Source organism: Sorex araneus, chromosome 1 (genome assembly GCF_027595985.1).
Source record: "Sorex araneus isolate mSorAra2 chromosome 1, mSorAra2.pri, whole genome shotgun sequence".
Lineage (NCBI taxonomy): Eukaryota > Metazoa > Chordata > Mammalia > Eulipotyphla > Soricidae > Sorex > Sorex araneus.
The window spans coordinates 39,805,236-39,942,344 of record NC_073302.1 but is presented as its reverse complement, the minus strand read 5'-3'; the positions used below and the strand labels follow the sequence as shown (position 1 = coordinate 39,942,344).

At 50.8% G+C, this 137,109-nt stretch overlaps 9 protein-coding genes across 16 annotated transcripts in view; 2 read left to right on the top strand and 7 right to left on the bottom strand.

Moving 5' to 3' along the window:
* DCTN3 (dynactin subunit 3) overlaps positions 1 to 7,225 on the bottom strand; it is a 7,711-nt gene extending 486 nt beyond the window's left edge. The window contains exons 1-6 of one of the 2 annotated variants that reach the window (XM_004600205.3): positions 7,090 to 7,225; positions 5,227 to 5,311; positions 4,268 to 4,354; positions 2,571 to 2,654; positions 1,612 to 1,670; positions 1 to 31 (exon numbers count right to left, since the gene is read on the bottom strand). The exon at positions 1 to 31 is cut by the window's left edge and continues 29 nt beyond it. In XM_004600205.3, the coding sequence (XP_004600262.1) occupies positions 1 to 31; positions 1,612 to 1,670; positions 2,571 to 2,654; positions 4,268 to 4,354; positions 5,227 to 5,311; positions 7,090 to 7,185 (442 nt within the window). In that variant the 5' untranslated portion in view covers positions 7,186 to 7,225. The remainder of the gene's footprint in view (positions 32 to 1,611; positions 1,671 to 2,570; positions 2,655 to 4,267; positions 4,355 to 5,226; positions 5,312 to 7,089) is intronic. The other variant, XM_012931572.2, reaches the window with a different exon arrangement.
* Positions 7,226 to 8,497: 1,272 nt separating this feature from the next.
* On the bottom strand, positions 8,498 to 16,275 carry ARID3C (AT-rich interaction domain 3C). Of its 2 annotated transcripts, XM_004600387.2 has the most exons (7): positions 15,896 to 16,275; positions 14,017 to 14,089; positions 11,131 to 11,314; positions 10,529 to 10,824; positions 9,823 to 9,993; positions 9,511 to 9,600; positions 8,498 to 8,865 (listed from the first exon to the last, which is right to left on the bottom strand). In XM_004600387.2, the coding sequence occupies exons 1-7, from the start codon at positions 16,211 to 16,213 to the stop codon at positions 8,762 to 8,764; spliced, it is 1,236 nt and encodes a 411-aa protein (XP_004600444.2). In that variant the 5' UTR covers positions 16,214 to 16,275; the 3' UTR covers positions 8,498 to 8,761. The 2 variants fall into 2 exon arrangements, with proteins under 2 accessions (XP_004600444.2, XP_054977216.1); XM_055121241.1 differs by lacking the exon at positions 9,823 to 9,993.
* A 9,788-nt stretch (positions 16,276 to 26,063) lies between these two features.
* On the bottom strand, positions 26,064 to 29,056 carry SIGMAR1 (sigma non-opioid intracellular receptor 1). The gene is made up of 4 exons (XM_004600206.3): positions 28,798 to 29,056; positions 28,449 to 28,649; positions 28,218 to 28,310; positions 26,064 to 27,142 (listed from the first exon to the last, which is right to left on the bottom strand). Exons 1-4 carry the CDS (start codon positions 28,934 to 28,936, stop codon positions 26,916 to 26,918), a joined length of 660 nt encoding a protein of 219 aa, XP_004600263.1. The 5' UTR covers positions 28,937 to 29,056; the 3' UTR covers positions 26,064 to 26,915.
* A 140-nt stretch (positions 29,057 to 29,196) lies between these two features.
* Positions 29,197 to 41,699, top strand: GALT (galactose-1-phosphate uridylyltransferase). Of its 5 annotated transcripts, none has more exons than XM_055139801.1 (11): positions 29,197 to 29,358; positions 37,907 to 38,076; positions 38,847 to 38,922; positions 39,013 to 39,061; positions 39,179 to 39,308; positions 39,458 to 39,514; positions 39,672 to 39,794; positions 40,409 to 40,541; positions 40,641 to 40,724; positions 41,002 to 41,156; positions 41,419 to 41,699. In XM_055139801.1, the coding sequence occupies exons 2-11, from the start codon at positions 37,969 to 37,971 to the stop codon at positions 41,497 to 41,499; spliced, it is 996 nt and encodes a 331-aa protein (XP_054995776.1). In that variant the 5' UTR covers positions 29,197 to 29,358; positions 37,907 to 37,968; the 3' UTR covers positions 41,500 to 41,699. The 5 variants fall into 5 exon arrangements, 4 of the variants coding, with proteins under 4 accessions (XP_054995776.1, XP_054995771.1, XP_054995789.1 ...); XM_055139796.1 differs by lacking the exon at positions 29,197 to 29,358 and adding an exon at positions 37,423 to 37,468; XM_055139814.1 differs by lacking the exon at positions 29,197 to 29,358 and adding an exon at positions 37,448 to 37,633 and having other exon boundaries at positions 41,419 to 41,698.
* Positions 41,700 to 43,242: 1,543 nt separating this feature from the next.
* On the top strand, positions 43,243 to 53,457 carry IL11RA (interleukin 11 receptor subunit alpha). 2 transcript variants are annotated; one of them, XM_055140078.1, is made up of 13 exons: positions 43,243 to 43,358; positions 46,611 to 46,710; positions 46,968 to 47,028; positions 48,422 to 48,591; positions 48,714 to 48,828; positions 48,968 to 49,000; positions 49,095 to 49,261; positions 49,900 to 50,063; positions 51,259 to 51,400; positions 51,661 to 51,780; positions 51,865 to 51,961; positions 52,162 to 52,244; positions 53,070 to 53,457. In XM_055140078.1, the coding sequence occupies exons 2-13, from the start codon at positions 46,611 to 46,613 to the stop codon at positions 53,108 to 53,110; spliced, it is 1,293 nt and encodes a 430-aa protein (XP_054996053.1). In that variant the 5' UTR covers positions 43,243 to 43,358; the 3' UTR covers positions 53,111 to 53,457. The 2 variants fall into 2 exon arrangements, with proteins under 2 accessions (XP_054996053.1, XP_054996060.1); XM_055140085.1 differs by lacking the exon at positions 43,243 to 43,358 and adding an exon at positions 45,343 to 45,412.
* Positions 53,458 to 53,639: 182 nt separating this feature from the next.
* CCL27 (C-C motif chemokine ligand 27) lies at positions 53,640 to 54,497 on the bottom strand. The gene is made up of 4 exons (XM_055125356.1): positions 54,370 to 54,497; positions 54,104 to 54,236; positions 53,806 to 53,935; positions 53,640 to 53,711 (listed from the first exon to the last, which is right to left on the bottom strand). The coding sequence occupies exons 1-4, from the start codon at positions 54,437 to 54,439 to the stop codon at positions 53,640 to 53,642; spliced, it is 405 nt and encodes a 134-aa protein (XP_054981331.1). The 5' UTR covers positions 54,440 to 54,497.
* Positions 54,498 to 58,489: 3,992 nt separating this feature from the next.
* LOC129400878 (uncharacterized) lies at positions 58,490 to 59,567 on the bottom strand. The gene is made up of 4 exons (XM_055124149.1): positions 59,505 to 59,567; positions 59,132 to 59,199; positions 58,820 to 58,879; positions 58,490 to 58,652 (listed from the first exon to the last, which is right to left on the bottom strand). The coding sequence occupies exons 2-4, from the start codon at positions 59,176 to 59,178 to the stop codon at positions 58,496 to 58,498; spliced, it is 264 nt and encodes an 87-aa protein (XP_054980124.1). The 5' UTR covers positions 59,179 to 59,199; positions 59,505 to 59,567; the 3' UTR covers positions 58,490 to 58,495.
* Positions 59,568 to 75,543: 15,976 nt separating this feature from the next.
* On the bottom strand, positions 75,544 to 77,580 carry CCL19 (C-C motif chemokine ligand 19). Its single transcript, XM_004600390.2, has 3 exons — positions 77,424 to 77,580; positions 76,080 to 76,200; positions 75,544 to 75,915 (listed from the first exon to the last, which is right to left on the bottom strand). The coding sequence occupies exons 1-3, from the start codon at positions 77,482 to 77,484 to the stop codon at positions 75,813 to 75,815; spliced, it is 285 nt and encodes a 94-aa protein (XP_004600447.1). The 5' UTR covers positions 77,485 to 77,580; the 3' UTR covers positions 75,544 to 75,812.
* Positions 77,581 to 89,895: 12,315 nt separating this feature from the next.
* On the bottom strand, positions 89,896 to 91,004 carry CCL21 (C-C motif chemokine ligand 21). Its single transcript, XM_004600210.2, has 4 exons — positions 90,879 to 91,004; positions 90,672 to 90,792; positions 90,383 to 90,553; positions 89,896 to 90,300 (listed from the first exon to the last, which is right to left on the bottom strand). Exons 1-4 carry the CDS (start codon positions 90,943 to 90,945, stop codon positions 90,267 to 90,269), a joined length of 393 nt encoding a protein of 130 aa, XP_004600267.1. The 5' UTR covers positions 90,946 to 91,004; the 3' UTR covers positions 89,896 to 90,266.
* Positions 91,005 to 137,109: the final 46,105 nt, after the last annotated feature.

Genomic DNA, 137,109 nt, shown 5'->3' with positions numbered 1-137,109 from the left:
TCGCCTCCTCAGTGAGTTCCACACACTGGTCCTGCCGGGGAGACGGCTGTGACAGGAGCTGGGCAGTGACCCCAGGCCCCGCCCTCAGGGCCCCTCACTCCCCACAGGGGCTGGAAGCCCAAGCACATGGCTCAGGGGACCAAGGTGTGATCAAAGGATGAAAAAAGGGGAGACCCCTCCCACATACACACAGACACAGACACACACACAGAGGGGGGCATGTCCAGCGACCCTCAGGGTTTACTCCTGGCTCTGTGCTCAGGGATCACTCCTGGTCTTGCTTGGGGGATTATATGGGATGCTGGGGATTGAACCTGTACTGGCCATGCGCAAGGCAAGTGCTCTATCTGCTGTGCTAGGCTCTGGCCCTGAGGTGTCCACACATTTAAGGAAATATTCCTGCTTGTGTGTGTCTCCTCTCCCTCACTGCCCACCCCCACCTCCACTGTCCCCAATTCCTTCATTTTAAAAAACTGCTAGGGGGAGCAGAGAGATAATACAGCAGGTACGGTGCTTGCCTTGCACGTGACCAACCTGGGTTTGATCCCCAGCACTCCATACGGTTCCCCCAAAACTGATTGGCATGATTCCTGAGTGCCAAGCCAGGAGTAAACTCTGAGTACCCACAGTGTGATCCTTCCCCCCGCCCCTCAAAAAAACCCCAAAATATTCTTTTAATCTGGGGCGTTGGGCAGGCCATGCCCGCTGGTGGTCAGGGGACCATGCAGTGCTGGGCACCCAAGCCAGAGATCTCACATGAGGAGTGTAAAGCCTGGCCCTCCCTATTTCTATGTATATAAGGTTCTGATTTTATTTTTCTTCTAACAAGGCTGAATTTAGTATGGAAATGAAACGGAGACTCAGCAGTACACATATTGAGTCTATCAAAGAAGGAGTGGGCTGGAGAGAAAGCTCGACGGGCTGAGTGCTTTGCCTGTGGGCGGCCAGGGTTCGATCCCTGATCACCTCAGGACAGGGGCCCCTGAGCACAGCCGGGAGGAACCCCCAACTGGGCCAAACCTTTATCCCCAAGAGCAACAACAACAAAAACACGCCAGAGAGAAGATAAAAAAGCAAACAACAGAATTAACCTGGCTTACTCCAAGCCAATTTATGAACCCCTATTTCTACACCCTCGTGTGACAGCAGTGAAATAAAACACAAAAAACAATGTCTCCAGGGGCTGGAGTGATAGCACAGCGGGTAGGGCGTTTGCCTTACACGCGGCCGACCCGGGTTTGAATCCCAGCATCCCATATGGTCCCCTGAACACTGCCAGGGGTAATTCCTGAGTGCATGAGCCAGGAATGACCCCTGTGCATTGCCGGGTGTGACCCAAAAAGCAAAAAAAAAAAAAAAAAAAGAACCAATGTCTCCAGCCGTACTCAAGGACACACCATCCCCAGGAATTCTGGGGAACTGCCCAGCACTAGCCTGCAGACCACGCCAGCAGCCCCAGGCTAGGAGGCGGGAGGCCTCAGCAGGGCAGGTGGAAAGTAGAGGATGCGGATGAGCCCAGAGTGGACACCTGGGGTGCCCGAAGTACCTTCCCCAGGAGCCAGGCAGGGACTGACTCCTCACCCCAGCCCCCAGTCGTCTCCCCTCCCTCACCTGCTGCTGGATGTGGATCTGGGCCAGGCGCTGCAGGCGGGCGGCGTGCTCGGGAACGGCTGTAAAACAACACTTGCTGCCGAGGCGGCCGGGGCCTTCCCTCGGGACTGCTCGATAGTCTATTAGGTCTTCGGCAGGATTAGAGTATTGAGTGGAGAAGCTAAACAAACGGCAGGCTTCATCGACCGCCGCAGCCTGGAGCGGCAGTGGGGCTCCCTGTCCAGCCCGCCTCACTCGAGGGCCCACAGGGCTGGGGTGCAAATGGGCTCCGAGGAGAGGGCCCCACCTCGGGGTCCCCGGAGCTGCCCTGGGTCCCAGCACAGCGCCGTCAGCAGGGCTCTGCCAGGGCAGCTTTGTTAACCCAAGGTCTGTCCCTTCCCCTCTCAGCCCCCTGGGACCACGTGTGCCGGGAGCAGGGGGCCTGCAGGCAAGTGGGGGTGCAGCCCCCTCCTTAAGCTGACCCCCAGCAGCCCAACACCTCCCAGGGCCTGGGCCACTGTGCTGGGCTGCAGCTTCAGGCTATCGGATGCTCAGCAGGTAGTTGATCACGGGTGGGAAAAACACCTCCGGAGACGGACAAGATGGATATCCGGATTCAATGAAATCCACTGCCTGTTTGTCAAAACCCGGGACGAGAGACGGCTCTCGACAAAGCCGCAGGGGGAATGCGTACCAGTCGGGCACACACTCCCCGGCTGACCTCTAGCCTCTGTGGCAGCCCGAGGCACAGAGGTAGGAGGAGGTGGAGGCAGAAGAACCCGCAGAGGTGGGGGCTGCCGGGTCCTTGGCCCCCCTTCCTCCCCCGCCCCCGCCCCCTGTGATCTGCGGCTCTGAAACTGAGCTCTCGGGCCTTGCACTGGCATCCTGGCACAGAGGGCAGGGACCGCCCCACAGTGAGGAAGCCCTGCCCACCCCCCACCGCCAAGCAGACAGGGGGAGCTACAGCCCCAGAGAGGTACCTTTGAGGTGTGCACTGTCCAGCAAGGGCACCAACGCCTCCACCTGCTCCAGGAGTGCCACCTGGGCGAGGATGAACTGCTCCTCTGGGGCGCAAACAGACAAGGGCACGCGTGAGGCACCCGGCACTGCAGCCGGGGAGCCCAGGGCACGGCGGGCAAGGGGCTGGGGCTGGCGCGGTGGGGCAGCCCACTGCTCCCTTCTCTAGGGGCACATTCACACATTCAGCCCCTCCCAAGCCCCGCAAGAGGCCTCTGATCCGACACCTTGAGCTCGAGGAGCCTTAAATCTAAGTGTCTCCAAATCCCACCTTTCTCCAAACTCCTAACTCCAAGGCCTCCTCCTCTGGCAACAAAGCTCAGAGAGCCCCTGCATAGGCCTCAGGAGATGATCTGATGCAGATGAACTGGGTCCCCAAACCCCAGGAGGGCTCCAAGAAAAGAGGAGCCAAGTGGCGGCCTGCTGGCAGGCAAAGACAAGGACGTGGTCCCGGTCAGTGTGGGAGAGGACTGTCACGGGCAGTCTGAAGGCATGCGTGCATGGCACAGCGGAGGAAGGGAATCTGTGAATAGAGCTGCAGCAGCAAGAAGAGCCCAGGGAGTGGGTGGACAGGAGAAAGGTCTGTGCACTGGGAGAAGCGAGGGCTTCATCCCGGCATGCGGACACCCTGAGGTTCCAAAGCAGACATTGTGGAAATGTGTTCTGGGAAGAGGATATTGTATGCAAGAAGGGAAAGTCCGGAGTGATAAGAGACACTGGGAGACTGCAGATGTTCTGTGCAAGGGGCCAAAGGTGGGGGACACGGCCACAGCGGGGGTCAGAGAGGCAAGACGAGCCAGAACAGAAGGCCTGCTTAACGTGGTGCCTGAGCGACAGCAACTGGGTCCTCTGATGGCTCTCTAACGGGTGCTGCCCCAACCTATTTGGATCTCTGCCTCTGTCTCCTCCTGAGACTGGCTCTCACTGGGTGACAGGTTCAGCCTGCCCTGCTGGCTGAGCCCAGGAGGGCAGGAGCATCCTACATCTCCACTGTAAACCTCACACCTAGGATAGTCTGGCTTACAAACATCACTGAGGGCTGGAGCAATAGTACAGCAGATAGGGCGCTGGCTTTGTACGTGGCTGACTCAAGTTTGATCCCCGGCAGCCCATATTCCTGGAGGACAGAGCCAGCAGTAACTCCTGAGCATCTCTAGGTATGGCCAAACCGAAATCCAAAACAAAACAAAACAAAAATCACCCAGCATCTATGGACTCACTGAGCAGACGCAGGTGCCTGGCACACCTGATCTAGCAGGGCCAGACACTGCCAAGGCCATCATCAAGCCCAGAACTGTGAAATTCCAGCACCTCTCATGTTAGATGCTGAGACTCCTCGTGCCAGCACTCTGCTCAGGGTGAGCGCAATGTTCTCTGCCCCTGCCTTTCCCTACAAGCTCTTGTTGAGGGAGACTCGAGGGAGGTTCTGCAGGAACACCGGAGGGGGGGTCTCTCATGGCCACTGCAGCTGGCTCAGTGGTATACAAACACCCACTGCCTGCCGGAGGACCACCAGACCACCCAGAGCTCAACCATTCCAGAGGACAGCTTCCAGGGCTGTATCCTGGAGAAGAACTGGCAGAGATGCCAACTCCGCTCCCAGCGGCTCCCCTCCCCGAACCACGCCCCTCGATTCCCAGACCCCCGTTGTCCAGAATACCTGCTAAGATGAACTGCAGCTTGGAGGCGTCTGGGACAGCGATGCGGTCCATGTACTCGGGGTCCAGGTATTTGATCAGGTCTTCAACTAGAAAGTGGCCAGATGAGAACTACTATCGGGGAGGGGGCTCCATCTCACAACTGTACAAGGCGCAGGGTTGCCACTGGGGTGAGGCTGAGTGAGCAGCTGGCACCCTCAGTGCCCATCAGCAGACCTCTGCCAGGCCCCCTCCTGCCCTCCCCCCGCATCTCTCCACTCTGATTCCCGGCTGGCCAACCTCAAACTTCAGAGCAAGGAACACACATGCTGTGCCACCCTGCAGCCCTCAGCACAGTCACTGACCAACTTCACCAATGGGGAAGGACTCTTCCCCTCGGTGCCACCAGCACTATTGAGGCATTACCTGCTTTGGAGTTACAGAGCAGCTGCTGCCTTAACCAAAGTGGAAAAACTGAGCCAAGGCTGGGATTCTCAGCACCCAATTTCTTTCTGCCCCTGAACCTTGTCTTTGTGGTAGGCGGGGGTGGGGGTCGGGCCTAGAACTCTGAATGCCAGCCAGCGATGCTTGGGGGCTACTCCCAGTTCTGTTCTTGGGAGTGACTCCCAGCAGTATCTAAGGGGTCATGTAGTACGAAGGATGGAACTGGGATGGCCACATGCAAGGCAAGTGCCTTAACCCCTGTGCTCTCTCTCCAACCTCTGATCTTGTCTTTAGAAACTCCATAGCCCTCCCTCCTGTACCAAGGAGTCTTGCAGCCAGAGATCTGGTCCATAATTTAGACCATTTCCATGGGCTTGGAGTTGCACACCCCAATTCACCATTTCAGTAGGGCACCTTCACATTCTATCCCCATCAGGAGACTCCAGTGACTTGCTGGGCTAAAGGACTAGGATGAGATTCCAGGGAAGGAGGCTGGCACGAGAAGAAGGGCAGGCAGGCGCTAGTGGGAAGTACTTACTCTTTTTGTATAGAATCTTCACTCTCTCCCTCTTGCTGGCAATGTTTGCCAAAGCCACCTGCACCTTGACCAGGCCATCAGCAACCTAAATGTGGGGTGGAAGTTAATGCACGATTCACCACCTCGCCTAAGACCTAAAGAAATTAAAACAATCCTCAGAATCCCTAAACTCTAGGTCTCAGTGCATAGGCTCTCTCCGCCCCCCGCCCCAATTGAACATTGTACCGCACTAACTGCATACAAGACATGGGCCTAACCCACTGTACTATGTCCTGACCCCCCCCCCCATTTATTCATTTCTTGGGGGTTTTTTGTGGGTCACACCTGGCTGTGTTCAGGGCTTACTCCTGGCACATCAAGACTGATCTGGGGGGACCATATAGGGTGCCAGGGATCCAACCAAGTTCAACTGCATGCAAGGCATAGGATCCATCCTATTATACTACCTCTTCAGTTCCCCTTCTTTTCTATTAAAGGATAGGAGACATAGGTCTGGGGAGATAGCTCAAAGAACTAGTGCATGCGCTTTGGATGCAAGAGGCAAAGGTTTTATCCACTGCACCATATGGTCCCCTGAGCACCACCAGGAGTGACCCCTGAGACCAAACTAGAAACACAACCTCTGAGCAGTACTGGGTGTGGCTCAAAATAAAACAAAGGATAGAAGATGCAACCACACTTTCTGAGAACTGTCAATGTGAAGAATGAGATGACCTTCCATTTCTTGGGCAATTGCAAGTCGGACCAGGAAGTTAAGTAACTATTTTAGAGTTTACGCGACACTTGCATATACATTTCCTGATTCCTTTCTCTCTGGCTGAACCTACCAAAGCATTAAGGTAAAGAGTGAGCAATTCAAATATTATAGAGTCAAGAGGGACAGGCTATGGAAGTGCATGCATGATCTTGCCCAGAGTTTTAGGTTAGGGGAAGATTTAGACTTTAGGGGAGGAATGCCAATATTCAAAGGGAAGCACAATAAAAACAGCAGCAGGAGCAACTGCCAGAGAGGGTGGAGGAACATGGTGGAGGAACAGGAGGACTCCCATCATATACGTCCAGGGGAGAGAATGTTGCCAGAAATCATTTCTCAAAATGAGGCACATATTGGGGCCTGAGGGTAGTACAGCGGGTAAGATGATTGTCTTGCTGGCTGCTGGCCAGGTTCGATTCCTGCTATGGTCCCCGCGCCCACCCTCCCACCAGCCCCACCAGGAATTATCACTGAGCAGAGAACCAAGAGTAAGCCCTGAGCACCAACGGGTGTGTCCTCAAAGCAATACAAACAAAAACATACGGCACTCTGCAGAGATATGGTAATAGCGGGTAGGGCGGACCTGGGTTGCTCCCCCAGCACCCCAATGGGTCCCCTGATCCCGTCCAGGAGTGATCCCTGGGCACACAGCCAAGAGTAAGCCCTGAGCACCAGCAGGTGTGGCCCCAAATAAATTTAAAATCGAAAACTCTAGGGGCTGGAGCGATAGCACAGCGGGTAGGGCGTTTGCCTTGCACACGGCCGACCCGGGTTCAACTCCCAGCATCCCATACGGTCCCCTGAGCATGGCCAGGGGTAATTCCTGAGTGCAGAGCCAGGAGTAACCCCTGTGCATTGCCGGGTGTGACCCTAAAATAAAATAAAATAAAATAGAAAATTCTTGCAGTACAGTCCTCGGCGAGTCAGGTCTCCCTACCCGCCCCCGCGACGGCCAGGGCGGGTTCCAGCCTCCAGGCCACACCACCCTTCATAGCCATCTCGGCCCTTTGCTGTTTCAGAGGCAGGGCGGCGGGGGCTGGGATCTGAGCGGCTGTCGGCCAAGGCGGAGACACCCCCCCACTTGCTCTGCCGCAGAACACGTCGCTCACCTTCCGCGAGCCGCGCGAGTGGCCCGGCCCGTACACCCAGCGCTCCAGCTCCTCCACCCGGGCCTGCAGCCGCTGCACATCGGTCACGGCCGCCATCGCTACAGCCGCCCCGCCTCCACCCACAAGGGCGGTGCCATCGGGCGGGACTTCCGCCCGGGGAGGGATGGCTGACCAATCCGAGCGCACGGGTGGCCCTAGAGACGGAAGCGACGCCACGGTTTGGACCCTCCGTGCCGGAAGTTATCCTACTGGACCAGCGAAGGCTGTCAAAAGCTGTGCGGTTACCTAGGCAACGACTAACCTGTCAAGCCCTTCCAGAGATTCCAGCTGCAGTTTGTCACGATAGCTCTTGCGGGGGGACGGGGACGGAGAGATGGTACAGTGGCGCTGTTGACATGCACGCGACCGATTCCCCAGCCTCATATATGGGCCCCCGAAGTCCGCCAACAGTGATCCCAAAAAAACAGAAAATGGGGGGGAAAAAGGCGATCTTTGCAAGTAGGAGAGGTAGCACAGGGGTTAAAGCGATTGCCTTATATGCAGCTTGCCCCCGTCCGATCCCTGCACCGCCAAGAGCTATCCCTAAGCACCATCACGTATGGAAAAAAATTTTTTTGTCTCCCCCACTGCAAAAATCGACGATCTTTGTCTTCTTTCTTTGCCTTTTCCCTTCTAATTGCAGGATACCAAAGAGGTTTCCAAACCCCGTTTCTGAGATTGCACATATAAATAGGCCCATTACTCCAGGACTAGAGCTATATAGCACAGCGGATAGGGCATTTACCTTGCACGGGACTGACTCAGGTTCAATTCCTCCGTCCCTCTCAGAGAGCCCAGCAAGCTACTGAGAGTATCCCGCCATCACTGTAAAGCCTGGCAAGCTACCAGTGGTGTATTTGATATGCTAAAAACAGTAACAATAAGTCTCACAATGGAGACGTTACCGGTGCGCTGAGCAAATCGATGAACAACAGGACGACAGAACTACAGTGCTACTCCAGGATAGATCCAGAAATCCTCGATTAGTATGCAGACCTGTAAGATTCTAATCCTGTGGACCCATCTTTAGCTCAAGAGATTATCTCGCCAAAGCTAAAATAGCATAACTGGAATCTGAATTCATATGGTCCAATTCATGAGCTGGATCTCTTCTCTGGAACTTTTGCTGTTCTGTCTTCCCTGGCCCCATGTCATCTGTGTATACCACATAATTCCTCCCCACCCCCTAGATCCAAACAAGAAGATGAGGCACTAGAAAGGGAAGGATTGCAACTTTATTGTCCAGATGTGACTTGAGGGGTATCTCCTTCATAACACCCCAGCCCAAGCCTGGAGCTGGCTCCTGAAGAGAAGCAGTTCTGAATCAAAGAGGTAGGATCCGAGAGAGGACACTGCGTAGGGGAGCACATGAAATGATGGCAGCTACTGAGCGCAGAGCTCTTTGGCAGACCTACTGAAGTCAGCCAGGGAGGAGGGATCCTCCCTCTACAATGAGGTAGATGTGACATTAAAATTCTTTGGCTTCAAGTGCACAGGGCATGGGGGAGTTAGGGGGTAAGGAACCACCCAGGGCTGAGTTCTAGAGTGGGCACCATGGAAGAATCAATGTGTGGGAGCCACTACCTCCCCACTCAGGAAGGAGGCTGGTATTCTTGATTCCACGTGGGACCTCTCAGAGTGAGGTGCTAGAAGGAGGCCCGGTAGGGGGTGGTGGTGCAGGGTTGGTTGTGCCGGCTTGGGAAACTGGCACAGGTTGGCGGCGCGCAAAAAGAACACCTGACAAAAAGGTGAGACGATGGTAGAGGGCAAACATTAGCAAGAGAGGGTGGGCCATGGAAACAGAAGAAACAAAAGTCAGTCTCTGATGCTCAAGAACATATACTGTAACCCCACATGCATACAACACATACTGACAACACACCAGTAAGGGCAAGGCCCTGGGGCTAGTGAGATTCCTTGAACTGGTAAAAAGGAATTCTTTCTCTCTCTCTCTCTTTTTTTTTTTTTTGGTTTTCTGGGTCACACCCGGCAATGCTCAGGGGTTACTCCTGGCTTTGCACTCAGGAATTACTCCTGGCGGTGCTGGGGGACCATAAGGGATGCCGGGGATCAAACCCGGGTTGGGCATGTGCAAGGCAAATGCCCTCCCTACTATACTGTCTCTCTGGCCCCAATTATTTCTACTCATATGTAGGACCATGACAAGGCAGACATGCCATGGTGCGCATGCTAGAGAGGTCATGCTTTGGACTCCATGCCATGCAGACCCCCCTTTGGGCCCATGCCAGTGTAGCAGCCCAAGTTACCCATGCAGGATGGGATATCTCTGAACCTCATGCTAGTAGAGCAAATCTACAATCGCCATGCCAGTGTAAATACCCCTGACCTCATGCCACTGTAGACAGCCTGTAGTGCCCCTACCAGTGTAGACCACCCCGTTGATCTCTAGGGCCATGTTGATACTGCTGATACCACTGCCTGCCAGACTGAGAGGCCCATCCAGCCGCTCCTCTGTCAGGAGGGGACAGACAAGTCACATCTTAGGAAATCAGACTTCAGAATTTAAAGGAAGCACTCCCTTCCAACCTGGAGCTATCCCCACTTTTCACCTCAGCCCCACGCCTGCAGTCATAAGCTATCTCCCAGGACTCTGTCTGCCCCATCTTCATCAGGTAAGAGAGGCAAGCTCCCTCAGTGCGCAGGCCTGGAGCCCACTCAGCAATGAGCCCTCACCCCTCAGGGGAACCTTGCCACGAGGAAGGAAACCAGGACGAGGTGGGTCCATGGGCCCCATCAGCACAGCCCTCTTCTCTGGGGGTTCCTCGGCTGCCAACTTCTCTCGTGCAGGTCCTAAGGCCAGGCCCACGGGCAGTGCCAGTCGAGGGGTCGGAATTCCACTTTCCTCTGAAAGAACAGGTTATTCGGCTCTGCTGGTCCAACAGCCAGGCTTGGGACCAAGGGAGTTCCCAACCACCAAGTTCCATCTCCCCTGCTACCCAGATACTCAGCCGGGATATTCTGAGGCTGGAATGCCCATGGGGTCAATATGTAAGTCTAGGTAGGTCCAAGACAACTTAGGGGACTTCCCCATGGCAGTTAAATTCATTAGGTCTCAGGAAGCACAAACCACATGCACATAGAAGCCCTGGGTAGACAGGTGTAGAGCAGCGTCGCTCTGGATAAAGGATCTTGAGCTTTAGACACCCCCCCCTTCCGACAACCACCTAGAGCTCCAAGCCTTCCACCCCTGAATGAAATCGTAAGACACCCCCCCACACACACACTCCCACCCCCAAACTTGGAGCACGGCGAATTTCAGCGCCTTACACTCTGACGCAGAACATTCTCCGGTCCCCTTTCTCTCAGTGCCCGTCCCGCCAACCTCCCCACTCCCCAGGTCTCAGAGATCCCCAAACCTCAACCCCTTTCAGCCTCACACCTTTCTTAATGGGGCTCGGGCTCAGCTGCGCGCAGGCGTGCACCGGCAGGCCGGAGGCGGAGCAGTGGGCGAGGCGCGGGCCGGGCGCGGGGGCGGGCGGGGCGGAGCCGGGCCCGGGGCCCGGGGCGGGACCCGCAGCGCCCCGAGAGGGCGGCCCCGGCAGCCCGAAGAGGGGCGCGGCGGTGTAAGCCTGACGGCGGCCCTCGCGTCGGTTGCTGTCGATCGCGGCTTGGAGCTCCCCTGGGGAGCTGAGCGCGCGGGTCTCGCACTCGTACGGGTACAGGTACTTCATGTACCTAGAGGCAAACGCGGGGGTGGGACAGGAGGCTGGCCCACCAGTCTCATCATCTCATCAAACTTCCTACCTGGGTGTCTTTCCCGGGAATTCCTTCGCGCCCCGCGCTCTCGCACCCCGCGCTCCGCTCTGCTTCCCGCGCCCGCGTCCCCGCACCCCGCGCCTTGCTCTGCGACCTGCTCCCGGCGCCCCACTCTGCGCCCCGCGCCCCGCTCTGTGCCCCGCACCCCTGCGCCCGCACCCCTGCGCCCGCGCCCCTGCGCCCCGCTTCCCGCCTTCCCGCTCTGCGCCCCGCACGCGGTCTCACTGGGTGCGCAGAGTGAAGGCGGCCGACGTGATGGTGGTGGGCAGGCTGAGGCCTCGCGTGACCTCCCGCCACACCTTGCGGTTGATGACTTCCACTAAGCCGCCCTTGGCTGTCACCAGACGGAAGAGCGCGTACAGGTCCAGCACCTGCTTCGCCATGATGGGCACACGGTTCACTGGGGTGCCTGGTCCCGGGTGGGCAGAGAGTCAGAACTCTAAGGTCCGGTCCATAGGGATCGGGCATGTGGCCCGGTGGTGGGGCGCACGCTTTGTAAGTGGAGGGTCCACCCCTTAGCACTAGAAAAATAAAACTGACTCTGCGGGCATCTCAGGAGCTTGACCAGTCTGTTGCGGGGGATGGGGGGAGGTGGTGAGTGGACTGGTACTGGGCGGAACCTCCAGCAAGAAAAGCACTAGGGGATGGGATCACAGACAGCGCCCACAAGACCGGCAAGACCGGCAAGAAGGACTAGAGACTGCACTTGGGGTGAGCAGACTTAGTAGTAAAGGGCCAGATGGCAAATAGTTTAGGCTTTACAAGCAAAATGGTCTCTGTCGGTGCTAGTATACGTGGCCATTACAGTCTGAAAGCAGTAACAGCGGGTGTGGAGCCAGAGATGGAACCCAAATCCTTTATACAGGCAGGGCAAGTGGCTGTCACTCCCAGTCCTGCCTTTAGAGGATATTTATTTTAGTTTGGGGGGGGTTGTTTTTGCTTTTTGGGTCACACCCTGCGATGCACAGGGTTAATTCCTGGCTCTGCACTCAGGAATAACTCCTGGCGGTGCTCAGGGGACCATGTGGGATGCTGGGAATTGAACCCGGTCCGCCGCGTGCAAGGCAAATGCCCTATCCGCTGTGCTAGTGCTCCAGCCCCTTTAGAGGATATTTAAAGGAATGAGTTTGTTATGCTCCAATAAGACTTTACTTAGAGACTCTGAAATTAGAACATCACTTATCCAGAATGTCATTAGTCTTTTATGTTTTGTTTTGGCGGCATATCCAGTAGTGCTCAGGGCTTACTCTTGGCTCTGCACTCAGGGGTCACTCCTGGAAGGACTCAGAGGGCCATGTGAGATGCTGGGGATCAAACCGAGGTTGGCTGTGTGCAAGGCAAGTGCCCTACCCCCTCTCCTATGGCTCTGGCCCTGTCATTGATCTTTTCATTTAAATTTTTTTGTAGTTTCAGGGTCACACCAGCTTGTGCTCAGGGGATCATACTCCTGACTGTGCACTCAGGGGCCACTCCTGGTGGTGCTCAGGGGACCATATATGGTGCTGGGGATTGAACTTGGGTCAGCCACATGCAAGGGTACAAGGCAAACACCTGAACTTCTGTACTATCTCTCCAGTCCTTGGAACTTTTATTTATTTATTCAGTTTTAGGGCCCTACCTAGAGGTGCTCAAGGTCTGTTCCTGGCTCTGATCCCAGGAGTGTCCCCTGGCCATGCTCAGGGACCATATGTGGTGCCAGGGATTTGAACAGGGATCAATCACAGGCAAGGCAAGTGCTTTATCTCCTGTTCTCTTAGGGCCCTGATCTTTTCATTTTCAACACCACTTTAAAAATGTGAAAACCGTTCTTAGCTGGCAGGAGACTAGATTTGGCCTGCCAGCTTTGGTTTGCTAACTCCTGGGACAGAGGGTAGCAGACTTTCTGACATGCTGGAGCGGGGTTCCCCTGAACGGCTGCTCCCGTGTCGCTGCTGAAGCCGGAGACCCAAGAAGGGTGGATGGGAAAGGCAGCCCCTCCTCGGCTCACCGACTCCGTGGCTGGCGCCACCCCCGCGGCCAGGCCTGACAAAGGGGCCTGTCTGCGCTGAGCGATGGGCCCCAGTTAATTCCTTACCGATCCCGTCCCCTTCCGCAGCCGCCTTTGGACCCGAACAATTAGCTGCGGCCTGATTAATGGGGGGAAATTATCGGCCCCTCGGGACCCCTTCCCCCACAGAGGGAGAGGAGGGAGGCAGGGACCGGAGGGAGGCAAAGCTCCTGGTCTGAGGTGGGGGTGGAGGGAGCACTGGGAGCCCCTCAGCCACCCCACCTAATCCCCCTTGGAAGGGAGGCTGGAGGAAGGAGCCAGCAGGACACCGGAATGTCTCAGATTGAATGAGACACCCTAGGGAGCAGAGGGCCTGGGGGTCCACTGGTACCACTGGTCAGGAAAGGAGCTGAAAGGAGAGCCTGGCCTGGGGTGAGGGCCAGAAAGACTCTGGCCTGCAGCTGCACTAAGAAGGGAGGGGCCGCAGTGCAGCCAGTTAATTAGCAGCTTATCTGGCCGAGCTCGGAGTGAGTTAATTAGCTTTGTAGAGAGAGATAATGAGTCAGTCTTCGGACCCATGAATCTGGGGAGAAGCCGAAGTGATGGACTGCAGCCCACCCTGATTCCCTTCTGGACCCTGGCACTCTCTTCCAGCTGATTCCTGGGAAGGAATTCCTCCTCCATGGTCCTGACCATGTCCCCAGCCTACCTCCACCCCCACCCCTAGGAGTCCTTTCCTCGGTAAGATCCTTGCCTTTCCTGCTGGGATGCCCTTGCAGTAAGGGGAAACTGAGGATAAACAAGCCTGAAGGAAGGGCCAAAGAAAGAGGAGCAAGGCGTCCCCAGCCTTCCAGTCCTGGGAACTCCCCACCCCAGGCCACCCCCAAACACTGCCCCTCCCACTGTCCCATTGATCCTCTGCTCATTAACCTGCCAGTGGGCTGGCCACTAATTAATCCCCGGTGAAGGAGGGGGTCAGGGTCAGAGGTTAAAGACGCTATTGGGGGCCCAAAGGACAGGCACTGCAGAGATCACCCACCCTGGGGGAGCAAACCCTGGGAGTGTCCCTCAAATTGGAAGTGGGGCCCATTCCAGGGTCCTATCCCCGACATTACCTTACTTACCCCTCTTTTGCATGAAGCTAAACAGGTCATCCAGAAATTCCTTCCTCTTGGGATCTGCATCGAGCTCGTAGAGCTGGAGGAGGACGGCGGTCATTTTCCAGCTCTGCTGGCCCTGCCCTCCCCGGACCCTACTCGAGTGTCCTTAGCGAGGGTTCTCAGCTTGGAGAAGCGAGTGGACTCTAAAATGTGGACTGGCGTTGGGGTCTCTCCCTGCATGCAGGCAGGGGCATATTTTTCTAAGTTACATCAAGACCAACTATATCCAGTGATGCCCTGGGCACCTCAAACCACCCATCTTGGGAGTGGGAAGAAAGGGTGCTGGTGGGATGCTGCCTGCCTTCCAGCCAAGCACTGTGCCACAGGGCAGAAGTCAGGCCCAGCTGATTTCCACATTGAAGAATAGACAGATCGAAAGGCAACCAACCATTCATTCTCATTCATTCCTCCAAGGCTTTCTTGCTAGTCACATCCCTGTGTTCTAAGGCTGGGGGTGGGGGGCGGGGGGGAGGAGGAAGGGGTATATGAGGGGCCAGAGAGACTCTAACACATCCTGTTGCTAGATGCTCAAGAAACACCTGGAGCCCCTAGTCTCTCTTCTGATCTGATCTTCCAGGGACAGTGACCTGTCCATTACAGAAGCTGCCAGAGAGGCAGTGGCTTGGCCACCAGCCAGGCCAAGCCTCTCACCTGACTCGCAGCACCTCAACCCAGTATCAACTTCCAAACACCACCCAGGAAGAACAATCCCTAGACTAATAGTCGCTTACCCAAAGTAACAGTTCCTTAGCAACACCTATAGGCAACCCTCCACCCGCCAGTGCAGACCCTCAGAGTGGAAAAACATCTCGAGGAACACAGCCAGGAGATCTCCCTTTATAGCTGGACTAACACATCTAAGTCCTAAGACTTGAATGGAGATCCACAACATTCTCTGTCTGTCTGTCTCTCTTTCCAAGTACTAACTCCCAGGATATGCCCAGGAGAAAGAGTTGCTAGAGCCACACCTCCAGAGAGTTCCAGCCTGAGTAACACTCATCATTTGATACTAATGCCACAGAGTCTTGGTACCCAGATTGATATTCCTGCAAGGTCCCCCAGACCAACAGCCTTGGAGTTGAAGATCTGAGCATCAGCCCTGTAGAACCTTCCAAATGAGGCCCCCGGACAACCTCTAGGCAAACCTCCAAATGGGTTCTGCTGACTTTGAGAAGCTCTGATTAAGGCCCTGTGGATAACGACCCTTTAGTCGCTCTGCAGCTGGAGGGGCCCTCCCAGACTGGGAGTCAATCACAGTAGATCCCCAGCCAAGGAGAGGATTGTGGGGGGGGCGAGGGGAAGGACACGCAGGGGAGTGCGACATGGAGGGGAAGAAGGGCAGGGGCTGTGACCCTGCCACAGGATTGCCAAGCTCCATTCTGCTTTCCAAATTGGAAGTAAGCTGCCAGGACATCCCCCACCCCCACCGTGGCACCTACATCAGTCCCTGAAATCTGACCTTGTAACTTGAGGTGTCCATGGCAGATTAGGATGATTCTGCTGAGAGAATCTCCAACCTCCAGATCCCCCAGAATCCTCCAGATTCCTTCAGGGGAATCCTTATACCCTCCCGCTGGCCCTGACATCTTCTGGAGAGAGCCTCCCACCATCTCCTGCCCCTTCTGGATACATCATGTGTGCTCTCCACATCTCTGGGGGTCAGTCTCATCTTCCTCTCTGTCACTCTCACCCCTGCAGCCTCTCCTCTCTCCAAATCTCCCCCTACCTTTGCACCTTGCTGAGGGCAGGGGAGGGGGGGGGGGCTGCTGTGGATCACCCATCCCATGACTCCGCTCTTGCTTAGAGAGACAGATGGTGTAGGCCTGACTTTGACAGTCCCTACCTGCTTGAACTGCTCCTCGTAGGTCCATTCATGAGGCTGGGGTCCAGGGGGTTGGCTGCAAGGGGAGCTCGGGCCCTGGGCGCCTGGATGGCTCTCCTGGGCTTCCTCCTCCTCTGCCCCAGCTTCCTCTTCCTCTTCCTCCTCCTCTTGGCCATCCTCTTCTTCCTCAGTCCCCACCTCCCCCAAAGTCCCCTCTTGGACCGGCAGGCTCCGGGGACCGGGCATGGGAGGCTGAGGCGGCTGCAGTGGGTGCGGAGGGGCGAGGGGCGCCACCCCCTGGGCTAGACGGGCGGCCTGCTGCCTCTGCAGCGCCTCCATTACGGCTTCCAGACGCAGGCCCCCCACTGGGGGTGCGCCAGGCACCGGGCGGGGCCCCGAGGGAAGGGCTGCCTGCGAGGGAGGGAGATATGGGCGCACGGCCCTGCCGTCCCCGCAAGCCCCAATGGAAGGGTTGGTGGTCATGGATTCAGGGGCGTGCACAGGGAAAGGGACACAGGAAAAAGAAAGATGGGGTTCCCAGAGATTGACAGAGAGGTTAAAAGGGAGGGGGGCAGAAAAAAAAAAGGCAGAGAGACAGACACCCAACCCAAAGAGATAGGAAGGGCAGGAGAGACTGAGCGAATCGAAGCGTGCGGGGAAAGACGGAGACACGCAGCCCGAGAGACAGGACAGGGAGAGACACGGAACGACGGGGAGATGCGGGGAGACAGAGATGGAGTCAGAGAAGGGACCAGGAGGGACAGAGACCGAGAGGGACTGGAGCGACGCAGAAAGGGCGGAAGGTGGAGAGCCAGAGGTGGGAACGGAGACAGTGGGTGAGAGGGACAGGGAAGGCGAAAGAGAAATATGTCAGGGAGAACTGAGTGCCCGCAGGGACAGTGAGTGGCAGGGAGACTGACGCAGCCGGAGACGGAGAGGTCAGAAAGAGGCGGAACGAGACAGCGCGCAGAGGGCGACAGACCCGGAGTCCCCGCAAGGGGCTGAGGATCAGACCCGAGGAGGCGCGGCAAGAGCAGGCGGCGGGCGGCGGGGGCAGGCAGAGCCCGAGAGGGCAGGACCTGGCGGAGAGCTCGGGGCGCCCCGAGGTCGCACTCACCGGCAGCCTGGCGCGGCCCGCGGCCCCCGGCGTGTCCACGGCGGCGCTCCCCGGGCTGCACCCGCCTGCGGAGCGACCCCTGCTTCGGCTGCTTCCCGGCGCGCGGGGCCCCGCGATGCGCTCCCGCCGCCGTGCGCTCCCTCGCCGCTCTGCTGCCCGCGGCCGCGGGGGCGGGCCCCGAGCCGGGCCGGGGGCGGGGGCGCGGGGAGCGAGGCTCGGCCGCTCCCAGCCCCCCAACAGGTGTCTCCCGCCCTCCCGCCAGCGCCATCCCCGGGCGGGGACGTCGGTGAGCTGCGGAGAAGCGGGCGTCAGAGAGGAGTTGCACCGTCGCGGGACTTTGGAAGTCCTCGGTGGCCACCACTCCGGAGCTGGGCTCCGCCCAGCCTCACAGGTCGAGCCGCCAGCCCCGACACACGCCCTCGGTGGCCAGCATCCACCACCACACACACACGTGCACACACGCGCACACACACACAAGTTCGAGCGCACCGCGGCCCTGCGTCGGGTCCTCGTCCCTGCGTCACTCCAGCGCCCAGCGGCGAGCACCCGGGGCTCACTCTGCCGCCGAGGACCAGGGTGAATGCGGAGGGGCCAGACCAGAAGTGTCCATCCTTGTCCTGCTGCTGTCCCCAAGGGCCCCCACCGTTTGCACACCACGAAGACCCGGCAATAGGGGCGGAGCTCACCCTCGCTGGCCCTCGGGGTTGGGGTGCGCGTAGCCCGCTGCACCCCGGCGCAGGCTCCCGGACCCCACGGCGCAGGCTCCCGGACCCCACGGGCACGTTCTCCGTCGCGTCGCTCTTTGGGGGATCGCTCTTTGGGGATCTTTTCGAACACAGACACAACACAGGGAGTGAGCCACATCCTGACTCGCTGGCGGTCCTCATGCATTTCGTCCGTGGAGGGCACCGTGCCCTTCACCCACTGCTCTACTCGGAGTTGGGTCGGGACTCCCTACTCCCTCTCCTAATCGCTTCAGGCTCAGCCTCCCCCCAGTTGTCCTCCAGATGTTAAAGGAGGAGGGGAACACTCCTCTCAGGGACCCTCTGACATTCTGAAGGGCTCAACCTCCTTTGAAACTCACGTCAGGAGACCATGCCGAGTGCCTACACGCGCAACTTTAATCAGTAGGAACGAAGCACGGGTGGCGGGGTGGGTGGGTGGGGGAGCGGCATCCGGGACTTCAGACCCAGCCACATTCGCGCTTCTGGCTGAAGACTCCTCTGGAAGACATAGTCCAGCGCTGGCCCCACCTCCTCTGCACCCTCTCCCAGCCAGTCCCTCCTGCCAGGCTGCTTCCTCTGGCTGGGCAATTCTCCCTGGAACCCAACCCCACAGTGACCGACTCTCTCCAGCCCATTCCAAGGCTCCACCAAGTCCTTAATTGTTCTGGCTCAGCCAGTACACCCTGGGGTTGGATTCCTTTCTCTTGTTCCAACCCTCCCAGCCTTCTGCTGAAATTTCAGACCTGGTATGAGCAAGCACTCTCCCCTACTTGGCCTGGTCCTGGCTGGGTCCACTGAGGGAATGTGCTTCCCCCGGGACACCAGAGGGCAGTGGCGGGATGCCCTGAGAGCCCTGTGCTCCCCCACGCAGTTGGCTTCTCAGAGAGGATACCCACTTACCCGGGCAAGGTAAGTGCTAAGACTTCTCCTGGCAAGGCAGGGACGGAGGCAGTCCCTGAGCAAGGCAGATACCAGCTCAGAGAGTTTGGGAATGGAGTCATGGAGCACAGAGGAGAAGAGGGCAAGGGTCTGGGCAGTTATCACCCCCCTCGCCTCCCTGCCAGGAGGGAAGGGCTAAGGGAAGGAAGATGCCCTGTTGGGGACCGGGTTTAACTCCTCGTCCTTGAGGAGGAAAAGCTGTCTCACACAGCTCAGCCATCTGATCCTACTTCAAAGACAGACAGACCAACTGGTTTCCATTCATCCCATACATTTACTGAGCATCTAATTTATATCAGGTCCCCCTGGATACAAATGCAACAAAGATTCATATTATGCTAGTATAATTATTTTAGGGGAGGAGTGGGGATGTGAGATGAGGATTGAACTGGGGTTGGCCACATCAAGGCAAGCACCCCTATATTACCTCTCAGGCCCAACAATATTTTACTTTTGGGTCACACCCAGTGCAGGATAAGCACCCTGCCTGCTGTACTCTCTGTGCCACCCTAAGCAAATGTTATGTAAAGAAATTAATAAGTCGGCTGGAGAGATAGTACAATGGGTAAGGTGCTTGCCTGACCTGGGTTTGATCCTCATCATCCCATATAGTCCTCTGAGTCAAGAGTAACTCCTGAGTACAGAGCCAGGAGTAAGCCTTGAGCATCACCAGGCATGGCCCAAAAAGTAGAAAGAAAGAAAGAAAGAAAGAAAGAAAGAAAGAAAGAAAGAAAGAAAGAAAGAAAGAAAGAAAGAAAGAAAGAAAGAAGAGAGAGAGAAAGGAAGAAAGAAAGAGAAAGAAAGGAAGGAAGGAAGGAAGAAAGAAGGAAAGAAAGAAAGAAAGAGAAAGGAAGAAAGAAAGGAAGGAAGGAAGGAAGGAAGGAAGGAAGGAAGGAAGGATGATAGGAAGGAAGAAAGAAAGAAGGAAAAATAAATGGGGGATGGGATGGTGGACTACAAGATCCATCGATGTTGCAAACTACTGGATTTCCTCTTTTGGTTGGTTTGCTTTGGGGGCACGCCCAGCAGTGCTTTCTCCTGGCTCTATGCTCAGAGATACCTCCTGGTGGTGCTTGAGGACCATATTGGGTTCTGGGGACCAAATTCAGTTTAGGCACATGCAAGGCCCTACCTGCTGTACTATCTCTCTGGCCCCTAGATTTTATTTTTTAAAGGGTGAATATTTCACTATGTCACATTTTATTGGGGAACAGTTCTGATGATACTCAGGGGACCTTGTGTGCTGGGAACAAACTCTAGGCTTCCAATGTGCAAAGCATGTGCTCTCCCCATTGAGTATCACTCCAGCCCCTACACATTTTAATTTTCTGTTCGTCCTTGAGGGCATTGTGCTAAGTGAAGTAAGTCAGGCAAAGACAAATATTGTCTGATCTCACTTTCACGTGGAATCTTCAAAACACCCCAGCTGCCTAAAAAGAGGAGAGACAGGTGGCTGTCAGGGATTAGTGATGGGGAGAAAGGGTAAAATGGAGCCAAATGTATAGACTTCAAGTTAGAAGGCAAATAAGTTTTAGGATGTAATATATATACAGTGGGATTACAATTGCTAATACTGTATTATATATCTAAAAGTTCCAGAGAGTAGATCTTGAAAATTCTCATCACAGAAAAAGAATTTGTGTGTTTATGTGTGTAGGGTGTGCCTGAGAAAGTACAGCAGGTAGAGTATTTACCATTCACATGGATGACCTGGGTTGATCACCCATATGGTCTCCTGAGCACCACCAGGGGTGATCCCTGAGCACAGACAGGGGAGTAAGGCCTGACACCACTAGGTGTGGCCCCCAAACAAAACCCAAACCAAAAGAATTTGCAGTTATCCGGGATGATGGATGTTCACTGTACAGATCATAGTGATCATTTTGTGATATATGAATGTTGCAGAGGCCTGGGATGAAGTGGGGAGCGAGGGAGGGAGCCTCGAGGAAACAGTGTTTCTACCTCTCTGCTCCACCCACCTGCAAGGGGTCTGTACTGGTAAAGTGTGCTCCCAGGGATGCTCATGTCCCAGGAGGCAGCTGCTAAGCTGTGACCTGAAGTCCACCTGTTCTGCCCGGCACCATCCAAGCTCTTGGGGAGCTGTGGATTCAAGCCGGAGCAAAGAGTTGCTCTATACAGGAGAAAGGACAGTCAGTCCTCACCTTGGCACAGGCGTCTCAGGTCTGATAGGTTCTTTTTCCTCGCAGAAAAGAATTTCAGGAGGAGGTAAAATAGAGAAATCATTTTTTTTTTTTTTTTGGTTTTTGGGTCACACCCGGCGATGCGCCTGACTCTGCACTCAGGAATTACCCCTGGCGGTGCTCAGGGGACCATATGGGATGCTGGGAACTGAACTCGGGTTGGCGGCGTGCAAGGCAAATGCCCTACCCACTGTGCTATTGCTCCAGCCCCCGAGAAATCATTTTTATTTAAAGAAATTTACTTAGAGAAATACAAGGGGGAGGAAAAGAGAGGGGGTTCCCAAGAGAGAACTTGGGCTTCTCTAGAGGGGGAAAAAGCAGACAGTGGCTTTTAGGAGAAGGGTATATATCACTCTCTCACTCTCCCTCCTTCCCTTCCTCCTTCCCTTCTTCCCTCCTTCCCTCCCTCCCTCCATCTCTCTCTCTCTCTCTCTCTCTCTCTCTCTCTCTCTCTCTCTCTCTCTCCCCCTCCCTCCATCCCCACCCTCTCCCTCAGGGAATCACGTCTGGAAGTGCATATGGGACCTTGGGCATTGAACCCAGTACCTCCAGTGTGATCCCTGAGCACGGAGCCAGGAGTAAGTCCTGAGTATCATCGCTGTGGCCCCCAAAAACATGTTAAAAATCCAGGGAGGGGCTGGAGTGATAGTACAGTGTGCAGGGCTTTTGCCTTGCACAGGCTGACCCAGATTTGACCCCCAGAATCCCACACAGTTACACAAGCCCACCAGGAGTGGCCCCTGAGTGCAGGGCCAGGAGGAACCCCAGAGCAGCTCTGGGAGAGGTCGCAAAAGAAAGGAGGGAAGGGGCTGGAGCGATAGCACAGCGGGTAGGGCGTTTGCCTTGCAATGCGGCCGACCGGGTTCGATTCCCAGCATCCCATATGGTCCCCTGAGCACCGCCAGGAGTGATTCCTGAGTGCAGAGCCAGGAGTAACCCCTGTGCATCGCCTGGTGTGACCCCAAAAAAAAAAGAAAAGAAAGGAGGGAAAAGGTGTAGCTCAGTGGTGGAACAGGGTTCACATATTCTACAAAACCAAAGGACCTTTTGGGTTGGAGTGATAGGACAGTATGTAGGGCACTTGCTTTGCACTTTCATGACTTTGGTTCAATCTGGCACCAAATATGGCTTTCCAAACCCTTCCAGGAATGATCTCTGAGCACAGAGCCAGGAGTAATCCCTGGGCACCACTAGGTGTGGCCCCAAAACCACAAAACACAAAACAGTGGTTAACCTTTTTTTTTTTTATTATTTTTGGGTTACACCCAGTGATGCTCAGGGGTTACTCCTGGTTCTACACTCAGGAATCACTCCTGGCAGTGCTTGGGGGACCCTATGGGATGCCGGGGTTTGAACCCAAGCAAAGCAAGCACCCTACCTGCTGTACTATTGCTCCAGCCCAAGAGTGATTAACTTTTTCAATGAAAAAGTTGAGATAAGACCACCAGATTTAGCAACAGACGCTGGGAGAAGTCTGGAAGCCTGTGTGAAAGGGAGAGAAAAGGGAAAGCCAGGACAGCCCTGATAAATGTGCGCTCAGAGTCCGACCAGAGGGGGTGATGGAGCATGAGGGGGGACAGAAACCCTGGAGACTTCAGTTTGCAAACTAGGGTGGATGGGAAAGGCCCCTCCGGGCGCTGCTCATAGTGGAGGTGGGTGTCCTGATGGTCTTTCTCACTGGGCCTTACATTCATTCAGAGACACTGACTCAGACTTTTCACTGGAGGTGCGGGGGGGGGGGGGTGGGAGGGTGCGGGAGGGGGCCTCAGATAGTAGTTTGGACTGCACCCAGCAATGATCATGATCAGGGGCTTCTCCTGGCTCTGTGCTTAGGGGTCACTCCTAGCAATGCTGGGAGGATTCTGATGTCAGAGACTAACCAAACTCAGCCACATGCAAAGCAAGTGCCCCTAATCTTTTCTCCCGCCCCACAATTTAGACTTGATGTTGTTTCCAAGTGGTTATAAATGTAACTTTTTACCCCTTTTCTTTTTGGAACACACCCAGTGATGCTCAGAGGTTACTCCTGGCTCCATACTCAGGAATTACTCCTGGTTTGGAGGTCCATTTGGGGTGTCGGGGATTGAACCCAGGTAGGGCCGAATGCAAGACAAATACCCTACCTGCTGTCCTATTGCTCTTGTGCTGCTCTTCCCCCCCCCCCCATTAGAATGTTTAATGTTCAGGGCTGGAGCGATAGCATAGCACAGCAGGGAGGGCGTTTGCCTTGCATCCAGGTTCAATTCCCAGCATCCCATATCGGCTCCTGAGCACTGCCAGGGGTAATTCCTGAGTGCAGAGCCAGGAAGTAACCCCTGTGCATAGTCAGGTGTGACCCAAAAAAGAAAAAAAGAAAAGAAAAAAAAAGAACGTTAAATGTTGGGTCTGGATAATATTCAGGGGTTAAGGCTGCTTGTGTGCAGTGAACCCCACTGCTTGTGTGCAGTAATTCCTGACACTATACATATGATCCCCCAAGCAATGCCAGGGTTCACTCCAATAGGGGTCACTCCAGAGGCTGGAACAGGCCCTGAGCACCGAAGGGTGTGGTTCAAACCAAAACCAGCCCCCATGCCACTCCACCATGCCCCATTATCACACCTACACAAAAAGAATGTTAAATGTTTAGAGTACACCTTTCATGCAAGATGAGTGCTCTACCTGTGAGCTGCATCTTTGGCCCTCGAATATACATTTTTTTGGTTTTTTTTTTGGGGCCATATCAGGTGGTGCTCAGGGTTTACTCTTGGCTCTGCACTCAGGAATAACTCCTGGCAGGGCTTAGGGGACCATATGGGGTGCTGGAATCGAGCCCAGATTAGTTGCAAGCAAGAGGTCTACCCACTGTACTATAATTTTTGCACTATATATATATATTTTTTCTTTTTGGGTCACACCTGCATGCAAGGCAAACGCCCTACCCGCTGTGCTATTGTTCCAGCCCTGCACTATATTTTTTAATGAGATTTTGGGAGATGGGGGTAGGTGTCAATCCTGGGGATCAAAGCCAGGGTCTCATACATGCAAACATGCAAGTAAACAGCACTCTATCCCTAAATTCTCTCTCTCTTTCTCTCTCTCTCTCTCTCTCTTTGCTTTTTGGGTCACACCTGGTGACGCACAGGGGATACTCCTGGCTCTTCACTCAGGAATTACTCCTGGCGGTGCTCGGGAGACCATATGGGATGCTGGGAATTGAACCTGGGTCGGCCTCATGCAAGGCAAATGCTCTACCTGCTGTGCTATCGCTCCAGCCCCTGAATTCTCATTAAAAAAAAAAAAAAAAACCATGATCGGGCTGGAGTGATAGTACAGCGGGGGGGGGGGGGGGAGAGTTTGCCTTGCATGCGGCCGACTCAGGTTCGAACCCCAGAATCCCATATGGTCCCCATATGGTCCCCAAGCACTGCCAGGAGTAATTCCGGAGTGCAGAGCCAGGAGTAACTCCTGAGCATCGCTGGGTATGACCCCCCCCCTCAAAAAGAAATTGATAAATAAAAAAACCAACGATCTTTCTGCTCTTAGTATACCAGGAGTCAGTATAATGAGGAGTGGGCGGAACTTCACTGAACATCTCTGAAGGTCAGGAGGAAGGTGGAGCCAGTGAGGGATCTAGTGGGCGGAACATTATGGGCCCACCTCTAGCCTCACCATAGTCTGCCTGCTCCCCATTCCTGGGACCCTGGGAGAAGGCAGACAGTGGAGAGGAAGTCCTGCTCTGGGTACGGGTGCGTATACTAGGGAAACCGCAAAGGTGGGGAAAGAGTGCTTGCCTCTCAACTGTGGGTGCACACCGCCACCCTGTGGCTATTCAGGGTAGGACCCACAGGCAGGTTCTCAAGGTGGCAGCTGTAGAGATCAGTACAGGCCTCCGAAACAGGTCCTGACTTCCTCAAACACCCTTCACCAGTGTCCATTTTCCTTCACCCATGTCCCAGTTTCCCTCCCACCCCCTTCCTCCACTCCCCCCCCCCATTAGGCACTATGGTTTACAATAGTTATCATGCATGTCATTTTACCTTTTAGCACCCAGCCCTTGTCCAGTGACCACTTCCCTCTAGCATTGTGGCAGTGGTCCATTCCCTGATGTACCCCCACCCTAGCCCCCAGTGGTAAGCTTCCTTCTAACAACCAGTTTTCCTGCTCTTTCTGGGTCATACCAGTACTCACTCAGGTGTTACACTCGGTTCTGGAATCAGTCCTCACTCAGGAATCACTTCTGGCAAATTCAAGGGACCATATGGAATACCAGGATAGAACCCAGGTCAACCGGTGCAAAGCAAGTGCCTCACTTACTGTACTATTTCTTTGGCCCTTGCTCCTCTTTTCTATTGCCTTTGGACATTATTCTCCTGTTTCTTTATATTTTAGTGTCTGTCCCTGTCCTTCTGACTCATCTCACTCCTCAGCATGTTACTTTGGAGATTCACCCATGTGTCAGTATTTCATCTTTTCTAATGGCTGAATAGTATTCCACGGTGTAGATGTCTCACAACTTCCTTATTAAGTCATCTGTTCTTGGGCAGTTGTTTCCAGATTTTGGCTTTTGTGAATAATGCTACAGTGTCCTTGGTACCATATCTCCCCTAGCACTGACTTGTATGTCCCCAAAACAAAGATAAACCACTGGGAAAAAAATTAAAAAGAAAATAAACAAACCACTGGGAGTGCTATCACAAAAGCAAAACAAACACACACACACACAAAACCCCACCAAAATTAGAGGTCAAAGTGATAGAACAGTGGGCAGGGCACTTGTCTCCTCAAATCCATTGGAGTGATCCCGAGTCCACAGCAGGAGCAAGACCCGAGCACTGGGGCCGTGACGCCCAAACCTAACCAAACCTGAGATGATCTTACTAAGAAGCTGAGCATTTTGCTTTTTGGGTCACACCCAGCAATGCTCAGGGGTTACTCCTGGCTCTGCACTCAGGAATTACACCAGGCAGTACACAGGGGACTGTATGGGATGCCAGGGATCGAAGCCGGATCGACTGCATGCAAGGCAAATGCCTGACCCACTGTACAATTGCTCCAGCCCCAAACAAGTTGATTTCTAGGCTTGACTCTAGAACCCAATTCTGGGGACTCGATGAGGGCCCTACTGCAAGGCCAGGCAGGTCTTAAAGATTTGAACACGGTACGAGAGGGCTGCCTGAGGCCCTGCAGGAGGCAGCAAGTTCTTGTGCTGTTCAGACACAGAGAAATGGAATTGTTCAACAAGTCTTTATTAATAGAGACGGACAGGGGGAGACAGATGCAACAGGGGGTCACGGCAGGAAGCTGTGATGGAATGTGTGCACAGAAAGGGCTTGTCTCTAGGACTCGGCCCACCTCCCCAGGTTCTCTCCCTAGAAGTTGGGCCCTGGGCTGAGATCAGTGTCCCCCTCACACTGCCATCTCCCCCGGAGGGACAGGGTTCTTCCAGCTTTCAGGACATTCGGCCCCTGACCTCGGTACTCTCCAGACAACATGATTTGAGAGGATGGAGGCCGGGCTTCAAAGGGCGCTTGCATAGCAAGGGACCGGAAAGGGGATAAGGCATTTGGTGAGGACAGGGAGACGAGGGGGAAAGGCATCATAGCTGCAGGTGAAGGGGGCCTCCAAGGGCAGCTCCTCTTCCCCCTCACTCACCCTTTGAGGCCAGGTCGAGTGGTCAGACCGAGGCAGAGGGGAACACCAACCTCCATCCCTCCCTCCAGAGCCCTGCTGGGGACAGGGAAGCTCTAGGAAGGCCTGAGGTCATGAGTCGAGCTTGTGGCATGTGTGTCTGAACATGATTGGTCCCCCTGGATTATGTGGGGCTCCCTCTCTGGATGGATGTGAATGGATGAGGCCGGGGAACACACGGGTTTCGGTATGTAAGTGCACGCCCCGTGAGTCCCCACACATCTCTGGGTTTGGTTGTAGAAGCATGTAGAGGTCCCTGCTCGTACTGCAGGAACTCAGCAACCGTGTGTTGTGAAACGCCCTGTCTTTTCACAAGGGATCCAGCCGGTGGATGTGTGCGGGCCTGCCCGCTCCTGTCCATCCACAGGTCCTCCTTCAGGCCCGGCAGGTCAGGCGTCCTGGCCGAAGAGGTAGGTGGTGAGCTCAAGCCGGAGGCCCCGGGCATAGGCGCGGAGAGTGTAGAAGAAGGTGAGGAAGTCCTGGGTGCTGAAGATGGTGTCAGCCAGCGCAAAGGCCAGGGTGGACGGGATGATGCCCCGGCCGTACTCCACCATCCAGGTGTTTGGTCCCCACTCCACCGCAGTAGCTTCACCACGCTCGTGCACCACAGTCTCTCCTGGGGACACAGAGCACCCACATGAGATCCCTGGTCCTGCCCTTTCCCCCACTGCTGCTACCTTCCTGACCTGTGGTTTCTCGAGAGATAAGAGAGTGGAGTAGGTGCCAAAGGAGACAAAAACCCTTCCTCTCTGGCCTGGGCTCTCTCTCTGCAGGGTACGAGGCCAAAACGGCCACCCCTAAACTTTCCTTGGTGGCATTCACCTGGCTTGTGTCCTCTCTTGGGGGAAGCCAAGAAGGACCATCTCACCTGGCCATTGGATGGTGGTGTGGAAGTCTGCACTCCTGTTACGTCTTCCTCACTCACGTCAAGCAAAAATTATGGGGGCCAGAGCGATAGTGCAGTGGACAGGACATTTGCCTGGACACTGCCCAGGTTGATGTGGCCAACCTGGATTTGATCCTCAGCATTTCATACAGTCCCCAGAGCCTGCCAGGGATGATTCCTAAGTACAGAGTCAGGATTAAGCCCTGAGCACTGCTGGGTGTGCCTTCCCTACCCCTACCTCCCCAAAATTTACAGAGGTGCTCACTGTATTTTAGAGGCTTTTTGAGAAATGCAGCTATTTGATTACAATGCAGCTCAAGCTTGGGGCACTAACCTGAAGTTAAAGCTCTACTTTCTTTTTTTTTTTTGACCACACCTGGCAATGCTCAGGGGACTATAAAGGATGCTGGGGATTGAACCTTGCTGCATGCATGCAAGGCAAGCACCTTACCCACTGTACAATCTCTCTGGCCCTGAAGCTCTATTTTTCCATGCAAATTGCAGCTCTCTGCCCTGTGTTTGGGGACATGAGGTCACTTCTGATTACCCACCTGTCTTCCCCATCAATTGTTGGAATACCGTGAAGAAAGCAGTCTCCGTGGGGGGTAATGACAAACATAGCTAAGATGTGCCCTTTTGACAGATCAAAGCAACCAGGGTCCTCAGCCGGCCTCAACCAACCACCTGTGGCTTATCTGACACTAAAGGAACCAGGCATCACCCATCCCTTTTGCAGGCCATGCACTGCCCCTCCCCCAGGAGGAGGGAAACCCCCCTTTCTCCCAGACAGAGCACCCCTACGCACCTGGATAGAAGACTTCACTTTTGGTAGTGCCCTCTCTCCACTGGTGGAAGGTGCCAGAGATGATGGTGTCCGAGATCTCAGCCCAATAGCGGCCTGCGGGGCAATCAGAGAGACACCGAGTATCAGGACGTCCGCGCCATCAACACGGCCCAGCCCAATAGGAGGAACGGAGGGCCTCCGGAGCCCTGGTTCAGCCCTCGCCTCCCAGTCCGGCCCGCCGCCAGCACTGACCCGAGTGGCCGCCAGAGCCCAGGGCGGTGCCGAAGAGCAGCACGTACTCGGTCAGCGACGCGTGCAGAAGGCACATGGCACCCATCCAGCCACCCGCGTTCACGAACACCCACTGCAGCTCCTCGTCCGGCAGCACATGGCCTGGGTGCAGCCGCCGCAGCTCCACGATCAGGCGCGAGAAGGCCAGCTCGTGGTCCAGCCCTGGCGGGGGCAAAGCAACCCTAGAGTGGGGGGGGGGGTCTGCGGGGGTGCGGCGCCTGCACGGCCCGGAGCCCCGGCTGGGCCCCCAAGCCTCCCGGGCCGCCCAGGCCTTCCTGCTCCACCCGCCCACCCGGCAGCCCCGGCTCACCCGCGTACTGCCGCGCCAGCTGAGCGATCTCTTCGGGCTGGAAGACGAAGCTCGGCGGCCAGAGCATTTGCGCCAGCACAGCCGTGGCGGCCAGAAACAGCGCGGCCCACGCCCACCGCCGGCTCACGGCCCACTGCATCCCGGCGGACGGCCTGGGCGCCAGGAGCGCAGCGAGCCGGGGCCGCGGGGTCTGACGCCCGCCGCCTCCGACCTGCGGCGCGTCCACAGCCCGTTCCCCCGCCACCGCCGTGGTACGGCTCGCGCGGGCCAATCGGAACGGGCCCCGGCGCCAGGCCCCGCCTCCCGGGCAGAACCATTTTCTCGCGGGAAGTGGGACGGCGCGTGCGCAGGAGACGCGGGGGGGGGCGGGGCAAGTCCTCGGGCTGCCAGATTCTGGACCACCTTGGGGAAGAGGGATGGGTGGCGGTGAGGACGCCCCTCTCTCTCCCGCAGGATGCACTGGCTCGCTTGGGCTCTTGGACTGGTGTGCCGCCAGCAAGCCCGGAAACATAGCTTTACGGGACTCGTGATCGTTAAGGTCCGCTTTTGCTAGCACATCAGGTGGGAGGAAGCTCTTCATCCTAGGAGGGGGATGAGGGTGGGGGCTTAGGAAGGCTTTCGAGGCGGTGACACCTCAACTGACTCTTTAAAAGAAATGAAAAATAAGTTTTAAAAAATCGAGCCGGGCCGGAGTTCAGTGGTGGTGGGGTGTGCTTCCCATCTGTGAGGCCCTGGGTGGAATTCATCACCCACCCTCCTAAACCCTTTAAACTAAATGAAAAACGGGGAAAACTTTGCTACTAAAGAGACCAACTCCAAGGGCAAAATGGTGGGGACCTCAGAGGCCTACAGTCTATTCTTTGATCGCAAACTCAAAAATGTCAGAGAAAGCCTTGAAAATCAACTAGGGGCATTCTTTTTTTTTTTTTTTTTGAGGGGGTCACACCTGACAATGCTTAGGGGCTACTCCTGGCTCTGCACTCATGGGTAACCATATGGGGTACTGGGGATCGAACCCGGGTGGGCCACATGCAAGGCAAATGCCCTACCCGTTGTACTATCGCTCCAGCCCAATTAGAGTCATTCTTGGGGGGGGGGTGATAGGATTAGATTTGATCACAGAAAAAATGGGGGTGCTATAGAGTGGAGGAGATCAAGATGAGTTAAGATGAATTAGGTAGACTAAGATCCAGGAGAGGAGAGATTTATGTAAGTGAAGATGAAACAAATGATCTTGAGAAGTATTCTGTTTTTTGGGGGGGTTTTTTGGCTTTTTTTTAGGTCACACCCAGCGATGCTCAGGGGTTACTCCTGGCTTTGCACTCAGGAATTACTCCTGGCGGTGCTTGGGGGACCATATGGGATGCCGGGGATCGAACCTGGGTCGGCCGCATGCAAGGCAAACGCCCTACCCACTGTGCTATCGCTCCAGCCCCTTGAGAAGTATTCTGAAGATAAAGTTGGCAGACTTGATTTCTTCTTTTTGGAGTACTCATCCCCCTCTCCTTTCTGCCTTTCATGCGACTCTTCCCCCACACCCATTTCCTTGGTTAACACCATTTTTTATGTCTAATGGGCAATCAAGTGCTAGGTCTGGTGTTCAGATCTTGTGTAGAGTGCTGGGAGTTGTTAGTCAGACAATAGCTGTTTTGCTAGCACCTATATGTGTCAAATTATGAGACCACTAGGAATAATGCCATTAACACTGCATCATCCCATCTGTGCTTAGGCTTCTCACTGGAAACCTAAGGACAAAGTGGTAATTAAAACCCAAAGAGTGGATAAAGTGTCCATGCATAAGGGATAAATGAGTAAGATAAGGCTAAGAAAAGAGAACACCAACAGTTAAGGGGGAGGTAGGGGAATAAAAGACCAAAGAGGGAGATAAGTAAAAGAGAGAAAAGAGGCAGCATATAGCAGTGATTAAGAAGCCGGAACTTGATGCTGGAGGTACAGTGGGTAGGACTTTCACCTTGCATGCAGCTGACCCAATTTCCATCTCATATGGTCCCCCTGCGCCCCACCAGAAGTGAATCTGCAGTGCAGAGCCAGTAGTAAGTTCTGAGAATCACCAGGTCATCCTCAAAAAACTAAACAGAAAGAAGGACGACAAGGAGGAAGAGGAGGAAGGAAGGAAAGAAGGAAGGAAGGAAAGTAGGGAGGAATGAAGGAAGAAAGAAAGGAAGGACATAAAAGATACTGTAACTAGGGGCTGAAGAGACAATATAGCAGGTAAGGCACTTGCTTTACACACAACTGACCCAGATTTGCTTCCTAACACCCCATATGGTCTTCCAGGAGAGAGAGAGAGAGAGAGAGAGAGAGAGAGAGAGAGAGAGAGAGAGAGAGAGAGAGAGAGAGAGAGAGAGAGAGAGAGAGAGAGAGAGAGAGAGAGAGAGAGAGAGAGAGAGAGAGAGAGAGAGAGAGAGAGAGAGAGAGAGAGAGAGAGAGAGAGAGAGAGAGAAAGAAAGAAAGAAAAGAAACTGGTGTTTGATTAGTGGGTTAAATGCCTGCCTCTTGTCCACTATTAATTGTGTGATCCTGGGCATGTTACTGAAACTTCCTATGACTCAGTTTCTCACTCACAAAATGGGATAGCTAAAAGTAGCCATCTCATAGCACATACCTTCATTGTGAACATTAGATGAGTTAATATATTTGTAAAGCAATTAGTGACAGGCACATGGTGTTATATGTGTTCGCTGTATAAATACAACATAAAGGAGAAGGGTCTGAAAGAGGATAACCAACACATGAGATGATGGAATGAAGGGTCAGTGCAGTCAAATGTAATTGACAGGTCCGATAAAATGATGGGAATTTGTAATTAGGTTTCTCAGTAGGGTCAGAGAGCAGGAGATAATGGTAGACATTAACAAACCCATTTGTTTTTTGCTCTTGAGCAGCCAGATTACATTCCACGGTTACCTCTATATTTAGGGGAAGCCACATAATTGTGTTCTGGCCAATGAAGTACAGACTTAAATGATGTATGTCACCAAATAGCAGGGGGACTGGTCCCCAAGTCTGTCCTCTGGTCCCTTGGTCCAAGCAAAGCCCTCTGGTGCTGTGTAGATATGTAGCTCCTCATTCTGATCTCTCAGAAAATTTCCCCAGGACACACTGATTTGTTTTATTGTGTTGTTTTGAATAAGAACTCATTAAGAGTATCTTGAAAAAAGACTTATTAAAGGGATTGCAGGGGACTGGGGATCACAGCCATCTTCTCCAGATGTGGTAGCAGACATCATTCCCCTGGGATATTGGAGAAAAAGGGCTGGGTAAGCCCTATCTCAACCATTCTTCTCTTCCCCAGCACACCCCCTTCCTCCCCCCCAGACCTTGGGTAGATAGGGAGAGGGAAGGGTGATGTTCCTAAGATATGGTCCTGGGACTGGGAGATAGTGCAATTGGTCAGGCGCATGCCTAGCATACACAAAGTTCTAAGTCCAATCCCCAGCACTGTATGGCCCCCTAAGCGCTACTGGGAGTGGCCTCCATATGAACAAAATGAAACAAACTTCTATTTATTTAAAAAGAGCAATTCCTGAAAGAGTGAGGAAACTGTTGTTTTGTTCCAGAAAATGGTACTGAAACACGAATGTTATTGAGAAAATGGGACTGTCTGCACAATCCGTCACTCAAACATTAGAGAGGGTAAATGGAGGCAGGACTGATGTACATACTTCACATGTTAGAGGCTTAGATTTTGTTCCTGAACACTGCTGAGAGTAGCGCACCACAGGAAATGCTCGAGTAATAAAGGGGAAACAGTAAGTAGGGTACAAAAGCAGGTCTTCTGCCCTCCCCCAACTCCAGCAATAAGATAGGTGAAACTGAGTTTACTCTGCTCTCTGCTCCCTGTTCCCCCTTGTTAGAGGCCTCTTCTGATTCCAGTCTGAGGAACTTAGGGCAGAGATCAGGTAAATGACCAATGACCCAGTTTTTGTATCTGAGCTGTAAAACAGCATGGCCTCACCAGCTTGGGGGTTAGGGCCTCTCTGCTTCTGCCTGACTCTAGGTCTGCTCTCACACTCCTGTCCCCATCTCAGCCCCAATGAACCACATGCCCTGTCCCTAGGTTTCTGGATTGAGTCTCACTGAAGTCTCAGAGGCATTTCAGAGTAGTGGAAAGAGCCTGGGAAAGGAGAGCTCAGGTCTCAGCGTGGCCATTCATCCTTCGGGTGACCTTGTGATGCTTACATCCCACTGTGATGGGGTGAGGAACTTTAGATAATAGATGGCTCTTTAGATAATAGGTGGCTCAGCCGTGCCTGAGGCCCTGAGTTTGAGTCTTAGTACTACCCAAAAAAAGAAAAAAGGGGGGAGCTGGAGCAATAGCATAGCAGGTAGGGCATTTGCCTTGCCCGAGGCTGACCCGTGTTCGATTTCCAGCATCCCATATGGTCCCCTGAGCACTGCCAGGAGTAATTCCTGAGTGCAGAGCCAGGAGTGACCCCTGAGCATCGCTGGGTGCGACCCAAAAAGCAAAAAAAGAAAAAAGAGGAGGCATGGAGCTACAACTATGGAATGATCCCCTCAATATGTGTGCAAACAGTATAACTAAAGGAGAGTGATCCCAGAGGAGAACCCCACAAGCACCAGGGCTAAGTGAGCACTGCAACTGAGATTGTGTGCAATCCCCTGTCATTGGGGTAAGATCAACTAAGGGACAGCAAATGAGTTTTATTGTTTTTGGGTTTTTTTGTTTGTTTGTTTGTTTTGCTTTGTGGATCACACCTGATAATGCTCAAGGGTTACTCCTGGCTCTGCACTCAGGAATTACCCCTGGCCGTGCTCAGGGGACCATATGGGATGCTGGGATTTGAACCCGGGTCGGCCGCGTGCAAGGCAAACGCCCTACCCGCTGTGCTATCTCTCCAGCCCCACCAGTAAATAAGTTTTAAAGGCCGGGGCTGGTGGGGCTTGTGTGATAGCACAGCGGGTAGGGCATTTGCCTTGCACATGGCTGACCTGATTTGATTCCCAGCATCCTATATGGTCCCCTGAGCACTGCCAGGAGTGATTCCTGAATGCAAAACCAGGAGTAACCCCTGTGCGTCTCTGGGTGTGACCCAAAAAGCCAAAAAAAAAAAAAAAAAGGCCAGAGGCTGGTACACATGCACACATGATCTCTGGGACCCCTCGGATTACACCTGAATCACTCTCACATGTGGCCTGTCGCCCCTGTAGGATAACATTGGTTTGTCTTTTCTGTCTTGCTGCAGAGAGCTTTGGTTTATTAGGTTACTCCCATAACAGTGCTCCCATTCCTCTGTGTTTATTTGTAATTTTTTTTTTTTTTTTTTTGCTTTTTGGGTCACACCTGGTGATGCACAGGGGTCACTCCTGGCTCTGCGCTCAGGAATTACTCCTGGTGGTGCTCAGGGGACCATATGGGATGCTGGGAATTGAACCCAGGTCGGCCGTATGCAAAGCAAACGTCCTACCTGCTGTGCTATCGCTCCAGCCCCTATTTGTAACTTCTCTCTCTCTCTCTTTCTCTCTCTCTCTCTTGTTTTAAAAGAAGGGACATTTATTTTTATTTATTTTTATTTTTTTATTTTTTTTGCTTTTTGGGTCACACCCAGCGATGCTCAGGGGTTACTCCTGGCTTTGCACTCAGGAATTACTCCTGGCAGTGCTTGGGGGACCATATGGGATGCCGGGGATCGAACCCGGGTTGGCCGCGTGCAAGGCAAACGCCCTACCCGCTGTGCTATTGCTCCGGCCCCCATTTATTTTTATTTTATCTATTTATTTATTTTTTGCTTTTTGGGTCACACCTGGTGATGCACAGGGATTACTCCTGGCTCTGCACTCAGGAATTACCCTTGGCAGTGCTCAGGGGACCATATGGGATGCTGGGAATTGAACAACCTGGGTCGGCCTCATGCAAAGCTAATGCCCTACCTGCTGTGCTATTGCTCCAGCCCCTGTAACTTCTTCCTTTGTACTCTCTTAACTTGTAAATATTGTTTTCTCTTCTCCTTAAGTCCTTCGCATAGTTAATTCAGAGCAATGTCCTTTTTGTATGAACATAGGAAGACAATTAATGATATGCTTTTGTAACATGGGAGATTATTGGCTCTAGATAATATTACCTCTGTGACATCTGATCTCTCGACCTAAGCCTCAGTGCTTTTACTTCCTAGCACACCAAAAGCTTGGTCCCGACGAGGGACCGGATGGATCCAGAGCAAGCGGTGAGCTATGTGCTACCCTGGCATTGAAATGGGCCTGGCCTGCTGGAGCAATAGCACAGCAGGTAGGGCGTTTGCCTTGCACGCGGCCGACCCGGGTTCGATTCCCAGCATCCCATATGGTCCCCTGAGCACGGCCAGGAGTAATTCCTGAGTGCATGAGCCAGGAGTGACCCCTGTGCATTGCTGGGTGTGACCCAAAAAGAAAAGAAAAAAAAAAAAGAAATGGGCCTGGCCAAAGTGCCATAATGCTTAACTATAAGTCAAGAGCATGGTCATGGACAAATTCTGTCATGATCCAAAAAGTAATAACTAGATTCGGACCCTGTTAGGGTTGGGAAAGATTAATCTGGCCTGAGCACTCTAGTCTGAGTCTGTGGCAAGATGTTCCCAGGAGAGTTGCCCTACAAGCCTCCTGTATCTTACTGTGTCCATACAAAAATAACTAATATTGGGGCTGGAGAGATAGCACAGCGGGTGGGGCGTTTGCCTTGCACGCGGCCGACCCGGGTTCGATTCCCAGCATCCCATATGGTCCCCTGAGCACCGCCAGGAGTAATTCCTGAGTGCACAGCCAGGAGTAACCCCTGTGCATTGCCGGGTGTGACCCAAAAAGCAAAAAAAAATAACTAATATTAAGAAGTAGAATTAAGATGTTAATTAAGTTATTGGACTAAGGAGAAGAGGAACACCCCTAGGTGGTGTTTCCACCCTTGAGCCTGATGAGCAGTCAGGAAGGGCTTTCTTATGTTGATTTTGCTACTGGATTGGTGTATACCATCTGCCCAGAGTGCTGGGGGTGGAGAGGAGAGAGTTGGGGGAGATGAGAGAGAGAGAGCAGGGCAGCAAGATGGAGCGTGTAGAGATGATCGGGAGAGACAGGAGGAGACGGGAAGGAGGAGCAGTGTGAGACTAGAATGGGGAGCTTCGTGAGACTGGAACAGGTGTGTGGGGAGAATGGAATGTATGACAACTAATCAATCAACCGGCTTGGCCCTCCTTTCCTCCTCCATCTGCCCCATGGCCTGGGCTGCTCTGGGTGGGGGAGCGGCCCGAGACCACTACCAAATGCGGGTGGTGAGAGGGAGAGCAGCCAGGGGCTTCCCCTAGCCGCCTGGAGATTATACAGGCCCCCAGCACCACTGGGCCCATATTGCCGTGCCAAGCATGGAGCCATCATGTACAGCTGGGGTGGGCATCTTGTAGAGCAGAACCTGAGTCGGCTGAGCATTGCCTGGGTCGTCCCCATCTCCTGCCTTGAAAACAATGTATGTTGGGATGAATTTGAATCCTATACCAGTGTTAGCCGAATGATTTGATCCCAGGAAAAGTTGGAGAAGGAAAGAGGATGTGTGAAGGAGCTGCCCCTACTCCATTCAGATGGTGGCTGGAGCACCTGACTGTCAAATCCACGTTTTCTGGGGTTTGTTTGTTTCTGGGCTTCTCCAGCAGAGCTAGGGGCAACCAGAGCTATACCTACTGGTATGCTAGGGAGGTCAGTGGGCTGGGGATTGGACCTGGGACCCTTTGCACACCAGGCATGAGCTCCAATCCTTTGAGCTGTCTCTTCTGTCCCACATTTTCAGATCTCTTCTAACTTCTTTCTTAACTTTGTCTTCTTTTAAAAAAAAAAACAAAAAAAATTTTTTTTTTGGGGGGACACACCTGGTGGTACTCAAGGCTTATTGGTGGTTCTCCTTTTTTGGGAGAGCTTGGGGGTATATGGAGTGCTGGGGATTGAACACAGGTCTGCAGCATGCAAGGAAAACCCCTGCCCATTGTACTATCACTGCGGCCCCTGATCTTGTCTTCTTATGCTTAGGGTGTGCATGCATATGTGCATATGTAAGTGTGCGTACGTGCATGCCTGCACGTGTATTCCCAAACTTGTTGAGAATGAGGTGAAGTACCAGCTCCTCCAGGGTTCAGTATTCTTACGGTGGAGTACTGGCGCCTCCGTGAAACAGAGTAGGTCAAGCCCTGCTCCCCTTCCCTTCAATCCCCACCCTCCCTAGATTGCTTCTTCTCCACTGCACCCGTAAGGGACGTGATCGTGGACCCAGGGACCAGGATACCTTTACTTAACCCTACAGTGTAAGCCCTGAGAGAGCAAAGGCCATATTTGCCTTGTGCACATAGGGGCGTCCCTTTCGCCCACTGGGAAGAGTTCAGAAGACTGGGGAGTAGGAGGTAATAAATATTTGCTGAATGAGTGACCAAATGAATAACTGAACACGGGAATTTTGTAAGCACGGTGGGGCCGAGAGGCCTGCAGTAAGCATTGCTGGGGGAGGTTCTTCCAGAGTAGTGCCTTTGGCCCCGGGGTAAAGATCCATAGGGACCGGGCACGTCTTCCCGCTACAGCACGATCTTGTCCGGAGCCCCGCCCCCCGGCGGCCGGCCCAGACAGTCACGTGCTGGAGACTGGCCAATCAAATTGGGGCGGAGCGGGGCACGGCGCGGTCTGGGTAAGGGGCACTGGCTGGGCGGCTGGGACATTCCAGACGATCCCACTGTCGTCGCTGCACCTTCTCGGCTGCTCCCTGGGTGGTGGCCTCATGGCGCACGGTGGAGCGGGCCCAGAGCAGCGCCAGCAGGCGTCCGAGGCGGCCACCACGGTCACGAGCTTCCGAGTGAGCGGTAACCGCAGGGCGGCCGGCGGGACCCGCTGGTGTCCCCGCGGCTGGGCGCGCCCCATTCACTAATTAGGAAGTTCTGATTCCTCACCCCAGCAGTGCGGGGCACCCTCCCCCGGCCTGGCCCACGTGGCGGCGGAGCTGCAGGCTGGGAACGTTGGCCGGGAACGTCCAAACCCGAGCAGGGGGGAAGGGGCCCCGAGCTTGGGCTTGCTGCTGGGCCAAGCGGCCAGAGAGCTCTGCTGACTAATCTCGACGCTCTATTCCTAGAACATCAGCATATCCGCTACAACCCGCTGCAGGATGAGTGGGTGCTGGTGTCGGCTCACCGCATGAAGCGGCCCTGGCAGGGCCAGGTAGAACCCCCGCTGCTGACGACCGTGCCCCGGCATGACCCCCACAACCCTCTGTGTCCCGGGGCCACCCGGGCCAATGGAGAGGTAAGCCCTTCGCATCTGCACCTGCAGACCCTGCTCAGTGCGCCCCCCACCCCCTTCCATACACATAGGGACAGTGCACCTACTTTTAGGTCCTACACAACCACATTTTTTTTTCCCTCCCCCAGTTTTTGGGCCACACCCTACAGGGCTCAGGGACTGCTTAGTGCTGGGGGAGGAAAGTCACTCCTGATGGTTGCCAGTACCAGGGGATCCAACTGGGTCTCCCATATGCCAAATGGGCTCTCCAGTTCCTTGAACTCTACCTCCCACCAAGCCTTTTGTTTTGGGGCCACACCCAGTGGTGCTCAGGGTTTATTCCTGGCTCTGTGCTCAGTGGTCATTCCTGGCAGGACTCACAGGACCATATGGGGTACCAGGGATTAAACCCTGATCAGCCGTGTTCAAGGCAAGCGCCTTATATGTGCTATCTCTCTGGTTTATCCCTCTAAGTCTTTTTGAACCCAGTATTCAAAAGAACTACTGCAGGCTGGAGTGATAGCACAGCAAGTAGGGCATTTGCTTGCACGCGGCCGACCCGGGTTCGATTCCCAGCATCCCATATGGTCCCCTGAGCACCGCCAGGAGTAATTCCTGAGTGCAGAGGCAGGAGTAACCCTGTACATTGCCAGGTGTGACCCATAAAGCAAAAAAAAAAAAGAACAAAGAACTACTGCTCCCTGCTCCCCCCTACCTTAGAGCCTGTTCAGCCCTCGAGCCCACCAAAGGGGCCTGTGAGGCAGTGGATGCTTCTAGCCCATCTTTGTCAGTAGGTGAATCCCCACTACGATGGCACCTTCCTGTTTGACAACGACTTCCCGGCTCTGCAGCCTGATGCCCCTAGTCCAGGTAACTGGGCGCTCACCGCTCTTGGGAGGGAGAGAGGCTGGACCTCTTTGGGGCTATCTGTGGGCAGAGAGTGATACCCCTTTGTCTCAGGACCCAGTGACCACCCACTTTTCCAAGCAGAGGCCGCTCGAGGAGTTTGGTAACTATGGATTTTCCCTTCTTGCCCCCTTTCACCCCAGGGCCTGGACTGAGACTGGGGTTGGGCTCCTGCCCTTAGCCCTCTACCTCTGACGTCCCTCCCTCCTTCGCCACCCAGTAAGGTCATGTGCTTCCACCCCTGGTCGGATGTGACACTGCCACTCATGTCAGTCCCCGAGATCCGGGCTGTCGTCGACGCGTGGGCCTCAGTCACAGAGGAGCTGGGTGCCCAGTATCCCTGGGTGCAGGTCGGTGAGGTTCACTTCCCTGGAAGGGCAGGGTGGACATGGGTGCAGCTGGGGTTGGGGAAGGCTTTTCTTGCTTCCCCGGGCTGTGGTCAGTGGGGCTCGATGGGGTGTCTCTTTGGCTGCTAAAGCTCCCTGCCTCTACCTGACAGATCTTTGAGAACAAAGGAGCCATGATGGGCTGCTCCAATCCTCATCCCCACTGCCAGGTAAGCGTGTCCGGCGTTCCACTGGCTTTCTGGGTTGAATCCAAGCCAGCAGGACACAGAGGGGAGCTGAAAAAGGGAAGGGACAACATAAATAGGTTAGCAGCATGGAGGCTTTGGGGTGAATGAACTGCCTGTTCTCAACCTCATCCCTTAACAGGTGTGGGCAAGCAGTTTCCTGCCGGATATTGTCCAGCGTGAGGAACGGTCTCAGCAGGCCTATCGGTGTCAGCATGGAGAACCCCTGCTTATGGAGTATGGCCGCCAGGAGCTGCTTAGGAAGGTGGGCGAGGGGCCAGAGAGAGAGGACAGTGGGGAAGGCACTTGTGTTGCACACAGCCAACCTGGGTTTGATTCTCGCATCCCATGTCTTCCCCCAAGCAGCTTCAAAAGTGATCTCTGAACACAGAGGAGCCAGGAGTAAACCCTGAGTACCACTTGGTGTAGCCCAATGCTCCCCACCAAAAAAAAAAAAAAGTTGGAGAAAGCCAGGTGCTGTGTCTCCAAAGAGCCCCTAATCTCATCCCAAAAGACAATAAGAAGGAAAGTATCAGAGAAACGCAGTAGGTCTGAGACCATAGCACTAATATGAAGGGGTCCGAGAGATAGTAGAGGGGGTAAGGCACTTATCCTGCATGAGGCAAATCCAGATTTGAATCCCTAGGACCACTTAATGGCCCTTTGAATACCTCCAGGAGTGATCCCTGAGCACAGAACCTGATCCCATGGGGTGTGGCCCCAAGCCCTCAAAATAATAGTAATCTGAAGGAAATACGATGGTGGCTTAGCCTAGGGTGGGAGGGGTAGAAGGCAGTGAGAAGCCATCCGATTCTGGGAATTTTTTTTTTTTTTTTTTTGCTGACTGCACCCTTGCCTCTTCATTCGGTTTGTCTCCAGGAACGTCTGGTCCTGACCAGCGAGCACTGGTTAGTCCTGGTCCCCTTTTGGGCCGTGTGGCCCTTCCAGACACTGCTGCTGCCCCGCCGTCACGTGCGGCGGCTGCCTGAGCTGACCCCCGCTGAGCGTGACGGTGAGTGTCCTGGTGGGGACCTGGTAATGGGGCTCTGCCTGGAGGCGGCTCTGGGAGCACCAGCATCTGAGTCCTTATCTGTTTCGGCTCTGATTCCAGACCTAGCCTCTGTCATGAAGAAGCTCCTGACCAAGTATGACAACCTGTTCGAGACAACCTTTCCCTACTCCATGGGCTGGCACGGTGAGAGTTTCCAAGCACCCCTTTGAACCCCGACACCGTTTCTACAACTCCTAGCAGGCCTGGAAACACTTGCTGGGACAAGTGTCCAGAGTCAGGACGCTGGGAATGAGCGTGGAGCAGCCTGCTGGGTGGAAGGAACCATGTCCCCTGGGTATGCTTTCAGATGCTCCGTGACCTCTCACAGGGAATGCTGGGAGATGTAGTTTTCAGCCCCGTAGGCTGGTATGGAAACGGAGGATGGGACCTTCCCTAGCCTTCTCTGCCTTCTTCCTTTCAGGTGCTCCCACCGGATCAGAGGCCGGGGCCAACTGGGACCACTGGCAGTTGCATGCTCATTACTACCCTCCACTCCTGCGTTCTGCCACCATCCGGAAATTCATGGTTGGCTATGAAATGCTTGCCCAGGCTCAGAGGGACCTCACACCGGAGCAGGTTAGGACCCGGATCATCCCGGGTCTGTGCTCTCCCTTTTTTCTCCCCTTGCCTCAGAGGATCCCTGTAGGTGTGACCCGAGAGCCCCTGGAACCTGGGCTCAGGGACTCAGGAGCTGCTCCATTCCCTCATCCTCTGTTGATGCCACCCCCCCTTAGCGCCAGCTTCTGAGCCCCGCCAGCTCTTGCCCAGCGGACGTTCAGCTCCACGCCTCTATTTGGCAGTGCGCTTCCTGTTCGTGATTGCCCTGTTTCCTTTCCAGGCTGCGGAGAGACTAAGGGCCCTTCCGGAGACTCATTACAGCCTGCGGCAGGAGGTCAGGGAGGCAGCGGCTGATGCTTGACCATGCTGACCACAGTGCCTTCTGCTTGAGGGAACAGGGCCTCGGGCTTGGACAGATGTGGGATCAATAAAACTGCTTTTCAAGCTTTAACCATGTGTTCTAATGCCAGAGGAGTAGGAGCCCTGACTCTCAGGGGCCTGTGAAGGAATCTATTGGCTGTAACTTCTTCAGTCTGCCTACATGATATGCAAAAATATAAAGATACAAACATTCCACTTCAAACTGCTGAGCAATATTGAGACTCAATATAGATTCGCAGGCTCTTAGAGCAACGAAGACACCCCACTATAAGAAATGACTTTAAAATTAGTGGCCGGAGCAATAGTTCAGTGGGTAAGGCATTTGCCTTCCACATCGCTGACCCAGGTTCGATCCCCGGCATCCTATATGGTCCCCCCCAGCACTGCCATGTAATTCCTGTAATTCCTGAGTGCAGAGCCAGGAGTAACCCCTGAGCATTGCCGGTTATGATGCAAAAAGCTTTTAAAAAAGAAAAAAAAAAGACTTTAAAATCCTGTGTTCATGACGGACAGACTTTGGTAAGGCCAGAGTTCCTTACCGCGCCTCCCAGGTTATCATCTCACCAAGCCAGGGCCTGAGGGTTTGGTGGGGATCGGGTGAGCACCCAGTGGTCAGTGGCCAGGCCCCGGGCCATAGGCCAGAGCCCTGGCTTGGTGAGTGACTGCAGCCTGGCTCCATTCCAGCCCACAAGGCTAGGGTGGGAACGTGTAGTGGCTTTGTCTCTCATTTGCTTGAAACTTCCCACACAGTGGGGATGGACACTTCTATCGTCCCTGGGCCTTGAGCTGTCAGACTCAGTATCCCCAGTACTGAGAAGGAGGGAGTGGTTGTTGGAGTGACCCCATGTCCGCTACCTCTCCTCTGGATCTCTCTCCTGGCAAGACATTGCCTGCAGGAACAACGAGCCATGCAAGCCAGAACACCTGACTCTACCTGGGGTCTTCTAGACTTTGCAGTGAGGATGGGGCTTTTGAACAGCGCCACATGTGGCTATGACACTTTTGCCTCATCTCTGCAAGGGGAAATCATGCCAAAGCTGGACAGTGATGATTTGGCCCAATAAGAAACTTGGCTGACTTCATCCCAGGTCAGGGTTCTTTCTTGAGACAGTGGAGGAAAGGTCTGGGGCTGTGGAGTGGTTGTCCTGTTCTGGAAGTGTAAACAGAATATGCATCTCTTGTGAGCTCCCCTTGCCTGGGGAGAGGATGAGAATATTGGAAGGGTGAGTGGTTTCTTAAGGCATATGCACGTAAACACCAGCACGTGCACGCACACAGCTGAGCGCACACCTTTGATCTAGCTGAGTTTTGCAATCATCTGTGAAGTTTTAAACAATATTGATGCTGGGCGCCTGCCTCCAAAGGTTCTGATTTCATGGGTATGGAATGCAGCGTGGCATTCCAACCACGATGTCCAGCGGGTGTTGGAGAACCGCTGCCCTTCTTTATCTTATCTGGAGTAAGGGCACCTTCAGTCACCTGCCCAGTGGCTCCTGGGCCAGTGGGATTGTAGTTATCCTTTCGGACCGCTGAGGGAGGGCCCTGGAAGCTTCTAGTGCAGCTGGCCGGGGGAGGACAGTCCTTAAGTTCAGGAGCAAGGAACCCAGCTCCAGTCTCTCCCGGGCAGCTTTCTCAGTCCGGACAGGACAGGAAGTGTCCGGCAGAGGTGGGGGTGGAGGTGATTGGCAGTTGGAGGCTCCAATGGGCCGAGACCCCCCTTAATTCACGCCCCTCCTTCCATTGGTGCTGGGGCGGAGCCGCCCCAACTGCGGGGCCTCAAGGCGGGCGCGAATAGAGGCCGGGACAGAGGGTGCATTGCAGCGGCGGTGGCCGCGGAAGGTAAGACCGGTGGGGCCTCCCCGTGGGTGCAGGGCGAGCCACGGCCAGGAGGGGGCGGGCCGGGCAGGGTGGCAGCGAACGATGGATCCGAATGGCCTCGAAGGATGGGCCAGAGGACTCTGTGTGTGTGTGTGTGTGTGTGTGTGTGTGTGTGTGTGTGTGTGTCCCCGTAACTGCCACTTGGTGCAGCTGTCAGCTAACGTGGCAGTGCGTGTCTGCAAGTTGTGCAACTGTGGATCTGATGCTGGGCATCTGACTGGTGGTGTGTGCGTGTGCGTTGATGTGTGTATGTGTGTTGCTCTGTGTGTGTTGCTCTGTATGTGTGTGTGTGTGTGCGCGCACGCGGGCCTGCAGGGACACGGGGGCTTCGTGTTTGGGGGAAGGTTTCTGTGGCAGCCCCGAAGTGCGCGGGAGGCTGGTTTGCAGGCGCCCAAGCGTGACTCCCGCAAGAGCGGACTGTGTGTGCCGTGTCCTGCGGGGCTGCGTGCCTTCCGGGGAGCCCCTGCAGCAGCGAGCGGGGCTGGGGTTCCTCCCGTGTCCAGCATCTGCCTTCCCTTGCCTTGAGGGCCCTGTCCCGCCTGCTGTTTCCTCCCACTTGTCTCCCCGGTGGAGTTTACTTCTGCTTTTCACTGTCTCTGCATCTCTCTCTCTCTCTCTCTCTCTCTCTCTCTCTCTCTCTCTCTCTCTCTCTCTCTCTCTTTGCCTCTCTCACTCTCGCGCGCTCTCTCTTGTTCCGCTTATGCTCTCTCTCTCTCTCTGTCTCTGTCGCTCGCTCGCGCGCTCGCTCTCTGCATCTCTCACTGTCTTGCGCGCTCTCTCTTGTTCCGTTCATGCTCTCTCTCTCTCTCTCTCTCTCTCTCTCTCTCTCTCTCTCTCTCTCTCTCTCTCTCTCTCTCTCTCTCACTGGCTCTCGCTCTCTCTGTGGCCCCATGCCTGACTGCAAAGCTGCCATTGATAAGAGCTTCTGGAAGGAGGGGGCGACTCACGGTCGTAAGGGGCACGCGTAAGGGGACAGTCAGCGGGTGGCAGCAGTGCCGGCCTTGCATGCAGGAGGCCCGGGCTGGATCCCTCACACCATATGGTCCCCAGAGCGCGCAGAGAGCAAGAAGCGACCCCCCTCCCGGCCCCTCTCACTTTGCTGGGAGTAGCCCTTGAGCTCCACCAGGTGAGGCCTCAAAACAAGACAAAACAAAACAAAACCCACAAAGCCCTCAAACCTACTGAGCAGTGACTGTTAGGGAGTATGTGATTCACCCCACCCAGCGGGAATGTGTGTGTGTGTGTGTGTGTGTGTGTGTGTGTGTGTGTGTGTGTGTGTGTGTGTGTGTGTGAAGGGTCCAGGTCCCAGTATGTACTCCGTGTGACTGTGAGGGGCAGTAGCTGAGAGTGGGTCTGAGGCCTAAGTGTGGGTCTTGTGTATCTGGCACCAGGGGACTAAAGGCATTTCCTGGTGCAGGGGCCTAAGGAGGGGGGCGGGGGGAGACGTGCAGGGGGAGGTGAGAAACGGGTGGAATGTCCAGGGAGGGGGAATTGGACTCTTTGGCTTTTCTTCACATCCCCCAACTGGGGCCTCCTTTCCCCTCAAAACAGCCAGCTGTGCCCGAAAGAAATATTTCCTGGGCTTGTGAGAAGAGTGTGTGTGCGTGTGTATGTGTGTGTGTGTGTTTGTTTTGTCACGTCCACTTGTGTTCAGGGAGTGTCTTTTGGTTCCCGTACCTAGTGGTCCACGCGGGGCCCTGGCTGTGTGGCTGAGCACACAGGGCATGGCTCCCTCAGGGGACATAAGCCACCCTCCTGTCCCTCCTCTGGCCGGCTCTGCTGCGGCTTCCTTTCCAGGCTGGGGGCAGGCCTCTTCCCTTCCTGGGGCCTCAGGAGGGAGGGGGTGAGGGGAGTGGAGGGAGGAGCAGGGAGAGGGGAGGGGGCCTGACTAGGGGCGGAGGGGCGGGGGCTAGGACGGGAAGACTGAAGGTTCTGGGGTCCCAGAGCTGAGTGGAGCGAGCGGAGCTGGAGCTGGTGGGAGGAGGGCCTGGAGCCATGGACACTCAGCTGCAGAGGTAGGGTGGGCTCAGGAGGGCAAGCGGCAGGGGCAGGGGGCTGCGGATGCCTGCTGATGGGCACAGGCCTGGACACCTCTGCTTCTCCTGGCAAGGGTCTGTTGCTTCCTCTTCTGCCCCCTCACCCAGGATCCTCACCATCTCACCCTTTTCCTGTCCCCAGAAATATTTCCTGGGCTTCCCTACTGCTTTTCCTGCTTCCTTCCACGATTTCCTCTCTCTCTCTCTCTCCCCCCAGCCCCTCCGCCCCCATGCACGCCCCATGAGGGCCCTCTTGCAGTGCCTCTCTGAGCACCTCACCACATTTCCATCACCTCCCAGTCCTGCCCTGGGAACATCTCTTGCCCACCCCCCACCCCACCCGCGGTAGGGGTGGGGGGTGGCCCTGGCCCGGACCCCTCGTGCATGCAGGCTCCCCACTTCTCTCAGCCTCCTCTCCCCTCCCCGCCACCCTGTCTCCATCTGCTGGCTGTCCGCCCGCCCCCAGCCTCTGGCAGCAGCCAGGGCATCTGGATCTGTTTAACTCACAGCCTCAGCCTGCACCCTAGCCCCGTCCAGCCTCCCCGGCTCCAGCCCAGCGAGATTCCAGAGGCAGGCCCAAATAAGTGGCCAGAGTAGCCAGCGCAAGGAGCCAGGCCAGGCTAGGCCAGAGGAGGCCTGGCAGCCAACATGGGGCGAGGCCTCAGGGCCTGCCAGGTGGGCTCAGACCGGCTAAGGACCCCCCACCCCCACCCCAACCCCGGGTGGGGCAGGGATAAGGGCTGCCCCAGATCAAGTCAGAGGCTGTGACTAGCAGTGGGCCAGGTGGGATTGACCCCAAAACCCCAACAGCTGGATTGGAGGAGTTAATAGGAGCAGCTGAGCCAGTGCCAGCACTTGGTGCCAGGGGTGGGCGCCAAGGGCGGTGTGTGTGTGTGGGGGGGGGAGGGTGTTGCTGGCACAGTCTGTTGCCTCCGGCTTTTGTTCTGGGCCCTCAGCCCAGGACTGAAGTGGAGGGGGTGAGGGTGTGAGCGTGTGTTTTCGTGCCTGTGCTACACTGGTGCACGGCCGGAGAGGAGCCCTTAGTGAGACCACCCCAGTGATTGGTGGCATCCTTACCTCTCTCGGAGCCTCAGTTTTCCTCCTGGAGAGTCTGGCGTGAGAGAGGGGGGCGTGGGCTTGGGCCCAGGGAGCCACTGACCTGCCTCTCTCCCTGCAGATGAGCAGCAGCTGCTCGGGCCTGAGCAGGGTCCTGGTGGCCGTGGCTGCAGCCCTGGTTTCTGCCTCCGCTGCTGGCCCCCAGGCCTGGGGCCCCCCAGGTGAGAACAAAAGCCTCTTCTCTGGCCCCTCCTGACTTGCGCCTTTCCCCGTGTTGCTTCCCCAGGACTGACCCATCACCTCCCCATCTGCCCCTTCTAACCTGTGACCGCCTGCCCCACCTGTCCGCCGACCTTTGTCTCCACATTAGAACAGGATGCTTTGACCCAATGACCAAGGGTTTCACCCCTTACCCTGTCGCTCACATGGGTGGGGGGAAGGAGGAGGAAGAGCCTCTCCTCAGAAATATCCTCTGCAGGGGTCCAGTATGGGCAGGCTGGCCGGCCCCTAACGTTGCGTTGCCCTGGAGTGACTGCTGGGTAAGTGTGCCCCTTCACTGCCCACCTTTGCCCTCATGTCCACTCCCGTCCTTGCTCCCCCAGCTATCTCTCCCTTTAACCCCCAAACGGCCCCTATATTCAACAGCCAGCAGGAGGACTTGCTAAGGGCCTGGTTTCTTAGAAACCCCGGGATCCAGCTAGCACAGACTGCAGGCCAGACCTCTGTCCTCGGAGTTTACATCCTAGGGGGGCAGCCAGACCATACGCCGAAAAGAATCTTACCAGGCCGTGATGCCTTCAGGGCTCACTGAGCAAGGCTGGCTCATGAGGAAAGGCTCCGTGGGGAGTTGATATAGAAGATGATTTCAGAAGGTCGGGAAGGAGACACCCTCCCTCCCCCATACCCCAGTAGTGCATAGTGGTGGGGGGGATAAATATTCCTGACTGGGGGAACAGCTCGTGCAAACGCCCTGAGGTGGAATGAACTCATTCGGGGCTGAGAAGACTAAGGGGACTGGAATGCAGTGGGTGAGGGGTTAGGGTGGTGGGAGCTGAAGACAGGCAGGGAAGAGTTGGATCAAGGGGTGGGGACGGGTGGGAGTGGTGGGAAGGGCCGGAAGGGGGGCTTGGTAAATTGGCAAAAGGAATTTGGGGTGTTTTTGTTCTTCTTTCCTGGGTTTCCCCAGCAGTGCTCAGGGCGCCATTCCTGGCAATACTTGGCATAACCCGTGCGGTCTAATGGCTCACGGCTTGAGTCTGCGGGTGCTGGGGGTCACCCACACTATAGCCAGAGGTTCTGGGGGACCATGTGGTGCAGGGGACCAAACTTGAGACTTTGTGCTTATGTTCCCTGGCCCAGTAGGTTTTGATTTTTTGATTTTTGATTTTTTTTTCTCCTTTTGGCAATGCTCAGGGGTTATTCCTGGCTCTGCACTCAGGAATTACTCCTGGTGATGCTCAGGGGACCATATGGGATGCTGGGAATCGAACCCGGGTTGGCTGCGTGCAAGGCAAATGCCTTACCCACTATGCTATTGCTCCAGCCCCTGGCCCAGGAGGTTTTGTTTTTGAGCTGTCTCCCAGCGCAGGAGCTGTTATTGTTTTGCCCCCAATTGCCGCAGTTTAATAGGAATTTGGGTTTTGTTGCAACAAGCCGTGGCATAGTTTAGTTGCCATTAAGGGCTGTGGCATGGTCTGACTTACATTTTTTTCTTTCTTTTTAAATAAGGGCCACACCCGGTAGTATTGGGTGGCCCAAGGCCACTCTGTCTGTGGTTCTGACCTGACCATGTTCGGTGCTTTGCCTGCTGGTGCTGGCGGCCACGGGGCCACAGCCATGCTCTGGGGTCAGTGCCCTGCTGGGGATGGGACGTGTGAGCGCCATGTCCTGCTGTCGGTCTTCCATCTGTGATCACCTGCTCTCCTCCCACAGAGTCCCCGTGTCCTGGTTTCGGGATGGGGAGTCAAGACTGCTCCAAGGGCCTGACTCTGGGCTAGGGCATGAGCTGGTCCTGGCCCAGGTGGACAGTGCTGACGAGGGCACCTACATCTGCCGGACCCTGGATGGTGACGTGAGGGGCGTCGTGACCTTGAAGCTGGGCTGTGAGTTTGGGAAGGAATAGTGTGTGTGTGTGTGTGTGTGTGATGAGACTTGGAGTTCCTTAGGGGATTGAGGCCCAAGGAAGCTCTCGGGGTGAGGCTCCAGCTGTGCCCTCTGCCTCTAGACCCCCCAGCCCGCCCTGTCGTCTCCTGCCACGCGGCCGACTATGAGAACTTCTCCTGTACCTGGAGCCCCAGCCAGGTCAGCGGCCTGCCCACCCGCTACCTCACCTCCTACAGGTGTGTCACGATGGGGATGCGCACCTAGGTGTGCCGGGTGCCAGTCCAACATGGGTCTGGGAGGCAGGGATGGCCTCAGAGGAGGGGGAGGGAAGGCCCCTGTTTTGCTTCCTGACCACAGATGACCCCTCCCTGCCAGGAAGAAGACTGTCTTGGGGGCTGAGGCCCAAAGGTAGGACACGAGGGAGAGGCAGGGCAGTGTGGGGGTTCCAGCTGGGCCCTGCAGGCCACATTTCCAAAACCCAAGACCCTCTCCTTCCTCCTAGGATGAACCCATCCACAGGGCCCTGGCCCTGCCCGCAGGACCCCCCTGGGGCTGCCCGTTGTGTGGTCCATGGGGCGGAGTTCTGGAGCCAGTACCGGATCAATGTGACCGAGGTGAACCCCCTGGGGGCCAGCACGCGGCTGCTGGATGTGAGCCTGCAGAGTATCTGTGAGTGCCCGCCCTGAGACCTCCCCCAGCTCCCTCCTGCAGACCCCAGCAGAACCCAGACGCAAAGCACCCCGACACAGACCTCTCAGCCCTGCACTGCCCTTACACACGGGCCCAGCTCAGCACACAGATGGCCCCTGTGCATCCAGGGAACCAAAGGGATGGGAGCGCCAGAGGGGCTGCTGCTGCTCCCGCCCTCCACACGCCTTCCTGGCTGCCGCAGCCCAGGGCTGTCTCTTTCTCTCCACTCGGAGGCCCTGCACTGAAGACAGCCACGGCTTCTGTTCCCCCTGCTCCATGGATCTCCCACCACCACAGGCCCCCTTTCCTCTTGCTGTTTGTGGGGGAGGCAGGCCCTACAGCTCTGGTTGGCATTTGGGCCCATTTCCCCTCTTTGGGGAGTGGAACACAGAGTCACCTGTTTTTAGAGCCCTGTCCCAGACCTCAGGTCCTGTCCCCAGATCTCAGAGCAAGGACGACAGCCAGGGCTTGGGCTCCTCGTGAGAGGCAGCACCAGGTCTCTGCCCTCCACTGGGTCTTGCTGCGTTCAGTCACCCTTAGGCACACACCCATCTGCCCTGGGGAGATGACGGGGACCCACTGCCATCCCTGACCGGGTGTTTCCACCCCCTCTCCAGTGCGCCCTGACCCACCCCAGGGACTGCGGGTCGAGTCGGTCCCTGGACATCCTCGGCGCCTCCATGCCAGCTGGATGTACCCAGCTTCCTGGCCCCGCCAGCCCCACTTCCTGCTCAAGTTCCGACTGCAGTACCGCCCAGTGCAGCATCCAGCCTGGTCCACGGTGAGGCCTGGAGCTTGGTCCCGTCCGACTGTGGCTTCTGTCTTGGGTTTCCTGTTCCTGGGTGTTCTGACATCATTGGCAGGGCACCCGACCTGGTCGCCTCCCCCACTCCAGGGCTGGAATGCTGAGATAGGCTCATGTGTTGGAAGGCAGCAGCGGATTCTTTTTGTTACTGATTTTTTTGTGTGTGTGGGTTTGATTTTTGGGGCCACTTGCTTGGGGCCTATTCTTGGTGGTGCTGGGACCAAGCCAGGGAGGGCAGTAGTGAGTTCCCATGGATTGGGGCTCAGGGTGGTGAGGTCTGCCCCCCAGGACCCTCAGCCACTAATATTTCAGAGCTGTCTGTCTGCTGGACACCCTGCTACCAGTTACACATATAGGATCCCATGTAGATGCAGACGGAGATCTCTGCTTTCCAAAGGAAGAAACAGGCGCACCCATAGACCCAAGGTCACCCAGTAAATGATTTTTGCTTTTTTGGGTCACATCAGGCGATGCACAGGGGCTACTCCTGGCTCTGCACTCAGGAATTACTCCTGGTGGTGCTCAGGGGACATTATGGGATACTGGGAATTGAACCCAGGTCGGCTGCTTGCAAGGCAGACGCTCTCCCCATTGTATTATTGATTCAGCCCTAAAAGGATTTTTTGGGTTAAAACTTTTGTTTTGTTTTGTTTTGGGTTACACCAGGCAGCGCCCAGGGCTTATTATGGGCCCTGTGCCCAAGGCTTACTCCTGGAAGTGCTCAGAAGACCTTATCGGGTGCCTGGGAATTGAACCATGATTGACTGTGTGCAAGACCAGCGCCATAACTCCTGCATTATCTCTCCCAGTTTGACCAAAGCTCTGAACTCAGGCAGTCTGATAGCAGAGCTTGTCTATAGGACCACAATGCACTTTTTGGAGGGTTTGGGTGGGGGGGAGGTCCCTATGGGGCTCAGGGGCCACAAGGCCTACACCCAGGGGTGCCATATGGTGCTGGGGATCAGCTTTGTGCATGCATGCAAGGCATGTGCTCCACTTCTCTGAGCTGGCTCAGTCTTCTAGATACTAGGTACGAACTGACCCTGTAAGTGACCCCATTGTGAGGTGCAGGCTGATAGGGGCAGGACTGGGCGGGAGGGGGAGTCTTTGTAGACTTGGACTTGGGGCTTGCAGCCAGGATCAGGCAACAGCAGACCCTCTTCATCTGCAGCTGGAACCAACTGGACTGGAGGAGGTGATCACGGATGCAGTGGCAGGGTTGCCCCATGTCGTGCGGGTCAGCGCCCGGGACTTTTTGGACGCGGGTACCTGGAGTGCCTGGAGCCCTGAGGCCTGGGGAACCCCAAGCAGTGGTGAGAGACTGAGCCATGGGGAGGAGCAAGCCCGCCCAGCCTCTATCAGATGGAAGTGGTGCCAGGAGCTGGCAGGTGGCAAGGCCCTGCCCACCGCAGCATGGCGCCCTGCCCTGGCTGCCTGGAACCCCAGCCCAGCCCTGTTTCAGTCCTGCCACTCAGCCTCCACCCTGCCAGGTCCCCTGTCCAGGCCCCACCTCGTCTCCCTCTTCCTGGTCTGCATCCCACCACACATGGATAATTCCCTACCTTCTCTTCAGGGCCCCCACCTAGAGAGATACCTGTTGGGTCCCAACTACACAATGAGCCCAAGGAGGAGGTGCAGGATGACAGCCCCACTCCGTCATGGCCCTCCCTGCAGCCAGACCCTCGGCCACTAGGTAAGTGTGGGCAGATGCCCGGGGGCCCAGACTGGAGTCCGCAGGATGGCCTGGACTATCTCTTAGTGGCCTATGTTTCCCCAGACCACAGGGACCCGCTGGAGCAGGTGTCCGTGCTGGCCTCTTTAGGAATCTTCTCTTTTTTGGGACTGCTGGCTGGTGCCTTGGCGTTAGGGTTCTGGTGAGTACCCCCTGTCCTTTAGCCTCTGATCCCACCCATGCCCCATCTCCCACAGACCATTCTGGAACTCCTCACCCTGCCCTACTCCACTTGTCATGATTCACAAGGATTTCTCTCCGGACCCTTTACTAAGAAATACTTTTGGCGAGGGACAGAGATACCTCGATTGTTAGGGAGACAGCTGCCTCTTTCTGCTCCAGGCTGAAGCTGAGACCAAGAGGGAAAGATGGATCCCCAAAACCTGGCTTCTTGGCCCCGATGATTCCAGTGGACAGACTTCCAGGTCAGGGGGACTGCTGACAGGAGGGCTGGGCGTGCTTTCATGGTGAGTGTGTGTGGGCGGGGCTGGGGGAGAGAACTTGATATCCTGGTCACTGTAGCAGTGATGGGAATCAGTTCTGTCTCCTTACGTCTTTGCCACCAGGGCTCAGGGATGAACCTTTAGTCCTGGAGTCCCTGTGCGTTGTATTGTGCTCTTCCGCATCTTCCTGAGTGCTGGGGCTTCTCGGTGAACCCCTTCCCCATATTCAGGGTGTTACTATCAGAGCTGGCTATCTATCCTTATCTCTGGGGAGTCTGTGACCAGAACTGAGTCTCCTTTCTTCTTTGATTTTATTGTAGGAGGGAGGCCACCCCCCCACCCACAGTGCTAGGGGGCCATGCTGGGCCAGGGTCTGAGCCCAGGGTCTCACTCATGCCAAGTAGGCACCCTCCCATTTGAAGATTTTTTTTTCTTTTTGAGTCACACCTGGAAATGCACAGGGGTTACTCCTGGCTCTGCACTCTGGAATTACTCCTGGTGGTGCTCAGGGGACCATATGGGATTCTGGGAATCGAAACCGGGTTGGCCTCATGCAAGACAAACACCCTACCTGCTGTACTATTGCTCCAGCCCCTACCCTCCCATTTGAGCCACATGCACCTCCCCTCCTCGTTCTCAGTGTTCAGAGCTTAGTCAGCGTCTTCATCCTGGGGGTGGGAAGGGGGGCTCAGACAGAGTAGGGCTCCCCTATGTACTCTGGGTGTTGAGCTCAGAGATCCTCCCTTGGATTTTGGACCCAAATCCAAGTCTTATTCTCATCCTTGATTTACCTCCTGCCTCTTCTAGGAGCCCCCACCCTCCCGAGGACCCAGGAGGTCTTCAGCTGATCTCTCACTGTTTTGCTGGTGTGGATGGATGGACAGATAGAACCCAGGCAGAAGAGTAGAGCCCCGTGGAGGGGGGTGCCTCAACTTCAAATCCTCAGTGGAGTCCATTTCTGTGAGACTGTTTTCCAGACTTGCCGGCAGAAATGTGCTTGGATTTCTGATCACATCCCAGGGCAGGAAGAAGAAGTGTGTAGGGGTGTGTGTGTGTGTGTGTGTGTGTGTGTGTGTGTGTGTGTGTGTGTGTGTGTGTGTGTGTGTATTGCCATGTGTATGTGGGGCAGGGAACAGTGTACAGGTACATTAGAATGTGTGGCTTTGCCCGGTGTGGGTGGTGATGGTGTGAATAAAGAGAAAATGAGGAGGTTATTTGGTTTCTTTTTTTCTTTTTTGAAAAATAACTGTTGGGCCACATCTGTCAGTGCTCAGGGCTAACTGGCTCTGTGCTTAGGGATCACTCCTGGTGGGGTTCGAAGGACCATATGAGATGCCGGGGATCGAACCTGGGTTGGCCGTATGCAGGGCAAATGCTCTACGACCCGCTCTCCTGTTGCTCCGGCCTTTCTGTTTTTGCTTCACTGTCTCCCAGCTCTAGATTCGGAGCCTCCAGGAAAGGGCGGACAACTTGGACACCACACCACACTCAGAGAATATTGTCCAATGTTGCTTTATTGTTTTGGTTTGGGGGCCTCCTGTACCCTTTTCCCCTTCAGCCCCAACTTCAGAGTGGTTGGAGCCCCCTGGAGCCTCTTCCCTCGGCGCTCAAACCAGCGTGCTAGGCTGCGGTTCTGGGGGTGGATGCAGACGGTGCGGTGAGACAGGTGAAGCCTGGGCAAAGGAAAGGTCCAGAGCCTTGGTGGTGGCTTGGGAGTAAGGTGGAGCTCCGGGGATGAGGGGCAAAGGCCAGGTGAAAGCAGGAGGAGCAGGAGCAGTTAGAGTTGGGCTGGCAGCAGGGGTGGGAAGGGATGGTCCCGCAGGGGCAGGGCTAATGCTCACACAAAGGCTTGGAGGTGACAGTTCCCATCAACCTTCTGCACTTCTACCCGGACGACCTTCTTTAGTAGCTTGGCTGACAGTGGCTGACGGTAGAGCTGAGTACAGCATGTGGTGACGGGCTGCAGGGGCAGTCCTTGGAGACAGCAGGGCCGTGGACTCAGAGGGCTCTAGCGCTGAGCGCCCCCTCTCAGAACCCCTCAGCTGCAGGCTGGGCTTCCTGAAGCCCCTCTTCTCCCTCCATCCCGTTCACCCCCCGAAGTCCTCACCTTCTCCAAGGTCCAGGTTCAGGAGCAAGAGGAGCAGCAGGATGCTGCCGGTGGATGAGCGCCCCTTCATGCTGTCCCGCCAGGATGCTTTCTGCTCGCTCCTCCTCTGCCCCTACCTTTTATCTGGGTGCTTTTACCTGGGGCACCAGGTGAGTCACAGACAGGTGGAGATGTGTGCGTTGCTCATCCTGTTGATACTCCTGGCCCTAATTGCCCCAGATGATCCAAAGACCCCCTTCCTTCTCTAGGACTGCCGTTTCCCAGGGGCTCCTGAGGTCCAGCAGAGAAGCTGGGGTGAGGGTGTAAGAGGGACAAAGGATGGCACTGTCACCGAGGACAGGCATCAAGGACCCGCAGTGGCACCCAAAGGTGGACATTCACCCTCCCATACCCCTAACCACAGGTGCAGTCACACCTCACTCCATCAGCCTCACGTGGCCAGGCATCCTTAGGCAGAATCCTGCATTCCCAGTGAGACTCGGATGCCCTCTCCGGCCACCGTGTTCTCACAGCCACCCACCACTCAGCCACATCGGCACATACCGATTGGGATGGGGGAGATATGGGTGGGGTGGCCGCCAAGAGCGGGCAAACATCAGCTTGCCTTCGACTTCCCTTCCCACTCCTCTTGCCAGCCACTCTTATCAGGAGAAACTGATGGGAACGGAGCCCTCCCGCTGATGGAGAGATCTTGGCCGGGATGGCATGTTTTGAGTCAGAAGCTGGGAGTAGGCCCTTTTTTGGTGGTATTGGTTGGTGCCTTAGCCATGCTGGGGTGGGGGCTGCTTTCCCTAGGAAGATGGATGGGAGGAGGGCTGGGGAGGACGGAGAGGCCATATAAGGGCACATAAAAGTCTTTGTTGTTTGCTGCTGTCAAACAGGTTAAAAAAAAAAAGAAATTTTATCTTCCTATTTTTGCCTTGTCCTGTCACAGGAATGCCAGCCTCCTGCCAGGAGTGGCCTGAGCTTCCCAGGCTCAGTGAGAGACTTGTTTGAAACAACAGACTCAGGAGTTCAATGATCCCTTCTTCTCTACTCAAAATTCTGGCCACTGGCCACTGAGGGTCTGAGAGAACACTCATTCCCCCTCCCGACTCAGTCCAGTGGTACCGCCTCCATTTCTACAGCCGCATGCTGTGGCCTTCCCCTTCCTTCTCTCCTCACCCCATGCCCAGCCCCCATTCCCATCCCCTCTAGAAGGCCTCTCCCTGCCCCCTGGTCCTTTCCAGGAATCTCGCCTTGTCCTAGGGCCTGGTTGCTAAGTGGAGGGTCCCTGGTACCTTGAGGGATTTTCCAGCCCTGGTCTGGGCATTTCAACCCTCCAGCCCTGTTCTATAGTGGAAATATAAATTGAGTCATAATCCAATCCCTTTCTGTTCGTGGCAGTGATGCGTTGTGCCCTTCTGCTGAATGGCCAGCTACCTCATCTAGACAGGTCCTCTCTTGGACTTGATGTCACATTTATCCTGGGCATCTTCCTGCCGCAGGCCTCCTGCAACAGTCAGGAGGGACCTTCGGCTCCAAGAGAGGACCCAGCTCCCCTTGCAGGCTGGATAGCTTGAGCATTCCCTCCCTGTTATCCAGGGGAAGTTGAAGTTCCTTTCCTGGCATTTATCTTGTGGATGCCTGGTTCTCATTCTCTCTCTCTCTCTCTCTCTCTCTCTCTCTCTCTCTCTCTCTCTCTCTCTCTCTCTCTCTCTCTCTCTCTCTTTCTCCTCCCTTTCCTTTTATTTTTGGGCCACATCCAGCTGTGCTCAGGGCTTCTACCACTGTGTTCAGGAATCACTCCTGCTGAGCTCAGGGGGTCTTATGGGGTGCTGAGGAATCAAACCCAGGTTGGCCGTGTGCAAAGCAAATGCCTTACCTGCTGTACTCCAGTCCCTGCCCTGGTTTCCTGAGTGTCCTGATGAAGTTGCTCAGATCATTTTTTGGAAACATTTTTTTTTTTGGGGGGGTCTCTTAAGTGGTGCTCCGGGGCCACAGGACCCTCCTCCTGATTCCTGCCAACTAGGTTTTCAGTTCAATGTGAGGGCCAGAGGATGTGTACTGCTGGGGCTCTGTAGTGTCAGGGATTACCCAGGTCTCTCCAGCAGTGCTCTGGACTTCCAGGGCCACACCTGATGCTGCTCAGGAGACCATGAGATACCCAGGACAGAATAGTATTGGTCACATGCCAGGCCTATCCCTTAACTCCTGTGGTATCTCTCTGATCCTTGGAAAATTGTTTTTTTGGGGCCACACTTGGCAGTGCTCAGGACTTATTCCTATCTCTGTGCTCAGGGCCCAGGGGACCATATGTTGGTGCTGCGGGTCAAATTTGTCGGTCATGTGCAAGGCAAGCACCCTACCTGCTGTACTATCTTTTCCAACCCCAGGAAAATACTGTACTTTTCTTTGAGTCTCCCTGGGTACTGGGGGCTACCAGGACTCCACCTACATAAGGGGGCCATGTGGTGCTGGGGATCAGACTTGGGGTCACTCTCATGCTGGGTGGTTCTTTTTTTGGGGGGGGGTCCCACCCGGCAATGCACAGGGGTTACTCCTGGCTTTGCACTCAGGAATTACTCCTGGTGGTGCTCAGGGGACCATATGGGATGCTGGGAATCAAAGCTGGGTTGGCCGCGTGCAAGGTGAACGCCCTACCCTCTGTGCTATCACTCCAGCCCCCTGGGTGGCTCACTTTTGAAAGGGTCTTTGTGACAGGCAGTATGAGGGAGTTGGGGCTCAAGAGATGGGTCCTAAGGCGGCCACAATCCAGAGGTCACTCTGTGTTAGTTCTGGGACACAGGGCCGACTCGAACTTCTTGTACCAGAGGCCTTTATTTTCTCTCCTACCATCTAAACTTGTGGCCCAGAATGGGCACAGCCCTGGAGGCACCATCATCTTGCCACAGAATCTCCCCATCAGCCTCACTCTTTCCTGCGCTTGCCAGTCCAGAGATCTGGAAGGCAGGAAACAAATTCTTCTAGTATGCCTCCACTTTTTCCCTTTGGGATCCATCAAGATAGAACTCGAGGGGCTGGAGAGATAGCACAGCGGGTAGGGCGTTTGCCTTGCACGCGGCCGACCCGGGTTCAAATCCCAGCATCCCATATGGTCCCCTGAGCACAGCCAGGGGTAATTCCTGAGTGCAGAGCCAGGAGTAACCCCTGTGCATCGCCAGGTGTGACCCAAAAAGAAAAAAAAAAAGATAGAACTCGAGACACGTGATCTGCTCTAGCAGTGGCAGACATCGGCCTGAATGTCCGTGTAACCCCAACCTGAAACGGGGCTCTCTGCTCCTCAACCTTTTCCCAGCCAAGGCCTCTGTCTAATCTTGCTTCCTTCCTGGACACCCTAGTCTGGAATATCCCAGAGGCCCAAGGTGCCCACCTGACCCCCTGGTGAGACAGTGCCTTAACATAACTTAATCCGCTGGTCTCCTTGATGTCACAGCTGGCCCTGGGCTGAAAGCAGGTCCCCCTCCCACTGCCTGACCTTTCGCACTGCAGGAGCCAGTGGACTGAGCAGGCACTTCGGTTCTCCTAAGGGAAGTAGCTCCAGTCAGCGAGATTGGTGCCAAGAATGTCTAAACCTGGGGGTCAGACTGGAGGAGTCAGAAGCTGGGCTATGAACTGCAGGGGAAGATCCCCAAACAGTGCCATCTCAGTGCCCTGTGGCAGGCTGGGGGTGCCTCCCCTCCCCTCCCCTCCCCTCCCCCGGATTGCTTTCCTCCTCCAACTCTGGCCTGAAAACAGCACCCAGGCAGACACTCTCTGGATACCTGGAAGGTGTGGTCGAGATGGAGAGCACATCAGTGTGGGGCTAAGGCTGGGAGGTGAAAGACCTGGACAACCATCTGTCCATCACCCTGAGTGGGGCCCAGGGGTCCCAATGATGACTGTGTAGGGAAAGATGGAGAGCCCGACACCACCCGAATTCGAGGCCTGGTAACGGATGCTGACGGACCCTTAAATAAGGCGGTCTTGACAAGGAAAGGCACTCAGGGAGAAGGGATAAAGGGGACCCCATGGGGAGGGGAGGAAGGAAAGGAAGGACACAGCAGGTTCGGGGCTGGAGAGGCGGGAGACCCAGCCCGAATAGACACCGCAGCGCCAATGAGCAGGCCATCATGGTAGCTTGAGTTTAAATTTTTAATGCACTGGCTGGCTGAGTAGTGGCGGTCGGGGGCCTGCGGGGGAGGCTTCGTCCAGCGCGCTGCGGGGCGGGACCCAGGCCACTTGATAAACAGCTCATCAGGCCACGCAGCGGCTCCAGTTTCTGCTCCCGGGGGTGCGGCGAGCTGTGGAGGGGAGGGGGGAGGGTGCGACCAGACACGGGCATGAGCAGGTGGGGTGTGGGCGCCCCGCCCGCCCGCCCCATCCATCCATGCCCTGGTTCATGCTCGGCCCCCTCTTCCCCTCCACCACCCAGGGCGGGGGTCCATGGCATCGCAAGCCGCCCTCTCACCTCCGCTCCCTCCGCCACATGCGCAGCCAGGGGAAGAAGTAGAAGCAGCCCCAGTAGATCCTGCGGGGAGAGCGCAGGGGCGGGCGGGGCGGGGCGGCGCTGACCCCACTGCCTTGGCCCCACCGCCCGCCGCCGCGCCCCGCTCAGGAAGGTCAGACCCCGCCCCCGGGGCGTGTCTCCCGCTGACCCCGCCCCGGCCCCGCCCCCGGGCCGCCCGCCTCCGGCGGAGTCGCGCCCTCCTCCCTCCTCCCCCCGCCCCCCGCATCCCGGAGAGGCCGGGTTCCTCCTCCGCAGAACCCCGCCTCCACTCACTCCTCCTCCGCCTCCAGCGCCACCTCGTATCGCCTCAATCCCGACATGTCCCGGGCTCCGAACGGCTCCTGGGGAGCGGCAGGGTTGGGATCAAGGACTCCCCAAGCCCAGATCCCACTCTGTCATTCTCAGGGTCAGCCTCACATGGTCTCAGGTAACCTGGGGCAGGTGCCCCCGGGAAGCCTCCATCGGCCACATTGGGGACAGGGGTGCGGGGTGGGGTTGGAGATTTGGGAGGTACTAAACGTTAAGGGATTAGGAGGCAAGTCCAGAAGGGGCCTAGGGGAGGGGGTCCGGGTGGGGGAGAGTCGGGGCGATCAGGGGGTTGGGATATTTGGGGCCCCGGGTGCGGATTTTCGGGGGCTGGGGTCACCTGGAGGGGGCTGAGGGGTCGGCGCTGCCTAAACTCCCCGCCCTCTCTGGCTCCACCCCGGAAACTGACCGTTATCGTTACGTCACAGGGACTCCGTCTGCGCATCAGGGGTGGGGTTTGACTAATTTCCGGAAGGGGCGGAGTCAAACTCATTCATTGGAGGGGGAGGCAGGGTCTATGCCTAAAGGGATGGAGTCCGAATCCTTGGGTGGATGTGATGGAGTTAAGGACCCTGTCAGCGGGATGGAGCTGGATTTTGAAGCGCGGAGACCTCGGAGCCAGGCAGCAAGGAGATTTGGGGCTTGTCCATCACTGTTTCCCAATCTCTCCTCCCTCTCCTTGACTTCTGCCCCACCACTTGCCTTTCTTGGCTGCCCTTTTTCCATTTGTATGACCCTGGGTCAAGAAGGAGTAGGCCTCCAGAGAGGGCCTAGTATAGACAGACCAAGCTTAGCGGTGGGCCACTAGTTGTAGGCAATGGCCTTGGCCAAGTCACTTAGTGACCAGAGGTCTGCAGCCTTTCCTCTCTGAGTTGAGCCCTACCTTTTTGTGACTTTTGTTCCCAGGGTCATTCAGTAGTATTGAGTGTTCTGCATGTGAGACATTTCGGGGCATAGGATGCAGCAGTAAAGAAGACAGGCAGCTCTCACCTTCAGAGGCGTTTTCTGGCTTGGAGATGCGGGTATGGAAAGAGTCACTGAGCATTATAGTAAATGTCTGACTGTGAAGTAGAGAGTGTGCTGTTGCAGTGCCCAGAGAGAGCAATTAAGCCTGTGTAAGAGGTAGGAAACAGCTGCAGGAGTTGCTGAGGAGGGATGAGGAGGGCCTGGAGCTGGACTGTAGGGGAGAATGGACAGAAAAGAAGTGAAATTTCAGACTGAAGTGTGGAAAGTGGATACACATACTCTCTCCATTCATGCCATCTTTTTTCTTTCTCCTTTTCCCTTTTGTACCTGTCTTTATCTGCCTGGGCCATAAACAGGTGCTAGACCAGTGGTTTTCAACCTTTTTGTGCCTGTGGACTGTAGTTGTCCATGCACTGGTAGTTGAAAACCAGTTGATAGGCATGTGGGTACCAGCTGGGCTTTATTTGAAGCATTACCACAGTCTGGGCACGGAGACAGTATGCTCCTGCCACACATACATACACACACACACACACAGAGCATGCACGCACACACACATCCTAGGCCCTTCCTTGGCTGGTGCTGTTGTGCTGCAGAGGGATCCCAGTGCTGCAAGGATTCAGACCACTCACACACGGGGCTCTCACTGGGGAACTTGGGGCTATTGCTGCTGAGACGCTTGTTGAAGAGACTGGGGACATGGATGAGAGTCTTGGAAAGGGGCTGAGAGAAAGGAGGCAAAGGATTGGGCTTACCTTGGCTGGGTGCTTCTGCAGTCTCCGGATGATAATCTTCACCCAGGGATGGGGTGTGCAGAGTCACTGGTGGTGACCTATCCATGTGAACCAGCCTGGAGTGGGAGAGAATGAAACAGCTCTGAAAACTCGGATTCCTGGAAGGTTTGGGTGTATGGGCCAGAAGCTGAGGACCATATTCAGGACCATTTCAGAGGCTTCCTTGGGGGGTGGGCCTCCTCAAGAAGGAAAATAGATGGGAAACCAAACCCCATGGGATGGAGGAGGTGTCGGGGAGAGGAAGAGCCTGTTTGATCTCAGTATCTGCAGCCATCCGTAATTTTGTTTGGTGGTTTTCTGGTTTGTGTTTTTGGACTGCACCCAGCAGTGCTTAGGACATATTCCTGGCTCTGCACTCAGGGATCACTCCTGGTTGGCCTCGGGAACCATATAGGGTGCCAGGGATCAAACCTGGATCAGCTGTGTGCAAGAAAGCACCCTACCCTCTGCACTATCTATTCAGTCCCTGTAGCCAGCCTTGAGGTGATAGGGACAACAAAGCACCAGAAACATCCCTCAGAATTGGATTCTGGTTCTCTAAGAGGCAGAGTTCTTGAGAGATCTTGGCAGCACTCAGAACTCTAGGGCGGGCAGTAGCATTAGGACTGGAGAGGGCTGTACCTCCTTCCAAGTGGGAAGGCCGTACCCCTGACTGCAGTTCAGAACACCTGTGTCCAGTGCATTTGGCATTCCTTGCCCCCCCCCCACCATAGGGCACTGCACTCCTCCCTGTTTAGAGGAGACGGCCACTAGAGAGGACCCCAGAGACTCTAGGTTCCCTCCAAGCACTGACACCTCTGGGTACAGGTGGGGTGCAGACATAGCGACATCATACAGTGTCTGTACTGGACATAGATATCCCACACCATACACACAGATGATGGGGATGAGCGTTTGCACGGGTGTTCCCACAGTTACCCACAGGGCACACCATTGGTACCCTTAGGCTCAGCTCTCCAAGACACTCCTGGACCTCCATGCTGACCTGAACTTGTCTCCTTTGCAGACACTCTACATGATGCACTGATCCCTGCTCTGTGCTCCCTCTTATCATTTTACCCTCTTTCCTTTCCAGGGGGACCAAGAAACCTGCATGCTGCGAGGAAGGGCGGTGGAGGACGGGTAGAGATGGACAAAAGGGTAGAAGCTCCAGCAGCAGCAAGGAGGCCTGCTTGTGGGGAGCCTGTGTAAGACGATGTGGGGCTGGACAGGGACAGCGCCAGAGTGACCATGAGGGTGAGGGGAAGTCCCCAGCGCGCGTGTGTGTGTGTGTGTGTGTGTGTGTGTGTGTGTGAGAGAGAGAGAGAGAGAGAGAGAGAGAGCCCCAGATGATGAAATCTTAATAAACACATTAAATAAAAATACTGATACCAGAGTTCACATAACTTCCTGTTTGGTAAACACCTGGGTGTGCTGGGAGGGTGTGATAATGTGATTGATAGAAGTTTATGTGTTCATTCAGGTGGCCAAAATATTTTTTTCCCAGAATGTTTTTTTTTTTTTGCCACACCCAGCAGTATTCAGCACTTACTCCTGGCTCTGCACTCAGGAATGACTCCTGACGGGCTTGAGAGACCATAAGGGGTGCCAAGGATTGAACCCAGGTCAGCTGTGTGCAAAGCAAGCACCCTATCTGCTGTATTATTACTCTGGTCTCTCTCCCCCAAGTCTTAATCTGCACTGTTCCAACCTTAAAAACAGTGGTCAAAGAAAGGACTCTATACCAACAGATAACTTTAAACTTCCTTTTTTTCCCTTCTTTTTTTTTTTGGGGGGGGTGCACACCTAGCGATGCTCAGGGGTTATTCCTGGCTCTGCACTCAGGAATTACTTCTGGCGGTGCTTGGGGGACCATATGGGGTCAGCCGTGTGCAAGGCAAACACCCTACCCGCTGTGCTATTGCTCCAGCCCCTTAAACTTCTTTTTTACCCTTTTATTTTTCCCTTTGATATGCTTTATCACTAAGATCTAGCCCCTGATACGATTTTCTTTTGACCTAGAAGTAGTTTATTATTTGTTTTTGTGAGGCAGGAAAGTTTTTTTTTAATTAATTAATTTATTTATTTTTATTTTATCACCATGTGGAAAGTTACAGAGTTCTCAGGTTTATGTCTTAGTTATACTGTATTCAAACACCATCCCTTCACCAGTGCCCATATTCCACCACCAAAGTCCCCGGTATACCCCCCGCCCCCCACCCCAACTGTATAACTGATGAATTCACTTCATTTTCTCTTCACCTTGATTACGTTCCATATTTCAACACAAAACTCACTATTGTTGTGGGAGTTATACACCCAAACAAGATAACCCTATTAAGGAAGCATTTGATAATTAGTTTTCCATTAAAAGATTGTATGTTTTCAGGTTTTAGAAAAGGTCGCACGGCCGCACGGCTTGGATGTGTCCCAGTCCCGAATCCCAGAGCCGTGTTAGTTGCTGCTCAGTGTCGCCAGGGCTCCATCTGGAGAAGGTGTGCAGGCTGCACCTCCTCCTTCCGGCTCCCCGGTGTTGTTGGCCCCAATTCGGGTCCGGAGCATTTTCCGGGACGCGTTGCTCACCAGAATGCCTGCCGCTCCTCTGTTGATTGTGGCAAGATGGCGCCGAGGGTGGGTCGAAGGCGTGACTTCCGGCAGCCGGGAAGAGGCAAGAAAGTTTTTATTGAAACTTACTTAGAAAGATGTGAGGGAAGAGAGAGAAGCACACGTTTGAGAGAGAACACAGGCTTCTCTAGTGAAATAAGTGAAGAAACATTGAGACAAGCAAGGGAGATATGAGTTAAGGGAGAACATGAACTTGGAGAAGGAGCCTAGTTTATCAAATTTCATTGGGTCCCCTCTCAGGATATCATCCTGTCCACCAGGTAGCTGTTTAACACATTGATTCCAACACATGCTCCTGTGTAAGTGGAAGAATTGTGTCTATGTGTTATATGTTTGTGTCTGTCTGCATCCTTGTGTTTGTCTTGTGACTGTACAGTTAAATATCTATGGTGTGTCCTTGATGTATATCTGCAATTGAATGCATGGTTTATTATGTGCCTCTGTGTGTGTGTGTGTGTGTGTGTGTGTGTGTGTGTGTATGTGTGTTTGGATGTACATATGTAGGTGGGTGAGGGTATAAATTGGTACTTTTTATCAGTTTGTTTTGGGGCCACATGTGGTGATGCTCAGGGATTACTCCTGGTTCTGCACTCAGGAATTACTCCTGGCAGTGCTCAGGCAACCGTCTGGGATGCCAGAGATTGAACCTGGGTTGGCCGTGTGCAAGGCAAATGCCCTATTCGCTGTAGGATGGCTCTGGCCCCTAGATTGTTACTTAGGTGTGTTCTTGTGGGTATGTGTTTTGGCTGCTTGCTCTTTCCCTTTGAGCTCTTGCCTCCACAAGGCCTGCAGGGGGCATCTAGTGCTTAGGGAAAAAAAGAATTATTGAGGCTTCTGGGTGTGTGTGTGTGTGTGTGTGTGTGTGTGTGTGTGTGTGTGTGTGTGTGTGTGTGTGTGTATGTTTTGGTGGGGAGGGCATGTTCTTGCCTTAGAATGCTAAACTGTTTGGTTCCAGACAGGAGCTGGAAATGAACAAGAAATGAGATGACTCAGCTCCTGAAAGTCCCGGATCCTGGGTGGGGGTGTTTTTTTATTTTTTATTTGTACCCCATCCTTCTCCAAACCCTCTGGCTATGTGCAGACTGTCCTGGCCCAAACAGGAGGGCAGAACTTGGCCCTGTGTTCCCAGAGTGTGGGTGGAACGTGGCACAGGACTTCTGGAGGTGACAGGACATAGGGATGGGGGGAAGTCTTGGGCAATAGTATATCCCCTTCCCTTCCTCCTGCCTTCTGGAGTCTGAAGTAATATCACTGCCAGGGTTTCCCGGAACCCCCCGCTCCTCTCGCCCCCTCCTTTGTTTCTCACAGTTTGGACTACTCTGATCCCAGGGCTCTGGGCCTGGGTTTGGGAGAAGTTCTGGAAACAAGAACTCCTGAAGCCAAAGCAGAAGGTGACTTATAGGGCTGAGATGGGGCGTCCTGCAGGGTCCAGGAAGGCTGCCTGGAGGAGGGAGCTCTGCCAGCTGTGGCTTTCCCCACCCTTCCCTCCTCTTGCTGTGTGCAGTGCTCACTTGTTTGGTTGTGGTGCTCTCTGGGAGCTGCTGTGGAGCTAATACAATGCTCCCTGGGGGATGCTCACATTTTTACATGCAGGGCTTGTAAAAATTACAGTTTGGTCACCCAGCTGTAATACTCTGGAGATCATAAGCTTTACAGACTGGAGCTGCTGGTGCCAGCGGGAGGCTCTGGGGATAGGATTTGAGGCCTCACACTGGGAGGCTGGGGCGTTTGCCACAAAGCCCTCTCCCAGGCCTCTCTTCCTGAGGTTTGAGGAGGGGTGAGGCAGGTGAGAGCACACCAGGCAGAGTGAACAGCAAGCGCGATGGCAGAGAGAAAGCACAGGGCTTGTCACTGATCCCAGTGTGGGGGCAGGGAGACAGGGTGAGCAGTAAGAGAGGTGATGTTTGGGTGGGGGGTGGGACCTGGCTCTTTCTGGCCAGATCTCCTTTCAGAAAGATTCTTGAGAACTGAGCCCTGGGGGGCCCGTCAGGACGGGACCTTCGAGTGGTGCTGGGAAAGAGGCCCAGATGCCAGACACTCAAAGAGGTGGAAAGCCTGGTGCCTGGTGACAAATCGGAATGATGGGGAACCAAGCCGGCTGAGGAGTGAGGAACTAGCAAATCGACTTCCGGCTTCCAGACGGCAGAGCCAACTGCCTGCTTGGGCCTTTCTCTCGGCTTGTTCCCCAAACCTCCCTCTGCACTTGGCAGTGCTTTTTCTAGTCACTCATCTCAGAAAAACGTCACCTCCGTCCCTCTTGCTGCGCAGACCTGCAGCCTGGTGCCGTCTGGGTTCCCTCCTGCCTTCGCTCGCAGCTCTTGACTCAGCCCCTCCCCTGTGTCCCAAGTGTGTCTCCTGCCCTCTGCTCTTCCCTGGATGCCAGCTTGCCACGCCTGCACATTTGAGGCATCCTCTGACTTCCCCACTGCCCAGTACAAGCCATTTTCTGAACTTCCAGAAAAATCTTCAACTCTTCTGAGATGTTTGTCCTCTGAGTAAATCTGTAAGCACAAAATCTACAGTCCTGGGGCTGGAGTGATAGCACAGTGGGTAGGGCGTTTGCCTTGTACGCGACCGACCCGGGTTCTAATCCCAGCATCCCATATGGTTCCCTGAGCACCGCCAGGGGTAATTCCTGAGTGCAGAGCCAGGAGTAACCCCTGTGCATCGCCAGGTGTGACCCCCCCCAAAAAAAAAAAATCTACAGTCCTCCATGTAGCCTTCAGACACTTGGGCCAGCGTGTGCCTGGGGGCTGCTGTTGGCCTCCCTACATCCCCTCTCCTCCTGGCTGACGTGGTCCAGCCACTCTTGGTTTTTGCTCCTTGAATGACTGCCTGCTTCTCCTTCAGATGTTAGCTTAAACGTCATCTTGGGTTTAGAGAGGCAGTATAGGTGTCTAGGTGCATGCCTTGCATGCTGATGACCCCAGTTCAATCCCTAGCACCACATGGTCTCCTGAGCACCCCTGGGGCATCCCAGGTAGCCAGCAGCACTGCAGGGTCTGAGCAGCTCTGCGTTCTCTGGCCTTTGCATTTCATCTTTGGCTTGGTTGATCGAGAATTGCTGGGAGGGACCCTGACCTCTTGAGCACCACTCAGTAGACCCTGTGCCCCCTTCCCTAGTTTTCTATTCAAATAAAATTTTCTTGGCCACCCATTTAAATTTAAAACATGCCAATGCCATCTCTATTGTTGGTTTTCATCTTTCTTGGCCATTTATTGTACCTTTCATATGCATCTCCAATTTGAAATTCCCTTCAAAATTTTTTTTTTATTATGGGACCAGAGTGATAGCACAGTGGATAGGGAGTTTGCCTTGCACATGGGCGACCCAGGTTCTATTCCTGGCATCCCATATGGTCCTCCGAGCACTACCAAGAGTAATTCCTGAGTGCAGAGCCAGGAGTAACCCATGAGCATTGCTGGATGTGGCCCCAAAAGACAAAATAAACAAACCAACAAACCAAAGCCTTTTGCTGCCATGCTCCTGGCTGGACTCCACTGCTCAGATGAGTCTCATTCAGAAATTAATCTGTTGAAAAACTTGGGTATGTGAGTTTTGTGACTGAAATTTCCAGGCTTTCACAGAGTTGGGTATGGGCTACTTCTCCCCTATCTTCCTGTACTTCTGGAAGCCCCAGCAGCCATGCACATGCCCCCAATTAAAAATTTAACTCTAGCTATATCACCTCATTAAAAATTTGGACACCCTGGAGTGTACCAGCTGCATCTCAAATTCTGCAACACTGATAAACCGCAAGTAGCACATCAGATTCGGTGGGATGTAATGTAGGAGGGCAGCTAATCTTGATTAAAAAAACATAAACACACAGAAGGCTTAATCTGTAATTTTAGTAATCTCTTAGTGATTTTAATAATCTCTCCACAAAGGCTTAATGGCTCCATGGTGAGATATAACAATCTTTACTAACTTTCTTTTAAGGAAACTTTTGGATTATTATTTTAGCAAATTATTTATAGCAAGCAATATAAAATAAAGTAGTGAAGGTTTTGGATGCAGGCTTAAGAAGTGGTTGGTTAAAAAAAAGGGGGGGCTCCGGGGTGGCAAAAATAAAAATTAAAAAAAAAAAGAAGTGGTTGGTAAAGTTGGAAATAATGGTGGTGGGAAGGTGGAATGGTGGTGGGATTGGCACTGGAATATTGAATATTGAATGTAACCAAACTGATGACTTAATAGTTATAAAGTTGAAAATAAAATAAAATGAATAATAAAGTAAAAAACTCCTGGACTCCGCACCAGGCTGTTTTCACTTGGGGCACCCCAGAGGGGGGTGGGTGAGAACCCTTCCTGCCCTAAGGAACCAAGCCAAGCCCCGACAGCCAACCTCCACTACTCAACCACTGCCATGCTCCAGGCCACTTTCCGGACACATTATAAGACACTTCCTACCCATTTTCATAATTACTCCACCATATTTGATGGAGTTCAGATAGTAAGCAACAAGTCATAGAGTAATAATATATATATGTATATATGCATATATATACATATATACGTATATATGTATATACACACACATACATACCTCTCAGAGAGCCCGGCAAGCTACAGAGAGTATCCCACCTGCAGGGGCAGAGCCTGGCAAGCTACATGTGGCATATTAGATAGGTCTCATTCCCCTGACCCTGAAAGAACCTCCAATTGTTGGGAAAAACAAGTAAGGAGAGGCTGCTAAAATCTCAGGGCTGGGAGGAATAGAGACCTTACTGGTGCCTGCTCGAGTAAATCGACAAACAACGGGATGACAGTGATATAGTGAAAGTAAAAAACAATTTCAAAAAATTATTTTGGTGGGAGGGTTTGGCTCTGTGCTGAAGGTCACTTCTTTGTTTGTTTTGTTCTGTTTTGGTTTTGGGCCACACCTGGCAATGCTCAGGGGTTACTTCTGGCTCTGCATTCAGGAATTACTCCTGGCAGTGCTTGGGAGGACCATATGTGATGCTGGGGTTTGAACCCAGATTGGTCATGTGCCAGGCAAGCACCCTACCCACTGTATTGTCGCTCCCACTGCCCTTCTCCCTTCCCTTAAATTTTTAGGGAATGTTTGGGAAGTAGGACATTGAATGTCATAGAAATTGTTATACAATGAGATGTTTATCTTTTTGTTGTTTATCTTTTTCTCACAAAATTAGCTCCTTTTTGTTGGCATAAGTCACTCATGGAATGAATTTCATTGCAGAAAGTTTACATGCTAATTTTTCTAATCTCCTTTGCAGCTAGGGCATATGGTTAATAAGTGTTTCTCTTCAAGGACTATTGGCAAGGAAGGTGTGGACGTCGATGTGGAGGTCTCGTTCTGTTCAGCAGGGAGAACCCTTTGTGGGGCTAAGAAGGGGATGCAGCCAAATGAACAGAGGCAGAGCCCGGAGGAAGGAGAAAAGGCATTTATTCTATGGCAGTTACAGTATTTATACCTTCCTGCTGGGAGGAGGTGGTATAGTATGCATGCCGGGGACCCTCAATAGAAATGCAGGGTGTGGCATGGGGTTAGCTAGTGATAAACAAATGCTGATAGGATAAAATCAGTAAGATTAGGAGTGGCAACCTTTGCTAGGTGTGGCATGGGGTTAGTTAGTGATAAACAAATAGTGACAGGATAAGATCAGTAAGGTAAAATGGCTCTCTACAGGAAGGGACGTGGAAGAAAGTTAGCAGAGACATTAGGGAATCCATTTTTTTTGGGTGGGGTAATTTTTAGACTACACCTGGTGGTGCTCAGGACTTACTCCTGGCTCTATGCTCAGGGATCACTCCTAGCAGGTCTGGGGTGCTGGGATTGAATCCAGGTTGGTCACATGCAAGGCAAGCACCCTACCCATTGTACTACCTTTCCAGCTCCTAAGGAATCAATTTTTATAGTGGTGAGAGTGTGGTGAAAGTATTGCCACTTTCTAGAGGTTGCTGTAGCTGTGGGAGATGGAATCTGGGAACTGGCTGCTCCCCTAACATTTTGGGTCCTTGGGGCAACAGTACCAATGCTAGCCATGCATCTAAATATTTCCAAGGTATAAACCGAGCCAGTACGTTGTTAAATGAAAATATGCCTATCTTCCTGACTTGAAATATAGAATATTTTAAAAATAACTTGCAGGTCTAATTCAAATAGACAATTCGTGTTTTCTCTTTCTTTCTTTCTTTTTTTTTTTTTTTTTTTTTTTTTTTTTTTGCTTTTTGGGTCACACCCAGCGATGCTCAGGGGTTACTCCTGGCTTTGCACTCAGGAATTACTCCCGGCAGTGCTTGGGGGACCATATGGGATGCCGGGGATCGAACCCGGGTCGGCCGCGTGCAAGGCAAACGCCCTACCCGCTGTGCTATCGCTCCGGCCCCTCTTTCTTTCTTTCTTTCTTTCTTTCTTTCTTTCTTTCTTTCTTTCTTTCTTTCTTTCTTTCTTTCTTTCTTTCTTTCTTTCTTTCTTTCTTTCTTTCTTTCTTTCTTTCTTTCTTTCTTTCTTTCTTTCTCTCTTTCTTTCTTTCTTTCTTTCTTTCTTTCTTTCTTTCTTTCTCTCTTTCTCTCTTTCTTCCTTCCTTCCTTCCTTTCTTTCTTTCTTTCTTTCTTTCTTTCTTTCTTTCTTTCTTTCTTTCTTTCTTTCTTTCTTTCTTTCTTTCTTTCTTTCTTTCTTTCTTTCTTTCTTTCTTTCTTTTTTTTGTGTGTGGGTACACCCAGCAGTGCTCATGGCTCTGTACTCAGGGAGCAGTCCTGGGAGGGGGGGCTCAGGGAACCATGTGGGGTACTGGGGATCGAACCCTGGTTGAATGCATGAAAAGCATGCGCCTTGCCTGCTGGACTATCCGAATGGAGCTTTCTGGAGTTTTATGCTGGAAGGATGTGGTCAGCGGAGAGCCACTTTCCAGTCAGCATCAGCCTTGTCCCCTTTCCTTCGCCCACTCTCCTCTTCCCATCCTCAGTTCCACAACGTACCATGAAAGGTGCAATACAGGCACTCCAGACCCCTGCATACACCCCCTCTGCGGTGTGAGTGGACACAGCCTCGGAGTCTTGGTCTCTGCCTACAGAATGGGACTAGGGATCTCACTGCACATGGCTGTTCGGTGGAGGCACAGGAAGGAAGACCAGGCTAGAGGAGACGCAGAGACGGTGGTGGACAATGGGTACCTTAGTACTGGTGCAGTGTAGTAACTTTGTGTATTGACACGGCAACCTTTAACACTATTGGAACTGCCTAAACTCTGATAAATAGAAACAATGATTTTTCCAAAACAGTTTGATAAAGAAGATACAATGCACAGAAAGCATTGAGCTTAGAGCCTGGCATGTGGTCAGCACCCCAAAGTAATGATTGTCCTTCTCCCCAAGGATCACTTTCTTAGACCTGGCCCTGCTGGTGGGTTGGTTCAGAGAGGGGGTACATGGAGCAGCTAAGAGTCTGGAGTTGCCCAAGGAGGACCCCCTGCCTGGCCAGGTTACCAGCTTCCTGGCTGGCATGTTATGCTTCTCTGCCCCTCAATTTCCTCCTCTGTCATATGAGAAAGTTCCAGGTCCCTCAAGCAGTGCCCGTGAGGAATCGACCAGAACACAGAGCCCCATCCTTTCGTGGGGATGGTCTCAGGGCCGTGGATGTTCTCTGGCTAGAGCAGGGTCTCTCTGTCCCGCAGGGGTCTTGGGGAGGAAATCCCCCAGGGGAATCCTGCTTCTTTGTGAGACACTGAGTTTTGAAGGTTTTCTGACTGTCTCTGAGTTTCCCGGAGGCAAAGAAGGGGGGCCTGGGGTGGAGGGGCTTATCGGAAAAGAAAAACCCCAACATGATACAATAAAAAATATGATCAGAATCACATGGCAGCTCTGATCAAACACAGCCGGGCACAGAGGCACAGCCATGGCTGGGAACTGGATGTGCTCTGGGGGCGTGAGGGGGTGGGGCCGGCCCGTGGGAAAGGACCACATTCGGTTCCAGTGGCTGGGAATCCAATGTGTTCTGGGACTTGTTCTGTGCCAGACCCTGTGCAGAACACTGCTGCCAACAGAAACAGACAGGGATCCTTTGCTTTGTTTTGAGCTCCCAGTGGTGCTCAGGGCTCAGGGAATTGAACTCAGGTTGGCGGTGTACAAGGCAAGTAAGTGCTTTACCCGCTCCCCTGTCTCTCCAGTTCCTGGACTGGCTGAAGCGTTTTGTCCCGCATACGGGCTGTGCGGTGGACAACTCCCTGAACGTCAGGCTGTTGCAGGCAGCAGCATCCTGGTAGGGAAGCTGGGAGCCCATTCCACCCGGCCCAGAGCCGGCAGCCTCCTCCTTGCCAGGAAGGGAGGGCGGGAGGCTCCAGGCCTGACAAACTCAGACTCGGTCATGATGGAAGATATCACTGAGTCCCCGTGTGAGGCCGGAGAGAGTGTGGAGTGATTGAAGCCAAGAGCTGAGACCATCCTTGGAATGGGACATGGGATGTGACAAGTGACAGGTTGCAGGGCTTAGCCTTCACTCGGAGATAAAGAGATAGGCGTGGGTGAGCAGCGGGTGGTGGACCGAGGGTGGGGAAAGGGATGGAGATTCCCAGCCAGCTGGAGGCTCGGATGCAGGGGACGGAGCCCGGGGCTGGAGAAGCAGAGGTGGAGGAGACCTGGGGCTTGCTCCCTTTGGGGGACTCTGGTGCCAGCCTCCTCAGGCTTCTTCAGAATTTTCATCCCCCAGGCCCCAGGGCTGTCAGGTGCTTCACTAGCTCTAGATCATGTCCTTGCTTTGACCCTCAGCTTCCCCTTCGTTCCCAAGGGAGCTCTCTGGGGCCCCAGGAAGCAGGTATTACAGAGCAGGGGTTTAGTTTAAGACACAAAGATTTGGAGTCAGTCTTTGAAGAGATTCCTTTTTTGGGGGGCGGGGGGATCTGGGGAAAGGTGTTGGTTCACATCCGGCAGTGCTCAAGGCTTACTCTTGGCTCTGCACTCAGGGATCACTCCTGGTGGTGCTTGGGAGGCCCTATGGGATATTGGGCCTGAGTCAGCCTCCTTAATCCCTCCCTGTCTTTCTGGCCCAGACTGAAGGGATTCTTAAAAGTTAAGTCTTTACCCTCATGTGACAGATGGGGGACTGGAAGAAAGCTCCCCAGCTGCCACAGTGAGGGGCCAAGTGGGATTAAGGACTGGTGGGAGAGGGGGCAAGGCACTGAGATAGGGTTCCAGTTGTTCCCAGGGGCATGTTAGGGGATCTGACCTGGAAGCACCTGTCCCAGCACCCCACCTGCTTCCCTCTTCTGTCTGTGTCCCAGGGCCCGAGGGATGGTGCTGTCACGCTGGGCAGGATGCTTCCTGCTTGGCCTGCTGGGGAAGAAGTGAGTCCTGTGCACCCCCCACAACTGTGCTCATCTTCCGCCTGTTGGGATTCAGGGCAAGGGGCCAGGGGGGTCTGGAGCTGGGCCTGCTGGAACTCCATGGCCAGCTGCCTTGATGGATGGCCTAATGGATGTGGGGAGACAGGGGTGACGGGAGGTAATGGCTGGATGCTCGGATGCATGAACGCATGGGTGGTTTCTCCCAGACAGCCCAGCCACCCTTCCCTGCCGGCTCACCTGTTTCTTGAGAGCTCAACCTTCCCTACCCCTTGTGCCTCTCTGACACCTATACTTGGGCTACTGAGGGACGCAAGTCCAGCCGAAGGAGAGTCCAAGGAGTGTCTGCTGGTGAGGGGCCCCCCAGTCTATCCTGTGCTCTCCCCCACCCCCACCCTCCAGCTACCCGGGCCTGACTTTGCTCCCACATGAAGGGGATTGGGGTAATGATGGCTGCCCTTCCCCAGACCTGGGGCTCTGTTCCGCACCTCGCAGACTTGTTACTCCCAGCTGGACAGGCCCATGGATGAGGCGGGGGGGGGTCCACAAGCAGCCCCTGAGCACCAGCCAAGCTGAGCCAGAGCAGCCTGCAGTGAACTTGAGTCATAGGAAGTGTTGTCCTCCACGATGCTTTTCTTCTTCCCCTTCTGAGCATGTCCCTCCATCTTGGGATTCCCCTGGGGCTGAGGTGGGCTGTAGGGCCCTGGTGGGTGCCTCCATGCTCTCTTTCCTTGCTCCCACATCTGCTGCTTCCACATGCAGGCCCCTCTTCTTCCCCCCGACTGCTGGCTCGTGCAGCTGTCCATGAGAATTCTTGAGAATCTGCTCCTCAGCCTTGTCTGTGGGGCTAGACCTGCCCCAGGTGGCCGAGCTGGAGTGGAGATCCCTCTAGCTTATTTTCCCGTGTGGTGCCGGAACCTCACCTAGGCAAGGTGGGAGCTTTGCCACTGAGCCACAGCACCCTATCCCTGGATTTATTATTATTATTATTATTATTATTATTATTTTGCTTTTTGGGTCACACCCAGCAATGCTCAGGGATTACTCCTGGTTCTGCACTCAGGAATTACTCCTGGTAGTGCTTGGGGGACCATATGAGATGCCAGGGATCGAACCTGGGTCGGCCGCGTGCAAGGCAAACGCCCTACCCGCTGTGCTATCGCTCCGGCCCCTTATTTTTTTTTTTTTGAGACCATGCTCTGTTTATAATTTTTTTTGGGGGAAGGCACACTCGGTGGTGCTCAGGGCTTACTCCTGGCTTTGCACTTAGGAATCACTCCTGGTGGGCTCGGAGGACCATATGGGATGTCAGAGGCTGAACCGGCCTTGGCTGTGTACAAGGCCCTACTGCTGGATCCCTGGAGACCACACTCTGTTTGGAGAGATGAGTTTTCACCCTAGACTCCCAGTCCCCCCTCACATAGTTGTTTTAATTTTTTTGCTTTTTGGGTCACACCTAGCAATGCACAGGGATTATTCCTGGCTCATACATTCAGGAATTAGTCCTGGCAGTGCTTGGGGAACCGTATGGGATGCTGGGAATTGAACCCGGGTCGGCCATGTGCAAGGCAAATGCCCTACCTGCTGTGCTATTGCTCCAGCCCTGCACATAGTTATTTTAACCTTTCATGTGATGTAAGGGATTGAATTCAGGGTCTCGAATGTACAGGGCGAGTGGGCCACCGGTGAGTTACAGCCCCAGCCCCTCATGCAGTTTTTCACTCTCTCTCTCTGCCTTCTGTCTTTTATTTTGGGTCACACCCAGCAGTGCTCAGGGCTTACTCCTGGCTCTGCTCACGAGTCACTCCTGGTGATGCTGGGAGACCATTTGTAGTGTCAGAGATCTAACCGGGGTCAGTTGCATTCCAGGCAAACACATAATCTCTGAACTATCTCTCTGGCTCAGTTATTCATTCTCAAGACAAATATCCACCGAGTGGCTACTTCATGCCACACCATGTCACCAGGGAGACAGTGGAAACCAAAGTAGATTCCCACCTAGGAACTCTGACAAACCAGAGGTATAACTAACTCGGTGTGATGGAGGAATGGGGGCAGGTGGGGTGGGAGAGCAGCTCTGGATGCTTGGCAGGGACAAAGGTCTGTCACCCAGTCTCAAGTCAAGGAAGGCTTCCTGGAAGAAGAGTCATTTAGACCCAGATGGGAAGCCAGGAGGGCAAAAGAGAGAATTGATGTAGACAGAGGGAGAGGCTTGGGTGGGTGGGCACTTTCCTCCCAGGCGTTTGTTATGGGGGTGGAGTGGGGGAAACCCTTGCTCCCACCCTCACCATGAGATCAGGTTCCCCACAAACTCTCCCCAGGGATACCTGATCCCTGACACACCTGGATGGCTGAGCACCTGGGAGGGTGAGACAGTCTGGGCTTGGTCAGGGAGCCGACACAGGTTGAGTGTCGCTGAACCGTGGGGAAGAGGAGATTGTGGGAACTGACTCAGAGAACTTGGGGAGTCTGCTGGGCTGCAGGGTAGAACTCTCCTGCCGGTCCGCCTCCCGCTTCCTGTCCCAGCCTTCCCACACAGACGACAGACAGTGCTCAGATCTGGGGGTGCCAGCTGGGCTTTATTGGCAGCGTCGTGGTGTGGGAACTGAGGCACTGTGTGCCCGCCAAGCACACGCACGCATGCACACAGGCATGTATGCTTGCACGCATGCACACATGCACGCAGGCAAGCGCACACGCACGCAGGCACGCACGCACGCGCACTCCCCGACACCCCATCCGCTGCCCCGCTGAGGTCTCTGCAGCGACACTGGAGCTGGAGATCTGGCTATTCCTCTGATTCTCCGCTCCCCAGGGCCCCGGGAATGCAATCCCTCACACAGGTGGGGTTCCTTCCAGGGCAGATGCGGGAGCTAACTGCTCAGGGGCTTGTTCTGCAGAAAGGGGAGTGGGGAAGGAGAAACAAGTAATTGGTGGGGGGGTGTCTTAGGCAGAGGCTGGGAGGAATGGGCCGCGCTGAGGGCTCAGGCTTGCTTGGCGTTTTGCCTCTGCAGTCTCTGGATGATGCGGTTCACCCAGGGCTGGTCTGGGGGTGCACAGAGCTGGTGGTCTCTCAGCGTGGTGAACCTGGAGTGAGAGGGCACAGGGCAGAGAGGATGGACCCAGGAAACCCAGCTTCCCAGCGGACTGTGGTTGGAACCCCGCTCGGGTGGGCAGTTTCAGGGGGTTCCAGGAAGGGGTTGCGCTTGCGAGGAAGAGAGGGAGGAGTGGGGCCGTGCCCCGAGACTCACACCACGGCAGGCATCCTGCAGCCATCCTTGAGGTAGCGGAAGGCCTTCACGATCTTCCAGGGGATGAGGCGCTGAGTTACCGAGAGACAGCAGTCTTCTGCGTCATTGGCACCCGCCAGAGCTGGGGGCCGAAGGAAAAGAGAGGGAAGGTAGTGTTGGACACGTGGAATCCCGGGAGTCGAGGTTACTGTCATTGTAGGGGATGAAAAGCTCCCCTTGCTCAGTGCGGGTGGAGATCCCTGGGACCAGTTTGCCCCTACAGTCCATAGTCTTGCTGGTTATTATTATTATTGGTTTGGGGGCCTCACCTGGTGATGCCCAGGTGTTACTCCTGACTCTGTACCCAGGAATTAGTCCTGGCAGTCCTTAGGGTACCATGTGAAATGTGGGGGGCCAAATCCATGTAGGCTACATGCGAGACAAACGCCCTACCTGCTGGACTATCATTCCTGCCCCTCTTGCAGGTTAGTGAAGGTCTCAGAGTACTTTTTTTGATGGTGTATTTTGGGCCACACCTGGGGGGTATTCAGGGATCATCTTTGGCTCTGAGCTCAGGGATCACTTCTTATGGTGCTAGGGGCACAGTTATGAGTGCCAGGTAAGTCCTCTACCCTTCACTACTGTCTCTCTGGTCTCTGAAGTATTTCTAAGCTACTGGGTGAACAGACACGCTGTCCTGTTCCCCCCACCTCTTTCAACTTCCTCTTGATCTCTTGCAAATTGGTGCTGGTCACCAGTGGGCTTGGGGTGGGGTGGGGGATGGGGTCGCAGGGTTGGGGTAGCAGGAAGATGGCGGCCAAAGCTTTAGGAATTGCTGAGTGTTTGGGTTATGAGCCCTGCCTCTGTGTCTCCCATCCTCTCCACCTCCAACCCATATATACTGCTCTCTGCTTTTGCCTGCAAAACGGAGGCAGCAGGAAAGAGAGCCTGCAGAGAGCAGGGCAGACATAAGCTCTGAGATACCCCACCACATGCTCACAGTGGAATTTTGGGACCCAGATACACCCACAGGGCTGGAGAGATCATACAGTGGGTGCAGCGCTTGCCTTGCACATGGCCAGCCTGGATTTTACCCCGAGCCCCACCAGGAATGATCCCTGAGCACAGAACCAGGAGTAAGCCCTGAGCTCCCAGGAAGGTGCCCTGTACCTAAACACACACACACACACACACACACACACACACACACACACACACACACACAGAGGACCAGATACACCCACACTCAGAAGGGAACCCCAAGTTCACAGGCAGCCCCAACTCGCAAGATGCTTCACGTCCGGCACCAAGAGCAGTCAGACGTTTAACTCCCACTTCCTGTCGCTGTAGCCCTGCCGCACTTACCCGGGCTACTCCAGAGAAACAGCAGGCTGAGGACCAGTAGGGGAGCCACAGGCAAGGCCATGGGCGGCAGGCGGACTGCAGGGACTGTGAGTGGAGTGACGGGCTGGAAAGCAGGAGTCGGCAGGGTTGCTGGAGAGCGGTCCTGTCCTGGGGTGGACGCAGGGGACTGGGACGAGTGTGGAAGCCGTGAGCCTGTGGACTGTGACTGCTTCCTATTTATGTCCCTGGAACTTTCACTTTCTTTGCTCAGAAATCCCCTCACTGTGTTCCCTGGATCCCCCTTGCGCCCTCCTCCTTGGATGGAACCTGACCCTGCCCTCCTCTCTCCTGCCTCAGAGTTCCCCCCTCCCTACCCAGGCCCCCCTTCTGCTTTCCTCAGCTTCAGCTCTGACAACCTAGGCTGGCTGCAGACTGACCAAGAGAAGGAGAACCTGGGGGGCTTGCTCCGGAGATGGGGTCTGATTGTCACCTCTTGGGGTGGGGGAGTGTTGGGCTGGCTGTCCGAGGTGATGGTCAGGATGGTATCAGGATGGTCAGGTGATAGTCAGGGTGGAAGGGGGCCAGAGTGTGGAGCTGTGCCCCCCTTCCCTGGTGTGCCTCCACCTGCACTATCTTCTCAGCATTCCTCTCCTCTCTGCAGCTGCTGGTGAAGATGAAGATGGAACTCCTTGGCACTCTTAGGACAACCTTGGTGCTCAGGGTCACCCCTGACCTCAGCTTGGCTGGCATCTACTCAGCCATCATCCGGGAAAGCTGCATCTTCCTGGAGACGAAGCAGAGCGGAAGGCACGCTGCCTGGGAAGGAGGCCTGACATGCCCTGCGTGGGCCAGGCCCCCAAGACCCAGCCCTCTGCCTCAGGGACCACCGTTAGTTCTTTCAGCACCAATATCTGGGTCAACCAGAGAGCAAGAGGGGGCTAGTTCCAGAGCTCCCTTCCTCTTACCCCTCTACTGGATCCTGGGAACCCAGAGGGGATTTCTAAGGAGAGCAACTGTTAGCTCATTATGAGGTGAGACCCCAGATTTCAAGGAATCCACAGCTGAGGGAGGGGAGGCGTGATTTCCCAGCCTCGTGAGAAATACCAGAGATAGACTGGAAGAGCAGACCCTGGAAACAGGCTGCAAGAGCAGAACCCAGCCAGGCTGGGAGAACAGAATCCAAGACAGGCTGGAAGAGCAGAACCCAGCCAGGCCGGAAGAGCAGTCCCCTACCCAAGGAACATGAAGCACGCCCACACAGGCTCTGCGACCCCTTCTCCCAAAGGCATGTGTGCTTTCCCCGAAAAGTTTCATTCTTATCTTTCTTCCCAGCTACAGATGATAACGATGATGATGGTAATCCTATTTCTGATTGATTGCACAGTGCTGGACTCTTGTTTCGGGAACCTGGTCTCTACTCGCTGGCTGAACTTGCCCAACCAAGCTTTGCAGTAGCTGTTAGTGCTCAGCACGTTATTCTCCGCTTCACACCTGAGGATGGAAGGTTCACAGCAGGTGTCCTGATCTCCCCAGTCTCTGTGCTGAGGTTTCCCATTGGGCCTATGGGCCATATGGGCCCAGTGCCAAACTATGTAATTGGTAAATCATAGAGTTGAAATGTGCATTTCTGTTAGATGGACACAGTCCTAGAGGTTCCTGCTGGCGTGCATGGATGTAGGGCTGGCGGTTCCAAGTCCTGCTTCCTGCTGCTGCTCCAAATACACTTAAGCCTTCACTCAAAGTCAACAAAGTCAACGAGGGTGGAAGTGCAGGGTCTTGATTTCTCAGCGGGTGCTGGCAGCTGTCAGAAGTAGACTATTGCTCACAGTGCCACCCATGGATGACCTTAAACGATTGGGAAGTCTCCGTGGACAGAATTTTAGGCAGCTCATGAGTTTATTGACTTACTTTTGGGTTTTTGGACCACACCCTGCTATTTCTGGCTCAATGCTCAAGGATTACTCTTGCTGATGCTAGGGGACCTTGTGTGCATGTTATTCTAGTAAAAGCACAGAACAACGGAAGACTTTGGAATTTGGGCCGAGAGATAGAATAGTAAGTAGGGCATTTGCCTTATATGTGGCCAACTGGCTTCTATCCCTGCCCTCCATATAGGTCCTTGAGCCCTGCCAGGAGTGATCCCTGAGTATAGAGCCAGGAGTAATCCCTGAGCACCACCAGGTATGGTCAAACCTCATCTCGCCCCACAAAAAATAAAAAAAAAAAGAAAAGAAAAGACGCCCTTATTGGCAATAAAACAACTTGGGAAGGATATCCGCCGGCACAGCCTGGAAAACAACTTCAAAGAGGGAGTAGTGGGTCTGGCTTTATGCCCAGCAGAGGTTGGGTGATGTAACTGTGTATACACATATTAGTAGTTTTTCAATAAACTTCCATATATTCATGAGGGAGAGCAGTGAGCATGCGCAACTGAGGAATGTACAAAGCATATTGATTGCCTGTTTAGAAAATGGCAGAGAACCACCATGGAGTTGTGGAGTTTAGTAATGTAAGAAAGAGCAGAGCAAGGAGACTGAAGGTTGAACTGGACTCTACTGTGCAGTCTCCACTAGCCGGGCCTGTCTGGTCAGGTCCTCATCGGTCATCAGTGCAAAAGTATCCTCTAGGTTCCACTTTGACTTGATCAGAGCCAACAGAATGCAATGCATGGAGCAGCTTTTCCCAGGGAGAGGGCTCCAACCCTCAGCCCAGTTCAGTTTAGCTTTTTCTTTTTTTTTTTTCCACAGAGGAATATGGAAAATGATTTATTTATATATTTGCAAATAAAGACTGAGAGAATACAGATCACATACACGATCATATGCACTTATACAGTGATTGCCTGAATGCAAAGAATCACGATCCTTATTTCTTTAGTTTTCTTTTCTCCCCCTCCCCTTAATGTAGGAGTACTGCCATTTATCTTTTTCTAACCCCAAAACGTTTCTAAGTTTTTTTATTTTTTAATTTTTTATTGAATCATCGTGAGAACAGTTACAAAGCCTTCAGGATTAAGTCTCAGTCATACAATGATCCAACAGCCATCCCTTCACCAGTGCACATGTTCCACCAGCAAGAACCCCAGTATACCTCCCTCCCACTCCCCACCCTGCCTGTGTGGCAGATGATTTTCACTTTACCCTCTCTTTACTTTGATTACATTCAATTTTCGACAGAAACCCCACTATTATTATTTGGAATTCCCCCCCACCCCCCAACAATCAGAGCTGCCAAAAAGGCATCGTTAGATTATTTGTTTTCTATTGCTGATAATGAAGAGCATATGATGTTGCATGATCACGAAAGTGGCTGCATGGTTTTGGAATTCTGGTATTTTAGTAATTAAATCCAGAGGTATTTCTGCCAGCAGCCACTGCATTCCGAGATTGGTTTTTGTGCCTCTGGAATCATGGCTGTTAGGAGAGGAGGAGCTGGTTCCTGGGCAGCCGCTCAGGGTCTCATTTGGGTGGGGAGCAGGGCCGGTCTGCCCCACCCATTGTGTGAGATTCCCTGCGTGCCCCATCACTGCAAGCTCCTACCTCTCTGTCCAATTGGCTCTGAAAGGTGGCGGTCGCCATGCTGCCGCAAAGGGGAAAAGGCTGAGGGACAAAAACCCTTCCCCTCCCGGGGCTGTACGGGGCCATAGCTTAGTTCACAGTCCAGGAGTATTTCTGCCAGCAGCTGCTGCATTTTGAGATTGGTTTGTGTGCCTCTGGGATCATGGCCGCTCAGGGGCGGAGGAGCCGTTCATGAGAGATTTTTTGTATATCAGGAAAGGATGTGTGGCCGCATGAGCGGCTGTGCGGTTTGGAGAAACAGTCCGGGTCCCCACATACCGGAGCTGTGTTAGTAGAAGCTCAGTGTCGCTGGGATTCCATCTGGAGAAGGTGGGGACTCTGCACCTTCTCCGTCTGGGACACCCCGGTATTATTGACCTGGTCTGGGGTCCGGAGCATTCTCCGGCTTGCGGTGCCCGCTGGCCAGGATTCTTCACTGCTGAGTGTGGCAGGATGGCGCTGGGGACGGGTTGAAGGGGTGACTTCCAGCTTTAGGGGCGGCTGGAGCCTCCCGGTTCCAGTGCCCTCATGTGGTTTGGAGAAACAGTCCGGGTCCCCACATACCGGAGACGTGTTAGTAGAAGCTCAGGATTCTTCACTCTCTAAGTTTTTTTTGGAAAGACAAAGGACAAAGTTGCAAAAAGCTTTGACATGGGTACAGGGATCAAACATGAGTTGGCCACATGCATGACCTTACCCCCTTCCACCCCTACACTAGCTCTCTGGCTCCTGCTCTGAATCCTTTTTTTGTTTTTTGGTGGGGGGCAGTCACACTCAGCGATGCTTAGGTCTTACTCCTGGTTCTGTGCTCAGGGATCACTCCTGGTGGGCTTGGAGGACCATATGGGGTACTGGGGATTGAACCTGGGTTGGCCATGTGCAAGGCAAGCACTATACCTGTTGTACTCTTGCTCCAGGCCCTCCGTGATCTTTCTTGAAATGCCTCTCTCTCTCTCTCTGTCTCTTTCTCTCTGTGTCTCCCTCTCCTATTTCTCTAAGTAAAAATTTTGAAATAAAGCTATTTTACTTGATTCTTTTGTTTCTCTGAAACTCTTCTCTCCTTCATTTTTCTTTTTGGCTTTTGGATCACGCCCAGCAGTGCTCAGAGTTCACTCCTGGTGGGGCTCAGGGGACCATATTGTTGCCAGGGATTGACCCTAGGTAAACCGTGTGCAAGTTAAGTGCCCTACCTGCTGCTGTGCTATGACTCTGGCCCACTGAAATGCTTTTCAGTGAGGTTTCTGAAATGCCTGTGCTGGGGCTAGGGCAGACCTTCCTATTCTTGCAAAGGGAATTCCTTGCTCCACCCCAGTCTACAGCTTCCCAGTGTCTCTGTGGTGGGACCCTACCTGTGTGTCTAGATCTTCAGGCACAACCCGAGTGCTGCCTCATAGGGCTTGTGGGACATGAGCGTCCATGTCATACAGGTGCTTCTTGAAGATTTTACCAGTCCTGACCCATACTAGGCATTTCCCCAGGTGGCTGAGTTAGGATGAAGAGAGAAGTTAGTTTTCTCAAGGCTACCTCCCTTGCTCCCTTCTTCACATAAGCTACATTTTGAAGGTAGGTCATTGGGATTAAAAAAAAAAAAACACACCTGGAACCACAACTGGGACGTTCTCCCAACTTATTGTTCAAAGGACGATGCAGTGCCAGAGATCAAACCTGGGCTTCCTACATATGCTCCTGCCCTTTGTGCTCTCCCCAGCCCAAGTCAGTAAATGGGTTTTGCTGAGGGGTTCAGTACTGGAAGAGAGAGAGAGGGTTTATGAGTGAGTGAGAGCCAAAGGGAAAGAGAGAGGGAGAGGGAAGAGAGAGAGAGAGAAAGGGAGGGAGTGAGGGAGGGAGGGAGAGGGAGAGAAAGAGAAGGCAAAGATACTGCAGTATTTTTGGCTTGAATAATGAGATGGATGGAGTTATATTTACCAAGATGCGGCTGACTGCAGAAGAGTGAGCTTGTGGGAAGATCAGGAACCTTGTTTTAACTTGTTAGGATAAAGCTGCATTTTGGACCTATATGGGGAAGTGTTGAGGAGGTAGTTAGTAATATGAGCCCAGAGTTCAGTGGAGAAATTCTAGCTGAAGATAGGAATTTGGGAGCATATGGATGGTTTTTAAAGCCAGAAGGCAACGAGATCACCTATCACCACTGAGTGCTGATAGGGGCTCTAATGGTCAGATCTGGGAACTGAAGAGGAATCAGGGAAGGAGGGCATCCTCAGGGTGTTCTGAAAAGGCAGAGAGATCGCAGGGCCCTTGCATGGCAGGTTTAAGCACCTCCGTAGCTCTGTAGTGACTGGTGGGGGTAGGGAAGGGCAGAGGCCAGCAAGATGGGCTTGAAACAGTTCCCAACCCACAGAGCCCTGTGTGCTCTGCCTTCACGGGCTCCACCCTCTTCTCCAACAGGCTGCTTTTGTGGGGATCCTGTTTTGATGTGAGCCTTAGTTCAGTCTGGTTCCAGCCCAGGGTAGATCCCACTAGTGGGACTAGGGACCCCCTCTAGTCCCACCCTCCTCCTAACTTCCATGGTCCCCTTCTCACCAAATTTATGGTGGTTGTGGGGGTGGGTTGTGTGGAGATCCTGGATGGAGGACTCTTGGGCTACTGGGGGTGGTGATGGTGGTGACAGCTGGACCTGGGCAGTCTACCAAGACAGCTAGAGGTGGGGTGTAAGGGAGTGGATGGTTGCGGGGAGAGGACCTTGTCTAGATGCTTAGTATTTGTGGAATGAATGAATGTATGTATCTCGAACTGTGTCGTGTAGAGTAGTGTGGTGTGTGCAGTTGTGTGTGTATGGTGAATGGTTTGTAAGGTATGTGGTGTGTGTGTGTGTGTGGTGTGGAGTGTGTATGTGAAATATGTGTGTCTGATGAGCAGTGTGGTGTGTGTGAAGTATGTGTGTGAAGGATGCCCTCTAACTGCCCCTGATGCCGTGTAAGTTCATTAGTGGCAATGATCCAGAGACTCAAAGATAAACCCCGGAAGAGAGCAACAAGCTTTAGAGATGCTTCTGGACCCCAAAGTCACCTCTAGTTGTATCACCCAATTTAAAATTTTAGAATTCCTGGAGTGACATCTCATACTCTACTCCACTTATGAACCAAGAGTAGCACATTGTGTTTGATGGGGTGTGAAGAAGAAGCAACTGATCTCGATAAACAAAAAAGGCTAACACACAAGGTTCAATCTGTAATGACATGTCGGTAATCTCTTATACGAGGACTTGAGATACAACAATCTTCACACACTTTCCTCTAAGAAAATCTTTTTTGGATCATTTTTAGCAGATTATTTATAACAAGCAACACAAAATAAATTATTTGCTACCTGCTTTTGGGTGCAGGCTTGGGTGCTGGTGGGAAAATTAGAAATCATGTTGGTGGGAAGGTATAATGATGGTGGGATTGGTGTTGGAATATTGAATGCAATAAATGATTGTGAACAACTTTATAAAAATAAAATATCACTGTCACTGTCATCCTGTTGCTCATTGATTTGTTCGAGCGGGCACCAGTAATGTCTCTCATTGAGAGACTTATTGTTACTGTTTTTAGCATATCCAATACGCACAGGTAGCTTGCCAGGCTCTGCCTTTCGGGCTTGATACTCTCGGTAGCTTGCCGGGCTAAATAAAAGATCTTCTGAGACAACAAGAAAGTATATGTATGGAGTATTCTGTGGTGTATGCATATGATGTGTTTTTTTGTGTGTGGTGTGGAGTGTGTGCATGGTAGTGGTGTGTCTGTGTGATATGTCATGTGTGTGGGGTGTGTATGGTACGTGATCTGTGTGTGTTGTGTGTTATGTATGTGTGTATGATGAGTGGTGCGGAGTGTGTGGTGAATGATATGGTGTGTGCTTATGATGTGGTGTTTGTGTATGGTGAGAGATGAGTGTGAGTTGTGTATTTGTGATGTGTGTGGATTGCGCACTCCCTGGCCCCCTGTCACGTCAGCCCCCCTCCCACCTCGCCATCCCATGCCTGCAGAGCTGCTCATGCCTCGTTCTGCCACCAGATGGCGGCAGCACCGCCGTTGGTCCTCGTTGGCTGACCGCAAATTTGCGGGCTGAATTCAATTTCCTTCGGCCTCCTAGAATTATATACCAGGTTCTCGGGCACGCGGGGCCGCCCATCTGCATGCACGTCCTGCCAGATGGGGACCCAGGGCGCGCTCTGAAGAGGGGGCAGATGGGAGGCCCTGGAGGTTGCAGAGGAGGGTCTGCTCCAGCTGCACACCTTCCAGCGAGTCCCTTCCCTGCAATTTCAGGCCACAATTTCAGTTCATCTTCTAAAATGGGATTAGACAGTAGAAATTCACGGCTCTAAGGCAAGAAGTCTGCAAGGACATAGAGAACCTCGGGGCTGTTTTGGTTTGCCACCGAGAATGCAGTGTCTCTGCATGCTGGAGCCAGGAAAGACACCCAGCGTTGGGAGCTTGCCTGAACAGCCATGGCAGACGGTAGAAGGGGAATGGGATTCCACTTCTGGTTACCAGAGCAGCCCGCAGCAATTTCAGTTGACAATGTTCCAGATCCCAGCCTCCTACCAGGGAGGCCCAGCCCGGGTAGTGAGCTTCTCGCTGGTGGTAGTAACCCCTGAGCACTGCCTGTGACCCCCAAAACAAAATGCGTGATTGTGCATTCAGGTCCAGGGGCTCACCTATTGATTCATTTTTTTTTTTTTTTTTGCTTTTTGGGTCACACCTGGCGCTGCACAGGGGTTACTCCTGGCTCTGCACTCAGGAATTACTCCTGGTGGTGCTCAGGGGAACATATGGGATTCTGGGAATTGAACCCGGGTCTGCCGCGTGCAAGGCAAACGCCCTACCCACTGTGCTATCATTCCAGCCCCCATTGATTCGTTTTGCTTTGTTATTATTTGTTGTTGTTTGGGTGCACATCCAGCTGTGCTCAGGGATTACAATTCCTGGCAGTGTTCAGGGCACCATACGGGGTATTGGTGATTGAACTCCAGGGGGCAGCGTGTCAGGGAAGTGTCCTATCTGCTGTGCTATCTCTCTGGCCTCTGGCAGGGTGGCATAGTTTATTTATTTATTTTTTATTCATTTCTTTCTTTCTTTTTTTTTTTTTTGGGTCACACCCGGCAATGCACAGGGGTTACTCCTGGCTCTGCACTCAGGAATTACCCCTGGCGGTGCTCAGGGAACCATATGGGATGCTGGGAATCGAACCCCGGTTGGCCGCGTGCAAGGCAAACGCTCTACCCGCTGTACTATTGCTCCAGCCCATATTTCTTTATTTTTAAAGCTGTGTGCCCATCAGGTTGCACATGAGGTTTGCATGCCTTTTGTGGCAGACTCACACATCCTTGCTGGGGTGACACTCTTTTGCTGAGACACAACATTCATGCATTTGTGGCTGTGGTGCTCAAAGTGTCACACAGCTCTATCCAGGGCTTGCTCTCTCTAGCTCTCAGGTCACACATCTGGGTTTGTTTGTTTTTTAGTTTTTGGCTCACACCCAGCAATGGTTATTCCTGGAAATCACTCCTGGTGGTGCTTGGGGAACCATATGGGGTGTTGGGGATTGAACCCAGGTACTCTACCTACTGCATCTCTCCCATCTCTGTTGTTGTTGTTTTAATTTTTGGGTCACACCTGGTGATGTTCAGGACTTACTCCTGGCTCTGCACTCAGGAATCGCTCCTGCCAGTGCTGAGGGAACCATATGGGATGCCAGAGATAGAACCCGGGTTGCTCATGTGCAAGGCAAACGCCCTACCCACTATACTATCCCTCCAGCCCTCACATCTTTTTAGTTGTGCTATACCTGACTGGGTGTTGCTGGAAATTTCCTTTTTATTTTGTATAAAATAATTATACATCATCATTATTATTTATTTCTATTAAAAATTTGGTGTGTATCTGTATTTGAGCCATGCTCAGGGGTTACTCCTGGCTCTGAACACAGGAATTACTCTTTGTGGTGCTTGGGGGACCCTATGGGATGCTGGGAATTGAATCCAGGTTGGCCTGGAGCAAGGCAAATTCCCTACCTCTTTTACGATCTCTCAGTCCTCTATTTCTGTTTGTTAATAAAGATGGAACCTGGGCTGGAGAAATAGTACAGCGGGTAAGGTGTTTGTCTTGCACGCAGCTGACCCGGGTTCTATTCCCAGCATCCCATATGGTCCCCTGAGCACCGTCAGGGGGTAATTCCTGAGTGCAGAGCCAGGAGTAACCCCTGTGCATCGCCAGGTGTGACCCAGAGAGAAAAAAAAAAAAATTCTTCCCTAAAAAAAAAAAAATAATAAGGATGGAACCTGGCAGTTTTCAGGGACCCAAGTGGCTGTAGTGCTGGGCTGGTGGTGCTGGGGTCTCCATGTCTACATCCTGTGTTGCTGGGGGCCATGAGGTGCTTCACTGGCAGTGCTCACAGGTGCTGGTGCCAGGATAGAACTGGGTGCCTCACACATGGTAGGCATGTGCTCTGCCATTGCAGCTGTCTTCCCAGCTCCCTGTATTATTTAACAATAAAAATATGAAGCGGAGGCCAAAGAGAAAATACAGTGGGTAAGGAGTTTATCTTGCACGTGGCTGTCCCAAGTTTGATCTAGGCATCCCATCTGGTCCACCGAGCACTGCTAGGAGTAATTCCTGAGCACAGAGCCAGAAGCAACCCTGGAGCATTGCCAGGTGGGGCCCCAAAGTACACACACACACACACACACACACACACACACACACACGATACATCCTAGATTGGGATGCATCAAAGGGCTGGAGGACGTGCTTTGCACGTAGGTGGCCTGGGTTTGATCCCGGGTACTGTATGGTCCTCTGAGCACCACCAGGAGCAGCTCCTGAGCACCACACTGAGAGTAGCCTGGGAGCTCAGGAGGTAGCTGAAAGGGACGGAGCACATACAGACATGTGGGTGGCCCTGGTTTGGATCTCTAGAACATCCTAATCCCCAAAAACTGATAGGTGAGGCCCCTAGAGCCCCCCAGCACCACTTTGCCCAAGCTCTGAACCACCTGGTCCTGTTAGTTGAGTATCACCAAAAGTGGCCCTTTGGGCCTCCCAGCTCCCTAACTGCTCCCAAGCCCACATCTTGCAGAAAGGAGCAAGAACAGGGTGGCCTTGTGGAAGAGGAAGGCCTCAGAGCGGCCCCTTGTTCCCTGAGCAACGCTGGCGGTAAAAATCAGTGCTGATACATTGCTGGCCTGCTCAGGACAGGACTCAAGACAAACGCCAGGCAGCCAAGTGTGGCAGGATGATTTAAGGAAATACAGCGTTTTGTTTGTTCTCTTTCTCCCATCGCTTGAAAACAGGCAAGGGTTTTTGGTCAGCTGAGGACAGAGGCATCCTGATGTCAAGGGCCCGTCTGCCTTTTGTCTAAGTCCAAAGTAAACTTGAAGGAAGGTTATGGCCTGGAGGGGCTGGGGGCTGGGGGCAGGGCTTGGGAGAAAATTTGGCAAGACCTCGGAGGAGACGGATGGTCCAGCTACTTGGGCAACGGGCTCTAGAGGTCCTAAGGCACAGGCTGGGGTGGTGGGGTGAGGCCTTCAGGGGCAGGGAGAAGCCCAGAGCTCGCACATCTGAGTCTCCATGTCTCAAACGGGGAGCCGAGCTAGGAGTCCGAGACTCCTTCCTGCCAGGAGCCCTGGGGAGACCAGTGGGGGTGAGTGTTGGGGGTGTGGGGGTGTGGGGAGAAACATGTCTCCCTGCCCCTAGATATTCTCTGACCTCTGTAGGGCCCTTGGCAGGGCCAGTGGGGCCCCAGGAGTGGAACCTCTCCAGTGCTCTGGAGCGGACACTTGGGGATGGAGTCAAGTTCATGGAGAAACATTTCAACACAGTCATTCTTGGGGGCTGGAGATAGTGACAGGGGTTAAATCTCTTGCCTTGCTCAGGGTTGACCCTCGATTCTGTTTTGAACCCAAAACCTTATATGGGTCCTTAGCATTGCCAGGAGTGACACCCGCCCCCCACCCCCAAACACAGAGCCAGGAATAGCCTCTGAGCAGTGCTGGATGTGGCCCCCAAACAAACAAACAAACAAGACTGTAATTCTCGGGGCTGGGAAGACAGCTCAGGAGGCAAGGCTGCATTCCTCACACGCACAAGAGCCCGATTTGTGGTCCAGCCACCACATCTTGCCCCCTGTCATGCTAGGCACAGCCTTGGAGGCTCTCAAGTAGGAGCTTCCAGGCTTCCAAAAGAAGCAGAGGGAGTGGGGTCCAGCAGGCATGAAGAGCACAGGACTGCATGACGCAGAGAGGAGAGGTCAGAACCGCTGCTCCACTGATGGGGGAATGGGGGGGGGTCTCTTAGGCCTTTGGCAGAGAATGTGGTGCAGAGGGGCTGCTGGGCAGAGCCGTGGTGGGCGGTAAGGTCTGTGTTATACAGTAACCAGGACCTCCTGGTTACTAACCTGGTTAGTAACCAGGTTACTAACCTGGTTAGTAACCAGGAGGTCCTGGTTACTGTGGGGTCCAGGCTGCAGCCTCCCTGAGGGGTGTGGGGGGGTGGGGGGAGTTTTCATTCTATGGGTCCCATGGAAAGGGGAGTTACTTCCTGGCAGCACTAGGGAAGGAGCTGGCGCTCACTCCCTGGCAGGAGAGGAAAGGAATCTCTCTGAGTCTCAGGAGCCTGCTGAGCCTTGAGGGGCGGGGGTGGGGGTGGGGGGGCAGGAGGTAGGGGTGTGTGTGTGTGTGTGTGTGTGTGTGTGTGCGCGCGCGCGCGCTTCGGGTCCACTGTCCCCCTAATGCCCAGAATTTCTCAAAGACGAGGAGTGGTCCTGCCACATTCATTCCCTTCAAGTCTGTGCATCCGGAGGCAAGGAAACGCAGGGAGAGCTGAGAACATAGAATTGATCAGCCTGAACCCCAAGTAAAGAGGGTCGGGGAGCCCTATACACACACGCACACAGGCCCAGGACTGGTGGAGGTTTGAAAGCATTTTATTCGGGTACATCTGCTCCCTATTTACAAGGAAGAAGTGGGGCGTGGAGGGTGCAAAGGCAGGTCCAGAGCCCGAGTAACCATTCCTCACAGGCGGACAGTCCTGCTGCCTCCTCTCAGACTTCCAGGATATGTTGCCTCCTCTGTCTCCCAGGGCCTGGCCTGGGCACTGCTCAGCCATGCAGGGGGTACCAGGAAGCCAGATGGGGTGGGTATTACAGGAGAAGGGGTGAGGCAAGGCCAGCAGGGGTGGCTGTGGGGGGACTCAAATCTCCTCTCTCTCCAGGCCCACTTCTTGTCCCTTGGGGTGGGGTTCCAAGCCCGGGTGAAGCTGTCGGGGAAGGGAGGGTGGTCCTGGGCTCCAGGCTGGTCACAGAGCTATTATGGCCCTTTTGGGGTACCTGACTGCTTGGTCCTAGGAAGGCAGAAGAGAAGTGTGAGGGGTTGATGGAGCTTCCCAGCTTCCCGCTCCTCCCGCGTCCCTGGGGCGGCCTCACCTCTTACAGCCTTTGGGGCCCTTCCCTTTCTTGCCAGACTTGTCTCTCCGGCAGCCCTTGGTCGTCTCTCGGAGGGCGGGAGGCTGGTCCAGGAGGCGCATCAGCTGCTGCACCCAGGCCTCCTTGGGGTCGGCACACAGCTCGGGCAGGGACTGCTTCTTGGGTGAGAACCTGAGGGTCGGGGTTGGGTGGGGGGGTTAGCAAGCTCATCCTAGTCGTGTCCACCAAGCCTCCCCTTGAACGAGGATGAGCCACCCACCAGCTTGCATCCTCCCCCGACCCCACTCACAGGATGGCAGAGAGGGGGCAGCCCAAGCTCGGCTCCTGCTTGCGGTAGCTGCGGACCACCCGGGCGGGAATCTTCTTGCTGCTGTACTTGAGGCAGCAGTCCTGTGCCCCTCCGTCATTGCCTGCAGGATGGGGTTCAAGGGGAAGTCGGGTGGGGGGCTCCCCTCCCCGCCCACCAGCCAGCCCCTCACCCTGTTCCCGGGAGTACCTTGGGTCCCGGGGGTGCAGCAGCCCAGGAGCAGGACAAGGAGGCTCAGAATCCGCCAGGGAGTCATGGCCGTGGTTGGTGTGAAGGAGGCCCAAGCTGGGGGCCAGCTGCTCAGCTGCACGTTGGGGGGTCTGTGTGTGGGCTGGAGCGGGTATGATGCCTATTTATCATCTCAGACACTTTCACTTTCCCCCACCCCCCAAAATAGGAATCTCCCTGCTTTTTCCTTCCTGAGAGGGAGAGAATGCCTGGCAGTCAGCCTCACCAGTGTGCAGGAAGTCAGAACTTCACACAAGCCAATCAGCCCAGCCGAGCATAGCAGGGTTAGCGTCCACCCTGCACTGGCCTCCACACCCAAGGACACCGTGACTGCCCCTCGCTTCCCGCAGGCTGAGGACTCTTTCTGAAGGCCAGTGTGCTGTGGCTCAAGTGGGAAAGCACATGCCCTTCGTGTATGAGGACTTGGGTTTGATCCCTGGCACTACCAGGGGCTGCCCTGGTGGCTCCCCATCCCTGCAGCATTGCTGAGGTGTCCTCTATAAAGGCGTGAGAAGAGTGAGGGAGAAATGAATTGCAAGAGTTCTTGGGGCTGGAGCAATAGCACAGCCGGTAGGGCGTTTGCCTTGTACTCAGCCGACCTGGGTTCGATTCTCAGCATCCCATATGGTCCCCTGAGCACTGCCAGGAGTAATTCCTGAGTGCATGAGTCAGGAGTAACCCCTATGCATTGCCAGGTGTGATCCAAAAAGCCAAAAAAAAAAAAAAAGAGTTCTTTGTGTGTTCTGAATAATAGAATCTTCTCAGATTTGATTTGCAAATATTTCTTTGCATTGAAGCTGGTTGTCTTTACAATCTTTTAAAAGTGTCCTTTTAAATGCAAATCAAAATGACAATGGCAATGGTTGGAAATTACCAATGGGTGGTGGGGAGTGGAGGATAGTTAAGATAGAGGAGGGCCCTGGCTCTGCACTCAGAGATCACTCCTGACTGTGCTCAGGGGACATGGAGATCAAACCCGGGTTGACCATGTGCAAGGCAAATGCCCTATCCACTGTAATATCACTTCTGCCCCCTAATTCCCAATTTAAATTTTTTTTTTAAAAAACTAGATAGATCATTAGCCAAGAGAAGGCAAAGAGGCAGTAAAGATATTTGGAGAAGAAAATGATGAGCAAATCTTGATGTTTTATTTAAATCACTGGTAAAACATGAACATGGTCTGTAGGTCATTGGAATATGTATTAGAAATAAAAAGTTCATGAATTATCGCGACAAAGTCAGTTCAACAAGAATCACCAGGAACACTAATGTATTCTCACAAAGGTAGATTTATTTAAATTACTGCAACAAAGAAGAATGGCCATTGTGAGAAATTTTGGGGCAGCTAGTTTATTAGGAACAATAAAGGGCTTTTTGTAAAGTTGAAAAAAAAAGATAGAGGAGGGTCCATAATGACTACATTAGTTGGAAATGGTCACTCTGGAAAAGAACTGAGTGTTGAAGCAGGAAAGGATAATAACCTTTCAGCACCTGTATTGCAAACCACAATGCCTAAAATGACAGGGAGAAAGAAAAAGAGAGAGAGGGAAGAGAGGTGCCTGCCCTAGAGACTGGCTGCAGTGGGGGGGTAATTTGGGGGTGGGTGGGAGGGAAACTGGGGACACTGCTGCTGGGAAACTACACTGGTGGAGGGAAGGGTGTTGGAATATTGCATGACTGAAAGCCAATCATGAACAGCTTTGTAATGCTCTATCTCACAGTGATTCAATGAAATAAAAAATTAGTATAAAAAAATGACAATGAGCTATCATCTCACACCAGTGACAATGGCACACATCACATGCACTGAGCTTTTCCTTCCTGGTTAGTCCTTGTTGCAAATGCCAGGATTTCCTTGTCCCGTTCTCATGCTGAGTAATTTGCAGGTAGATCTAGTCATATATTATATCTATGTCATAGTTTCTTTACCTATTTACCTGTGGGGCTGAGGCTGATGTAAACAGGCAGGCAGATAGGGAAGGCCCCCTCCCAAGGCAATGGCAGAAAATTTCCTGAGAAATAATAGCTCTGAAGTTGAGAAAACCTGATAAGATCCTTAGCAGAAAAAAGGAAAAAAACAGAAACTAAGGCCTGATAAGACCTTCACCTGGGCCAGCAATAGACCCGGAGAAGCCCCAGCAGAAATAAAAGGCCAGGAAAGGAATTTCAAAGAAGACCATCACCACTCCTAACCCCCTTGGTAATCTCCTTAGCAACGGACTTTGATCTAGGTAGAAGCCTGTGGTGGCAGGTTGGAGAAACCCTATAAAAGCCACCTTGAACAGAGGAAGGGCATGCATCTGCAGCCTGACTCCCATGTGCTCCTTGTGCCCGTGTGGCTGAGCACATGTGAAACCTGAGCACATGTGTCACCCGCATCTCCCCTCTTGAGATGTGTACTTTCATGCTTCCTGTCTAATGCTGGGTTGTGTGCAGAGGCTCCCTCCGCCCTTGGAGAAGCCCATATTCTCTCTTGAGCATGTTAGTCTCTACTGTCTTCCACTCTTTCTTCCTCCTTCCCTTCAAAAACCTCCAAATAAAATCTGTTTTACTTCACTTGTTTACTCCTGAAATTCTTTTCTGCGGGGTGAGACAAGAACCCAGTAACCCTGGATCCCGGATGGCAGAGGCGGATGGGGAGAAAGTGACCATCTTTCTCCTCTCTGCTTCACAGGAGCCACCCTTGGGGCTTACCGACATCAGGGTAACACACATAGGTTGTTTTCATAGCTTAGCTATTGTGAATAATGCTGCAGCGAAGCAGGGCGTACATGTAACGCTTCAGAGTTGTGATTTCATTTCCTTTGAATAAGTTCCTGAGGGTGGATTGCTGGATCATATGGTCGTGCTATTTTTGAATTTGGAGGAAACACCATACTATTTCCCACAATAGCTATGTACCAACCTACAATCCCACTGACAAGATTCAGGGGTTCTTTTTCCTCCACACTCATTTCAACATTGTTACCTCGTATCTCTCTGAGAATAGCCTCACATTATAAGAGGTGCGAGGTGATGTCTTGTTATAGTTCTGATTTTTATTTCCTTGATGAAATAAAAATCACACTCAGCAGCTCAGGGCTTACTCCCGGCTCTGAGCTCAGGGTTTACTCCTGGAAGTGCTTGGAGGATCATATGTGGTGCTGGGCTGGGGATCAAACTGGGGTCAACTGTTTGCAAGGCAAGTGCTTTAACTTCTGTACTATCTCTCTGACCCTATTATTTATTTTTAATATCTGGTTTATTTTAAATTTATTTACTTTAAAATTTTCTCCTTTTGGGGCTGGAGCAATAGCACAGCGGGGAGGGCATTTGTCTTGCACGTGGCCAACCTGGGTTCGAATCCCTGCATCCCATATGGTTCCCTGAGCACCACCAGGGGTAATTCCTGAGTGCAGAGCCAGGAGTAACCCCTGTGCAGAGCCAGGTGTGACCCAAAAAGAAAAAATTTTTTTTCTCTTTTCTTTTTCTGTTGCTGCAATGATTGGGGTCATACACACACATCACACACACACACACACACACATACACACACATACACACACATGGCTGTGGTGCTTGCAAAGTCGTAGTGCTGTCGTTATGGTTGTAGTCTGGTTGCATTGCTTCCTGTGTCACATACTTTAGTTAAAATGTTTGGACATATTCTTTACTTTTATTTATTTATTTATTTTGCTTTTTGGGTCATACCCAGTGATGCACAGGGGTTACTCCTGGTTCATGAACTCAGGAATTACCCCTGGCTGTGCTCAGGGGACCATATGGGATGCTGGGAATTAAACCCAGGTCGGCCACGTGCAAGGCAAATGCCCTCCCCGCTGTGCTATCACTCCAGCCCCTGGTTTTCTTTTTTCCTTTTGACACACACAGCAGAGCTCAGGGATTATTCCTAGCTCTGCACTCATGGATCACTCCTGGCAGGGCTTGGGGAATCATATGGGATGTGGTGGAATCAAACACGGGTCAGCCGCATGCAAGACAAGCACCTTACCTGTTGTACCATATCTTCAGCCCCACAATCTCACCGTAGTGTGGTCAGAAACTACTTGTGTTTGGGGCTGGGGAGATGACTCAAAGTGCATGTCTGGCAAGCAGATCCTCTGGGTTCAATTTCCAGCACCGTCCAGTCCCCTGAGCAATAAAAAAAAAAAAACAACTGGGGAGGTCGTGGTGAACCCCAGGACTGGGACTAATCCATGGGCACCTGGAGCACTGTTTGGGAGATGCTCTCCCCGGGAATTCCTGATGGTGATGAGGATTGCAGACACCAGGGCTGCCAGCATTGTGCTGAGCACACACACATACACACACACACATTGTGCTGAGCGCGCGCGCGCGCACACACACACACACACACACACACACACACACACACACACACACACACAGCACCAGGTTTCAAAACTGTAGCTTCCAACATAGATGGAGGCACCTCAGGCAACTTTGGCTGTATCTTGCAAATTAGTCAGGCGCTGACCTGATTTCTCTGACTTCCAGTACTATGTTAAACAGCACCTTTGTTTCCTTTTCTTTCAGTGCCTTTGTCTAACATTGGTATCAGGGTAATGTTGCCTTGTGCAATGGATTTAGGAGAAATCCCTGTTCTCCAATGTTTTGATAAGCATTGGGGAAAAAAAATGGTTGTTAATTCTTTAAATGTTTTACCAGTGAAGCTACTTTGTTCTGAATATTTCTCTGTTGAGAAATTTTTGTTTATTGATTTAACATTCTTACTAATTATTCTATTCAGGGTTTCTCTTCAAGAATTCAAGATTCATTGGGTAAATTTCTAGTAATTTGTATCTTCTTAGATTATCTAATTTGTTGTCATAGACTGTTCATAATGGTCTCTTATGTTGGTGTGATAATTAGAATGTGTTCTTTTTCATGTTTTATTTTATTTGAATCTTTATTTTTTTTAACTCAATGTTAGTCATTTTTATTTTTAAAAACAAGATTAGTTTTGGGGCTGGAGCAATAGCACAGTGGGTAGGGCATTTGCCTTGCACCTGGCCAACCTGGGTTCGATTCCTAGCATCGCATATGGTCTCCTGAGCACCGCCAGGGGGGAGTGCATGAGCCAGGAGTAACCTCCTGTGCATTGCCGGGTGTGACCCAAAAAACAAACAAACAAAAACAGAGCTTAGTTTTGTTGATGTTTTTTGGTGTTAATTTCTTTCTTTCTTTCATAGCTTTGATAGTTATGCCAGAAGTTCACTTAGCCAAGCATACCAAGACAAAGTTTATTGCAGGAAAACAAAGAGGTTTTATTCATCTGTGGGCTGAGTCCAGACAGCGTGATTGTCTGAGAACATCAGCCTAGAGATGTGGTCTCAGAAGACATTTTAGAGGGTATTTCTGCAAACCTATCCCCCTTCTGATTCATGCTCAGTTTGACATGTTAGCATTGTGAAGGTGCACTTATACCAAGGAATCAAGTACAGCAATGATCTTGGGGCTACAGTACAGCAAGGACATCATAAAATAAGGAGTTACAATTATGGTAAAGCAAGAAAGGTTTGGCAAGGTCCTTTACAGCATGAAAACCAGGGGATCTTGTGGTTTTCTACAAGTAAGTTACGATTCACACATTACAATATTTTCTTCTGCTATCTTTTGACCTAATTTTTGTTCCTTGATGTATAAAGTTAACTAGCTTGAGATCTTTCTTACTTTCTCTCTCTCTTTTCATTTTTTCTTTTTTGTGTGTGTTGCTGGGATTGAGCCCAATTCCTCACACATGCAAGGTAAGTGCTCTACCATTAAGACATATCTCTAGTTTCCTATTTTTTCTTTTTTTTTTGCTTTTTGGGTCACACCCAATGATGCTCAGGGGTTACTCCTGGCTTTGCACTCAGGAATTACTCGTGGCGGTGCTTGGGGGACCATATGGGATGCCGGGGATCGAACCCGGGTCGGCCGCATGCAAGGCAAACGCTCTACTCACTGTGCTATTGCTCCAGCCCCTAGTTTCCTATTTTTTCTTAAAGTAAGCACTTACCCATAACTTCCCTCTTAGATCAGCTTTTATTGCATCACATAAAATTTAGCATGTTGCATTTTCATTTTTGTTTGTTTAAGAAAGTTTTTCATTTCCTTTGACCTATTGGTTGTTTAGGAATATGTTAATTTCCCAAAAAAAATGTGAATTTGTTAACTTGCCTTCTGTTTTGATTTCTTATTTCATACCGTTGTGATTAGGAAATGTACTTGATATGATTTCAGTATTCTTAAATTTGTTAAGACTTGTTTTGTGACCTGACAGAACATCTATTCTGGGGAATATTTCATGTGGAGTGAAGAAGACTATGTATCCTGTTGCAGCTGAGTTCTTCTTTTTCTTTTTTTAAAAAATTCTGGGTGTTCAGGACATACTCCTGACTCTGCACTCAAGGAAAATTCCTGGTGGGCTTGGGGGGACCATATGGGATGCTGGGGATTGAATCTGTGTGTAAGGCAAGTGCCCTACTTGTTATACTATTTCTCTGGCCCCTGCTGTTGAGTTCTGTACCTGTTTATTAGGTCTCTTTGGTCTATAGTGTTGTTAAAACCCTCTACTATTTGCTTATTACTTACTTCAGATCTGCTAGTATTTACTTACCAGAGTTACATGTCTGATGTTGGGTACATACAATTGCTATATATCTTTTTTTTTTTTTTTTTTTTTTGCTTTTTGGGTCACACCCTGTGATGCACAGGGGTTACTCCTGGCTTTGCACTCAGGAATTACTCCTGGCAGTGCTCAGGGGATCATATGGGATGCTGGGAATCGAACCTGGGTTGGCCACGTGCAAGGCAAACACCCTACCTGCTGTGCTATTGCTCCAGCCCTGCTATATATCTTGATTGTCACTTATATACCTTATATTGCTTATTAAACCGTATTTTCATTTAAGTCTCTTGCAAACACTATATAGCTGGATTTTTTTCACCTGTTTGATTGGGTTAATTTACATTTAGAATAACTATTGACAGATAAGATCTTATTATTGTCAATTGTTAATCATTGACTACTTCTTTTGTAGTTCTGATTCCTCCTTATTGTTTTGCTTTTGGACTCCACCCAGCTGTGCTCTGAGCTTACTATTCATTCTGTGCTCAGGGATAACTCCTGGCAGGCTCAGAGATGTATGTGGTGCTGAGAATTTAACCTCAGTCAGCTGCCAGCTGTACTATCTCTCTTGCAACCTCCCCTGACCCCGCCACTTGTTCTTATGAAAAGAACTTAGTTCCTTATTTTCTTTCTTCTGATCTGGTGATTTTCCATACTGACATTTTCATTCCTTTCTCTTTCTCTTTGGTCTATTTATGATAGATTATCACTTTGTGTTTACCATGAGACTTAAAATGTGTTAGTTATAAAATATTTTTATGTGATAACAATTTTGATTGCATACAAAATATACATCCCTTTACTTTTAATGTTCACATTTTGTGTTTGGGGTATTATAATGTATATATATATGTATATATATATATGTATGTGTTGCAGGCAGATATCTAGGGGATATGTGCTTTTGGGAAATAATAAAATTTAAGAAATTGTCTAACCCTTAAGTACCAAAGGCATGAAGATCACGTTACTCTGAAATACAAGTCCTGAACTCTTTGGAGAGGAGAAACTGAGCCACCACCTAGATGCAGAAATCCAAGGCCTCACCTAAAAAAGGGTGGATCTCCTAGGAAAAAGGAGAAGCTACAGAAGAATCCATGAAATTAAGAAGAGACCACCCATACACACAATGCAAGGGATGAGATTATGAGATCATAAACAAAGCAAGACTTTCCTGTAACGATGCCCAGATTAACTTTTATGTATGCAAAACTTCAGAAAAAAACCATTGGAAGAATTGTATAAAAACTCCCCCCAAAAGCCATTTATGGCTTCTCTTCAAACCCCTGTTCTCCCTCGAACACATATTTCGCTTGCTTATCTTTATGGTTCTTTGCTTGCTTATTTCCAACCTGGAGAAGCCTGTGTTCTCTCTGAAGCACATTTCCCCTCTTTCCTCTCACATCTTTCTAAACTGTTTCATTCCATATAAATTTCCTTGCTTCACTATTTTGCCTGTGCTGAGATTAAGACCTACATCATTAGTCCTGATCTGAGCCAGGCATTTCCCTGAGCACCAGTAGACAAAGTGAGTTTAGCAGACAGGTGGAAGCACTTTTTTTCTTGAGCCTACTTCCTTCATCCTTCACCCCCCACTCTACTGAACCACTGACAACATATATCTCCACACTTAGTAGTGCTTAGGGGACTATGTGGTGCTGCGTGTCAAACCCAGATCTCCCACCTACTATGAATGTATTCTAGCCCTTTCATCTATCTCCCAGTATCCATAATTTAAATTTTTAAATATTATGTGTTTGTTAAAAGTTATTTTAAGAACATATTTATAGAGGTGGACTGGAGCGGGTAGGGCATTTACCTTGCACGCTGTCGACCTGAGTTCAATTCCTCCATCCCTCTTGGAGAGCCCGACAAGCTACTGAGAGTATCTCGCCCGCATGACAGAGCCTGGCAAGCTAGTTGTGGCGTATTTGAGATGCCAAAAACAGTAGCAACAAGTCTCACAATGGAGACATTACTGGTGCCCACTCAAGCAAACCAATGAGCCACGGGATGACAGTGATACAGCGATACAGTGATTTATAGAGTTTACACTACTGTTAATCCTACATACGCATATCATTTCAACTCTGTACCCGTCAGCAGAGAGCCTGCTTTCTTCCACATCCCAAGGACCCCTCCCAATCCTCCCAATCCTCCCAATCCATGCAAACTCAGTTTGATAGCAAAACCTTCAGTTCCAATGACTTTGACCAGGGAAAACATGTAGAAGCCCATCAAGTTCAATGAACAAAAACAATATCATTGGGGACACAAAGACCACAAACCAGCTCAATAGATGCTCCAACAATGACTTTAGTGACACCATGGTGAGTATGTTTAATGAACTCAAAGAAGTGATAGCACAGGTAGTCAGCAAAGCACAAGACAATGTGTGTCAAAATAAGAAAACTAAAAGCATTCATGACAGAAATGAAGAGTATGGTAGGTGATATTTTAAAAAATTCATTAGAGGCAGGGGCTGGAGCAATAACACAGCAGGTAGGGCATTTGCCTTGCACGAAGCCGACCCGGGTTTGAATCCCAGCATCCCATATGGTCCCCTGAGCACCGCCAGGGGTAATTCTTGAGTGCATGAGCCAGGAGTGATCCCTGTGCATCGCCAGGTGTGACCCAAAAAGAAAAAAAAATTCATTAGAAGCTCTGAGCAGCAGAATTAGAGCAACTCGGGAAAAGATCAAGAAGCTCCAAGATGAGATGGAGAAAACTCTAGAAAATGACAGAAGATGGAAAAAGTTCTGAAAAAGAAGTAAACAGTACACCAGAGAACTGTAGGGAGCCATTTTACAAGCCCGGCTCTTATCCTCTAGTCAAGTGGAGGCTTACTTGGGATTCCTGTAACAAGGTCACCACTGCTGACCTTACTGATCTTATCAGTTCGCCATTCCTCTCTCACTAGCCAACGCCCATGCCTGATCTGCATTTTACTATTGTTCCTATGGGGGTCCAAGCATGCATACTGCCCCCTCCCACCAAGGGGTATAAGTATTGTAACTGCTGTGAATAAACTCTCTCTTTCTCTCCTCCTCCTTCTGGCTCTGCGTCTCTTCGTTCGTTCGGTTGCGTCCCCTCCTTAGCCCCAGGAAGGGTCCTCCCTGCGGGACAGGATGATGCCTGCAGGGGGGACCCCACAAGAGAACTATGGGGAGAACTTCAAGAAGAACCATAAAAGAATCATCAGTGTCCCTGAGAACCAGGAGGGTAAATTTGATGAATAACCAATAGTTAAATTGTAGTTAAGAATTTCTCAGAGTTGGGCTGGAGAGATAGCACAGCGGTAGGGCGTTTCCCTTGCACGCGGCCGACCTGGGTTCAAATCCCAGCATCCCATATGGTCCCCTGAGCACGGCCAGGGGTAATTCCTGAGTGCAGAGCCAGGAGTAACCCCTGTGCATCACAGGTGTGACCCAAAAAGCAAAAAAAAAAAAAAAAAAAAGAATTTCCCAGAGTTGAGGAATATAGGCAATCAAATATGAGAGACCCAAATGCTCCCAGCAAAAATAAACTCAGTTTGGAAAACTTTGAGACATACTGTACTCAGTATGACAAAAAACAAAGAAACAGCACATTGAAAGAAGCAAAATTAAAAAAGGAAAACTTACATACAATGGAAAGCTTATAAGATTCACAGCAGATCTTTTAAATGAGTTCCTATAAGCCAGAAGATAATGGAGGGATATAAAACAAAAGCACAATGAAATAAACACCTCATCAAGAATATTCTATCCAGGTAAATTATCATTCATATTTGAAGGAACAATGCAGAACCTCATGGACAGGTGACAACTTAGGGAATTCATAGGCTTGAAACCATTTTTCAAGAAGCATTGAAAGAGCTTCTTTACAGGATAGGGCAAACTTCCCAACATGTAGCACTGAGTATGGATAATACTTACTAATGGTGCATATGGTTGCCTGCTACTAGATTAAGAAAGGTACATTTACTCCTAGCTTGCTAAGGGATTTCATACATTTTCGGTAATGAGTTAATCTCCTATTGACATTGATTGTTCAATGTCTGATAAGGTTTTTTTAATTCAGAGATTTTTATTGCAATCTTTCACTTATTAATTTAGACATTTAAACAGTATCTACAACATAATATTTTTTCATAATATAATAATAAATAAAACCAATATTCCCTTACTTAGAATAAAACATAGTGTTTTATGGGCCTATTCATATTTTTTCACCTAATTTTAATTAATTTTCTTCACTTTTACTAAAATTTACATTTGTAAGTTTTGTCTATTTCATGGAAACTCTAAAATATATTAAATGTGCAGAATTTTTTAAAGTTTTGTTTGTGACAGGGAAAACATAATTACCATGATAGGATCCAAGTAAAAAATTAAATTGAATGCAATATATTTTAGATGCCAGAGTTGAAAACTTTTTATATAAATGAGATTAGACAATATACTATATTTTGCTAAATGATTTGAATTTATTTAGATATGTTAAAATCATATCATAATCAATCACTACAAATTGACTTTTACTGATTTATTTTCTCATAATTATATTGCCATTCCTTTAAGTTTTGTTGGAGCAAGTAATATGAAATAAACTTGTTGTATGCCTGCCTGGCAGGGAAGGAGGGATATTGATGGAGGGAAGCAGACATTGGTGTTGGGATTGCTGTTGGAACGTTGTATTCCTAAAACACCTCTATTATGAACAACTTTGTAAGTCACAATATCTTATTAAAAAAAAAATCTGAGGCCACATCCAGAAATGCTCAGCTTACTCCTGGTTCTGTACTCAAGAATTACTCCTGGAGGTGCTCAGGAGACCCTATGGGATGTTGGGGATCAAAAACCCGTGTTTTTTTTTTTTTTAATTTTATTTTATTTATTTATTTATTTATTTTTTAACTTTATTTATATTTAATTAGAGAATCACCGTGAGGGTACAGTTACAGATTTATACACTTTTGTGCTTATACTTCCCTCATACAAAGTTCGGGAACCCGTGCCTTCACCAGTGCCCATTCTCCACCACCAGTAAACCCAGCCTCCCTCCCATCCTCCCCAATCCCATCTCCCCCCACCCCACCCTGCCACTGTGGCAGGGCATTCCCTTCTGTTCTCTCTCTCTAATTAGCTGTTGTGGTTTGCAATAAAGGTGTTGAGTGGCCGCTGTGCTCAGTCTCTAGCCCTCATTCAGCCCGCAACTCCCTTCTCCCACATGGCCTTCGACTACAATGTAGTTGGTGATCGCTTCTCTGAGTTGCCCTTTCCCCGGAACGTGAGGCCAGCCTCGAAGCCATGGAGTCAACCTCCTGGTACTTATTTCTACAGTTCTTGGGTGTTAGTCTCCCACTCTGTTATTCTATATACCATAGATGAGTGCAATCTTTCTATGTCTGTCTCTCTCTCTCTGACTCATTTCACTCAGCATGAAACTTTTCATGCCCATCCACTTAACTACAAAATTCTTGACCTCCTTTTTTCTAACAGCTGCATAGTATTCCATTGTATAGATGTACCAAAGTTTCCTCAACCAGTCATCCGTTCTGGGGCATTCGGGTTTTTTCCAGATTCTGGCTATTGTAAACAGTGCTGCGATGAACATACATGTGCAGATGTTGTTTCGATTGTACTTTTTTGCCTCTCTGGGATATATTCCCAGCAGTGGTATTGCTGGGTCAAATGGGAATTCAATATCTAATTTTTTGAGTCGTCCAAATTGTTTTCCAGAAGGGCTGAACCAGTCGGCATTCCCACCAGCAGTGAAGAAGGGTCCCTTTCTCCCCACATCCTCTCCAACAGCGGTTGCTTTTGTTCTTTTGGCTGTGTACTAGTCTCTGTGGTGTGAGGTGGTATCTCATGGTTGTTTTGATCTGCATCTCTCTGATGATTAGTGATGCAGAGCACTTTTTCATGTGCCTTTTGGCCATTCGTATTTCTTCCTTGGTAAAGTTTCTGTTCATTTCTTCGCCCCATTTTTTGATGGGGTTGGATGTTTTCTTCTTGTAGAGTTCAACCAGTGCTTTATATACCATTGATATCAACCCCTTATCTGATGAAAAACCCGTGTTTTTGATGGAATGGAATACTATTCAGCTGTTAGGAGAGATGAAGTCATGAAATTTGCTTATAAATGGATAAACATGGAGAGTATCATGCTAAGTGAAATGAGTCAGAAAGAGAGGGACAGTCATAGAGGGACTGCACTCATTTGTGGAGTGTAGGGTAGCATCACATGAGGCTGACACCCAAGGACAGTAGATACAAGGGCCAGGGGGGGTGCCCCATAGCTACAAGTCTGCTTCATGAGTGGAGTGGAGAAGACAGATGGAATAGAGAAGGGATCACTAAGAAAATGATGGCTGGAGGAACCAGTTGGGATGGGAGATGCATGCCGAAAGTAGAGAATGGACCGAACACGATGACCTCTCAGTGTCTGTGTTGCAAGCTATAAAGGCCCAAAAGTAGAGAGAGAGTATGGGGAATATTGTCTGCCTTAGAGGCAGGGGGAGGTTGGGAAAGTGGGGGTATACCCAGGATATTGGTGGTGGGGAATGTGCACTGGTGGAGGGATGGGTATTTGATCATTGTGAGATTGTAATCCAAACATGAAAGTTTGTAACTATCTTATGGTGATTCAATAAAATTTTAAAAATTAAAAAAAGTACACACTGGTGAAGGAAAGGGTGTTGGGATATTATATGACTGAAATCCAATCTTACAACTTTGTAATTGTGTATCTCATGAGGTTTCTAAATAAATAAATAAATAAATAAGTAAATAAATAAATAAATAAATAAATACTGCATTTGAAAAAAACAAAACAAAACCCGTGTTGGCTGCAATGCAAGGCAAGTGCCTTGCCAACTGTATTATCTCTTTGACTCCTAAAAATAATTTTTTTTTTTTTTTGAAAAGCACCTCTCATAGAGGCAGACTAGTGGGTGGAAGGCAAACAGCCGCAGGTGATGGGGGCAGGCGTTGGTGGAGGAGGGTGGACACTGGTGGAGGGATTGGTATTGAAACACTGGATGCCTGAAGCCCCATCATGAATAATCATAATTCATGGTGTGTAAATTAAAAAAATATATGTATATAGGTAGTAGCCAGCTTCACCCGTAGGCATCTTCCCAGATCTCAGAAGTGCAGCTTTTATGGGGATAGGAAGTAACCATGGAGACATTTAAGCTTTTGAATCTTTACTTGGGTCTTTTTTTTTTTTTTTTTTGTGAAGCAGGAGAATTTTTATTGAAACTTACTTAGAAAGATGTGAGGGGAAAGAGAGAAGTACATGTGTGAGGAAGATCACGCCACACAGGCTTCTCCTGAGAGGACACAGGCAAGCAAAGTAAGATAGAGACAAACAAGCGAGATACATGTTCCAGGGAGAACAGGGCCTTGAAAAAATAAGTCGATGTCTTGGGCCTTTTTCCTGGTCTTGTGGCCTGAAATCCCAGTCGCCTGCTCCTGACCTGCTTCCCCCTCTGTGGAAATGGCTGCGTATGTAGTGGGCAGTTTCTGAGGAGGGGCTGGCTGAGAGCTAGGTTAGCGTGGCCAGGAAGGGTGTGTAGATGATTCTAGAGTCTTACCATGTTAGTTTATTTTCACTGTCTTCGAAGCCTGGCTGCACTTCAGAACCACGTAAGGAGCTAATAAGGGAGTTAGAGGCACCATCTCAGATCAGAAGCAAGGGATCTTATTGTTTTACTAAGTTCTTCAAGTCCGCTAAGCAGTTTGTGGGGTGGCGCCGGGAGAGCCCCTTGGGCCCATTTTGTTCCACCATCTGAACTCCAGATGGACACAGAGCCTGTGGAAAGGAGCAAAGCTGGTGGGGGGAGCGGTAAGAGGAAGTTGTTGTGATGCACCCTAACCTTTCTGGAGTGTGTGTGTGTGTGTGAGTATGTGTGTGTGTGTGGTGCTCTGGCCTTGCACAGCTTGTGAAAAAGGTAGAGCAGAGCTGGCAGAGGGCTCCAAGGGCTGGAGTGCATGCTTCGCCTGTGGGAACCCTGGGGTCCATCCGGGCCCTGCAGAGTCCCCTGAGCACAGTCCTCTGAGTATCTTGGGTGTCCCCAGCACCCTCTCTGGTCTCCTTCCCCTCCTGCTCCAAGGCAGATGGTGGCAGGAAAGAGGTGGGGACTGTGCTACTTTCTGTGGAAAACCCCAGCTCCCTCCCTTCTCTTTCAGGACCTTCTATCTCTGCTGTGTGTGCCACGTGTGCGTGGGTATATGTTACGGGGGTATATGTTGCAGAGGTGGCTTCAACATATGTCATGTATTGGTGGTGTCCATAGTCACTTGGTTCCATCCTCAACCACTTTTCTGCACTCAGGAAGCACCTGAGGATATATTCTGCACCTCCACCTCTGCACTTGAGGCTGTAGTGTAGATCTTTTTTTTTTTTTCCTTTTTTTTTTGGTAGTGTTTCTCAACATTTTTCTGACTCTAGCCCCCTTCGAACTTTTTTTTTGTTTGTTTGTTTGTTTTTGTTTTTGGGTCACACCTGGCGATGCACAGGGGTTACTCCTGGCTCTTCATTCAGGAATCACTCCTGGTGGTGCTCAGGGGACCATATGGGATGCTGGGATTAGAACCCGGGTCGGCCGCGTGCAAGGCAAACGCCCTACCCGCTGTGCTATCACTCCAGCCCCCGCTTCGAACTTTTCTGCTTTGCCCTGGGCACCTTCCCTTGTCCTGTGGGTTGGTTTGCTAGTGTTATGCCATGCACCCCTGTGCTCCATTTACACATTTAAAAAACTTGTGATCCCCTTATTTCAGGGAACCCCATGGGGAGCTACATGGATTCTGGTTGAGAACACCGGTGTAATGTGAATTTTTTTTTTTTTTTGGTAATGTGTTTGTTTTTGGGTCACACTGACAGTGCTCAGGGCTTATTCCTGGCTCTGAGTTCAGGGACCACTCTCGTAGGGGGCTCAGGGGACCGTATGTGGTGCCCATGTTAGCTGTGTACAAGGCAAGTGCCCTACTCGCTGTACTATCTCTCCAGTCCTGAGAAGGCTGGTGTAGACCAGGCCAATCTTAGAGATACTGAGGCCTTCCCACCTGCTATAGGGGCTTAGAACACAAGTTAGGGGCTCCTTGGGAGGAAGAAAATCTTTGGGAACTTTGCCAGATATAGATCACTGGCAAGACAAGAATCCAGGGCTGGGAGAGTTGCTCACATAGGCTTCGGGACAGGGAGTCACTGGGCAGGTAACAGAGGACAAGGAACACTGGACCTTGTCTAGTGTTCTAGGACCCTCTGGGGCTTGGGGGGGGGCATGAGAGGGAGGCACAAGGGAGCCAGAAAAGGAGGGAGTTCAGATACACTTCTTTTTTTTTAGACACACCTCTTCTCTCCTGGAGGGGACAATCAGGGAGTGGGAACCTCCACACTGCCCACCAACCCTCAACATTTCTCTAGCCATAGCTTCTGGCTGGGCTTATCTCATTTTAGAATCCCACTTGAACCCCAAGCTTTGTGCAAAAACCTGGAATATGCAGCTCAGAACCAAGCCCAGTTTTTTTTTTTTTATACTGGTGGTCAAGGGTTCTCAAATTCTATCTTCCCCCAACAGCTCTTGAATTTTTTTTAAAAACTGAATCATCGTGAGATACACAGTTACAAAGTTGTTCATGGTTGGGTTTTAGTCATGCAATGGTTCTCTGTCCCTTCAGTATGTATTTCCTACCATCAATATCTCCAGTTTCCCCTCCCATTACCCCGTCCCTAACCCTTTTTCTTCTTTCTCTCTTTCCTTTAGGGTATTGATTTGCAATACAGGTACTGGGAGGTTGTCACATACATCCCTTTACCTATTTTCAGCACTCAGTTCTTGTCCAGAGCCATCATTTCCAATTATAATTATCATATCTCTTACTGTCCCCCCACCCACCACTTGTGAAAAGCTTCCAGCCATGAGCCAGCTACCTAGTCAAAGCTTCCAGCCATGAGTTTGTTTGTTTATTTATTTATATATTAAGTATATGCACTGCTAAAGTGAGAACCCCAAACCCTCCCTTGGTTCTCAGGCCAGCCTGGATGTGGATGTTGGAGAAGGGGGCTAGCAGACCCACAAAGCCACATCCAGAGAGTCTGAGCATCCTGAGTCCAGTCCAATGGCCAGAGCTTTTGCTTGGTGTATTCCTGAGGGAGTAAGGGTGTCAGCAACCTCTGGGCTGCCAAGGTGTGGAGCAGTGTCATGTGAGGCCCTGAAGTAAAGGCAAAAGGTGAGGGGGGAGCAAGGGACATGTGACTGACTTCAGCTTGATCAGTAGGTTCAGAGCAAACACATCTTATGACCCAGCTGGAGAGGTTGGCGCAGGAGAAAAGGGTATCCAGAGCCGTCCCCTCTTACTCTCACAGCAGGCATACAATCTCTCTCTCTTTCTCTTGCTCGCTCGCTCGCTCTCTCCTTCGCTCGCTCGTGCTCTCTCTCCCTCCCATTCTCTCTGTCTCCTCCTTTCTAAACTCCCCAGCAGTGTTCAGAGGGCATGGAGGCTATTCTTGGGCAAAACTCAGCCATGAAGGCCAAGGGGTTCAATGTTTGATTCTCACGATGTGGTACCACACAGGCGTGGGTGCTGGGGCAAAGAGAGGGAACATGATTTCTAAAGGACAGGGGCCTGGACAGACTAGGTAGATGGCCAAGGTGTGGGAATTGCAAAAGTCTGGAAATTTCTCTCATTGGAAAGTGTCCAATCACTTCCAGCCCGAGCCCCAAGCCCATGCTCCCGCCCAATGGGGGTTGCAGGGCAACAGATGCTCCCAGCTTGGCAGGCAGGCTGGGAGGGCTATGGCAGGAATTTCAGCTCAGAGGTCGAGCTCGTCCCGGAACAGGGCTTGGGGTGGGCTGGACCCCTGTAGTGTTGGATGTCTAACAGGGCCAAAGGGTCTGAGTACTTCGATTCTCCTAGGTTCCCAGCAGAGCATCGAGCCCTCCGGGGCCAAAGTACGCTGCTGACATTGCAGCTGCTACCGAAGAGCCCCTGAATTCCTGGGATGCAAATGTGACAGTGGCCTTGATATACGTGTGACTGTGTGCCGTGTGGATGATGTTTTGATGTGTAGCCACCCAGCAAAGGGTTAGTGAGGACGCTGTTTAGGATTACATTGAAATGGTGCTAAGTGGGCTTCTGTGTGGGCTTTGGGGGCTAAGAATCAGCCATATTATCTTGACTGGAGGTGTCTGCCTGGTCAGCTGCACCAAAGATGCAGGGGTTCAGGACACCGAGTAAGCTGGGAAGACCCAGGGATTGTTGTGCATATGGGAGTGGGCTGTGAAGAGGGAGTGGATCACTGGCTGACCTGGTCATTTCTATCTTGAAGACAAACGTTTCTGAGACCAGGGGTAGCACTATAGCACTATCGTCCCGTTGTTCATTGATTTGTTCGAGCGGGCACCAGTAACGTGTCCATTGTGAAACTTGTTGTTACTGCTTTTGGCATATCAAATACACCACGGGTAGCTTGCCAGGCTCTGCTGTGTGGGCGGGATACTCTTGGTAGCTTGCTGGGCTCTCTGGGAGGGACGGAAGAGTGAAACTCGGGTCAGCCACGTGCAAGGCAAACGCCCTTCCCGCTGTGCTATCGCTCCAGCCAAGACCAGGGGTATACATGTGAATTCTAGATTATGATACAAGACAGGCAGGAGGACAGAAATAACAAACTAGAGTTTCGAGGAGAAAAAGACAGGTCTGGTCGGAGCAGGCCAAGGAGGCTGTATGGAGGGGAGCTTCGAAGGATGTGTTTGGACTATGTGTTTGTGGATCTGAAAGACAAGCGGTGTCTAGGTCTATATACGTGTGTGTGTATGTGTGTGTGTGTGTGTGTGTGTGTGTGTGCTTGCCACACAGAACTTACTTCTTTTTTTTTTTTTTTTTTTGCTTTTTGGGTCACACCCGGCGATGCACAGGGGTTACTCCTGGTTCTACACTCAGGAATTACTCCTGGCGGTGCTCAGGGGACCATATGGGATGCCGGGATTTGAACCCGGGTCGGCCGCGTGCAAGGCAAACGCCCTACCCGCTGTGCTATCGCTCCAGCCCCCAGAACTTACTTCTGACTCTGTGCTCAGGGATTACTCCTGGCAGCTTTTGAGGGACCAATTGTGATTCCAGGGCGTGAACCAGGGTCGGCCACATGCAAGGCAAGCACCCGCCCTCTGGTCTCTCTCTCCAGCCCTGTATGTACTGTGTGTCTGCGCCTGTGTCTGCCTGTGTGGAGGTGACGGCAGAGGCAGATACACACATTCATGAGTATGCAGGTGCATTTCTACATGACGTCACTGAGTTTGTCCCATTCTGTTCATGCATCTGTGTGGCTGGATATCCACGTCCACTCCGTGGGACTCTGGCTGTGTGAGGTTCTGCTCTGCTCTGTCCCTTCACCTGACCCTCCTCCCTTGCTGTACCCCCTGCTGCCCGCACATTTTACTCCATGGAATCTCTTTCGTTCCCATTGCTTCCCTTCCCAAAGTCTGCAATCCCTTGGGTCAAGCTGCCTGCTGGGGCCCTGCCCCCATGGCCTCTGCAGTTGGCTTGACCTTGGGAAGGCTACACTGTGGAAATCCCCCAATATGTACTGTGCCTGGCCATGGACCCAGAGAGTTGCAGGAGTGGGGAGGACAAGGCGGGAAAGGGGGCCAGTTGGCAGCACCTACCCCTCATTCTGGAAAGACTGTGCTCCTCTGGCCCCTTGCCAGGCCCCCCTTTTCACTGTGTGATCTCATCCAAATCAAGTATTAGGCCCTGCAGTCTGTTTCTGGGGTGGGAATGCAAGCCCAGTCAGACCTGTTAGCGGATCTGGTTTTGTGTGTCCCCAGCACCTTAGCTCCATCTCCTCACCTAAAGCCATACTTGTCCTCTCTTCTCTCCCTTCTATGCAGTGGACACAGGAATCACTCAGATCCCTGAGCTGTGAAACAGGTTGGCCTATGCCATGGGCCCAAGGTGCAGGTACATATGTGCTGGGATTTTGGGTGGCTGTGAAGAGAAGAGGGCCCCTCAGGCAGCGTCTCCACAGAGTTTATGCCTGTGTGTTTCCGCTCCTGTTGGCTGCATCCAGCAGAGACAAAATTAAGGAGCCATTTATCCTCTGGGTAGCAAATCTCTCCTCTGGGACACAGTATTAAAGAGAAGAGTCTGTGCAAAGTCTGTCTCCTCCACCGCAAATAGTGAGAAGACTGAAATTCCCTGTGGAGAATTCGGAAGTGCCTTGTGGGGAGCTCAGGCAAAAGGCTCCAGAAGGGCAGAGCCATTTACCATGACAAGGGGCCACTTCAAAGGAGAACTCCAAATTTCCAAGGAAGAATTGACATACGGGTTGGGGAGATATCTCAACAAGCCGAGTGTGTGCGGTGCATACAGAGGTTTGGTTGAATCCTAGCCCCGCATGGTCCCCCGGTACAGAGTGGAGACTGACCTCTGGAAATAGAACCAAGAGTAGCTCTCTGTACTGATGGGGTGGTTCAAAACAAAGCAAAAGAAAAATAATCTAATTCCCAGCAGCTACCATCAATTCCAGTGTAGTGACTCTTGTTTGTGCTCTCCATGAGGGTCTTGTTTTCTGATTTTATCTCTCTGGCCTAGAGGGAACAGGAGGGAGAAGGTTATGCCTGAGCGAGACATTCTTCTTGCCTAAGCCACAGGCTCTGAGTCTTTGTCTCTCAGTTCTGTCTCTGCTGAGAAGTCAGAATCCTGAGGGCTTCAATTCCAGATCCTTCTCTGAAATCCCACAGGATTCTGACTTGTAAGACTTCTAAGGTTAGCACTTTGTACTCATGCTGCTCTGGGCAGGTATGAGCCTCGTGGGGAAATGGGGGACAGGGCGTGGGGGACCATGGGAAGGACCTGGTCCACCTAAGCCAGGATGTGTGTGCACTAACCTCGGTCTCGCACCTGACACTGACCCTTCCCCATCAGTTCCTTTCACGGTGGCCTCCTCCTCCTCTCTGTGTTGTGTAACTCCCTCCCAGCTCCCACCAGGCAGGGAGGATGTGCCTGTCACGAGACCTCCTGTGATCTCTGGAAGCTTTAGGAAAACACCTGGAGGATGTGGCTCAGCAGGCTGGCGTCTGGACCCCTTACCGTGGTGGTTCCACAGAGCTGGGCTTTCAACCCCGAGGTACAGAATCATCAGAGACACATGTTTATTCTTCCCAGCCTTGTTTCTCTGCATCCTTCTAGCAGCAGACACATTGAACTAAGTGCTGGGGTCCTGTCAGAGAAATGGAGTCCTCTTGTTCAGTGGGATGAGTCACCTGGGTATCTTTAGAAATGAGTAAGGCAGGGCAGCCCTATTCCTCTATATCACATCAGGATGAAGCTCCAGCATCATGTTAGTCCTTTTTATCCTCCATGGGACTGGGAAGAATTAAAAATTACCACCTCACTCTAAGTCAGGTGGTAATTTCAAATCACAAATATATATAATCTCAGCCCTGGGTCCCACACACCTGGGTTTCTCTGCCGGTTCCTTCATGTGTGAGACTCGTCCTAACTTGTGGAGAGGGGTCTTGAGCATGGCTGTGGCTGGGTTCCGGAGGTCTTGGGCTGTCGGGGCTCTGCTTGGGATGGGGAGGGAAACTCAACCTGCCCCGCTCCAAAGGGCCCCAGTGAAGACAGCCAGGTGTGAGGGCAAGAGACTCTGCATCACTCTCTTCCAGGAGCCTTGTATTATAGTCTCTGGATCTTGGCCGTTGATGAGACCAGGGGCTGAGATCTCCAAGCCTGCTTGGATCGGGACTTGGCCTCTTCACCCAGATCCTCCAATTTCCATTATCTTGGCTACCACACCCACAAACTGCCCCCGGCGCTGTGTAATCCCATCAATGGCCAAGATCCAGAGACTATAGAACAATGCTCCTGGAAGAGACCTCTTATAGACTAGTTCTCCCTCTCAGAGAACCTGGCAAGGTACCAAGAGCATCCTGCCTGCATGGCAGAGTCTGGCAAGCTCTCCGTGGTGTATTTGATATGCTAAATATAGTAACAATGATGGGTCTCATTCCTCTTACCCTGAAAGAGCCTCTAATGCGGCACCACTGGGAAGAATGAGTAAAGAGAGGCTGCTAAAATCTCAGGGCTAGAACGAATGGAGACGTTACTGGTGCCCGCTCGAGCAAATCGATGATCAATGGGATGACAGAGATACAATGATATAGTCATATATATTATAGATGGGCTGGAGTGATAGCATAGTGGGTAGGGCATTTGCCTTGCACACCACCGACCCGGGGTTCAATTCCTCTGCCCCTCTCGGAGAGCCCAGCAATTTACCAAGAGTATCTCGCCCACCTGGCAGAGCCTGGCAAGCTACCCATGGCATATTCAATATGTTAAAAACAGTAACAACAAGTCTCACAATGGACACGTTACTGGTGCCCGCTCGAGCAAATCAATGAGCAAGGGGATGACAGTGATGACAAGAATGATGATATATTATAGATATATAAAAGAGGTTCTTCCCTTTTGCTTTGGGCAGTCCTTCCCCTTCCCACCGGGCAAATTTATCTTCCCACACCTGAATAACCTGGTCTCTGACTGAATACCAGGATGTCACACGTGTTTTCTTTGTGAAGACACATTCTTATTTCTTGCTAGCAAGCACATCTTATCCTCTCTCTGTCTTATCCTGTCTTTTTTTTCTTTTCGGGTCACACCCAGCGATGCACAGGGGTTACTCCTGGTCATACCCTCAGGAATTACTCCTGGTGGTGCTCGGGGGACCATATGGGATGCTGGGAATTGAACCCAGGTCGGCTGCTTGCAAGGCAAATGCCCTACTTGCTGTGCTATCACTCCAGCCCGTCTTAGTCTGTTTGTTTTTTTTTACTTTTTGGGTCACCCCTGGCGATGCACAGGGATTACTTCTGTCTCTGCAGTTGTAGGGAGCCATTTTACCTTACTGATCTTATCCTGTCACTATTTGTTTATCACTAGCTAACCCCATGCCACACCTAGCAAAGGTTGCCACTCCTAATCTTACTGATCTTATCCTATCAGCATTTGTTTATTACTAGCTAAAGCCCGTGCCACACCCTGCATTTCTATTGGGGGTCCCTGCGTGCATACTATACCACCTCCTCCCAGCAGAGAGGTATAAAATACTGTAACTGCCATAGAATAACTGCCTTTTCTCCCTCCTCCGGACTCTGCGTCTGTTCATTCAGCTGTGTCCCCTTCTCAGCCCCACGAAGGGTTCTCCCTGCTGAACAGAAAGAGACCTCCACATCGACCTCCACATGCAGTCAGGAATTACTTCTGGCGGTGCTCAGGGGACCATATAGGATGCTGGGAATCAAACCTGGGTCAGCCTTGTGCAGGGCAAATGCCCGACCCACTGTGCTATCACTCCAGCCCCATGTCTTATCCTATCTTGACCACAAACTTCAATCCTTTTTCTTTCCACTTTTACTTGCTGCTATCAACTTTTTATTTATTATTTAATTTAAAAATTTTCAAAAGTAGTTCACATTTCATTATATTTAATATTCAAACACCAATCCCACCACCATTACACCTTCCCACCACCATATTTCAGGTGTTTCCAATTTCTGTCCAAATTCCTGTCCCAAAGCAGAACCGAAATAATATATATTTTGTATTGTTTGTATGAAAACTCACTGAAAATGGGGCTGGAGCTATAGCGCAGTGGGTAGGGCGTTTGCCTTGCACGTGGCCAACCCAGGTTCAATTCCCAGCATCCCATATGGTCCCCTGAGCACCGCCAGGAGTAATTCCTGAGTGCAGAGCCAGGAATAACCCCTGTGCATGGCCGGGTGTGACCCAAAAGACAAAAAAAAAAAAAATTGCTGAAAATGTTACAAAAAAGTATCCTTAGAAGAAAAGGGTGAGGATTGTTGCATTCCACCCGGGGGGCCATTAAGCCCTTCTATAAGAGATCACTAACATGTTGTTAGAAGTTGAGCCTTGTATGCTTTTATATATATCTGTAAAAAAAATATTTCCCTCTAAGATTGATTGCCTCTCACTTTGAACCCATCAAATGAGGTGCGATACTCTTGGAGTATGGGTAGAGTGGGTGGTATGAAGTGTCAATGCGGCCGTAAATGTGGCTGTGTGGTCCAGTAATAGGTTCACTCGTGGGTGAGACTTGGCCCGAGCGTGTGGAGAGCAGCCATGAGCTTGAAGGCAGTTGAGTTCTGGAGGTTTTTGGCTGCTGGGCCTGAGTCCCTTGTTGGGGGGATCTTTCACTCGCCCCCCTCTGGGGAGCCCCGAGTGAAACAGCCTGGCATAGGATCTCACAGCATGGTTATAGCAAGCATCATGTTATATCCCCTTCTGGTAGAGAAGGATATGCGATCTCGCTATCTACTTTTTTTTTTTTTTCTTTGGGTCACACCCGGCGATGCACAGGGGTCACTCCTGGCTCTGCACTCAGGAATTACCCCTGGCGGTGCTCAGGGGACCATATGGGATGCTGGGATTTGAACCCGGGTCGGCCGCGTGCAAGGCAAACGCCCTACCCGCTATGCTATCACTCCAGCCCCTCGCTATCTACTTTTTAAACCATTAAATAAACTTTAAAAACTTTCCTTCCAAAATTTCTCTCATCTATATGACTATTTGGTAATATTCTCTGTATCTCTAGCTCTTCTCACAATTTATTCTTCTTGACTCTTTTCCATCAACATATCATAGGCCATATCTCCTCCTTTAAACAACTCATTTGGTGTCATTTACTTGTGTTTCTGCACCTCTGAGGAACAAAACTTAACTTATACTTGTATACTTGTTGTCACATATTCTTCCATTCTCCTTTAGATCCACTCGTCATCCCTTACCTCTATCACACCATTCCATTGTTCTCAAGATCACAAGTGCTCTATACTTTTAGTGTTAAGCTCTGAGTCCTTATCTTACTCAACTAATGGTGACCACTCATGCATCTAGTTTCTCTGAAAATGTTTTCCTTTATTTACTTCTAGTGTATCACATTCTTAATGTTTTTTTTTTCTATCCTTGTCCTGGAGTTTTATATTTAGATCATCTCCTCCTCCCCCCCTCCTCCTCTTTTCTTTCTTTCTTCTTCTTCTTCTTCTTCTTCTTCTTCTTCTTCTTCTTCTTCTTCTTCTTCTTCTTCTTCTTCTTCTTCTTCTTCTTCTTCTTCTTCTTCTTCTTCTTCTTCTTCTTCTTCTTTCTTCTTCTTCTTCTTCTTCTTCTTCTTCTTCTTCTTCTTTCTTCTTCTTCTTCTTCTTCTTTTCTTCTTCTTCTTCTTCTTCTTCTTTCTTCTTTTTCTTCTTCTTCTTCTTCTTCTTCTTCTTCTTCTTCTTCTTCTTCTTTCTTCTTCTCCCTTCTTCTTCTTCTTCTCCTTCCTCCTCCTCCTCCTCCTCCTCCTCCTCCTTCTTCTTCTTCTTCTTCTTCTCCTTCTTCTTCTCCTTTTCTTCTTTCTTTTTAATTTCTTCTTCTTGTTTTAGACTTTATTTAAACACCAGGATTTACAAAGTTGTTCATAATAGTTGTTTTAGGTATTCAACGTTCCAGCACCAGTTCCACCGCCCAGCATGATCTTTCCTCCATCAATATCTCTAGTTACCCTCCACCTCCAAGCCTGTATATTGCTTATTATAACATATAGTCACAATGGTGTTACTAAAGTCCTTTTCTGAGTGACTGAGATGTTAGGTGCTAGCTAAGCCTTTAGTAGTAATTTTTTTTTAATCTCACTGAGCTTAATGGGCTTCTATACAATGTTCCCATCTAATCTTATGTGTGCCTGCTGGACTGTCACTACTGTGAACTTTGAAGATGTAGTGTGGCTGCACATGCAACTGTGTGCCCTAGGAGTTGTGGAACTGAGATAACTCAGCAGCATGATGTCTCAGCTGCGCTGTTTATATGCCAATAAAAGTCAGGTGTGGATGGACAACTGGGCTTTTTGTTGGGGCAGAGACTTTGCCCTCTTCCATCTTGAGGAGGTTTCAGAGGTCTGGGCCAGGAGATCAGGCTTACCTGGGTCAACTCATCTGCATTGTCTCTAGATCTCTTCTTTCAGTGATCTTTATCCAGTCTCATGATTTACATCTACTCCATTTTAATAAATATAAATGTAAATGTAAAATGTAAACTATTCCTATCATTTTTCCTCTTTTTTGGGGGGAATCATACCCAGCCATGCTCAGAACTTACTTCTGTTTCTGTGCTCAGGGATCACTCATGGAAAGGCTCAGGGGACTATATGGGATGCCAGGTATTGAAACCAAGTTGGTCGGTCGAGTGCAAGGCAAGCAGCCTACCCAATGTACTATAGTACCAACCCATTACCCATCATATTTCAACGATCTATGACTATTACCAGCCATCCACACTATCAGATTTTTGTATTAAGAACATAATATTGTTAGTGTAGTTTGGGGCCTGGAGCAATAGCACAGCAGGTAGGGCACTTGCCTTGCATGCTGCCTACTTGAGTTCAATACCTGGCATCCCACAAGGCTTACTTCTGTGTTGAGAAGCAACTGCTGAACACAGCTGAGTGTGGCCCCCAAACAAAACAGCAAAACAAAACAAAACAAATTGCAGTTTTGAGTAGTGGGTGGAGGTTAGATATGTTATATCAGAAATCATAGCACCAGAAGTAGTGAGAAATGGGGGCAGAGAAATAGTATAGTGGGTAGGGTGTTTACCTTGCATGTTGCTGACCTGGGGTTGATCCCTGGTACCCCATATGATCCCCTATCCCATCAGGAGTGATTCTTAAGTGCAGAGACAGAAATAAATACTCAGCACTGCTGGGTGTGGCCCCCAAAACAAAACAAAACAAAAAAGTAGTGAGAGGTGGCCATATTCTGAATTTATGCTGATGGTAGATAAAACAGGATTCTGATGGATTAGGTTTTGTTAGGGGGGAAAAAGTCAAGAATGACACCAGGCCCAATAGATAAAGTTGCCATTAATTGATGCAGTGAACACTTGTGATTGGAACATGCTGGTGTGTGTGATTAGTGTTGTTCAGAATCAGGCATTCGTTTTTCTTTTTGAAATTGAATATCCAAATATATTTGTTGAAAGACAATTTGAATATGTGAGGCTGTACCTCCTGAGATAGAGCTCCATCGTGCAGTCCTACATCCTGTTTATCATGTTGGTATAATACCTTGTATATAGTTTAGCACTTACATATAATATGATAATATTTATTATGCATATTCTGGGGTTCTCCATTAGATACATTGTATTATGGAAGAATCCCTTACTTGACAGTTCTGATAATTAGGGTGTATCTCAGCCTTCAATTTGAATTCAAATACTGTATTAATCGCTACTCACCGTTCAAAAGTTTTGGGATATGAGACACTATTGTAATCATTCAGCCAGCAATGTATGAAGAATAAGAGAGAGTAGAAATGAAAGAAATGTGTGACTAGAGAGATAGTATAGTGGGTAGGGCACTTGCCCTGCACATGGCTGACCCTGGTTCAATCCCTAGCTTCCTGGTGGTTCCCCCTAAGCACCATCAGGAGTGATCCCTAAGTGCAGAGCCAGGAATAAATTCTGAGCATAGCAGAGTGCTACCCCCAAATAAAACAAAACAGAAAACAAAACAAAAGGAAGGCCAAAGTTGAAAGCTGTCAAAATTAGAACCAGTGACCAACATTTGGACTGAGCTAAAGTATGGGTTTATAGAACACTATTTCTTGATATTACAAAACAATTTACTGGGTACAAAGTGACTATTTAAAATTTTTGAATTTATCTTCACAGCCTTCGACAAAAAAAGCTCAATGAATAGGATCAAACTGAAACTTGGTATATTCCCCTCCAAATCCCTGAAAGCACTTGACCTTGACTTATATTTGTTGCTCTATTCTTTTGAGTCTTTTTTCTTTCTTTCTTTCAGTTTTTGGGTCACACAAAAATATAATTAGGGGTTACTCATGGCTCTGAGCTGCTCAGGAATCACTCCTGGTGGCCCTCAGGGTACCATATGGGGTCCCAGTGGTCAAACCTAGGGCGGCTGTGTGCCAGGCAAATGCCCTACCTCTGCACTATCGCTCCTGCCCTTACTCTTTTGAATCTTTGTGAAAGCAAGAGAGCTACAGATGATTCGCAGATGAATTCTTCAAAAGATCTAAGAGCTAAAGATATTTTGAAGGGAGCAGAAAGAACTGATAATTGTGCTTTTGACATCCTGTTATTTTAGTTGGGTGCTTTGTTGTTGAGTTTTTGATCACACCCAGAAGGGCTAGGAGCCATCTGTAGCAGAGTACTTTGTGCAGGGACATGCAGTGGGGGTATAAAACCTGGACCTCCTGAAGGCAAAGCATGTACTCTGGCCTTTTGAGATATCTCACTGGCCATAGGTGTGTGATTTTGATAAGCAACAAGCGCCTCAAGGCTGAGGACCACTGTAACAGTTCCCTAAAGACCTTCCCCTCTAGAGTGTGAGATTCCTGACTACTTATCAATACTATCTTCTACTCTACATTCCTCCTTGGGTCAGGGACACTAAAGAAAACTGGCAGAAACCACACCAGGCGTTTACTTCAATGCATCGTAGCCAAGGCCCTTCCTTCTGAACTGCTCTTGTTCTTATTTTCACAGCCCAATGTGGGGCTGGAAGTTGTGTGGAATGCTGACCCAGTTTAAGTGAAGACACTAGCTCTTTTAGCCTCCTTCCTGCTTTTCCCTTAACAGGTCACAGTGGAGAGAGGGAGCAGACAGACAACTCTTGCTTAGAGAAATAAGTGCTTTATGGATGGTGCTCTAGCCCACCTACATATGAAAAAAATTGATAGGAGCGGTTCTCTTCACAGGACACAGAACCCCGGGAACCCACAGACTCATTTGATTGTGCCAGTCTTCTTGAGCAGACCAGCCTTCCCTCCAAAGTGAGTTGAGTTATGGTAGGTTCCTTAGTTGGGCAGCAAAGCCCTTCGAGGACAGTGCCGAGGGCAGTGGCGAGGAGGACCCGGGGCTGAGGCAGAGTGGAGTTGGTGGGAGCAGGAGTGGCGCTGAAGCTTACTGTCTGGGCAACGGGGGCCATGCAGAGAGGCCACGCTCACCTGCTTCTGAGTGGGGGAATACTGGACCTTGGGCTTCCCTCTTTGCTCCATGAGACTCTTGGCTGGAGCCAGGTTCCTTTGAACATTTTCTTTTCTGGTTACTTTCTCCGTTAGATAGAGCATGTGCTCCTCATGCCTTTTGGCTTTTGTTTTTGGGGTGTTAATAGAGTGCAGAAATGATTTCATCTTACTTCTCAAGTCAGATTCTGCAAGGCTGGGCTTTTTATGTGTAGGGACTGGCATTCTCTGGCCTTGCACAACCCGATTTTGCAATGTTTGGCCCTGCAGTGGCTTTCTCTGAAGGGGTTGTTTCAGGAGAGCCTGGCCCTGAGACAGGTGGGGCCGCGTGGACTGGGCATACTGAGCAACCCTTTCTGGTTTGAGGATGACATTCTCTTTGGTTTGGCTGCCTCTCAGGTTACTCTTCTCAGAGTATTTTCTGTCCTGGGTTCCTAGAGGCTGTTTTGGAAGCATAAGCTGAGGGTAATCCTGGGGACTGTGTGGACAGGGCACATCCTGGAGAAAGCCAGGGCTTTGGTTCTGGAAACCATGGGATGCTCTGTGGTCTTCATCAGGGAGACTTTCTCTTATTGAGGGTAGTACAAACACAGCATCCTCTTCTTCCTGGTTGTCCAGATTTTTGGGTCTCTCTCTATCTTCTTCCTTTCCTGCCAGTGTGGAGACCTGGGCTGAGTCCATGCTTTTGCCAGAGCTATGAGACTCATGATCCGAAGGCTCTTCTATGATGGAGTTGCTCACACTGGTCTCCAGCTGAACACAAAGCACCTGGGCCTCTGTCATGTCCCCACTGGGCTGTGATATCTTGGAGACCCAATTGTTAGATCCCTGGGGTACTTCACTGACAAGAGGTTGCTTCTGATTCTGCAGCACCACCTTTAACTCAGCGCTCGACTGTGTTTTATGGTGGAGCTGATCTGGATCTAGGTCACAAGGAGTATCTACCAGGACGGAGATATCATCGGACAATGTTTTCTCTTGTTTATTTAAAGTCCCAAGAGTCTCCTGTGTGGTTATGACTTCTAGATTTCTTTTCCTGGACTCCTTTGCCTTAATGGGGATTCCCAATTTTACCTCGAGGATCTTCTTTTTCAGATGGAAATTGAGTTTGCGCCAGTTAGTGTTTCTGAGTAAGATGGATCTAAGAGGCTCTGACTCACTTTCCAGAGTCACTGGCTCAGCTACTTCTTCCGTTTGTGTTTCATCCTGGAAGCCATCTACAGCATCAGCACAAGTGTTTTCAGTGTCTTTCGAGCATGGTTCAGGACTTACACACAGCTCTTTCGATGAGATCTTCTGAGGCAGAGATTCTGCTAGGTTTTCTACAGGCTTTGGAACCATCTCTGTGGTTATATCTTGGCTAATTCTTTCAGGGGACACAGCCCTGGAGAGAGCCACATAATAAAGAGCAGGAAACCCTGACAAGAAGGCCATATATTTGTGCCTCAAAGCTATCTCCAGTTTCTCAAGGGCTTCCTTAGACAGGATTTGGGGTATCTTGTGTCCAGGGACTACATCTGATGGATCTTGTTGCTGTTGATCAAGAGTCACTGGACTCCTGGGTATTGATTCATCTTGTGAATCCAGGTCTTGTGAATCCTGTATCTCTAAGGTCTTGCTTTCTGGGATGCAGGTGAAAGGAGCTACTTGCAGATTTTTAGGAATACCACGTCCCCAGGAACTATATAAACAGGCAGGGATGTTGCCCTGGAGAATCTGCTCACATTTTGAGTGTATGTGGTTCTGTAATACTGCTTTGGCCTGGGCAAACAAGTGTGGTGTGTGAACTAACTCTGAGCCCATGAGATGTGAGAATGACTCACCAGTTAAAGTGGCTTCTAGGTCAGTGGGCTGGGAGACACCCACATTGGTATCTACTCCTGTGCTTCTCCATGACAGGGGCTTATGGTCATTGTGGGACAGAACCAGCTGTCTGGGCTGCTGGGTCTTCTCATATAGGCTCCAGGGATAATGCATCAACTGCCTCTGGAGGTGAAAATCCAGTGGCCTCCTGGAATGCTCCAGAAAGAATAAGAATCCCCTGGTGAGGACTGAGGTAGACTCCTGTGGCCAAGAAGTTTCCACTGTTCCAGGGGACGGGGATTTGTCATAGGGCAGATGTTGCATGGGGTTCAGGACATGCTGAGAGCCTTGCAAAACTGCTGGCAAGCCCCACTGCAGTTGGAATTGCTTCTGTAGCAAGTGCCACTCCAAAGCCTCACACTCGGCCAGAGTCAAAAATGGGACAATATTCTGAGTTTTCTTGTGTTCTGATGAGGGGATCTCATTTGAGGATGCTTGGGAAGAGGGTTGGACTGACTGGGGAGGAGTTTTAGGTAGTAAGGGGAGAAGCGAGAGCTCTTGAAAGAGAAAATGATCCTTCATGGGCAGCCTAGACAGGCTCTCGTTCAAGGACAATTCTTGAGAACACCATCCTGAGTGCAGGGACTCACTATGCAAAGAAGGGAGGCCACAAAAGAGCTGTCTGTATTTCTGCTGCAAATCGCTCATTGAATCATTAATCTGTTGACCAGGAAGTGTGTAGAAACTACCTAAGTCTTTAAAAGCTGGAGACGGTAAGACTAGAGACAGATGGTTTTGGATTCGCTGATAGTGGTATTGACGTGCTGGGTCAATTATGGACCATTCTGAAACCCAGAAGGCCTGGGTGGGCTGGCCAGCCATACACGAACCCCAGGTCTGGTAAGATATAGTCCCAAATCTTTCAATAGCCATATTAGGAGGATAATTCTGGATGAAAGAAAGTGGTTGGTTGTTTTCAGGCTGGTAAAACAGTGGTGGGTGTGGCATAAACTGCCTCATTGACTCTTCCACTCGTCTAGGAAGCCCCCACCTCTGGAAGTGCATCCATTTTTTCACATGTACTTCAAGCAGCCTCAGGATTTCAGGATTATAAATTGGCGGGTGGGTCGGGTGCACAGTGACCATGTGCATGGCCACAGGGTGTGCCAGGGCATTGGAAGTTACATTTTGATTCATAGTCAGCATAGGGACTGGGGGATTCAGGCCTTGATACCCACAGATAAAGTTGGGGCTTCTCTGCATCATTGCCTGCTGGCACACTGGAACATCAGGGTTCTCTGGCCTTAAATATAATCTGGTCTCTGGATCCTTGGGCACCTCTTTGACTTGAAATTCCTGCTTTAGCTGGTCGTGCTCAGTCCAATAATCATGGACGCTGACTAAATTAGGTGATGGAGCATGCAGCTGGGTGGCAGAGCTCTGGTTTTTGGTGTCTGACACCGCAGGGTTGTCACATGGATGTGCCAGCTCTTTGGAGTGTGACAGGGAACAGTGCTCCAAAGTCTGCTCAAAAGTCACAGTAGATCTGGACATAATCTCTGGGCAGGAAGAGCTCTGTGATGGCCTCTGTGCATCTTTGGAGATTGGAGTATGCTCACCTGCCAGTAGCTGCTGAATCTCCAGAGCCATATCATTGCAGATGTCACAGCCAGGATCTGTGCACAGGAGTTGCCGCACACTTCCCTCCTGAGGACGCCAGCCCTGGCTGGGGAAGGAAACAGGGCAGCAGTTATTGAGGGAGTGGCACATACCTGCTTGGGCCTGTGTGGCGTGGGGCTGGCTCTGCTCTCCTCTAGGGCTGTAAACAACCCTGGGATCAACACCCTATAGCTGTCTGGAACACCGCTTTTTCCCAGAAACATGCTGCAGGAGTGGACTGCTGTCTGAGGAGCAGGGACTGGTGGACAAAATATCTGACAACCACAAGCATGATAGTCCCGAAGTGGTGGGAGGTGTCTGCTGACCTGGAGGTGTCTGCTGACCTGGAAGTGGGGGATGTACTGACTGGGAAGTGGAGGAAGGTCTCTGCTAAGCAGGAAGTCTAGGAGGTCTCTGCCGACCCAGAAGTGTATGTATGGGAAGTCTCTGCTGACCCGTGTTGGGAAGCCCAAGCAGAAGGGAAGCTGCCCATGGGGAACTGGTAATCAGCCCATGGCACAGTCCCAGGAGATCACCAGGTAGATCCTGGAGTCAGTCTCATTTGGGGATGAGAAGGCCCACAGCCTGATTCAGTGCTTCCACACTGAGGCATCCTAGGGGGAACTCTGTATTCTGGGGACTGTGAGGCGAGCACAATCTCTGGACATTTGAGCAGTGGATAAAATGTTGGGCCTCTGTCTGGGGGCTGTGCCAGCTACTAGAGTCCCTGAAGATGATCTAGAGAAGCTGTCAGCAGGAGCAGCTGGACAGAGACTGTGGCCATGGTGACTGATTTGTGCACTCATTTATCCATTCTCTGCAGTTTCTCTGGTGGCTGACAGCAAAGGCGTGTAGAGTCTTTCATGGACTCTCATGGGATCCAGTCACACCCTGGATTCCAAGGCCACCATGAGCTTAACCCAGAGCAGAGATGGGTGCTTCTCCTGAGGCCTCTCACCTCCTGGGCCCTGGCAGCCCTCCCAAGCAATGTTCCAGCTCCAGTGTGCCCCTGCCCATACCCCTCTCCTTAGCCCTGTCCTCAGCCAGGATAAGAAATTTTCACAGGCCTGGCAGGGAGTTAGAGAATTGCGATGATCAGTCAATCACCTTTTAATCACAGAAAGCAGTTTCTTTGGCTTCTCAAATTCTTCTTCAAAATGACTCCTAGCTGAGAAATCAGGAGAGAGTGTTACATGGATTAGGAGAAGTTTCAAAGATGTATAATAAGAAGCTGCAGACCTTTGGATGAAAGGAGAGTGGAAACCCCAACCCCCAAGGATCTATGGCCTTCCTGTCCATAACTTTACCAGTTACATGTGTAAGCCTTTTGATGGTAACTGTCAGACTGAGGAAGGTGATATCATCAATGTCCATTTTATGAATAACAACACAGAGGTAAAGTGACCTCCACGGGGTCACAAAAGCCATAAATGACACAGTTATAGAATTTTACCCTACTTCTTTCGTCTTACTCCCAGGAAGAAAAATGGAGAGTTTTGGGACATTCCCAGGTTATGATTTCCCACCCAAGAAAGCCTTCTGGGAGAATTTTTTTTTTTTTTTTTTTGCTTTTTGGGTCACACCTGGCGATGCACAGGGGTTACTCCTGGCTCTGCACTCAGGAATTACCCCTGGCGGTGTTCAGGGGACCATATGGGATGCTGGGATTCGAACCCGGGTTGGCCGCGTGCAAGGCAAACGCCCTACTCGCTGTGCTATCACTCCAGCCCCTCTGGGAGAATTTTTTAATTTTTATGTTGAATGCTTCAGTGTGAGAGCACCTGGTTCCTGGCATGAGGGTTATTCAAAGGACAGGATCCATGATACCTTCACCCCCAGCGCAGGTGATGAGAGATGACGGGGAGAGAATGGGACTTTACCTCTTGATGCTGCATTTGTTGATCTTAGCTTGACTCTCCGGTAATGCTTAAAGAGAAAAAAAAAATTAGTGGGTAAATATAGAATGCCATGTTTTAAAACATTGTTTTGGGGTCATTCCTAGTGATGCATGGGGGCTACTCCTGGCTTGGTGTTCAGGGGTGGCTCTTGGCAGATCCAGGCCCCATGTGGTGTAAGGACTGAAGTGGGGTCTCTACACCCAGCACAGGTATTCTATCCTTTTGAGCTCTCTTTCTGGCTCTAAATTTTATATACTTTTTTTTTCGCTTTTTGCATCACACCCAGCGATGCACAGGGGTTAATTCTGGCTCATATACTCAAGAATTATTCCTGGCGGTGCTCGGAGGACCATATGGGATGCTGGGAATCAAACCTGGGTTGGTCTCGTGCAAGGCAAACACCCTACCCGCTGTGCTATCGCTCCAGCCCCCCAAATTTTATATACTTTTTCTTGCCTAAAATGAGAAAAAGTATAAAGCAATTCCTCATCATTGTATTCATCTACTTTTACAAAATTTACTTTTCTATCTTTCCTTCCATACTCCTAACCACATTTCCCACTTTTCTCCTTTCTGAATCGTTTTGAGGTTCCTCCTTATTCTAATCCTCCCATTAAGTCCTCACATAAATACTATTATGTGAGGCTTCTATTGGAAGGAGAGAGAAAAGAAAAAGATTCAAGGCTGGGCAGTTCTAATCACAGCAGGCTGTTGGGACAAAGAGATAGTATAGGGGATGTTTAGATGCTTGCCTTAAATGAGACACACCAATCAACAGAACTGGGAATGGGTGACCTTCCCCCACCTACCCCTGTTTCTGGCAACTTGGCAGTCACATCCACAAGCCACCTCTGGCTGGTGCTATATAATCTCATCAATGTTCATGATCCAGATTCTCATTATAAATCTCTCAGAAGAACCATAGCCATTCTTCTGGATCCCACGCCATGCTATTTCATTCAGGGCAACGGGGTGGGGGGGTGCCACAGGTGAGGCCCCTCCCAGGCCAAGGAGCCAGCCATGGCAGCCGAAAACTTCCAGAACTCAATTGCCGCCATGCACACGGCTGCTCTCCACACACTTGGGCTGAGCCTCACCCACTAATAAGCCTATTCCTGGCCATGCAATATCGCATACCTGGTCACTGATCACTGTCATCCTGTTGCCCATCAATTTGTTTGAGAGGGCACCAGTAACGTCTCTCATTGAGAGACTTATTGTTACTGTTTTTGGCATATCCAATACGCAGGAGTAGCTTGCCAGGCTCTGCCAAGCGGGCTCCATACTCTCGGTAGCTTGCCGGGCTCTCCGAGAGGGGCGGAGGAATCGAACACAAGTTGGCTGCGTGAAAGGCAAACGCCCAACCGCTGTGCTATCGCCCCAGCCCATCGCATACCTAACACCATTAATATTCCAAGAGTGGCACACCACATTTGAATAGATTTAAAGTCGAAGGCAATGAATCTTAGAGGAAAGTATCTTTTTACAGATATAAGCACACAACGCTCAATCTTTAATAACATGTTAGTAATCTCTTGTAGAAGGGCTTAATGGCCCCTGGGTGAAATACAACAATCTACACACACTTTCCTCTAAGGAAACTTTTTTGGATCATTTTCAGTTTTTTTTTTCATAACAAACAATAGAAAATAATTTTTGTTCTGCTTTGGGGCAGGGGTTGGGGCAGGATTTGGGATGGAAAAATCCAAAATATGGTGGTGGGAAGGTATAACGGTGGTGGGATTATGGTTGAATATTAAATGTAATCAAATATTGTTAACTACTTTGTAAAAATAAAAAAAAATGAGACCCACCAAAATTGGATCTCCAGTACTGCACATGTTCCCCTGAGCACTGCCAGGGCTTATTCCTGAGTACAAAGTCAGGAGAAGGCCCTAAGCAATGACAGGTGTGTCCCCAAAACAAAACAAACAGAAATAACGGATAACTAATATTTACAACTGTCTTAATAGACTGCCAAACAGAATAATCTCCCATATCAGAAGGTCTTCTGTATCCTTTGAGGTAGATTCTCTGTCAGAACTCAACCTAAAGCAGGTAAATATTTCAATTCATATTATAATTAGGTTACACTGCTGGGATGTCCTAGTAACCAGTGATCTAGGTTCTGAGAGGAAAATACTGCAAAGATGAACTATATGTGTGGTATTCAACTTGTCTGGTAGATAGAAGATTCTCCTTTGGGATTTAGTAAGTTCAATGGAGTCGTAGTTTTCCCCTACCTGGCAGTAGCTCCTTTTAGATTTCAATGTAATTCTATGGTAATTCCTTTTAAGTTGCCAGATAATTAGGATAATAATAAAAATAGAACCATATATATATAGGGGATAGCCAACATCCCACAGAACAAAAGTAGGACTCAGCATGGCCTCAACCTCATCAGTCTGAGACCAGTCACATGTATAGGCTTTCAGAGCCCAGGTGCCTAGTATCTCCAATACTGAGCCGTGTCATGGTAACCTCACAGATGATGGAACCAGGGCTCACAATACATCACAAAGCCCTCCTACATATCAGGGATGTGCTGTGTTCTAGACCTTTCTTCGAGGGAGACTTTGTTTGTTTGTTTGTTTGTTTTGGTTCTGGGGCCAAACCTGGTGGTGCTCAGGGTTTTTTTTCTGGCTCTGCACTTACAAATTACTCTTGGCTGTGCTCAAGGGACCATGTGGGATACTGGGGATTGAACAATCTCTCCAGCCTCCTGAGGGAAAGTGGGTTTAGGCTATATATGAGGGTGTTTTTTTTCTTTTGTAAGGGTTACAGAGGGAACTAAATTGTCCTCTCACTATGTCTGTGTTCCCACTATCTCTTCATTCTGCATACCCTAATTCAGCCCCATGACTCAGCGTTTTCCTGAGTCATGGAGCTCGATAACTCTCTGGAAAATGGATGTTTAGGAATCAGAGTACCACTGAACAATCATAACTGGGAGAGGAAACGACTGATTTCCCCACCTATACTGGAAATACATTTAGTAGTACACAAAAGCCTGGCAAGCTACCCGTGGTGTATTCTATATTCCAAAAACAGTAACAAGTCTCACAGTGGAGACGTTACTGGTGTCCGCTCAAGCAAATCGATGAGCAATGGGATGACAGTGACAGTACACAAAAGCATGTACACAAGACTATGGGGATAGCACAGTCCAGTTAAGATCAAACGGACAACTTTGATCTTACGGATGATGGATGATCATTTTGCAGAAGTACTAAAGGGAAGTATGGATATTATGGTAGGAAAATGTCAAATAGGCTTTAAAATTTTTTTTAAAAAAATCTTTGGGTTCTATGGCAGTGCTTGGGGCTGCTTAGTGTTTAGGAGGGACCTTGAGGTCTGGGGAATCCAACCTGGACATCCTGCATGCAAAGTATGCTTTTCATCCATTTAATTTATATTCCTGGATCCGTAAAATTGGGTCTTTTTTTTTGTTTTGTTTTGTTTTGTTTTTGGGTCACAGCTGGCAATGCACAGGAATTACTCCTGGCTCATGCACTTAGGAATTACTCCTGGCTGTGCACAGGGGACCATATGGGATGCTGGGAATTGAACCTGAGTCGGCCGCGTGCAAGACAAACATCCTACCCGCAGTGTTATCACTCCAGCCCTCTGGCTCTGTTTTTCAAATGTAAATATTTGGAGGATGGGGAGTTTCCAGTCTGTGGTAGGTGAAGACAAAACATGTATGCTCATGTATGCATGTCTGTTCTCCCTTCTGGTTCACCATTCAGAGTTTTGTTTTTCAGAGCCAAATCTATTTTTGTGACTCCATTCTGATCCCAGGAAGATTAGTTCTTGTATAGATTAATGACCATTTCCAACTAAGAAGTGCAGACTAATTGGTCTGGTAACTTACTTATCTACTCTGGATATATAATACTAACCAGAGGGAATATTTTCTTTCAACCTAGATTTTGGTAACGTATGAAGAAAGATACCTGTTTTGTTGGTAAGAAACAATATCTGTTTCTAATCAACACCTGAATCAATCACTCTTACACCCTGACTATATTACCTTATAACTTTAATATACAAAGATTCTGAAATTGTCTGAGAAAGTCTTTTCCTGGTGACAGTGACATAGGTGACATAGGTCAAAAAAACTATTAGGCATGAAAATTCTGAAGAGACAATTTGGTTCTACCTTCTGCAACAAATTCTCCAACTAGCTGGCTGGCATGGCAAGTCCTCAGTTCCCTAAACTGGGCAGTGTCAAGTGTACGAAAATATCTAGCCACTTGCCTTCCTACTCTCAAAACATATAATTATTGTCTAGTTTTAATAAGTATTAATTCGCCCAAAGTTAGAGCAAACAATCTAGAATAAATAGAATTATTTACTCACTTGTGAGGTTCAGTTTATAGATGTTCTATTTCAGAGAGTGAGCATGGTTAAGATCAAAGTGGTCATAGGAGCTTCTGGATATAGAGGAACATTGAAGTTAGAGGTGCAGACTGTGGAGGAATAAAGTATATTTCAGATGGGATAGAAATTTACCAGTAAGTACAGGGTCACTGAGGAATAGACCACAGTGTATTTGGTAGTAAGAAATGAATTCTAGAGTTGGAGAGAGAACAGTGGGTAAAGCATTTGTCTTGTACCTGGCTAGCCTAAATTTGATCCCCAGCATCCCAGATGGTACCCCAAGCTCCACCAGGAGTGATCCTTAACTCCAATCCAGGAGTAAACTCTGAGTATTACTGGGTGTGGCTCCAAAGCAACAAAACAAAACAAAATAAAAAGAAATTATGTATCTAGTACATATTGGGCAGGTGAACTGAAGAGGATTGTGGGAAAAGATTGGAGGAGGAGGGATGAAGTCTCTCTCTCTCTTTTTTTTTTGGGGTCACACCTGGCTATACACTGGGGTTACTCCTGGCTCTGCACTCAGTAATTACTCCTGGCCGTACTCGGGGGATCATATGGGATTCTGGGAATTGAACCCAGGTTGGCTGTGTGCGAGGCAAACACCCTACCTGCTGTGCTATCGCTCCAGCCCCCAGGATAGTCTCTTGGGGAGGTATTTCTTTCTTTTTTTATATAATGTAGGAGCACTGCTATTTATTTAGCCATTGATTAAGCTGATTGAATTGGGCATGAACTCCACATTACTTTTCAAAATTTTTAAAAAATTTTATAAGTTAGTTCACAATGTTTGATTACATTCAATATTCAAACACCATTCCCACCACCGTTATACCTTCCCACCACCAAATTTGGGATGTTTCCATCCCAAACCCCAATCCCTGGCCCAAAACACAACCAAAATAATATATTTTGTATTGTCTGTTATGAAGAACTGCTGAACATGCTTACAAAAAAGTGTTCATGTAGGAAAGAGTATGCAGATTGTTCTATTTTGGCAGGAGTCATTAAGACATTCTATAGGATATCACTAACATGTTGTTAACATTTGGGTGATGTGAGCTTTGATATATATCTGAAAATATGTATATATGCATATATATATATATTTCCCTCTATGATTTGTTGCCTACCATCTGAACCCTATCAAATGTGGTGTGGTAATTATGGAGAATGGGTAGGGAGTGTTTTATTTAATTTTAAATTTTTAAATTTTATTCTTTAATTAGTGAATCACCATAAGGGTACAGATACAGATTCACACATGTTAGAACTTGTTTTTTCCCTCATACAATGTTCACAAACACATCCCTTCACCAGTGCCCATTCTCCATCACCAATAAACCCAGTATACATCCCCCCCATCCCATATCCCCCCCACCCCACCCTGCCTCTGTGGCAGGGTACTAGGGGAGTGTTTTATGATGTGCTGCGTCCGCTTCCGCGCGGTCCAGGAATATGTTTACTCATATGTGAGGCTCGGCCCAAACGTGTGGGGAGCAGCCTTGAATTTGGCGGCAGTTGGGTTATGGAGGTTTTTGGCTGCCAGAGCTGGGTCCTTTGGCGTGGGGACGGCTCTTACCCACCCCCCATCTGGGGCACCTCGTGTGAAACAGCCTGGTGCAGAGTCATGGTGGCATGGTTATGGGGCCCTTATGTTATGCTCCCTTTCGGGAGAAGCAGCCATGTGCTCTGGATGGTGGCCGATGACAAGATTATTTGGCTCCAGAAGGAGGTGGCTTATGGGCATGACCCCTGGGGAAAGTGGGCAGAGGATCTCCGCTCCTGATCCCATTGAGCTCAGAGTCCAAGGTCACAAAGTTCCGCATTACCTGGGTTCCGTAGGACTTCACTCATGTGTGAGGCTCAGCCCAAGCGCGTGGGGAGCGACCTCGAGTGTGGCAGAGGTTGGGTTGTGGAGGATTTTGGATGCTGGAGCTGGGCCTCTTGGGGTGGGGAGGGCTGTTACCCAGCTCTCTCTGGGGCGCCTGTGTGAAGACAGCCTGGTGCGGGGTCAGGACACTCTGTGGCTCTCTCTTTCTGGAGTTTTAGTTTATAGTCCCTGGGTCTTGGCCATTGATGAGACTACATGGCGCCGGGGGCAGTTTGTGGATGTGACTGCCAAGCTACTGGAAAACTGGGGATCAGGGGGGGAGGAGGCCCAGTCCTGACCCAAGTGGGCCAGGAGCTCTCAGTCAGGTTCCCACCTACTTCTGTGCTCCAGGCCCTAACTGCGTCTTTCGATCACTTTTAAGATTTATGGGTCTCTGAAATAAGGCCAATAAATGAGCTTATATAGCTGAGCCAGAGGTGGTTTGTGGCTGTGGCTCCCACATACTTAACTTTTGGTCACTTAATTTCTTGGTAAACTTGGCCCTAAGTTGTTGGGGTCTGTCAAAGGCAAAGCAGCAATTTTGGGGTTATCTGGAAGTCTGAAGGCACCATCAGGCTGCTGACGCACTCGCCCCACAGGTACAGGTTGACCTGCTGGCGGCACCATACCCCCTGGTGTTTCTTTTTTAAAAATGACAAATTATTTGAAAAATCAGTTGAAATACATCCAACTGATTTAGGAAAAAATCCTAAAGGTAGAAAGTATATATAATGTCTGTTTCTCATCCTTGCCATCTCTTTTCTCTTCTCTGTGTATCTTTCAGAATTATCAATAGCACAGAGCCAGGAGTATACCCTGAGTATCACTGGGTGTGATTCCAAACCAAAAAAAGCAAAAGCAAAACAAAACAAAAATAGAAATGAGTTATTAGCAATTGGTTGGTGAATTTATTTTAAAACATTGCTATTGCCTAATTGTCCCATAAATGGAATAAATCTGTGTTCTTTCAAATATGTGTAAGGGTGCCTCTTTCTCCACATTATTCCAGTGTAATAGAATTTTCATATTGCCAATCGAAGAAATGACAAATTGTACCCTTAGCACCTCATATAGCCTCCTGAGTGATCCCTAGTGCAGAGCCATGAGTAAGCCCTGAGCACCACCACCACCAGGTGTGGCCCAAAGAACAAAAGCAACAAAAGAAACAAAAATAAATATGGGCTAAGGACAGGGAAGATGGTCCAAAGGAATGTAACATATTTTTCATGTAGAAACTGTGGGTTTAGTCACTAGTATTGCATGGTCTACCAAGCACCACCAAACCAGTTCCTGAGAATCACTGTATGTGTATTACCTCCCAAAGGAAAAATTGGTCAAGAAAATTTCCAAAGGCTGAAGAGATAGAACAATGGGTAAGGCCTTGCATTTGATCAACCTAGGTTTGATCCCAGGTATCACATATAGTCCCCTAACCTGCCAAGAGTGATTTCTGAGCAGAGCCATGGGTTAGTCCTGAGCACAATGTTCGGTGACCTATAAACAAACAAATTGAAAAAAAATAGAAAAGGTTTCAAAATAAATGACAGATACCAAACAACAAATCTAAGAATATCAAAGACTTACAAATAAATATCAGAAGAGATCAGCAAGTGAAGAGATGCCTCCAAAACCTGCGCCAGGCTGAACCTTATATCCAGGGCATCCCAGGTGTGGGGGTACAGGTGAGTCCCCCATCCACCCAAGCAGAGCCCTGGCAACCGAAAACCTCCAGAACCAAATCGCTGCCATGCTCATGGCCAATCTCTACAGGCTCAGATGAGCCTCATTCATGAATGAATCTGTTGAAAAACTCAGGTATGCGGGTTTTGTGACTGAAATCTCCAGGCTATCACAGAATTAGGGATGGGCTACCTCTCCTCATTTCCCTGTTTTTTTTTGAAGCCTGGCAATCAATGCCCACAAACGGTCCCTGGCACCACATAAGTTCATTAATGAACCATGATCCAGAGACTCACAAATAAATCTTGGAAGAGATCAACATGCTGCAGAGATGCCTCCAGATCTCCAAGTCACCATCCAGTTAAAAATTTAATTTCAGCTCATCAACTTATTAAAAAGTTTAGAATTCCTGAAGCATGACTTATCATACTCTATGCCACTGATATACCAGAAGTAGCACACAATAGATAGGATATAAAGTAGAAGGCAACACATCTTGATTAAAAAAATGTTAGCACAAAAGGCTCAACCTGTAACAATATTATAGTAATCTCAAATAAAGGCTCAATGACTCCAGGGTGAGATCAACAATTTTCACGTACTTTCATCTAAGAAAGCATTTTTTGATCACTTTTAGATAATTATTCATAACAAGCAATACAAAATAAATTATTTAGGGCCTGCTATTGGGGCAGGCTTGGGTGGTGGTTGGGAAAATTTGAAATAGTGGTGAGAAGGTGTAATGGTGGTGGGATTGATGTTGGAATATTGAATGTAATATATTATTGTGAACAACTTTATAAAAAGAAAATAAAATTAAAAAATCTGATATCAAGCAAAAACTAACAAGACAAACATTTAAATACACACCTAGTCAGAGTCTTTGAGCTGCTAAAAACTAAAGACAAAGATATGGAAGGCAATATGAAACAAAAATATTACATAAAGAAGAACAAAGTTGAGAATATTGTAAGTCTAACAAAAAACTCTAAGCAAAAAGCAGGCAAATAACATCTTTGAATTGTTGGAAAAAAGAACCTATAATTTTATACCAAGCAAAAATATACATTTCAAAATGAAAAGGAAATGGTCTAAAATAAACTTTTTCAGACTAATATGGTTTCCTTTTCTTTTTTGTTTGTTTATTGGACCCACACCCCATGGTGTTCAGTTTTCACTCCTTGCTCTCTGCTCAGGGGCCACTCTTGGTGCTGTTCAGGGACCTTATGCAATGATTGGGATTGAACTGAGGTCAGTTATGTCAGTTTGATGAAAAACAAGCGCCTTGAACTCTCTGACCTATCTATTTTTTTTTATAGACAAAATTAACACAGATTCACCATTTAACCATTGAAAAGTACAATTCAGTGATTTACTACATTCACAACATTGCACAACCACCACCACTACTTCCCAAACACTTTTATCACTCCCCAAATTAACTCTGTAATGCTTAAGTGGTTCAATCCTCATTACATTCCTTCCCAATCCTTGGCAATCATCAATCTGCTTTAGGTATTCATGCAATTTCATGTTCTGATCATTTACTAGAAATGAAATAATACAATATGGAGTCTTCAGTGTTTTTCCACTTAGCATGATATTTCTTAGGTTTATAGAACATATAATAGAACATATATAGAACATTGATTTTTAAGACTGATTAATGTTTAACTCTGAGGATATATGGTTTGAAAACTTTCATTCAAGGGCCAGAGAGAAAGCACAGTGGGGAAGGCTCCTGCCTTACACACAGCCGACCCAGGTTTGATATCTGGCATCACATTTGCACCCAAGTATTTCCAGGAGTGATCCCTGAGCTCAGAGTCAGGAGTAAGCCCTGACAACAGCTGGGTGTGGTTCCCAAGCCCTTCCAGATATTCATTCATCAGATGGTAGAAATTTGTGATATTTTTATTGTAAGGCTATTCTGTCTGGAGCGATAGCACAGCGGGTAGGGAGTTTGCCCTGCACGCAGCCGACCTGGGCTCCATTCCTCCACCCCTCTCAGAGAGCCCGGCAAGCTACCGAGAGTATCCCGCCCACACAGCAGAGCCTGGCAAGCTACCCATTGGCGTATTTGATATGCCAAAAACAGTAACAACAAGTCTCACAATGAAGATGTTACTGGTGCCTACTTAAGCAAATCGATGAACAATGGGACGATGGTGCTAAAGTGCTACAAAGGCTATTCTAAACAATGTCAATATGAATATTCCTGTATAAACTTTTGTTTGAACACCTGTTTTCAATTATTTTAGGCATCTGCATAAAAATGGAAGTTGAACTTTGTGAGTGCTTCATAGATCTTGAATATTAGCTCTTTACCTGATGTATTATGTGCACATATTTTCTCCCATTCGGTAGGATGTCTTTTTATTTTAGCTTGTATTTATTTTGCTCTGTTTTTTAATTTGATGTAGTAAAATTTGTTTATTTTTGTTGTCTTTGCCTCTATGGTCATCTCTCTGAAGACACCCCTGAGGTAAATTTCCTGAAGAGTTATGTCAGTGTTTTCTTCGAAGTACCTTATGTACTTGGTGTTCCCTTCTCTATCCGAGCTGCCTTTTCCCCCAGCATGTGAGGCCGGCTTCCAAGCTATGGAGCCAACCTCCTGGTACTTATTTCTACTATCCTTGGGTGCTAGTCTCCTATTCTATTATTTTATATTACACAGATGAGCACAATCTTTCTATGTCTGTCTCTCTCTTTCTGACTCATTTCACTTAGCATGATACTTTCCATGTTGATCCACTTATATGCAAAGGTCATGACTTCATCTTTTCTAACAGTTGCATAGTATTCCATTGTATAGATGTACCAAAGTTTCTTTAACCAGTCGTCTGTTTTCGGGCACTCAGGTTTTTTCCAGATTCTGGCTATTGTTAACAGTGCTGCGATGAGCATATAAGTGCAGATGTAATTTTAACTATACTTTTTTGCTTCTCTGGGATATATTCCCAGTAGTGGTATTGCTGGGTCAAATGGGAGCTCATTTTCTAACTTTTTTGAGAAGCATCCATATTGTTTTCCAACATAACTGAGTGTTCAGGGTATGGGGTTGAAAAGGAGGGGGGTTTGTGGTTGAAAAGGTGGAGGGAAGTGGATACTTTGGTGATGGCTGTGGTGGTGAATGCACCACATAAAACCATCATTAACAGTATTGTAAATCACAGTATCTCAATAATAATGTTTTTTTTTTTTTAAAGAAAAGACTGGACTTGGGCTAGAGAGATAGTACAGCAGCTTGGGGCTGGGAAGATAGAACAGCCTGGGCATGTAGCTTACACAGGTTCGATTCCTGGTTCCCCAAAGGTACCCCAAGTACTACCAAGAATGATTCCTGAATTTAGAACCAGGAGTATTCCCTGAGCATCACTGGGTTTGACCCATCCTGGCCCCCACAAAAAAAGAGTAGCTATCCCACAATCCCTGCCATGTAAAGACTATGTTGTAAATTTGATTTGCTGTGACATGGGTGGTACTAGAAGATATCATGTAAAGTGAAGTCAGAAGGAAAGGAATAGATATAGAATGATCTCTCTTATATGTGGGATTTAAAGATACACATTAAAGATATACGTTTGCAGCCTCATGACTTATCTCAGATGAGATGCCAAGCTGATGAAATTCACAGGTACACCTGTCTTTGGACTGAAAACTTTTGGGCCTCCTTGGAAGAACAGTGGGCTGAGAATCGTCCCAGTTCTACAGATTCTGGAGTTTCTGGAGCACACAGCCACATACATATACAGTCATGTGACACCACCAAATTCCACAATACGGACGGCCCCACAAGAAAATGTACTTAGTGGCTGTGCATTTTATACCACACTAGCAATTTATGGTGAACCTTAATTTTTATTGAGGGCTGCAATATACCAAGTTTCTCAAAATGAACCATGAATAATAAGCTGTTTGAAAGATATATTTATGGCCATAACAATATTTCCAGTCTCACATGCTTTTCTTGAAACTTGTCACTCCATCATTAAGAGATGGAGTCTCTTTCTTCTTTCCTTGAGCTGGTCTGGTATTTGTGACTCACTTAACAGATAGAAGACAGGAAGGTGTAATGGTGGTGGGATTGGTGTTCAAATATTGAATGTAATCAAATATTGTGAACTGCTTTATATAAATAAAATTAAAGGGGCTGGAGCAATAGCACAGCGGGTAGGGTGTTTGCTTTGCACGTGGCCGACCTGGGTTCAATTCCCAGCACTGCCAGGAGTAATTCCTGAGTGCAT

Excerpts from the sequence above, each read along its gene's own strand:
- CCL21 (XM_004600210.2), bottom strand. The coding sequence starts at position 90,945 with ATGACTCCCTGGCGGATTCTGAGCCTCCTTGTCCTGCTCCTGGGCTGC. Across the intron at positions 90,793-90,878 it reads CTGCACCCCCGGGACCCAAG|GCAATGACGGAGGGGCACAG; the intron begins GTACTCCCGGGA and ends CCCATCCTGCAG. Across the intron at positions 90,301-90,382 it reads GGCCCCAAAGGCTGTAAGAG|GACCAAGCAGTCAGGTACCC; the intron begins GTGAGGCCGCCC and ends CTGCCTTCCTAG.
- ARID3C (XM_004600387.2), bottom strand. The coding sequence starts at position 16,213 with ATGGAGGCGCTGCAGAGGCAGCAGGCCGCCCGTCTAGCCCAGGGGGTG. Across the intron at positions 10,825-11,130 it reads GCCTTCACTCTGCGCACCCA|GTACATGAAGTACCTGTACC; the intron begins GTGAGACCGCGT and ends GTTTGCCTCTAG. Across the intron at positions 9,994-10,528 it reads CCCGAGCCCCATTAAGAAAG|AGGAAAGTGGAATTCCGACC; the intron begins GTGTGAGGCTGA and ends CTGTTCTTTCAG.
- CCL19 (XM_004600390.2), bottom strand. The coding sequence starts at position 77,484 with ATGGCCTTGCCTGTGGCTCCCCTACTGGTCCTCAGCCTGCTGTTTCTC. Across the intron at positions 76,201-77,423 it reads GTTTCTCTGGAGTAGCCCGG|CTCTGGCGGGTGCCAATGAC; the intron begins GTAAGTGCGGCA and ends TTCGGCCCCCAG. Across the intron at positions 75,916-76,079 it reads TGCAGGATGCCTGCCGTGGT|GTTCACCACGCTGAGAGACC; the intron begins GTGAGTCTCGGG and ends CTCTCACTCCAG.
- SIGMAR1 (XM_004600206.3), bottom strand. The coding sequence starts at position 28,936 with ATGCAGTGGGCCGTGAGCCGGCGGTGGGCGTGGGCCGCGCTGTTTCTG. Across the intron at positions 28,650-28,797 it reads GCTGGCGCGGCAGTACGCGG|GGCTGGACCACGAGCTGGCC; the intron begins GTGAGCCGGGGC and ends TGCCCCCGCCAG. Across the intron at positions 28,311-28,448 it reads GGGCTCTGGCGGCCACTCGG|GCCGCTATTGGGCTGAGATC; the intron begins GTCAGTGCTGGC and ends ATTGCCCCGCAG.
- IL11RA (XM_055140078.1), top strand. The coding sequence starts at position 46,611 with ATGAGCAGCAGCTGCTCGGGCCTGAGCAGGGTCCTGGTGGCCGTGGCT. Across the intron at positions 50,064-51,258 it reads AGCATCCAGCCTGGTCCACG|CTGGAACCAACTGGACTGGA; the intron begins GTGAGGCCTGGA and ends CTTCATCTGCAG. Across the intron at positions 52,245-53,069 it reads TCCAGTGGACAGACTTCCAG|GAGCCCCCACCCTCCCGAGG; the intron begins GTCAGGGGGACT and ends TGCCTCTTCTAG.
- GALT (XM_004600208.2), top strand. The coding sequence starts at position 37,559 with ATGGCGCACGGTGGAGCGGGCCCAGAGCAGCGCCAGCAGGCGTCCGAG. Across the intron at positions 39,309-39,457 it reads CCCAGTATCCCTGGGTGCAG|ATCTTTGAGAACAAAGGAGC; the intron begins GTCGGTGAGGTT and ends TCTACCTGACAG. Across the intron at positions 40,542-40,640 it reads GACCCCCGCTGAGCGTGACG|ACCTAGCCTCTGTCATGAAG; the intron begins GTGAGTGTCCTG and ends CTCTGATTCCAG.
- CCL27 (XM_055125356.1), bottom strand. The coding sequence starts at position 54,439 with ATGAAGGGGCGCTCATCCACCGGCAGCATCCTGCTGCTCCTCTTGCTC. Across the intron at positions 54,237-54,369 it reads GAACCTGGACCTTGGAGAAG|GACTGCCCCTGCAGCCCGTC; the intron begins GTGAGGACTTCG and ends GCTGTCTCCAAG. Across the intron at positions 53,712-53,805 it reads TGGGGCTGAAGGGGAAAAGG|GCTCCGAATCTAGAGCTGGG; the intron begins GTACAGGAGGCC and ends CCTTTCCTGGAG.
- LOC129400878 (XM_055124149.1), bottom strand. The coding sequence starts at position 59,178 with ATGTCGGGATTGAGGCGATACGAGGTGGCGCTGGAGGCGGAGGAGGA. Across the intron at positions 58,880-59,131 it reads GCGCTGGAGGCGGAGGAGGA|GATCTACTGGGGCTGCTTCT; the intron begins GTGAGTGGAGGC and ends CTCTCCCCGCAG. Across the intron at positions 58,653-58,819 it reads ATGTGGCGGAGGGAGCGGAG|CTCGCCGCACCCCCGGGAGC; the intron begins GTGAGAGGGCGG and ends TCCCCTCCACAG.